General features: G+C 37.8%; 1 protein-coding gene across 2 annotated transcripts; it reads left to right on the top strand.

Annotated features, from left to right (window-relative positions):
• The first annotated feature begins 3963 nt into the window (after positions 1-3963).
• On the top strand, positions 3964-109590 carry LOC148835254 (semaphorin-3F-like). 2 transcript variants are annotated; one of them, XM_088916113.1, is made up of 19 exons: positions 3964-4323; positions 10199-10354; positions 67860-68020; positions 68375-68437; positions 71817-71936; positions 74310-74399; positions 78776-78869; positions 80967-81086; positions 82451-82590; positions 84721-84835; positions 94192-94261; positions 96655-96799; positions 97732-97954; positions 100342-100430; positions 101453-101494; positions 102056-102213; positions 102733-102800; positions 103590-103723; positions 106283-109590. In XM_088916113.1, the coding sequence occupies exons 2-19, from the start codon at positions 10240-10242 to the stop codon at positions 106715-106717; spliced, it is 2382 nt and encodes a 793-aa protein (XP_088772239.1). In that variant the 5' UTR covers positions 3964-4323; positions 10199-10239; the 3' UTR covers positions 106718-109590. The 2 variants fall into 2 exon arrangements, with proteins under 2 accessions (XP_088772239.1, XP_088772240.1); XM_088916114.1 differs by lacking the exon at positions 74310-74399 and having other exon boundaries at positions 3977-4323.
• The last annotated feature ends 4909 nt before the right edge of the window (positions 109591-114499 follow it).

The following is a 114499-nucleotide window of genomic DNA, read 5'->3' on the forward strand; positions in this document are numbered from 1 at the left end:
TAAGAAACATTGCTCTTTTATTTACCTGTACACTGGTGAAGAAAACTAGGGAAACATATTGCCTTTTCTTCATGTGCAGTTTACAAGACACAATATGTCTCTGTTTACAAGACACAATATGTGTCTGGCAAGACTTTGGAATCTCAAAGTTTGTGTTCTCTCAAAAGATAACAGAGCTGTCTACTGGATTGAGGGGCCTATTTGTATAAACAGCTCAGTGCTTAAATTGGGCTGCACATCCAAACATATCTTCTTCCCCTCTTGTTTTCTGGGATGGGAATATCCATTAAACTCATTGTGTTTCCTTGCAGCTTCTGCCTGACAGCAACACACGGTGCTGCATATCTGCTTAGCCCTAATAGCTAGAAAAATAAGGAAGAACATTCAGAAAGTGTGTGGTTGCTGTTACAGCTAAGAAATGAACTTGTTGAATTATGCACACAGCTATTCGTGCTTCACAAAATTTAAGGAAAGGATGCTTTCAAAACAGCAGTCTGTTGTTGCCTCCACTGAAATATTACCGTATATCATATTTACTTATTCTTATTTGTTTTCATTTTAAACCATTGCACTTGTATTATAGCTTCAAAAGGAAATGTTCAAAGGGAAATCTAACAATTGTCATAAAACAAATTATGTACCTGCAGAAGAACATTAAAGTCCCATTTAGTTTATTCCTTTGGACAACTGTTTCTGGTAAATGCAGTATAATTTGTTCTTCTATACAGATTTCATTATATAATTTACATATAATTACAGACTTCTGATAAATTTATAGAAGTGCACTAGTTTTCCTGCAAGGACTGGCATGCTTCAACACCTGTCCTATTTTTAAGCCTGCGCAAAATGAAGCTAATGGTTTGTCTTTACAATGTCAAAAAGTCACAGTAAAAAGTCACAGTAAAGTCTGTGCCAAGGTTGTACGTAGTACTTCTCCTCACTATCGAGCCGATTGTGGTTCCCTATGTGCTCCTTCTTTTTGTCTACATTCTATGGGTGACAAGGGCCTTGTATTGATATGCCCCAAATCTCTGAAACCATTTCACAAGAAATAAGGAACTCAGCCATATTGGGTCTTTTAAAAGCTAGTCTGAAAACTTTCCTTTTAAAAATCAATTTTTTCATTTGTTTCATTTGTATACAGTCTTTGTTTTGTGTATTATACATTGCTTTGAGATGATTTCTTATAAAGAAACACATATCTTCTGTATAAACAGGTGACAAAGGTGGCATGGTGAATCATTGCTGCCTCTTAGCACTGGGACCCTGGGTTCAATTCTGGACCTAAGTTGCTATCTGCATGGAATTTTTATGTTCTCCTTATTTTCATGAGGGTTTCCTCTGGGTGCACTGGTTTCATCCCACAGTCCAAAGACTGGTAAGTTAATTGGCTTCTGGGGAAATTGGCCCTAGTGTGAGTGCGTGTTTGTGTCCGTCTGCCCTGCGATGGACTGGCATCCTGCCCAGGATGTACCCTGCCTTGCTCCCATTGCTTGATGGGATAGACACCGGCTCCCCTGCAACCCTAACTTGGACGAAGGGGTTAGGAAATGGAGGAACGGATGGAAATGGAACACATGGTGGAACAGCGGTTAATATTGCTACCTCCCAATGCTGCGGCCCTGGGTTCAATTATGGGCATGGATGCAATCTGCATAGAGTTTGTATGTGCTCCTATGATTGCATGTGTTTCCTCCAGGTGCTCTTTTTTCCTCCCACAGTCCAATGACATCCTGGTAGGTTGATTGTCTGTTGTTTGTGTGTTCCCAGCAATGGCCTTGTGTCCTATTCAGGGTACACCCCCCCCCTTGTGCCTGTTGCTTGCCAAGATGGGCTCAGGCTCCCCTATGACCCTGAATCAGATGGCGTGGTTAGACAAAAGATGAATGTAAGAATAAAATAAATCAGGTTGACACCTGAAGAAGGCTCCACAGCTGAAACGTTGTGTTTCTTTTATTCTCTTTTCAGCATGAAATAAACCTTTATTTGCTCCTTTGCAGCCTACGCATGCTGACGTACAGTAGCTACCTACTTGAACTATATATTAATATTATTAGCTTAGCTTTTCCAATATAGAAAACATTGTGTTAATAGGTCATGCAATCATCCCTCTACAACACGTTAAATCAAATTAAATAAATAAAAAGACGATGGTTCTATTTACAGAAGCAATGGAAATACCTTGCAAACAACGTGAAACAACAGGAAATGAGACACTAAACACGTGGGGTCAATTGCAATGAACTGAAAGCATGATCCCAGGGTTAGAATGCAGCTTTGTTCTAAATCTGCAAGTTTGTTGCAACTGACCCATACTGTGAATACAATGTAGAGTATGGTATACATTGTTGGTGTAAATAAATGCAATTAGTGGGTAATACTAACTGTTTGAGAAGTAATAACATCAGTGCAATGCGGAGTAAGAGATACTGAATGGTGTCTTGGCAGCTGAAAGATGGCAGGTACTGTCTAAACAGATGAGTCTTGAGCAGGTGTTGATAGGTGGTCAGGGACTTCGCAGTTCTGGTTTCTGTGGGAAGTTCAACACCAAGGGCCGAGGGTGGAGAGTTAATGGATTCTGGCAGGTAGGAAGATCTCATTCATTCATGAAATTCACCCTATGTGGCTTTAAAAGGGTTGCATTGCACAAACACTGAATCAATGAAAATGAAAAACAGGCCCGAAATCATGTTTAATGGTGCACAGGAAATGAAAAAGCACTCAAATGGCAGATGTCATGCCAATCTATATGGCTTTGATTTCTTTCTCCCAAGCAGTCAACAAGGAAACCAGTGAAAGAGTTATGTTCCAAATGCTGTGAGACAGGTTATCCTCAGCCCCCTCCAAATTAAAAGCATGCAGGATACAACAGATTTTAATAGCATTCATTAGGAGTTTGGGTTTGCTGAAAGTTTTCCTTAATAACCTTATTTGGTTAATTTAACTATGGCAAAATGTTATTTTATGTGTATACACTAGATAAACAAGGATATACAGCATATAATCTTTGCTGAACATGTCATAGCATAATCAGAAATTGCCCATCTTAGGTTTCTTCTACAACTAGGGTTTGCCATTGCAAAGAGTTTATGCTTCGCTGATGTGTGTGGTAGGTTGTGAAACACACAAAGAAGTACAAACGAACTTCAGAAAAGTTCCAAGTTAGGATTGTTTGAAACATGTTACTAAGCCTTTACTAACCCAGGATGTCATGCATTGACTTCTGTTGGAAATGGTTTCCCATTTTCTCAAAATATAAGGATATTTAGGAATTAAATTAAAAGAAATTTAGCTTATGGTAGCAAACTACCAGTCTGTTGAAAATATTTGCTGTAAGTCTGGTTCCTGATCAGTTCCTCAGCTGTTCCAATAGATGAGCACATCCTTTGTGTTCTTCATACGGATTTGTTTTCATTTTAAAAAGAGTTCACAGAGAGGACTGTAAATGATATTTAACTGTCAGAATAGAGAATGCTTCGTTTTTTCCCTCTAAAATGCTGGAGTTGTCTTCAAAGAAATCACATCACTGAATCCCAAGAGAGGGGAGAGCCCGAGGCCACCAGCAGTAATAGTCCTTAATGAGATCTGAATACTGGTGCCATGATTAGAAAAATGGAACGTATTTTTAAAAAATAGAAAAGAACTACAAATGTTTAACTCACCATGCGGGAACTTTTTTGTATGAACAGCAATGTAGACAGCATGACTGAATATGTATTTTTTTTCTTTTATAATTGACACAAATCTGCATGAATTACGTCTGCTTCTGTAAATGTTCCGATATCTTTTGCGTTATGAATATTTCCGAGCGGAATATGTGTTCTTGCTCTGGTGGAACTTGGCCTTTTTTCCTTGCCCACATTGCACTTTGGGAGGCGGGGTCGGAGGCGGTGGCAGCAAAGGTAAATCTCCGCCTTAGAGGCGTGTTAAACGCAAATAAGTGCATTGCATCCACCTGCCAGCACAGTTTTCCTGCAGTCAGGAGCTCGTACAGCGACTCGAATGCGGCCGAAGTGTTCAGGGTACTTAAAAGAACGAGGGATAATACTTCAAGTCTTCTTTTCTACGGATTGCAGTCCTGGGAACACCTTCCAACCTGGACACTCAACAGCTTAGCATATGAACAAGTTGGATTTTATACGACAAACCACCGACAGAAACAAGAACAGGCACAGCAAAAAAAGGAGCTCAGGTGTTTCTTAAGGATTTACGCGTATTCTCAGTTCCTGGTTGGGAAAACACATTATTGTGGATGCTGCCGTTTGCTTTATAAATGACTTTAGATTGGAAATAAAGCACTTTGTGACTGGCAATAGGAATCAGGTAACATGATCATTTTGCACTTAAGTATGTAGTTTAACACAAGTTTTTGATCTATGGCTATTTTTTTTCGTTGCTTATTGCTTTGCAAAAGCTGTAATTGTACATTTAAGTATAAAAACACGGAATGTCATACCATGTGCTTTAGGTTGTGTCAGACTTTGGTAAATATTGTCAGATTTCGATAACTGTGAAATCTCCATATGTACTAGTTTCCTCGAAGAAAGCTGATATATGTTTGTATATGAAGGTTGATATGTGTTTAAAAACGCAGCGGAAGGTGACCATATTACAGAAATATGATTTACAAATAATAAAATTAATGCACATAAACGCTATGACGCAAAACATGTCAGTAAAAGTAATTCATGTTCAAGATTTGTAGCAGTTTAACTGTTGGTTATAGTCATTGCTTCTTAGAAGTGTACTTTGAAGCGGAGAGCAGTTCTGAGAATATTTGTGATTTGGAATTAATGGCAACAGTTAAAAGATAATACAGTGCGAAGCTATTTGCTGTTTAAACACAAGATAACTCAAAATAGATATTTTGTGTGTAGGCCTTTATCATACACATATGTCTACGTGGTTGAAATCGAGACCTTTTTTGTTTTAAGCTGTAACCCTTCGTATAGATAGTTTTATGTCTCTATGATCGAAAATTTAGAACACCAACTCTGGCTTTCACTGGGGAAGGTTAACATATTTAACACAAAGGCTCAACTGGGACTGTTAAAGCAGTTTTAGTTTTCACTGGCCAACATCTTAGTAGAATGATTACCCATAAATGTGGTTTCTCATACCTCTTTAAAAAAATCAGTGCGTGCCAGCTCATGATTCAGCCTGAAATAGGTGTGCGACAAGAAGGGTCGTCTGTTAATGACATTTAATTCTGATTCTTTACTTTTAAGCATTTTACATTTTGTTCATTTTTGTTGCGCAAAATAAGACATTTTATTTCTTGGTTGCCAGATAATTTGGTCCTGCTCTCTTTACTATGTTGGCGCTGCGATATTTCCGAACATTAGAATTAACCTTAGGTTTTCTGTGCTTTGGAATCGGATGCACACCCAAGCTGCTAACCCAGCGGAGACTAAGAGAAGATACTGTATGTGTTCATTTATATCGCCTTATTTAGATTTTAGCCTCAATGTGTAAAAGATTTCTTTAAATAAGTGGCATAATTCTGCCAGCTTTGTTTTATTTATTTTTATTTCGTCGTCAGTTCATTTACACAAAATGAAAATAATTTAAAACGTGCTTTTGTTCCTCATTCGGTGATGCGTCGAATCGGGGAAACCGCTATGATACAGTAGAGCTCTGAAGCTTGAATAGCTCCAGTAGGCTGCTGGTATAGAAATGTGCTAGTTTATTTTTTCTCCAAGTTATCTGTTAAGATAAAAGGAGGAGAATGTGGGCACAAGGTTTAGAGTTTTTAGTTTTAAAGGCGCAGATCCTTTACCATGTGAGGTGCAATACTAGTTCGGGAGTTCACGCTCCCTCCAAATGAGAGTTCACGCTCCCTTCGGCTTTACCTGGAGCTTTCTGCGAGGAACATGATCTTCTGCCTAATGTTCGTGCTTGACCCGATAGCCCGCTGACCCGCGTTTACAAGCGGAACAAGACCGTGCCAGGGAAGTTTTAATGGCTAAAAGCAGGTCTTAAAGTAGACTATATTTCCGTGAGTACCATAAATCATAGACGATACAATATAAAATGCCCGTGCCAAGCCCGAAACTCAACAGACAACCTTACTACCACAAGCGAAATTAGGCTTCAGGAGCTTTTTTGAAAGTCAAGTTTCTGTGCATGATTACTTTCAAGAATTCCAAATCACTCAGCACCGGGCATTCTCCTGCATGAGTTATGCAATGAACATCTTTTAATCAAGTTTGTTTGCAAAATAAAATCCATATTGGTTCCTGACAGTCTAGTTTTGCAGAACTATTGATTAATGGTTAAGACACAAAAATGTTGTCAGTAGAGCTCACGTTTTACGTCCGTAAAGCAAATCTTACTGTAAATGTTCGCAGTGTATGTGATTTTTAAAAGAATAATAATGGAATGTTATCGCAATCTGCCCAAAATTTGCTAAGCTGATTTTAATTAACTAGTTCCCGTCTGGAAGTGGTGGCTGACCTCAAATGAATGGTTGGTTAGCCTGTTACACTTCGATTACCTCAAAAAGATAATCTTTCTCCATATGTTTAAGAAACAAAATATATCTTATATTTGAGAACACACAGAACGCCAATTGAAAATGAATGATTTTAAGTTAAACACAAATACATTCGCCCGCAAAGAAATAACGGAGTGGTCAACTACATTTTTCCGTTTATTGTGCACAGCTGAATAAATGGAAATCTGTTTCGCTCTATCTCAAAAAGTTACCTTGTATATTCCTCAAAAAAATCTTCAAAGAATTAGGCATCGGAGCACACACAATAAAAAGATAAATTTAAACACGATGAAAATGGGTTTTATAATCAATTGCAAACAAATAAAATGCCATGTTTTCGGATTATTTTACATAAAATGCAGATGGTTATGGCTACAAAAAATGTATTTGGGAAAGGAAACTTTCAGTATGTATTCGGAATTAATCATAATAAGTTATGTTTATTTCGTTACCAGTGTCAAGTTCTTTCAATTGTAAATGTGAGTTATTATGTTTTTAAGGTTGTTTTTCAACAGCTGACTCCGTTTAATCCCCACTTGTGGCGGAAACCACAAAGACTTTACAGTGTGTAATTTGCATGTAAAACAAATAGCCGGCTAGTAGAATATTTGTTTATATTGTAGCATCATAGACATCACTTATTAATCAATTGGAGTTGATGTATCAACGCCTTTCCTAATTATGACAATTAAATAATTTACATGCTAAAATTAAAAAAAATATATAATGAAAAGGCAAAATAAAGGCTTACAGAAATACAGTATTATGTAGTTTTACTGTGTATGTCAGTGTTCCCGGGAGCGTGTATTTATCATTTGGCTTAGAGGACAATCGATTGTTTTAAAACTTTTCCTTTATGTTCGGTGTTTAATTAGGCGAACCTGTCGGTTTTCTTCCCTTGAACAGAGTGCTAGCCTACTGCCTAGTTTGTAGTAGCTGTATTAAGAATCTGAATTTCCAGACACAGAAAAATCTTGCTTTAGCATTCAGTTTACTGTAGGGAATGTTATTGTACTAGCTGAAGAAAATATCTTAAGAGATTTGGGAGCAAATTTAAGGAGGCGTGTGTGGGGTTTTTTTTTGCCTATAGTTTATTCTACAGAAGATATTGTCATCAAGTTGCTTGCTTGAAAGATCCCGGTGTCAAAACGTCTCCTCCCCTTTCCTACCGCAAATAAATTCTCTTTTTCTCTGCGTAATCCGATCCCAGTTACAACGTTGAGCCTTACTGTCACTGTTTAGATCAAATTAATCAGTTTCATATGACTAAGATAAGGATTGTGAATGCTTGAATCGTATTGACATAGAACATTGTTAAAAAAATGAACTTGGGTTATGACATACCTTCCACGATCTAGGAATTCTTGTACTTTTTCACTCCCTTTAAAATCCCTTTAATGCTCCATTATTACTTGTGGAGAAAAAATTACGAAGACTAAGCACTGTATTCTGAATCTAGTCATACCTGCCTTTTATGTACATGGGTTTTAACTATCTCGTTTGATTTTAATTCTTTTTGCACTGCATGCAAACATTTTTTCGGGAATCTTTGTTGCTTCCCAGGACCAGAAAAACAAAAATAGTGATGCGTCTACAAAAATACCCCAGGAAATTGTATTAGCTGCCTCTGTAGGTGCAATAACCATTTTATATTGGCCTAATAATTAGACCGACTTTACCAAAATCCTTTCTAAGAGAACATAGAGATGGAAGTACGGTAATGTTGTGTGCTTTTTAGGATTGTGTATAGTGTAAACAAGCATTTCAAAAGCTCTGCAGAGTCCTAGGATGAATGTTGTAGCATGTTCCTTACTAGGGATTAACAGAATGCAGGGCACGGTGCATGTTTTCCTGTGAGATCTTTGCAGGAGGTGACCACAACCAGTTGCCGAAACCCTGCTGAGGTTTAAATGTCAAGCAGTGAGGGGGCTGGCTGCCACTTGATTGAGTGAGCGGGGGGGTTGCCTGGCATCTCCAAGGATAAGCCCATGTGAGAAGGCTACACCCCCCCCCCCCTTCAAAAGCTGAATCAGGGTTTTTAGTGTTCACAAATCTTTCCAGAGCAGAGGCGTTGTGGTCTTTGTTAGAGGTATCCTTCTTGCAGTTATAAAGGTAGAGGCCACAAAAGCATGCATGAGCAGAGATCTTGAACAAATCCCCGTTGAAGAACTGGTGCTAGAAGAGGCGTAGGAAGAAAAGGGAGGCACAGAGAAGCAGAAAGAGAGTGAGGAGGCCAAGAAAAGCGTCCTGAGCAACTTCTGTTCTCTGCCACATTTCAGGAGCTCACCATCCATACAAACTTACTCTTCATTATGAATTTTACGACCAAGCACATACCTTCTTTGAACTCAGCCTTTACTTGAAAGGAAAATGGCATGACACTGTAATCATTGGAGGCAGTTGTTTGCTGTACATTTTCCTCTTTGAAGATCCTTTGTTGGTTCCTGCTGTTTTGTCGGTATGTGCCTGACCCAATAAAGAAGAATGTAGATTTTCCCTTTGTCCCAAAGAATGTGCTGTGTTATGGAATTCAGTTGATGAAATTCAAACAAAAGGAAATGGCAAAGTAGAGCTTGCCACGAATTGGGAATTGTTTACTAACGCAAACTGGTTGATGCTGATTTTTCTCTTCCATCAAAAGTCAGGATTTTCAATGGTTTATTTGTAAATCTCATCAACACTCAAAAGCTTGTGTGTGAAATGAGGAATGGCTATAATTTGTGGATTGTTGGTGATATAGAACATGGACCCACTCTTTCCAGAAGAGTGGAATGGATCAGAGCTGTAAGGTCATTCTAATGTTTCTGTACTCTCCATCCTTACATTGAACCATATGGCTTGCATCAGCATATAAACAGCATGGGATCAGACTTTACATTTGTAATATGTGTTTGTAATGTCCTATATGCAATTAACGTTATTGCAGAAAATTTCTACTGGCTGTGTGCAATCACTCAGCATACTTTAAAGTACTGTTCTTTAAACTTCAGTTCAAATCACAGCGCAGTGTTGTCAAATGGGCTCCATATGTGTTATTTTGCGGAACACGCAGCAGTTTTGACTACAGCACACAAAGATTCGTCTTGTGAGGATAGACACCAAATGTTGCTTTGTTTCTCTAGATCTTAAATGGTGATTTTATACACTGTTAATTAGACTTTAAGCAGCCTTTTGTGGATAATGCATACGCCATAGCTGAGCATAAAACAATTTGCAATTTGCAAGCATTCATGCCATTATGCCTGTTGCTATGGGGGCTCTTAAAACATTAAGGATCATCTGTAGGTATTGTTCTTAATATCTTCTAAAATATACATTTAAATCTCCATTTTAGACTATATATCACTGTTTTTAAAGAAATATAAACCAAGACAGATTTATTAGATAACTATTGTTGCAGTGGAAAACTACAGACCTTTAGCACGTAAACTAATTGTCTTCTCAAGGTCTGTCCTCAGGACAGATTTAACTGTCAATATGGCTTAGCTGAATGATAGAAAGAGAACACTTTTCCTAAGAATATGAATGTTTCTGCATAGGTAAATTATTGGTTAAGTTATTATTTTTTCTAATAGCTCTTAAACATTCATCTTCAAGATCTGGCACTGTCATTGGCCCAGAAGGTAATGCTGGCGGTATTGGAGAGAAATGCATTTATAATATGTGCTAGAGAATTAATGAAGGCCTGCTTTCCTTCCTCAGGGACCTGGGAGATTTTCACTGTGACTGGAAACAGACAGACCATGGTAGTGCACAGCCTCCTCTGGCTGGTGAAGAGCCTCCTGGTTCTCTCCGTCTGGGCACTGAGATCCAGCAGCCAGTCACTTTCAGCCCCGAGAGTGTACCTCTCCTTCAAAGGTAAGGGATATTCAGTGTCCCACATTCTGTTTTCTTCTCTTTCTGCTTGCCCTTAATCTAATGTGGCGTAATACAACACTAACTAATTGTTCATGCCAGTCCCCTGTAAACTTTGAGATCTATTTCAGGCTTTCTTGAAGTAGTTTTACCTTTTCTGTAATTCCGTTATTCTGTTCTATGTGTTCTACTTTGCATAATGTAGGAGCTCTTTGGAATTTTTTTCCCATTTTAGGTTTTTGGACACATGGGTCTGAAAATACTTCTCAAAGCTTAGTGAAAGTAGGGGAAGGACAGAGGGAAATACAATTACTGTACTTCTGTGCCAATGGTAAAAAGGAATGAGTGTGCCACTAGTTTGTTTCCCCCTGTTAACATCCTCCTGGCACTACATTTTAACAAATCATTTTCAAAGCAATTTTTGGCGGGGGAGTCTAATTCTCTAATTGTTTAGTAATCTAAAGAGAACTTATAGTAAACTGCATCATATTAAGTAAAAGTTAAGTAGTCAGGAATTAGTATATTAAATTGGGAAAAAAAACACCTCTGTTGGCAAATTGACAGTTTTTAAGTATTTTGTTAAGTATAATTTTATTATTTCTGAGGAGTAATGAAGGGAACTGCTCTTTGCTTAGCATTATCATGGGTTATAACTAAAACTAAAGATGTTTTGAAATTAATGTCAAAATTCATTTTATGGAAGTAAGTAGTATACAGTAAATCTTAAATGAACCGCATGAATTTAATGGTGTCAAGTTTTCACTCAAAGTTATTATCCATTATTATTATATTATGTATAGCAGCCTAGCACTTGTGCAGGATTACAAGGTTAGCTGGTAGAGAGAGTTGCACATTGCCTGAATCAGTAGAAAGTGTTACTTTTCACTAAGTCTGAAAGATCAAACTTTTGACGAGCAGTCTAAAATGAGCAAGTGTTAAATGACAAGTTTTTCTCATCAGAGCAAAATGTGACATAATAATGTGCTGTTACACTTCACAACTGACGGGGTTTCCCCTTCTTTCCTCCATAATCAAGTGTGATTTCACAGTTCACTGGACATGAAGGCAGAGTGCTTTGGTTTAATTTGCTCTTTCCTTGTGGCTTTAGACTATTTTATTTTTTTTTTTCAGCAAATCAAAAGATTCAGAATCATACTTTAGCAGCTCTTGAGATTCTCTGCCACTTTGCTGTTCACCTAATAATCCTGAACATGAATAGTCAATCATTGTTTCTTTGGAATGCTACAACCTACGCCCTTTAAAAAAAAAGAACATTCCTTTCTGGTCCTTTCACAAAGACAGGAGCCTTAATCTAAATGGTTTCACGTGAAATTATTCGAAAATAATAAGAGCCTGTTCTCATGAAACTGAGAAAACAGGTTAATTTTATGAACAGAGGCTTTAAAACAAGAAGAGAGCGACCAAATAAACATTTGGCAGTCAATACACATTATAGGTGAAAGGTCCAAACCCATTTCAATACAGGAAAAGGAAAGTGGGAATGGAAACTTCGTCAATGGGCAATGGTGGCAAGTGGTTATGATTAAAGAGTTTGTCTATGGTTTAAGAAGTTTTTATTAGATGTAATCACCCATGTCCACATCTATCCTTTGCTTCCTGTAATTTTAACTAAACCTCCTTGAGCAGCATGAATTAGTGTCACATTCTCAAGACCATAAATAGGAATTTCATAGTGCTGGCCATCACTGGGAGACAAACAAAAAAACCTCGCCTTTTGAATTGCAAGTGTGCAAACACATTTGGACATCATGGAGGAAAAAGGCAAAACAATGTCAAAGGGGGGAGTTCTGCAAAAAATCTTTTGTTCATCGATTTCATTGATTTCTGACTTAACTACATTGTTTTTTCTTACTACAGTTGGGTTCAACAGTCCTAGATTTGTTCTTTCAGTGCAGTTCTCTCTTTTAAATTCGTTTTTGAAAGTTCTGACATATGATGAGGGTCATTCATATAACCTATGAGCTTCTGATTCATAAGTATTATGTAGTCTAATTACTGTGACAGAAGGCAGTACTGTCAAAATACCCCTATTCTCTTTCATGCATACAGTAAAAGTGACTCTTAAACAATTTAATGATGGTAAAAGGCATTTACTTTCATGGAAAATGCCACATACTCAACAGCTGATGGCAGGTGTATAGGCTTGTCAATAAGAAAAAAATAATGTTGTTCTATGCTTGATTGATGTTGGCAACTGACTTGATCATTTTGATCATTTCTGTAGACACCAGCTAACTTGACTGGGATAGTTAAAGTTGCTGTCAGGAGAAAAATGGATTCATAAATTCTTTCAACCCAGTTTTATTAGTTATAAAAGTATTTTGTTTGTCAAGACAAAGTCTTCAGCTCAACAGGCATAATAGTTTTACATTTTTGCCAAACCCAGAACAGGGAAGCAGAGAGCAGAAGCTAGGAGTTTACATGCTTGCATAATTTCCCTGTATTTCTGTGCTAATTTCTGTTACAGAAATCTGGGAGATTATATTCTGGAATAGGCATATTGTCAATGTTTATATATGATTTAATTTTCGGTGTTTGCATTAGCCATCGCAGTATATACATCTATTATTGTTTTTGAGATGAGCTAGATTTCCCTCCTTTTATATATTTTTGATTAATCTGCCTGTAATTTTAAATTGAGAATACAAGCTTTGATATCTTTCAGAATTAAGCTTTGTTTCTCATAGTGAATTTCAAGTTTTTCTTCTTTTTATATAATCTATCATTGTATTAGTTAATACTGTTTCCATTTCAGTCACAGAGGTGGACCAGGTTAATGTCTAGATGTGGCTCTCTCATGGTGTTGAAAGACTTCTTGATATCCTGCTTCTCTATCATGAAACAATCATGATAAGAGTGGACCACTACTTTACTATAATGCACGGCTAAGTCCTTCATATTTTTGCTCACTTTTTTTACTTCTGTATTTCATGAACAAAATATAATATTGTTGTACCAACCTGTATATCCCTATGGTGAACAAGGATAAATAATGGAGTCTGCCTGTGTTTCACTCACATTTTTCAAATCATCTGTCAGTGGTCTCGGCATTGATCCCTTTTCAACATTGAGCCCTTCTCAGCATTGATCAAGTCAAATGGTTTTTCTCTTTTACCGACATGTCTGATAATTTACGTCTGTGTTTTCTTAAATGTTATTAAACAGAGAATTAGATCTTCCTCTGTCCCTGTCATATTAATTTGAATTCCACAAGCTTTTTCCACAGCACACTTTTCCATCAGCTTGGCAGGCAGAGTTACACACTTTCCTCTAAAGTAGTGCCTTCTATTGTTTGCTTGTAACTTTCCAAGATCTTCCTGTTCTCTTTAACTTGCCATGAGTGCTGTAACATTATTTATCCAAATGGCAACTACGTGAATGAGTTAAAAAAAGGTGTCACTGTTTTAACAGGGTGGCATGAATACAACAACCTATTTTTGTTAACCACTCCCACTGTGTTGGATTTATTGGTGCGTGTGCTGGGAAATATGTGTCTTTATCCCATGATGTTTTAATATTTTCTAAAGTTGAAAGGACAGAATTTTCCATTGTTGGCATGCTGCCCATAACGCTTCTGTATAGCCATGGTATCTGTTGTGGGCAATTAGTTTTAAGAGCTCTCTCCTGGGTGTGCACACTGCAGTAATGCTTGAGCTTTGGATGAACTGTTAGCAAATTGTACTTGACTTAGAACAGTATTTTCCAGTCGTGCTCTCACATGTAGAGTTTCTACTATATTCTGCTTTTCATTTAGGCATAAGCAACAAACTAAAAATTAAATGATATATACTTACAGTATGTACATTTACCATTTTTCCTGTTAGTGGTGTCTCGCTAGTATCTCTAAGTTGAAGTTCAACTCCAAACTTTTAACATAATGTGTAATAACTAGTAACATTCTGTAATAACAGGGCAAATGTCTGATTGAAAAGATGTCTTGTTTAAATCTGTTGCTGATCTGTTAGTCAACCCTGAGGTTATAACCTTGACCTCTAATACAAGAAGCACTTACTAACAGTAGGTACTATTAAATAGATCTGGCCATCCATTATAAGCTGCACTTCCTCATTTAAAATAAATATAAATTGTTTATTATTCAAACCCTATTATTTCCCTTTTGTTTTGATAAAAACATTCCCTGTCATTGTGTTTTCCCTGATGGAGACTTGCAACATACTTCAAACGTAGAAAAAACATTTAAATTTTATTTCCATTTTAGAGGAAGTGGTGATGTTGTACAGAGATACTTGGGGGAAAAAAGAATTGTGTAACTTTTGTTCCCTGAAGACGGCCAAGTATTAAACATAGCTGAAATACTTTTAATGAACTGTGTATAAGCAGCTCATAAGTTGGATGCTCAGAATGGTTTTGTTTTGGGAAATATCGCTACCTCTATTCTTAAGGTCATCATAAAACGTTAAGGTTGTAAGTTAAAGCGGATGTAGGAAACTAATTTTACACTTATATTTTGGGTTTTTTCTATGCGTTTCTGGAGTCTGGACTCTAGTCTCTGCAGATTTTACACTGGGATAAAAAGCACTTTGAAAGTTGTCCTGATAGTGTAGTAATGTTTAAGTTCCTAGAGTTATTTTATACATGTTTATACCAAGAAATTTCTAAAACACAAGGGCAAACCACAGCCACACCACATTTGACATATTACAGTATTCTTTGGGGCATAAAATAGATCCTCGGACTACATAATAGAAATAATTTTTTGTATGGTGTTTAGAATTGAAATGTATATTAAAATAAGTATGTTGCTAGAAACAGTAGTGGAAAGGGTTAGGTGCCCTTCACATTCCATCCAACACAAAACACGTTTACTGCTCAGTATTGACTGCAGTGCTTATTTAAGAAAGTTTCTGTTGCATAGCAGATTGAACTATGAGCTAATAGGCTTGAAGAAAGGACTTTGTCCTGGCTTATCTCTTCTCAGACTGTGGCAGTACACAGAAAAGAAAACTTCACGAAAGTCAGGAAGCATAAACTGAGCTCTGGACAAGCAGTCTAACTGGAATCCTTAGTAATCAATACCTCACTGCTTGGGGGGGTACTGGCGCTAACTAAGGTAACATGAGCTTCTGTGAATAATCAATTCACTTTTCTAGAGAGGGATGGGATAGTTGTTTTATAGTTAAAGATGTGTAACACTAAAGCCTGGTCAACAATGAAAGTCAAACAACATATCCTGGATTGATCAAGAACACTGACCAAGCTGAAATCCCTCTGAGGATTTTTACACAAGTCCAAAGACGCAAATATGTTTTGTCTTTGCTTTTAAATCCACATCCTGCCATAGTTCCCACATTTGCCTCAAATCACAACCCTACATGTACAGAAAGAAGCTGTTTACCTATTGAGCAATCAGCTAAAGAATTACTCCAACTTCACTGTTTCAAATTTTATGTAAGTGATTTTCGTCAGTTTAAGGATAGTGAAAGGAAATTGAACTCCCCAGTTTAATTAGATAAATAAATTAGATGTGTATAAATAAATATTCATACATAATTCTCTTTAGATCCACTTAGCAATGGGAAATGTTTATAGTACAGAATGGATTATGCTGGAATGGATTATGAATTTTGCCAGTATACTGTAGCTATTGAACCTGCAAACTCAGACAGTCCCCTCACATTTTTCTAAAGCATGCAGTCATTTCCTGAAAAGATTTTTATGTATATTTCATTTCAGTTCTCTGAATGCAGATATGTTCTGCACTGTATTTTACAGAATAGTAATTTATTTAAAAGAAGAATCTTAACCACAACCTTCCTTATCAGTTAAAGCATAGGCCTTCTGTTCCAATTAAGAAGTTTAAATAACATACAGGTGTGTTGTGAAAAGTATCCAGAGTGTTTTAAAATAGCCTTGAAGTTATGTTTGCCAAGAACATTATCTAGAGCAAGCAGTAAGGAATGTGTCTGGTGAAGAATTTTGATAGTAATTAGTGCACAGAGGCCCAGTTTATATAGGCTAAGTAAGCAAAATGTGAATATACTCCTAACTCCCTCCTTATCTCTAACTCATCTGGCATCCTGCTCCCTTCTTGCTCTTTACCATACCTGTTGTTTGCTGAAGTATAATATTCTGCTAAGCTGCCCTGTTACCTTCATATACAGTCAGCATATGACAACAAGTATTCTCTACATTAAGAAGGTGCTTTTATTAATGTGGTGGTTCTAATTTATACACATGATCAACTCACTATTGGACATTAGGGATGGCAATGACATCATGGATAACTCTACAATCAAATCCATTGTCTGTAAAACTCAAGACAGATGTCAGAGTCAGAGGAATGCCAATATCTTGTACAGTGACCTCTAGCATCAGTGATGTGCTGGTATCGTTGTCTTGTGCTGCTAATCAAATTTTGGAAGTAGTGGTGAGGAAGCCTTTGTCAGTTGTAGAGAAATCTGGAACTCATCTAGGTTCCTGGGTTGGAAAGTACAAACAATTCAGGATATTTGCATTTGCCAGACTTAAGATTTGTAAACCTCAGGCCAGTCCATACTTTAAATAGTTTGTTCATCCAGGATAACAGCTCCTTCACAATGTAGACTAGAATTTAAATTCATCATCCAACAAATTAAAGTTAGGGTCTTAATGGCATCTGACAATACAGTTATGAAGTTAAGCATCTCGCAGCTTTCAGTGCAGTAAAATACATATATATACAAGAGTTTTGTCTAAACCTGTTCCTTTTTTTCTAGGTAAATATAAGTACTATAATTGATCCCCATTCTATAGCTGTCAGGCTTTGCAAAATTATGGCCCAGAAATCTGACTCTTCAAGTCTTTGATATCCTGTCTAATTGGACCATATAGAAATAGGGCTCACCTTTGAAGAGAACTTTCCTCCAATAATCAATTTCCTTTAGTGTTTGATTACAAATGAGTTCTTTTCTGAATAACAGCACACAAAATAAACTGGACTTGCTGATACTGGCCATGCACACTACTGCCTGTGTCCATTATGATGTTAAGATGTTGAAGAAGTGATTGTTCTGACTAACACTTCCCTGGTCTGATTTACCATGGCTATATCAATCTTCATTATTGGTGATACACTTGAATTGTGATATGAACAGGTATGTTTAAAATTTTGCACCAAAGGTCTTTTACACATTGTCACCAGTGAATCATCCAGATGTGATATCGAACTTACCATTTCAATCAAATTGAACATTTGGTATTTTCATTTATGTCATCTTTGGATATCTCAGATCAGAAGTTAAGTAAGAAGCTGCAAAGTTCATCCTTGTAATGTCTGAGAAAAGCGAGCAATATAGGTTGAATACTCAGTTGTAAGTGGATGAGGCTCTTTAGGGGAAAAGGAGAGGTCTTAAACTTTTTAAAGAAGCCTTCCTTGGTTCCATTTTGAAGCAGATGGATTTCTTCAAGAATTTAAAGATTTATTGATTATTTTAGCTTATAAAGTAGACTTCCATGTCTGTATACTGTATGCAATTCTTCTCTTGGCAAGGTTATATTGGACACTGTGGGTTTTTTCAGTTGTAACAAAACACAAAATATCGATTTTTTTGCAAGCAGAAATAAGGTAGACTGAACCATGCCTTTTGACTTGAAGTACAGAAAAATAGAAGAGTGCTGCATATGAAACAATTTCATTTGCTTGAGATTTATTACCTGTGTTCTCTGTTGATTTCTTTTTAATGACTCAATAGTTTTCAATAGTGTACCCAAGAAGAATGCTTGAACAATTAGTAAGGTGTAAAAGCTGGAATAATACATGACAAATAGCATTTCCTGACATTCCAAACAGTAAGTGATTATTCAAATAAATGAAGTATGAAGACAATCCTGTTCTTTAACAATCAGATCACATTAATTCACATTCAGTGGACAATCTAGTGAATTAGTGGCCACATCATATGGGAAACCTGGACTTTGTGGTTATTAATGTTACCACAGAGCACGTGCTATAAAGCAGATTCTCCACCTTAACACGATGCCTTGCCATATCATTCTAAGCTCTCCCTTATGCTTCACATCTGCCTACTTGCAGCAATATGGAAGCATGCTACGAATTTTATCTGTGAGCCTAATTGCAACCTACTTTCACCCAAGGTGAAGGTCCGGATCCTGCACTGGAATCAGTCAAACAAGAGGTAACTGCACCCAGTCAAGGATGTGAGATGTATTCCAGTAATACTTTAACACAGCTGACCTGTACTTATAACTGTTTTTCCTGCTTTGGATTATTTATTTTGCTGGGGGGTCCAAATGGAGTGACAGAGATGGTTATATGGTTTTAGCTGAAAATGGTGGCAGTGCTAGCTAAGGGTGTTCCAGGTTTGCCTTTTTTAATTGTGTTTAGAATCAGTTAGATTAGATATCTAAAATTTAGATTATGAAAGTTATGTATTGATATGATTGATATGATTTTCAGGATAAATTAAAACTGTGTTCACTTCATGTATTTTTATAGCTATTTATTTTAAGTAATTGCTCCTGAAAACCTGCATCTATTTTAACAGTTGATCCTACTTATTCTAATTCACTTAATTCATTGTTCATTTCAAAGTTAATTTTCACAATTAATCTGAATGCAGTGGTTTGTGGTGCCTCTACGTTTGAAGGTTTTTTTTCTCTCAGTTTGAACTGTTTAGAAGAGTAGACTGATAGATAGCCTTGTCCTCACACAGTCATATTCTTGCTGCCAAGGGCCAAGGTGGTGATGAATTGTCAGTTACAGACAAGCTGCAAAGGAGGAGGAATAGTAGATGAACAGAGGCAGGATCTGATATCCTTGTAATAGAGACGGCAGCAGAACTGTTTGACGCAGTTGAAGTGATCTTTGTTTAGGAGCCGGTCAGTTCTGAGGAATGGATTTTAATCGATGAAGAGAGTAAAGTTTATCTCTTGCCAGTCTCCCAAAAGGGTTTTAATTGCATTTGTTTATCAGGATTGTTGACACTGGAGCCTGAACTAAGTGCCTTGGCAAGATTCAGCAAGAGCTCAGAGTTACAGGAGAGTCAATGGGGGGTTGAAATGTTATCCACGGGACCCTGGTGAGAGAACAGAGTAACACAGACTCACTGGTAACATTTCAATTACCATCTCATTTCTTCCCATGCTACTATAAACTATGAGCTTCCTTCAGCCCAGTTGAATAATATCATTATATCCAGGTTAAGTATTAACCGCCCTCATGCTCTCAAAAGGAAATCTGGTACCTAATATGTAGAAGCAACCCATCATAATTATGAATTTAAGTTTAAGTCTGTTGGCCCATTTTAATGCGTTTCTTTCTGCTATATAGCAGAAGTTACTTTAAGTTTAGATCAGGTACAAAAGTCCTATTGCTCCATTTTACCTATGAATTAAGCTAGGCTCGATTTGCATGTCTGAGATGCTGATACCGATCCATTATTGCTTCTTTTCTTTGTGAAGGATGCTAATCATTCAAATATGTTCTTGCTACTACCAAGTACAGTACTATTGTGAGCAATTTTATACATTGATTGCAGTGTGTAAAGATCAGAAACAGCTACTTTTTCCACCTTCCAGTTTTGTTTAGCTATCACATCTTATTGGAACACAGAGACCAATTTTACTTATCGCAATTTAGCAAGAAATAATAACTCAAAATTAGTCAAACGCTTGACAAACACTTTGGAGAAGCCCCAGACCGCAATCACTCCCAGCGGCAATTATGCAAAAAAAAAACTTTTCTTGACTAATAAGAAAAACTCTGAATCACCCTTTTTTTAATATGGTGGTTAACCAGGAAAGAAAACACAGAAGGGCTGTGGTGGTTTAGAAGGACCCAACATATTGGACTCAATACTTCGTTGGGAGTACAGGGAGGAAGAAGTGTCAAGCTCCCGAAAATAAGTGTCATTCGCATAAAGCTTACTTCAGGGTACAGAAGAAAGACTGTCTCTGTTTTGTCAGGAACCATGATAGAATGAAAGGAGAATAAGTGCTCTAACCATTTTATCGGAGAGATATAAAATCACCAATCCTTTTAGCTGCAGGGACCTGCTTTTCCAAAATGGTTAATCCTCCACTGAAGAGCTCATGGCCTAAAGATGGAACTAATTCTGTGTACAGGAGATTTGACTTACAGTAGTTCCTTTTGTAAATAATGAGCTTAATTTTGTTTCACAAATATAAACTTAATTGTGTTTTGTTTTTTTTTGCCTGGAGCATAACAACATAAGCTACTGATGAATAGAAGCCATTTGGCCCATCTAGCTTTCATTGTAAAAACTCAGAGCAGGTCACATTCATTTTGGCATAGTCCTTCTTGCAGAACTGTAGAAGTGTAGAAATCACATTTTAATGCTCACTTTGAGAACAAATAAGTAAAAAAAAATCTGTATTAATTATCACATGTCCCTGATCCATTTACAGTATGTCACCAGTCTGTTACTGATCAGTCCAGATTGGATTTCTGTGCATTAGCTGGTTTTAGGCATGCATGCTTGTACGCATGTCTAGATGTGTATATATGCCCCTCGAAGGCTGCTGTTAAGAGCTTTCATTTGACCTTTGAATTTCCCTACATTCCATCAGTGCTTTAACATGGACAACAGAGTCACATTACCATTGAAAGTGCGTGTGCGTCTAAAATCCTCTGAAAGAAATACAGTTCATTTCTCCAGTCGCTTGGGTGGTCTGTCACTTCATTAAGCCAGTGGTGGTTCGGTATTGGGATTCTCAAAGGAGCTGAAGAGAAGCATGGCCACGCTTGGTTTTCTCACAGTACTGGAGCCGGCACGGCACAGCTGGGAGAGAGGTGGCAGGGAAACACTTGGAAAAACTGAATCAAATCTGAAACAACGCAAAGAACCGATTATAGCTTCATGGCCTGTGTCCAGCTCATATAGAAACTGAGTAGTAACAACAGTGCTGGGTGGTTAGTAGGAGCCTCCTCTTTTTGTCATTCCCTCTCTTTCTGTTTCTTTTTCCTCCCAAGTCCTTTGGATCAGTGCAGCTGAAAGCTGCAGTATGCTAGCAGGAAATGTAAGGCTCACAGCTCTGCACCACCCGCAGCTCCACAGGGATCCTCATTGCTGAATTGGGAAACTTGGAGAAGAGAAACGAAAGGTGACAGCGCGCAGTCTAAATATAGTCTCTTGCTGTCTCTGACATGCCGTTTCCTTGTGCATCACTGTATGGAGCAGCTCTTACATGCTTGTTGACAAGAGTGAAGCAATGAAAGCACTAATGTCAGAAGTTTCAAATTCTTTGTCAAGCAAGGCAGCACTGTACCGTTTTAGAACTGGAAGCAGGATGTAAGGTTTCTAAAGTTAGCTACTGTCAGACTTTCACCTGTGGACATACCTATGGATTCAGTTAATAACCCTGCTGTTGTCGCACTTTTATTGACACTCGTATTGTTCCTCTACCATACCTGCAGCATGGACAGTTATTAATCTCTGCTGCTGCTTTTGTTGGTCTTTCTCTTTTTATGTACAAAGATCCAGTGGCAGTTATTCAAAATTGCAGAGTTTGAAGGGAGGATTCGCTCTGGATTGCTGTAAATGCCCCTTCGAAACCTTCAGTTTTTTTTATTTTAGGGTAATAACAAAGAAGAAAAAATTAAAAGCAGAGAAGTGGTTACTAACGGGCGTGCAGCAGCAACGTTTTAAAGTTGATAACAAGATGAACATCTAATGGAATACTTAATCATTCTGTGGTGTGTCTCAAAGGAGAAGAAACAACACACGTTCCAAATGAAATAGATTTTTTTTTCAATTTGTACTCATTGCCAAAACGCTCCTTTGGAACAGGCAAAGGGGTGGGTCTTAGGAGTTTAAGACAATTGAATCCGCCTGGCTATGTTTTAAGGCTTCTAATTAGAGGCAGATTATTTCTAACAAAGCAAAAGTTAAAATGCAGTATTCTCTCCTTGGCACAAAAACCTCCTCTTTTCTTAGTAACCAACCTACAGCACATCTCTACTAATAATCAATTACTAAAAGGCTGAAATCCATCTGGACCTTATTTCTTTGATAATATCTGGGGAGGTATAATTTAAGCCAGAGGGTTTTTTTAGAGGTCTAGAAGGAAAGTAGAGAAATAGTGTGCCTGTTATAGATGAACCTATGAATGGAATGGCTTGGCTCCAGTGAAGGTACAGTAGCTGCTGTAGATGTCTGAATAGTCCTAACCCTGGTCCTGGAAACAAAACAAACCTGGAGTTTAGTGCACAGAATAAATATATACATGGAACAAGGAATATGTTCGAATGATGCACAATATCTTCCATCCATCCATTGTCTAACCACTTAATCGTGGTGAGGGTCACTGTTGTAACAGGCTGTGAGCAGAGCAGACCACACTTCCCTTTCCCCACCAACTGTCTCCAGCAAATCCTGGGAGATTTCCAAGTGCTCCCAGGCCAGCTGAGAGATATGATCCCTCCAGCATGTCCTGAACTGTACAAGGGTCTCTTCCCAGTGGGGCGTGGCCAGTACACCTCAGGAGGAACCTGGGGGGCATCCACACCAGATACCCAAACCCCCTCAACTGGCTCCTCTCAACCCAGAGGAGAAGTGACTCTACTTCGAGCTGCTCCCAGACTGACGATCTCCTCGCTCTGTCACAGAAAGTACACCCAGCAGGCCTATGGAGAAACCTCATTTCCGCTGCTTGTGCCCAGGATCTTATTTTTTCAGTCATTACCAAAAGCTTGTGACCATTCTATAGGGGAGGATGGGGACAACACAATGACACATTTAAGATGTAATAGTTTGTAAAGCTATTGGTATTTAGTGTATTGACAACTAATGATTTGGATTTGAAGCGTTGGGTTGTAAGAATAGACATGTTATCGGACAATCGGACAGAAGAGGCATCCTGGCGTGAAAATGAATTTTGCAGACACCTGTGAGATTACGTGAAGTGCAGCCTGAAGAATCTCTTATGACAGGTTCATTTTAATTTGCTAACGATATTGCCAAGGATTTAGAACACCAAATAGTGTGTACAGGTCTGTCATTTTTACTTTAGAGAGCCAGTGAAGGATTACATCTTCTCTCTTGAGTGCACAATCGACTATTCCCACAGCATGATGCTGATCATTGCTGAATTAGGTTGCAATCTTTTGTATCTAGAGATCATCCTGTTGGTGTCTCCAGGCCTGTCAGTGCATTCAGGCCACACCTTTGAAATGAATCATAAGATAAAAATAAGATTTAAGATTGAAAAGCCTTTTTTAAAGCAGGCCAATCCAGAAAAACTGGAAGACTGACTTGGCAGTAAGGAACAGCAGAGGGTTTAATAGGAGAGTCATGTTCTTAAATAATAGAAACTACACCATGATACTGAAGGTCTTAAAAATCCAAAGCCACAGGGATATCCTGTTTGTATTAATAAATTAAACTTGATTATCTTTGAAATCTTAAAAAAGCAATTCCATAAAAGAGGGTTCATGACACTTGCATTCTGTGATCATATGAATTCATGTGACAATGAATAAGACTGCTGTGTTGCTACCTATAAGATCAATCAAACGTTATTTGACACATCTTGTGTAAGAATTTACTCTGTAGAATTTAAATAGTATGTATAGTACATTGTATTATTCTGCCTTCCTATGAACACTAATTTGAGTTTTTTTATACCCTTAGACTTAAACCAAACTTGTTCTCCTAAAGATAAGGAAAATCTACATTTTCTTTTAATGCTTGTCATCACATCATGGTATCTACTCACTGTTTTGTTTTTTTTTTACAATTTCCAAACTTTTAGAGTTTGATATTTTTTAGTTTTTCTTCTGAGCTAAATGTATCTTCTCTGGATGGATTTTGTCTCAGCGGCTGCCTTTAATGAGTCATTAGAACACAAGAGCAAATGTGAGAACAGTGTAGTGGTGATTTTAAGAGACTTTCTGTGGTTAGGCCTTGGCTTCCTGAGTATGAGTCTCTGCTAATGTGAAGAAATCACTATTTTACATTGCCCATCAATGGACCATTTTTATAGAATGGTCTGACTTCTAGTTGCACCAGAAATGCACAGAGAAACTTTTGCAGTGTCATTAGCCCATTTCTCAGTGCAGGAATTTAGTGCACATGAGATTTCAAGAGCAGCATTTTTAAAATGACACAAGATAATCATGGAATAGAAAGAGTAACGTGTTTTATAAGCACCGAGAGGTATAAATAGATGTTTTAAAGGATGTACTTGTTTTATCAGTTGTCAGTGATGGAGCATTTTAATGATAATTACTGAGATGTAAGAGTTTAAATGGTAGTGAAGGGTTTGTGGGGGTTTTTTGTACATAAAGCATGCAGCATAATGGAAGTAGAAATGAAAAAAGCTTATGTTAGCCATTTTAACATATTCAAATATGAATTGGGCCTTGTTTTGTAACATGTATTTCAGTCCCCCAGCTAATATGCTGATATTTTGTGTAAGCATCTCATAATACAAATTACATGCATTATTTAAGCATCCCTGTGTTAGTAATATCTTTAATTCAACAGTATTTCAGAGAATGTCATTAAATGCTTTTTTTCTCGGGAATAAATGTAAATAATCTGAGAAAAGAAGAGGGTTGTTTTCCTTCCAGCACTGATCCTTGAATAATTAATATACTATGCTGTTCAGTGGTCTTAGATATCTAGAACAGTTATGTCATGTTCATTATCAGCGTGAACAATTTCCACTAATGTTGTCTTGTATTCTAACAGGTTTGACTGTTATTAGTGCAATTTAGTTTGGGTGAGAAGAAATTGATCTTGTCACTTCGCACTTATTGATAAGTACTGTCAAGAATCCAAAACAGACTTCATCACAACTCAAAGGAACTCGAGGTAAACTACAGTATACACAAGCCATCATAATGAGGTATTGTAATAGTTAATCTATCACATTTATCAGTTGAATCTTATGGAGTCCTTGACAGATATTCCTTATTATTAATAGAATTTCTTCCTCTCTGCACAGCCAGGCTATTTCTAAAAGACTGCTTTTTGTACAGTAACATGATTAACAAAACATGATTAACTGTTACCGATTCTGATTCAGTAGAAGTTTGCTATGAATTTCTGTGTGAAGAAGGGCAAAAATTGAAGGCATGAATTGAATTGAGCAAAATAATGCAAAACGTCTTTTCCACTGTAGTGTACTTCCATATAAAATGCTGAAAATGGAAAATTGGTGCTGTAACATTAAAGATAAAAAAATGTAGATAAAAAACATATAATATGAAGATAAACTAATGACCAAAGGTTGTTTGAAAGACGCACGTTTCCCTTTTAGTCAATAGACCAACAGTCTTGTTAAAAACAGTTTCAGTGTTCCAAGTGATTTAATTCAGTTAATTCAGTCCTCTTTAATTGAGTGGCATGCTAAGAAATGTCTTAGCATCCACAGAATTGGAAACAACTGAGAAACGTCTTCAGTACTTTTATGTTAAATGAAGAAAGTGTTTCTTCTGCTTAATTCCAAAGTACATTTAAAAACTTTCCAGTGTTATTTTTTTTTTGCATTCATTTTCTAAGACAACCACAATCAGCAGTTTTTAGGTCAACTTTCTTATTTTGTCTTTATAATCACAAATAATTATCTGAATTCAGGAGAAAGAATACAAGAAATAAAGGTGGCTGCGAATGAGGAAAAGAATGCTACAGTATTTACCCTGGTCGTCATGGTATTAGTTTTTGTTGTAACAACCAATTAATTGTTAGCTTACACTAAACATCTCTTTTCTTACTATTTTCAGCCAGAATGTACTTGAATGTGATTCCCACCAGGGAGTAACTACTACAACCCCATTCTATTTTTCACCCAAGGTAGAAACTGTACAGGAACCAGACAGCTTTAATAGCTAACTTGTATTAAAAATGAACAGCCAGGATTTAGTGAGAACACCACAGTGACAAAGTGCCCAGTAGAAAATGGATCAGACACATACTTGGAAACTTGCCCTTCAGAGGACGGACGTTTATAGCACAAATAACAAAGTGCTGTGTGAAATAAAAAAAACTGACACCAGAATGGAAGGGGCTCTTTTAATTGAAGAACAGGGAGGCCCAATCCTTGTACAGATATGGAGTCTGGGAATGGTTAGGAGCTATGGAAAGCCCTAAGGAAGTGGAATGGTCTTGATATATGTCCTTGGCCACACCCCAATTGAAGCTAACTTTGCATTCCTATTTACTGTACGAAAGCATGATTTCTAATTGGTTGCAAAGTGAGAATAGAGATCAGCATTTGCCCCCACCCCCCCCCCCCCCCCCATGTTTCCAGATGCGCCAATGAGTGGGGAGCTCTCCAGAAAGGTCAGGCTTGCCACGTGACCCCAGGGTGAAATCTGTGCTAGCCTAGGTCAAGGGCACCTTTTCCCTGTTTATCCAGCCTGCCATCATTTATTATCATCTGTCCGTCATCTCTGTATTCTGTTACTCCGCTGCTGGGGAGCCGAGGGCCCGGAGTCGTGGTGAATGACCCGCGCTGGAAGACGGAAAACATTTGGATACGAAAGGCGTGTTGCACTGCAGCTCGCTCGCTGGCTGAACCGTGCGGGGCTGCTATACCAGCGACTAAATGAAAGGAAGTGGAGTGGCTGGAATTTGTGGGGGGGTGCCGGAGAATGCTGTCTTGGGGATTTCTTTTCATCAGGAGGGGTATTTCTGTTCATAAACCATGGTCAGGCAAACAATCAGTGGGTATCAGTGGTCATTGCTACAGTATACTATACCAGGAACACTACAGGGATTTTCTTTTATTAGAGCTTGATGTTTTCTTTGCTGTGTAAGGGAGGGGCTGTATGGTTGTTAGTGGCAAGTTACTATGGAAGGCTAAATCACTTCATTACCATGCCAGCTAGCTGTGACTGGAAAGAAAATGTTAACTGTATGACACAGCCACATTCAGGCACATCAACAATCTTAAGAGATTTATATTATAGAACTGCTGCACTCCTTCTCTTCTTTTCTTGGTATCTGTCCCACAAGCGAGCAACAATTTGAACTACTTAAATACTGGTTGGAAAAAAAGCTGTGGAAGTCATATCTCTGGTAACCTATTTTGTGTCAACCTTGTAATGTTCTGAAGAAATACTTTACTTCCAATTGTAACATATGTGTATGTTGCTTTACAAACTATGAATTAATTTTAGGTTTTTAAGGATCTCTTGAAGGAATCTAGTGCTTCCTCCAGTTAGATGATGGGCATTTTCTGAGAACTTAATTGTATGTGAATCCAAATACAATCATTCAAATATAGCTATTAAGAACAATGTAATAGGTGCTTGGTTTATTAAGTAAGCAACATTCTTGATACATTCTTTAATATAAAGTGTCTTTGCTCAAATGTGTCTGGAACTCATCTTACCTGGAAGCCTGCACAACCATCTGATAACCGAGGCAAAAATACTGACAACCCAAACAGTTTACATATACACAGTTTATGCTCAGTCCTGCAAGCGCAAAGCCAGCATTGACATGCTTTTGCAAGTAGGAAAAAAAGTATGTAAGAATAATAGGCCAATGAATAAAACCAAAGGATTCCTCTAGATGTGTTCGGGAAGTCAACCAAATAGCTGTCAGCTTCTAGCCAGGACCATCTCTCTGGAGTGTTTGTTTGGCTTTGTTTTATCTTTGGATCAAACTGGAACTCATTTCTTGTAGCCTTTCATTTATGTAGCCTTTTGTGTTCTGCTTATCATCATTTACAAGAATGACTTTTATTTTTTGAGCAATAATTTTTTTTTCCCGTTTTAAGAACAAATATACTGTACCTTTCCAGGTTGAACTTTCTTAAAAAGAATTTATATTTCATTTTGTGTAAGGAGTGGAGACCAGAGGTTTGGGATTTTCAGGCCTCGAAGTATGGTTATTTTATTAAAATAGTGCTGTTTGGAAACTGGGAGTTGGTGGAGTAGGTGTGAATACTGGTGGGAGGTAGCAGCTTCTTTTTGATGGTTGTTGTTGTTATTTGAGCTGTATTGATATGATATTAGGCTCTCTTGTCCCCCTGGTGTTGCTTTGTGAGCAGTCCCTCTTCACACTCTTTGAGGGCAAGAATGTTTTCAAAAGGAACTCTGGAGTGAGCCCTGCACTTTGTTCAAGCCTTCAGTGTGGGTTGAGGAGAGAGTGTGGGAGACCTTTTGATTAATTTAGCAAATGGTATTTTTGTGTGGGTTTGCCACCTCATTTGGAAAAACCTGTAGGTGTTCATTCATATTGAGAGACATCTTTAGAAACGATAATAAAACAATTTTATTTAGATGCTTTTTAACTGAAAAGGCAGTACAGTACAATTCACACATACAATACACAGCAGGGGCAGATAGCAAGTGAACGGAAAAGGTACAGCAGGATTCGCTAATGAAAGATGAAGACTAAAGTCTACAGTAAAAGCTTTAGTGAAAGGATTGGTCTTGAAGTGAAATTTAAAAATGTGAAAAACTGCAGTTTCTTAAATGGATTTGAGTGGAATTCCACAGGCGTGGTGCTACTCATGTGAAGGCTCTATCGCCCATTGTGTGCTGCCTGATCTTCAGCCAAAATCGGCAGATCCAAGATTAAGAGCTTGACTATATTCATGCAGCAAGTTTTTAAAATAATCTACAGCTGGACCATTTAGTATCTTATATGTGAACAGGCTTTGAAGAGATTTCTAGTATTTGAACAACTTTGACTGTTATTAATACAACTTACTGTGGGTGAGAGGAAACCAAGCTGATCATTCAACAATCTTGATTCCGCATTGATCAGAATCTTCAAAAATGTGACCACAACTCAAAGTAAACTATACATGAGTAGTCGGTATGATGTGTTGTAACTTCACAAGTTCACGTTATACAATTTAGCTAATCCATTCGTATTTATCAGTCAAATCTCTGTATTGTCAGTTGTTCCTTGTCATTAACATTTGTTCTTCTTTACACATTCACAAAGGTAAAAGGTTACTTTTTGTAGAACAAAATGCTGATGTCTTAAGGTTAATAGCTAGTTTATTGACTAAAATTTCAATCAAAGCTTCCCCGGGAACTGTTTCTGAAAAAAAAAGATAAACAGTAATTGAAAAGTTGTTAATCCATTTGTATATTTTTCACATTTGCAGGAGTGTATATGGGGAAATTAGAAGATAAAACTGAACACTACTCTTTCAGATTTGCATTTTTTCAGTTCTGTCCCTTCCAGCTTTCTAAGCAGGAATCTTGTCTGCGCTATTCTAAGGCTATTAGGTTACCTGGTTGTATTTTTAAACTCATCTCTTCCCCTGTGCCTAGAGACATGCGTCTCGCCGATGTTCTGGATTCTGCCATTCAGAAATCATTATTTATAACAAAGCCAGATCAGAGGTCATCAGTCCAGGGGTGTGAATGCCTCAGGATCAAATTTCCAAATGACAGAAGAAAATCCTCTTAGTTTGTGGGGACATTGCAAAGCTGTGCTTGAAGCCAATGATCCCAATGCATTTGTTAATGAAGATACTGAAGAACAGTCCTGGAGGAATTTCTCTGCAATGTGCATATTGGTAGCCAAAGAGGTGCAGTTCTTCACGCTGGGATCAAAGTAAGTATCTGTTTAAGGAAGAGGGCCTGCAGTTAAGTTTTACAACACAGATAATGCACTGAAAACATAGTGGAAATCAGACTCGGAATGAAAAGGTTCTGGTGTCATTAATCAAATGTTCGTTGTGATTTCCTTGTTTCAGTTAAGGTAGTATCAAAGCATTTTTTTGTAAAACTTCAAAATTATTGTTGAATGTTGAAGTTCTTTTAAGGTTATAATGTCTGGTTTTTCAGTCTTAGAATCATATTCAGTTTTTTTTTTACAATCACTGCTGAATTTAACGTGAAGTTTGTACTTAATTCCACCTCAGAGAGTTGTTTGTAGATGTAACAGTATGGTAGTCCATCCTTTCTGTGGTGATTTAAAAAAAACACTTAAGCCCCAGTAGGGCACAATTTCAGTGATACATTTCAAATGTACATGACTCCATGGGAGTGGAGACCCCCAATGGGGCAACAAGGGGTGTTGGATTTCAGTTTAGGGTCAGCTGAATCCATTGTTGTCATGTAAACTGGCCTTATTTTGACAAGTTTAGAGCTTATCGGGTTGAGAAAGATGAGGACCAAAAACGCTGAATGGAAGGGATCAAGGGGTGCACTGACATCTTGGAGTACACTATTGAGCTACTGCATTGCCCTAGTTCCTACGCTCTCTCCCTATTGCTGCATGTATACAATTCAAATCCCTAGTTCTCACCTAGTTTTGTCTCAGTCTTTCGTCTTCTCCTGCAGACTTTCTTTTCCCTTCTCTGTTCTCCCACTTCTAGAGCCTGTTTATTCTCTTTCCCAAGTAGTGGCGACGCCTCGGTCCCTGATCACATTATGGCCGCTGCTCAAGACAAGACTCATCTTCTTTGTATATAAAAAAATTGAAATTCCTCACATTATTTAGAGTGTATTCCACTAATGTTTTAAATTCTCAAATTAGTGATATCATTTGCACAATGCACTTACTGTAAGCATGGAATACAGACATGGTGTTACATTATTCCTGTGAATTTACACTATCTGTATACTGTTTTAACTCATATTGCTTTAGTTTTCTTGTCCGCTGCACTATTCTTCCAGCTTGTGCTAGCTTCATTGGCATTTTATAGATTTCTTTTCTTTTTACCTTTACCTTGCTTACTTCGTACTTGCACATAATGTCAATTTCGTATATAGCAAGCTGACATCTGCTAAGCAAATAAATAATAAAAATCATGTTGATTGTTGGGCTTTGGCATGTTAGACCCAAAGATGGCTTGCAGGACTGTGTAAGAAAGCCCTTAACATTGTTTACTTGGAATAGTGCCATTGTAATTCTTGATGTGTGATCCTGCATTGTCCTGCTGGAAAAACTACATGTTGGAATTGGCTTGCAGGAGAGGAAAAGCCTGTTGGCTTAAGGATTATTGCTCAGCAGTAGGGTTGCCCTCAATGTGCACTAAAGGCATTTTTGTGTTTGTGGAGGTTCCATCCTAGATCATACTTTCACCATGTTCCACGCCATTGGTTGGCTTGAACACAATAATCAGCTTAATGCTTACTCTGACGTCTCCACTCGTTGGCTTCTGTCAGGCCTGTCAAAAGCAAATCCTCTTTTGGCAATGGACAGAAAAACTACATCGTTCTCTCTGCTGCCATCTCAGATGCTTTTTAGCCCCCAGAAGCCTGCAATTTCATCTCTCAGCTGTCATCCTGTTACCCCTATATGGCCTCCTAGCATGCAGATGGCAAGCTTCAGTTTTTCTGCTGATGGGCAGGTTATTTATTCTTGGTATTTTTCATGCTGTATGCAACACAGCCTGAAAGCAATTGCACAGATAGATGTGATGATGCTAGGCCAATGTGGTAATTCAACATCCTCTAGGATATGGCCAGTCTGTCACAGATAAATCTGTTACTTGCTTTCTCTGGAGTTTTCTGGTTGTTGAAGCAGAAGATTTCGTTCTCTAGGCACATTCTCTTACAGAAGTGCAGCTGCCAGTCATGCCTGTGACAAACAAACAGTCTTCATTATTCCAACTGGGCATCTTTCATTGTTCTTGCATTAATTGAAAATAAGTATTTTTAAAAATACTGTTTATGACAGATTTTTAATCAGCTTGTTTGAAAAACACTGAGAAATTGTATTTTTATAAAATTATGTGACCAGGTACTTTATCTTGAGGAACAGAACACCTCAAGTAGTCAACAAACCTACATGCTTGCTGTTTAAAATTTGCACAACGCTGTGTCTGTGCCCAGTGAGCTCTCAATGTAAAGCGCAGACTTGGTAAGATCTGGTCAGTGAGGGAGATTCAACAAAGTTGATGTACTCAGGGTTCTACCACTTAAATAGCTCAGAATATTGCCTGCTTAAAATAACTTAAGTTAAATAAACAAGCCGGTGGGAATATTTAAAGGAAAAAAGACGTTGTTGAAAACAATCACGTCTTCCTGTTTTGAATTTTCAGCCAGCGTTGAATAAATTAACTGGGTTGGAACTAATTAGTGGTAGCAGTGTAATTGCTGGTGTGTGGCATTATTGCAGGTTAATGATACACCAGGGGAAGCTACCAGATATTTTAGAATTAACCCCATCATACTCATGACTATGCTTCTTTTTTTTGTTAGATGCTGTTAAAATGCTACTGAATTTTTAATGTTACATGACCTGTGTTTGAATGTGAATTGATAATATATACTGTACGTTTTCAATGGGTTGGACTTTTGATTTTAAAGCATGAAATTGCAAGTGTATAATGCCTTATTTTTTTATCTGTGGCAAAACCACTGTGCCGATTTAGCAATGTGAGGGCAGGCTATTCCTTGGTGGTAATATAGTGAGAAGAAACAGATTTAAAGGTTAGATTAAGTAGAATTGAGTTTCCAAGGATTTTTTTAAAGACCCCACAAATATGTATTCTGATTCTCAGTTCCCCTACTGCAATTTGTCATGCAGTCAAGATGTTTTGAGAGGTGAGTACTACGACAGTCAGTTTCTGAAAAGAATGCAATCATTTTATAATTGTCCTTTAGACCTTTTTTTTCTTTAAATGTGAATGAAAAGCTAATGTAAGCAGAAAAAGAAATACCTTGAGTATATCGTTCTTTTTGGAAATATTTTGGACACCTATCAAAACTTTAAAAATTCAAAAACATTTCATTGATACTCTCTTTGAAAGACTCAAAATAACAGCTCAGCTGCTGGCCTGCATTTCCTATCCCTGAATTGAGAAGAACCACTTAAACAGACCTCAGTAATAACAAAGCTTTTGCTCACTCGGAGTTAGCTATAGCCAGGGCAAACCTAGTTATTGGCTCCCATGATAGATTCAGGTTCACTTTAATCCCTTTTTTGATATGGTAGTCTGATATTTTGGTTCAGTAGTGGCACCCTTGGGGTGCTAGCATTACCTTTCCTTTTAATATCAAGGTTATTTCAGCTCTTGGCCCTGCCTATAAAAAAAGTTTGAAGTCTGGGGTGGCCTCCTGCAGTTTGTAGAAAACAACATACTGTGTTGTTGAGGTGAGGGATGTTGTAACCCATCTCTCTACAGGGTGTCAAAGCAGAGTTGTGTAGGTGCTGCCTGGTACCAGTATTTGCTAACCCTCAGTGAGCTGCATGCCAGCTGGCACACAACAAAAAGCCCATGTGGTGTTGTAACCATGTATAGGTCTGGTTTTGTTTAGCAGTTGGAAGAAAATAGTGAACTGTTACAAAATGCCAGACTTGGCAGGACCTACACTTGAAACAGTGTGAGAGTGACTTTAGTTTGATTCAGTTTTAAAGATTTTTATTTCTCAGATTTCAGTTGTTGTGTAAAAATGGAAAAGGTGATAGTAATAAAAAGGGCTAAGACTGCACGCTTTTTAACAGGCAGCTGTGGGGTTGGGATTTTACCACAGAGCACCTTCTGGGATGGATTGCTAATGAGAACCTGCTGCATGTTCAATATATTGCCTGTATACAGCAAAGCAACAGAACAAAATTACTCTTAACTCTGTGGGTGGGTCTATCAAACTTCTTTAAAGATGTTGACTGTTTTAGGACCATTTTTTTAATCCCCCAGAAATATAACAATTTACAGTATGTTTCAAGCACTCAACTTGTACCCCAGCTACATTTAATTTAAGAACTCTTTAATCATGTATTGTTTTTATCTCATCCTTCATACAGTATAATACACATTTTTCCAAACAATTGATATATAGGGTTTATACTTCAGTACGTCTTGCAGTTTTTGCTTGGCATGTTTTAATTTGGAAAAAAATGAAAGCTGTCCGTAAATTACTTGTCACATAGGAAATTTCAGGCTTGTGAAACAATATGTTAAACTCATAGCTCTGTTTGGTTTACCTGTGCTTTCAGAGCAATTTAGAATGGTATGTAAAACTTCACATGATTTTAACATTATCTATAGCTTCAGACCAGTAGGAGACACTTCTGTTTAGATTGGATTTATTTCAACTTCACAATTCATTATTCTCCACATATAGAAAGGAAACTGAAATGTGTCTACTATGCTGAGATGTACAATATATTCAGTAATTAATGGGCTTGTGGCAGACTTCAACATATTTAATGCACCACAGTAGTGATTTACAAAGAAAACTTTCTTGCTGTAACTAAAAAATGTAACCTGGTGAGCAAATTTCTGGTTGTTCGTTGTTCATTTCCAAAAAGAACAATATACTCTGTTCATTCTGAATTGCTTACCAGCCCTCAAAAATGCTTTCCCACCTGCGTAATAATGTACACTTGCATTTAAAATCACTCCTTAAGATTTAAGTGACTGATTTTAATCTCCTTTTCAACAATGTCCCCAGCAAATCTATCGATGCAAAATAGCTCAAACTCTGTCAAGTTCAGAAAAGAACGGGTGGAAATTGTACAATTCCGGTGTGTAAAGTTAGTAGAAAAGACTTATTCAAGAGTAATTGCTTAATTACTTTTTTCACTCATAAATGTCTAAAGTGACAAAATAAATACTTTTGCAAGAAAGCAGTGCATATTCAAGCATAACATTTGCTTTTCATTTTCTTTTACACTTCTTCTTTCTTCTGCTTTGACCTTGAGCTTTGCAATTCTCATGGCCATTGTTTTAAATCCTACAGTATACTTTGATTTTTTTTTATTTTTTCCATGTACCCTCTTTAAGTAAACAAGTAATCCAAAACAGCCTTTAAGTGTAATCTGGCAATTTGTAAACCTACAATTAGTTGGCTGCAAATATCCCCCACTTTTCATTCCATTTTGTATTGATTAAGTGTTCTTTCGCATTTGTAAGCACAACCAAAAGAACTGCATTTTCACAAAAAAAGCTTTATAGATTTTTCTTTTAAAATATTTCATTTTAACAGAGAAAAAATATTAAACCTTTGGTAAAATATTGAATAACAAAACAGAAAACGAGAGAAAGATTGAAAAGATAGAAAAAACGTATTTGCTAGAAAGAAACTTGCTTTTAATTGAAATAATCCTAGTGGCACTTTTCTTTTAGAATTGCATTTCTTTGGCAGTGGCGTTCCTTAGTTTTCTTATTAATTCAGAGCTAATAAAAGAAGAAATTGCCTGAGGATGGAAATTATTTCTAACAAAGAGGTTTTAAATTAACGCACTTATGGCTTGTCTCTTAAAATTATTATAACAATTAAGTACCATGCCAATTTTAATGATAAATAATGTTACTGAGGGCTAGTCAATTGCTTGAGTTTGTGCCGAAAGGTAAACAGAAGTAGCAGGTTTGTACTTACTAAAAGCTTTGTGTCATTGGAAAAGACACCAAGAGAGCAGTGTGAGTGCACATTTTAAAACAAAACAATCCATTTCCCAGACAAAAATCCGATTTTAAAGAAGTGAAAGAGGTTTATTTCACAGTAATTTCACGGTAGCTCCTGTAAAGATCGGTGGACGTTTTTTTTTTTGTTATCAAATCTAAAATATAATTCAAGTGGTGTGTTGTTTACTAAGTACACAGTGAGATAAGAGTTTTTTGGCATCTGTGTGTCTTGTGTTGTCGGGCTTGCTGCTTCCTTCACCGACAGTGATGTGGGTAGCCGCTGGTGACATCTTGTTTCTCACGCATAGCCAGATTGGCACTGGTAATGTTCACGCTGTCCTGAGTGTGGGGAAATGAGAATTAAAAGACGCTAATTAAACCGAATAGGAAAGGAAGGAAACCAATGACAGAGATATGGGTGTGTTATTTTTTCTTCTTTTCCGTCATCAGCATGCAAGTCATGGGGGTGTTTTCATTTCCAGCTGCTTACGCATGTTACTATAAAGAAGCCAACTTCCTATAAAAGCACCTATGGAGTCACATTGGGAAAATAAAGCAATTGTTTCACACAAACATTGATGCCACACCCCCTTTCTCTGGATACTGCCCAGGTTTTGTAAAAGTTGAAGCTTTGATTTGAGCAACTAAAGACTTTTTTCGTGCCCACTTCTAACACTGCATCTTTCATAGTTTGGGGATTTCATTTTTGACCAAGTTGAAATAGTTTCTCTTTAGGAAATAAATGAATAACTGAACACTGTGTGCCTGTGACATATTGAGGAAATGGCCATTCATTACTGTGCAATCTGCATTAAAGAAGCTTAAGTGATCAGACTTAGGTTTGCTTGAGCACGAATTGAAAATGGCACCCTGAAAATAGGCTAAACCAGTCTGTGATTCGGTGATTTATATCTGAGACACCTTTGTGGGTTAGGTTTACAAGTCCTGGCATAATTGCAGTTTCTTAATATTCTTGAAGTTTGCTTTAATTCATAGTGTGCTTGAAAGTTTGGTGTGATGATTAAAATGCTAGATATGTTCTCACTTTACAGCATTTGCAAAAGCTCAATCCTTATGATAGAAAATACAAATATTCATTGTAAGATTTCTAAGGCATGTCTAGATTCTCCTTGTAAGAAGAAAAGGACTCAACCATACCAGTGTGATCCAAGACTTTTATGCACAGTAAGGTATCAACGATGATGCCACTGGATGAGTTTCAACTGTTGTGAATTAGGCCCCTGGATGACTGTAAGCAAGCTTAGCACCAGATTTGTATTTGTAGGCAAACTTCCATCAGTGCCTACCATTGGGATCCTACTTTTCAACACATTTGACTCCCAGGATAGAGTTCCGTGAGTGAAAGTGTTGCGGAAAATGAGATTACCAAACACAGAATGCATTTGAGATCCAAGATGATGGCTTTTCCATGCTTCCCCTTCAGCAATTTTTATCCCAATTAATTGAACTGTTTAATTCCTCCATACACCTCTGTTCTCCCTTAGTACATGAGAGTGTGCCAAAAGCTTGATTGTTCTCATACAGGCTTTTCTAGGTCCTTTGCATCAGCTGGAACCCCAGCAGAAATTTTGAGAATCTTGTTATGGTCATGGCTTAACAGACACCAGCCTTTCAACTGAAACTCACCCCTACTGTTTCATTCTGCTTCAGTTTCTTGTCTTTGACTTTTGTCTGCAACACTGTGGTGCGGTTCAGCTAGCAGTGAAACATGTTCTGAAAGGTTTACAAGACAAGACAGTTGTTTTTCTTCTTTGTTTTATATTAAATGGCACAGCAGTACACATTCACTGACAAACACTAGCCAGTTATAAATGACCCACTCTTTTTTTTTTTACCATTTCCGTGAGAGAAAACCATGTGCTTTTTAAGTTGCACAGCATGCAATCTGTGACACCATGTACTGTGGCTATACACAAGGAATAATCACCTGGAAATATTTCATATGTGTCTGTGTCCAAACCTTTTTTTTTTTGGTATCTGGGATCAAATTGGGCGCATCTTGGACCTTTTTGAATTCCAGATGTGGTTTGTAGGGATATACCAAAGGAAGAGAAGAAAATTCTTTTCAAGTTCGCCTTTTTTTTTTCTTTCCGTTTTTGGGAGGGAAGAAATCACATGTTCAAGTTATACAGAATATATGTAGAATCCATCAACCTTAATCTGTGCAAAAAGGTGTAGGTAAAGAGAGACACCAGTGCTGTAGTGGTATACTGTATATTAAATTACCAGGTCAGTATGTCAGGGATGCACACATCATGCTTCACTGTCTTTACCTGTAAAGGAGGTGTGGCATGCACTGCCAGGATTCGATCATCATCTCTCAGGCATGTTCCCATCCCACAGTCTCCCAGCAACCTCCTCCAACAATGGCAAATTCATTCTCACCACAATGTGGACCCCATATCATGGGAGAATGATGGGATCTCCTAGGTGTCTACTTTACTGTAACATGTCACACCCTTAATGAGCCATCTTGCACTCATCTCCTCTAACTTATGCAACTCACGACCCACACTGTCATGTGCCAGCCAGGATTTCTTTGCGGTCTCTCAGGCATGCTTCCTGTCCTGAGCCACATAGCATCTCCCCAGAAACGTAGTAAAATGAACCACTAGGCCTAGAGGCCAGGAGGATAACTCATATTTGTTGGTTGCCTTTGGGGCTGACATCCCAGTAACAAATTCATGCACTGGATAAACCCTGTTGCATATGCTTGGCACTTTACTGTCCAATTTCGTTAAATTCATTATTAGGAAATTCAGTAATTTGTTTTACTGGACTTTTGCCATTTTGCCTTTTCTGTGCTAACACCCAAGTTGGAGACTTTAGTTTTACACTTTTAACTTTATTTTATCAAATATGATTTTCTAGTAAAAATATAAAATAAGTTCAAGTAATGTAATTTTGGCCTTTGTTCTGTTCAGGATTAATCTTTTGATCAGTATGAGAGAATCTCTGCATTAATGGTCTGGTGCTTAGTTAATGGTTAATTGCAACTTAACCGGTGAAGAATGTTGTAAACATGTTAGGATGTATTTTGCTATTTAAAGTCCACTGAACATAGGCATCTACAGGGTCCTATGAAGATACAATCTTCAGACTAGCAGCATGTTTGTGTGCGGTAAACCAGAACAAAACATGTGAGGGAGTTCACAAACCATTATCAAGAAATTAAAGTGAAAAGTGCTTTTGGCTTCTGGCTTTCTGCTCCTCTTTTTTTGGTTTGATTTCTGTCTGAGTCATTGGCCAGGTGCTCCCATTCAGCATTGCAGAATAACTGTTGAAGTCAACAAAGCCAGGGACTGTTTAGCAGAATGGTACAATTAAGTCTCTTTTTGTGAAGTTTCTATTTATAAAACTGAGTTAAACACCACTAAGTACGTCAGCTTGATTGCCCATACATTGGGGTGAGTGGATATATTGAACAAAGTAGGAGACAAGTAGTTGATTTCTAGTTATAGTCGGAATAGTAATAGTTGATCTATTGATGTCCAGCCACTTTCTAAACATTTTTACGATACACGTAGCTTTGAACTTTGAAATTAAAAGTCCAACCCAAATATCCTAAAATATTGTATAAAAATATGGATTTTCTAATGGCGAACAAGGTAAATTAACAAAATTCCTCTATAAATTTTGCTGTGTTCTTTAATGTTTACTTAATATGTGCATTAAATAAGTTGACTAATCAAACACACAGTCATCCCCTAGCAGCTGCAAGTGGGTTTTGTGTTTTTCTTTCGTTGATGATGCATTAATTCAGCTCTGCCTTACACACCCCTCCCACCCATGAGAAATGGAAGTAATTATGTTTTGTTTCTTATTTATAATCCTTTAGATTTGTTCATGCAGTGTGTTATAAACAAAGAATGTGTGGTTTGAATCCTTTGTTATGTAGGCTTGTTTTTTCTTCAAGATGTGCACACTTTTATCAGTTTGCATTAATTAATGTTGCAAACTGTCAGTTTCGGTCTTGTGTTGTTGTGTTTTGGGTTTTGTTGTACTGATGTTGAAACCATTGGTAACAATCTATTTTGCAAGACTGGGAAAGAAGCAACAACTAAGTTGGGAAAATCTAAGCAGTAGTGCAACAGCTTAATCTTTAATACATTAAAATCTCATTTGAAACATAAATAAGGTTTTGATACTGTATGTTAGAAGGATTACTAGATTTGTTTAACTCTTATTCTCCCCCACTTTAATTATTTTAAAATGGAATATTGTACTTGTGTGCAGTGAGCTAGCATCCTCAGGCAGAATCTAAATGCCTAATAAGTAAAACACTTTTTTTTTCTTAGTCAACCTGTTTAGCCTTCTTTCATATGAACCTGTCAATGAAGTTCTTGTGTGTTTGAATACAGGATTAGCCAGGTCTTTTTTAATTCTTCTCAGGCGAGCCTGCTCTTGGCTTTGCTTTTCCCAGTCCCTGCTGGTCTCCAGGATCTCGGGCAGAAAGAGGCCAGAGGGTCACAGAGTAGGATGTCCTGCCTGTCTGTCAACATGAAAGAGATCAGCTAAACGAATCTTAGCTGATCTGCAGATCATGTCCTCTGGAGATTGGGGAGCCTGTCAGTCAGCAAAAAGGGTGCTAGATTTCAGAAAAAGATGGTAATCCATGAAGACAGTCAGTCCTCTTGTGCAATTCATTCCTGATGCTGGCTGCTTAATCGGGGGGGGGGAGGAGGAGTGGCAGTCTTTAAATAGAGCTTGCCATAAGGCTTGTGAGATCACCAGCACAGATTTCATGCAGGTGATGGGCTCTGAGAATTCTGTATGCAGTAGGTTCTGTGTGCTGTTAGTCTGTTAGTTCTGTGTCCTGTGTCACAGTCCCTTGACCTATATCTGTAAGGTTCAAATCATGGTGTTTTCATTTCAGATATCATCTTCTCTCTCTACGCTGCACTCTGCAGAACCTTGAAAGGGTTTGCCATTAATGCTGGGTTATTCTTAAAGCTCCCCAGTGCTTCATATAATGAATTCTTCTTACAAAGCATGGGCAAAGCTTTGGGCACTGAAAAAAGTATCATCCCTTGATGATATTTGTTCCACATGGCAATTATGGATGTTCTCAGTGCACATAGTATTGCCACATTCGTTTTTATTATTTATTTGCTTAACCTTCTAATTTAGTCTTACCCTAAAGTATTTTTATTCATCCATCTCTCTTGTGTGTTTATTTTTCTTTTTTCAGTAAGTTTCAAATATAGAATCATGTGCTGTCATTCTTCTTTTAAACACTGATAATTTTTTTATTATTATTCACCAGCTAGCCAGTTCTGAGAAACAGTTCAACACCTTTTGAATTTCCTGAGGTTCCTGGTTGTGGTTTCCATCAGGATTGCTGTACTATTATAGCCTCATTGGGTTTTTTTGAGGGTTTTGCACATCAACAGCCCATTGCTCTTTATGATGCTTGGCTCACTACTCATGATTTCACTGACTTTTACTACGTTTTCAACTGCAACTGCAATTTTCAACTACGGTTTATAACTGCAACAGGCTATGCTGTGTACTTATTGGGATTTGTCCCGGATGTCTTGTGCTAAGGAGAGTTGAAGGTTGCTTAATGAATCTCGCCAGTTTGGACTGGGTATTAGTGAGGTATCACTATGAAGATAATGCTCTCTGTATGACCCTGTGGTCGCTGGGATTATATCAAGTCATAGGAGGGTTACTAGGGTAAGATCTTGTAATTTAATTTATTTCCCTCATACCAAGGGACAGAATCAGGAGATACATGACAAGTAAAACAAAACAAAATCCTAGCAAGTACAACTTGTACAACAGTCCTCAAATCCATGGTAGTCAAATGTGGTTTAAGTAAAGGAATCATTAGGTTTACTAGAGATAAATGAGGAAGGTTTTGTACATGTTTATATAAATATTCCTTTAGATATTTACAGAGATGGATTCTATAGGCCAGCACAGTGAACTTTAAGTGCACTTTGGGGTGATGAGGCTGTTGCTCAGTGAGATATTTCTAGGGACTCCCATTAGCTGAGATAAGTTGGGCAGGACAGAGGCTCTCAGATTAATGAAACATTAATGAGGGATTTTCGTTGATGTGCTAAAGCACTATTGAATTAGCTTAGCTGACATTGAGGTTCTGCAGTCTTGAAACTGTAGCCAAGAATTTGAAGTGCGAGTGTGTGATGATGAGGCTTACCACCTTACATTTGGTGACAACTAACAGTTCTGGAAATGCACTGCTTTCCAAAAAAAGTAAAGACGTGGAGCCCAGTTTGTATATTAACATATTCCAAGAAACTACACTGTGGATGAATTTAATAATTTGTTGGCCATTAAATTGTTTTTTTTTATTGTTATCCAGTTTTATCTTGGGGTGCTTTGAATGTGCTGGATACGTTTGCTTGCAATTTCACATGTTCAGCAAATTGCTGTTTTAGATTTAGTTTTAATGGTTTGGTTTCATTCTCTAATGTAAATGGAGGGGAAAAAAATTCAATGATCTCTTGCAGATTTTGTCAAGGTATTGTGTTTCAATGCAATGGAAATGCCTGAAAAATTTAAAAGTGAAGAATGTCACAATGACCAATAAAGAAATGTCCTCAAGATGAAAGTGATCTGTCCCTTTATACTGCATAGCAACTTTAATGAGTCTGTAATTTAATGTGATGGCTGTTGTTTTTTTAATTATTCCATTGATCCAAAGTTTTGTAGATTTTTTTTTTGTTTTGAAAACATTACACCTCGGCTATTTATTGTAAAAAGAATCTTGATATTAGGTAAGTAAGAAATGTAACATTTCCCCCATTTGAATTGCTATCATGGTGCAATGTCTGTAGACTTCTAACTGTAACTGAGTTATCTATTCATATACCTTTTAAAGAAGATTTGTTTTTTATTCAAATCAATGCTGCTTTCTTTTTCTCTTGTTGGTCTGAAGTAGGATAATGGAGGCTCCTGGTCCCACAGTGGAGGGAGTAGAATAAAGTTGCCTCTGTAGAGAGCGAAGACTGTACAGTATATGGCTTTTCCATAACACAGAAATGTAATACAGGGAAGAGCTTTCAGAGTGGATGTAATACCAGTTATAAAGGCAACATCTTAAAAGTATAATAACTTTTTTTTCCCTTTCAACAGCACAACAGAGTGTTTTTTGTGACACATGCCAGGCTTGAAGTGGCTACTCTTTTATCTCTTATTGCAAAGAGTCTAGTGGGTGTGGGCTGGCCAGTTTAGCCAGAGTTCCTGACCTGATTCAGCTACCCTGAGGCTGTTTGCCTTGCTTTGTCCCTAATGGCTTGTCAATATGATAACCCCTTGACCCCGTTGCTCCTAGTCTGGATCCTGAGTATTCAAATTAAGTGAACAATTGCTCCTCCAAATATCCAGTGGTAATGTGGACTGGCAGAGCGTGAAGATTTAGAAGTGCAAAACTCAAGTTTTCACAATTTTATTCAGACCACAAATGCATAAAATGATTCGATGAGTATTTCCTAATAGACTCAGACTTTTCATTTCAAATGCAATAAGCTTGGAAGAGGTTCAGTTTCCTAATTTTTGTTAAACTTTTCATGTAAGGCAGGCCTTTAAGTCTATTATTAATTTTCTGTTTCACATACATACAATGGAACGTTGTCAAAATAGTATTTGATTGGTCTAGACGTTTTTACTTTACACATTCATGAGTTAAATATAACTGTTTTATATATCAGTTATACATTCATCATGTATGTAACTTGAAATTAAAAATTCAAGAAAAAAAAAAATTCAAGATGTTCCTTGTGAACATCAATGGATCAGTACTAATGCCTGATACAGAAGATTGTTATACAAGTGAAAGATTTTAAGAATCGTGGAGTTAAATGATCAGTAGAAACAAGCAATGTGAAGCGTGAGGTGGCAGTCTTTATCAAGGACTCAACAGTCCAATTGTGATATTTTCCGTTAATCAAAAGATAAAGATAAATCTAAGTGAATGAGAATTTAGGGCTTTGGGTTCGATCAGAATTAAGTGCCAGAAAAAAAATGTTCGCTATCTCTCACCCATGTACATATTTGTAACATAGTCAAAGGGCATAGGGGCAGAGAATTACACCTTTAACATTTGAGAATGGAAATTTGTGCCTTAAGAGTATCATTCTGGCTGTTAGCACTCCCTAATCACGGACAGCTTCTGTCCACACAGTCTCCAAAGCAGGAGAGTGATTACTGCTGTTGCCAGTGCAAAATCTCGCTCAGAAGATCTCTGTGGTTTGTGAATGTGCAAACCACAGGAGATGACCTGTGTCTTTATTTCCTGTCCCTCCTTTTCAGTCATTCCATCCTGAGCTCCACCAGTGAGAAACTCTTATTTCCATAGGGGGGATGAAAACCCAGAGCTAAAGGACAAAGCAGATGATTTAATGCTTCATTCCGCTCCGATTAAAATCCCTACAGAGCTCCACACCCTGTCAAACACAATGTAGAATAACTAAGTTCTAAGGGAGAATAAAGAAGAGGGATGTGACCTTGTCCAGTTGATTGCATATTCCCTGACATGGTGGTTCCATCTAAACAGGTGGTTTGTCCAGATTTCTCTTTCAATGAAAGAATATATTTATTTTACTGACTCCTCAGACACTGCTTTTGGCTCATTTTGTCACGCAAGATACACTGGAAGCACAAACATACAGAAAGAAATTAAGTACTTTCATCCTGCCTGAAAATATCAAGACTGTTTAGCATTCCTTAAAATCACTATGAGTAAGTTCTAAGTGAAAGTCTGTGGTTTTGTTATCTTGATTTGATATTACAGTATATCTTTACTTTTTAATATCTTGATATACCCCTTAACCAAACTGGCATGCAAGTCCCCATAACTAAATTGGTAATCACCTGAAGGATAAAAGATAGTAGAGCTTCAAAACTCTACTATCGTTTTGTAGCTGGGAAGCTCTGGCACAAGACCTGGCTCTCCACTTGTCTGTATGTATGGGCAGCAGGGTTGGGATGGGGTTTTTCTTAAGCTAAGGAGCTTTTCTTAGTTCCTCAATGTCCCTGAGGTAGTCGCTGTTGTGACAAGGACTCCGTCACAATTCAGAGCCTGAGAGATGTGCACAATAGAAGGGAAGGGAAGAAGTCAGCTGGAAAATTAATATTTTGCTCCTGTGGTTTGTGTGCCCCTGTGGATTAAATTCAAAGCTGTGCTGTTTTTATTTTGGCCTGCTATATAGCCTAGTGACTGCCCCTGGCTGACTGCATCAACAGTTCATTCCATTCAGTCTTTGGTTGGACTAATGAGCAGCAGATATCACTAAAAAAGTTACGTTAAAAAAGAATGAAACCGATTATGGCTGCACCACCTTGTTGCGTATTAATTTCAGACTAAGGTATTTTTTTACTGACCACAAATTATGAAATTGGGGAAAAAAAACAAATTCAATAATACCTACTTTATACCAAACCATTGATTGATTGATCTGTCTGTCTGTTTATTGCTATACAGTAATTTTGTCTAACAAATGTAAAAGTTCAAATGAGCAATTCATAATCAAAGGTGACAAAGTGAAGGCGTCACAATTAAAATAGGATTCTGTCTGAGGTGCAGATTCATGATGTTTTTAAAAGCTAATAGATCAGGATTCTGTGAAGATATCACAAACAATTAGCATTCCAGTGCTGGGTCTACAAATTATATTAAAAGTTGCCAGATAAGCATGAAGATTGCAATCTCTCTTCCTTTACGTAAAGGAATGACTTTGGCAAATAGAAAAATGTATGATTGTGAAAGCACATTGTCAGGTTTGGGGGGATATTTCAAAGGCAGCCAGAGCAATGGGAAGCATTGCAGGGCCAGAGGGACCAGGAAGATCATCTGGGGAAGAGTTTAAATTGAAGGACGGCGTTCCTAGTTTCCTACTGGGATCTGTGGGCTCGACCCTTCCAGGACAAAACAAACAGCAACATTTATTCCACCACAGGGGAATGGGGTACACATGCTCTTTCACACACTTTCTTTGTACTTGCTTTGTAGTCCTGGAAAGTCAACTATCTCAGCCCTGTGGCAGAATGTTGCCTGAAGATATGTGAAATAGAAATAAAGAGCATAGCTGAAACCACGTAACATGACATGCTTTTCATCTCTTTGAGCGAATCCAGGAAAGCCAAGAAACAAGATCCTTCCTTTTGTTCTTTTAACATTTTGCATGTAAGAACAAACAGAAGTTAATTCTGTGCTGAAAATTACGTACGAGTAAAAGCAATGTTTTGGCACACACCTGAAGAAGGCTCCACTGCTGAAATGTTGCTTTTTCATGTCATGTCTCAGTAAGGAACCTTTAATTGAGAATATGAACAGTGTTGCTTGAAAGGATCATAAGGCTTAATGTAACCACAAAAGAACACCTGAACTATAATCAGTATCAGAATTTAATGTCATATGTGCTCATCTCTTTCTTCTGGTTTAGATTTCCAAGCTAGGCCCAATACGGATCTTTATTTCTAAGGATGGAAGTTTCTGGTTACATTTGTGATATGGCTGGTAATGATTATAGTAAAGGTATAGGTATGCCTATAGTATGGCCAAGGTATAGTCATGTAACAAGCTAAATGTGTGTTAGATTTGGACTTGTGTGTGGCCAGCATGAGGTAATAAAAATTATAGATCAAGAGATGCAAAAGACGGCTTGGAAGTAATGAGGAAACAAAAAAGATTTTTTTGCAAGAAAGTCCTGCATGTTTAAAAGGCAATTTGCCATTATTAGGGATTTATAAATGGTGAGTAAGCACAAAAAAAAAACATCTACTTTCCTGCATTATCAGCTTTAAAGTTTTATCTCACTCCTCTAGCTGAGTGACTGGGGAACCAGGGAAGGAAGTACAAAGGGGAAGTACAGCTGCCAGGCTGATGGGCCAGATGTGTCTTTCTGGATCAGACACTAATGTATTCAGGCCCAAATGGCAGATGAGAATTGGCAAATGCCCTCAGGGGTGTCTCACAGCAACCTTTGGAAATCAGCACAACTGTATACACCCAAAACATGGGAAGAGGTACCAAGTCTGGATAAGTACTACTGTATGTTATTTAATCAAGAGCTTTTAAAATGAAAAACAACACACGCTTTCATCTTCTTCCTGAGTCCCCAAGATGCTTTTATTGCATAATGAGATTAGCGAGAAGGGTTAGCCAACATCTGTAAAGGGGACATAATGAAGGGCTGTTTGTCCATTTTTTGGCAATTAAAAGAAACTGACACACAAAAGAGGAAACTAAAAAGATTGTGATCCCTGAGTATTGTTTCCTACTAACAGCGTTAGTAAGCGCCTTTGGTATAACGATCTCTGAAGTCTGATTTTAGACCTGTGGTTCTGAAACCGAAACCACCAGTGCTTGCATTAACAGTAATTTTCTCTAGAAAAAAAGCATTGAAAGTGAGCAAGACTTTTAGAGGAGGAGCTCCTGGGGTTTGCATTTGTTTTACAGATTGGGCCCAGCAAGGTTATGCTTAAATAGTAGGTGAAAGACCAGATTGTGCCATATTTCTAATACCAGCACTGATCTTTCTGGAGTTATTGCCATAGCGTTTTGCAACATTCTTAGCTGTTAAGGAGCAGTGTCATTGTGCAGTTCCAGGCTACACGTTAAGACGGTGCATGAAGGGTTAACACCCCTAGCTCTTTCCCATGGGAGCATGTGGAAGGGTTACGTAGGGTACTTTTCAGCACCGCTTGGTAAGGGGTCTGGAGTACTGTGAGCGGACAAAAACACCACACTGTTTGTTAACCACTAATCGCTTTTATTTCAGATGAGCGCATTCTCAAAAGAAAAGAAAATGATGAAGCAGAAATGTATGGTTCTGTTTGCATAACCGTGGGAAAATGAGATTTAACTCCTAATCCAGCTTCCTGGTCTGATGGCCTGGGAAATTGGGTACCTTGTAAATGAAACACACTGCAACGTGGTGCATTTCTTCAGAGTTCCTCCTTGATAGTTAAAATGTTAGTTCCTCTCACCCCTCTATGCCCTGTCATTTCTTGTCCCTTCTGTGGCGCCCACAGAAGGAAACACCCCTCTGTGTTCTTCTCATTCTGTGATAGTATAAAGGGTGGAATTACATTCTGTGCCCTCCTCTATATCCCCCTTCAAAAAAAAAAACTACTTTTCCTGTGTGCCAGGGCAAGGAATCACAGTAGGTCATGAGGAAATATGCTGAAATAACTATATAAAGAAGTTGGCCAAACATTAAGCAACAAGCAAACAAAAAGGAAGACCATATCCACAATAGCTGCAGTCACATTTGTTTCCTGTCATCGGTCAGGACGTGTGAAAAACTGTGCCCTTCCCACCACATTCCGCCCCCACTCCACATCTGTCCCCATAGCCCTTTGTGCTACTGTGCATGAATAGTAGAGAATACTCCTCGTCTTGGAGCAGACTTTTAACTGTTTCCTGTTAGTTGACCAGGGGTGGTAAATTATTGAGCAAGGTTCCTAAGTCAAAGGGTTAGCTCCATAGGTTGCAAATTAATCATCTACTGAAGTAGGATGCCTTCCTGCAGGCTGGTATTGTGAATTTAAGCCCCTAGACAATCTTGGGAATCAACTGGAGGAAATGGAGAATGGACGTCTTCCTGCTGTCTTTTGACAATAGTCCGAGTCCTCATATTTGCCTACCTATGCGTTTCACCTCAGCTGACCAGTTGCTCATCTAAATTCTGGAATTGTCAGAAATGGATTATTTTAGGGTTTACCCTCTTTTATATCCCCTGATATTGAACAGTGAACTGTTATTTTGTCTGAATTACCAGCGCAAGCCTATGCACTATGTGGGGAGAGTGGGGGGGAGCAAAAGTGTCCTCTGAGAACTGCACCTCATCAAGCCTGTCTTCTGTTTGCAGTACTGCAATGTGAATAACAATGCACATCACCTTCCTTTCAAGTATGATTGCTTTGTGGAGCTGTTGGTTATACAAAGATAAGCTTATAAGATTGCCTTTCTGTGCATTTCCATTACTAGGTTAAGCAAATATTCCATACCATTTTAAAAATAATAAACGACACTGAAGAAAAAGCCATTTGCTACTAACTTTCTTAAAAAAAGAAATATTGTAAATATTGTAATTTCCTCATGAGTTGGGGAATAATTGTGCTTCAGTTTGGATGTTCGCTAACTGTTGCAAAGGGGACTATAGCAGATTGATACTTTTAAATTCTGAAAATAAATCAAAGTGTCATTCTCCCAATAAGAATCAGAACCATTAATGCAACAAGCTTTGTTCTTCTTATTCTTTCTAATGCATCGTGCACCTAAATCAAAACACTATGGCAATAAATTTTAAAAGAGAAATACAGATTATTATTATTTCAAAATTGGTGATAATCTAGAATATCACTTTCTAAGAAAGTTTGTAATTGATGACTTCAAACCTTTTGGGCTTCCATTTAATATTTAGATTTTTAGAACAGATTTTCAGCAGTTCTGAGAAACATCTGCAAAGGCAGAAGGGTTAGAAAACGGCACAGAAAAAGAAATGTAAGTTCTGAATGACAACACACACTGCATTTATTGTGATGCACGTTACTAGGCATGGAAAGAACAGTGGAGCAAAACACTGTGCGTAAACACACAACATCCCACACAGACAAATTAGTCATTCCAAGCGTGCCTATTCCCAATTTGAAAATGACAGCAGTTGTGGCGCCAGTAAAAAAAACATCCAAATAAAATAGACAAACGGTGTGCTGTCTGCCACAATCCAGAAAAAAAGAAAGAAACATCACACCAATCCTGTGGTTCTTAAGGCTTTCTAAAAAAGTCCAAACTCCTGTTTTGAGCCTTTTGGCAGTCGATGCCATTAAAGCCCTCAGTGCTTTTCTTCAGATTTTCCCAGAGTAGTCCAACCAGCGAGAGCGACAGTGTACAGAAAACAGCAATTGTGGGTTTTTGGAATTTACTAGCCATCCATGTTGTTGAAGCCGATACCAGATCTGTCAGCTACTAAAAACCAAGCTGAGCTACATGGCTGAATGACCTTCTCGCATTTTTAAACATGTTTGTGTTCTTTACTACTGTGCGACGACTCTTGGTTAATGGAAAATAACCAATATTTTGCCCGTCACAGAATAAACTGTTTTTCTAACAGGTTCTGCTTCATCTTTTCTTTCCCCTTGATGGGCACTTAAAATGTCTCTTTTTGAGGACATGAGTTTTAGAGGGAAGTCTCCTTGGCTTTCTTAAAGACTGGAATATAAAATCCAAAAATGGGAATGTATTTTGCACATGAGCAGTTGAACCTGGCACAACACTAAGGCAGTACACATTTAGAGAATATATTCTGACAGTGTCATTTCATGGCACTGGGGTGATTGTTTGCACCCTTTTTAAATATACTATTCAAGAAATTTAGGCTTTTTTTATTGAGAGAACATGCATAACACTTTCTGAAGCAGTTATAGAGTATCCTGTAACTGTAGCCTCACCTTTCCTTTTATTCTTGCTTTATATCAATGCTTTGGCAGACAAACTGGTCCGTTTGATCATTCTTTTTTTCCCCCTGGCAGTAAACATAGGCTTAGTGAATGGACATTTCCTGCAGTATCACCTAAAGATTTGTCTGGCGAGGTTTTTCCTAGACCAGCATCTTTCTTTTGGTATCTTGCTTCTCTGTAAATGTTTATTGAAGGTGATCGGGATACATTCATCTAATTTGAAATGTTTAGCAAAGCTTTTGCAATTTAAGCATTGCCGTCTGTTTTTTTTGCCAGGTTCATCAGAATCCTTGCATTGTTGGGGTTTTCATCCTTTGCTCAAACAAAGGAACCTGTGCTTGGGGTGCAAAATGCACAGCCCCTTGAACAACCAGTACTGCTCAGCAGATTCCATTAACTTTGTGTTGCAGCAGAGGCAATTGCATGTTATTTCTCTCGCTATTGTCATGTGCTCCACAGGTATTGTCACTTTGCTGATTCAGATTACCTGGAATTTAGGTCTATTTTTATTTTGCTTAGAAAAGAACCTGTCTTTTTAAACCAACATTGTTCCTAAGTGGTTTCTGGTGCTGCCACATCAACTTCTCTGGGACTACATCGTCTGAAAGAGATCTGTGTCGAATAACTGAGAAAATTAACATGAACATGCTTGTTTCTTATTTTCTTAGTTTACTTTTTCGTATGGCCCATCTTTTGTATAGAAATAGTAAATAGAACAATAACATTTGTAAAATACAAGAGAGGAGTGAGGGATTTACGTTTTATCACAGTGCACACAAACCATAAAAGCACACTGATAACGTATAAACATAGCTATCTGTATCACAACATTTGCAAACTTAAAATAACATCAAAAGCTCTGGTCTTGAAGAAACACTGAGTGCTGATTTTCATTTCAACTCACCTCTAAATCTTCAGTGCTAATGTATGACTAATCCATTAGTCAATTAATTTGTTTGTGTGGCCAGTCCTGAGTGTGAAAAATCTTCTACCTCAAGGGTACTGTTAATACCACGTTAATACACTGAACTATACACTTGCTTTCCTCAACTTGCTCGTCAGGTGAGAATGACACTGTATTGGACACTCCCACAATGAGCATCTTTTCATTCTCTAGAGGTCCAATTGGTTATTTGAATGAAGGCAAGTTCTGAAACTTAGGGATCAGTACAAGGTTGATACCAGTTATAATTTCCATTTGGCCTTTTAAGAGCTGAAAACAAGGTTACAAATACATCCCCAAATAACAAACTGAGAGAATTTAGATTAAGACTTTGATCAGATCAACAACAAGAAGACAGTTTTCTTCCCGGACCAAGATTTGGAACCACTTATCTAATTCAGTGCATCACCAGGCGATGTACATTGGTGGAGTAGGCTCTAATAAGTTGTGTAAAAAGTGAGGTCAAGTGTTTGGTTTACATTGACATTCTATTATGAAGAATCTCAGCATTTTTAATAACCTTCAATTAGTCATGATCAATACAACTGAAGTCCAGGGTCACTGTTTTTCCAGAAGCTGCTCCTTTGCTCACATCCTCTGCTGTTCATTTTCCAGTGCTGTCAGATGAAAAATGACTATGAAAGGATATCCTTTGCTCTGAAAGCTCCCTCCAAGTGGAACACTCGATCCGTTGAAATGTGGTTGTCATCCTCTGTAGGACCCATGTAAACAGAAAACAATGGCTTCCTTAAATAAACCAGTTCTAATGTACAAGGTAATTTTATACTTGCCTACCTGAGTGCTCAAATGAGAGAAGGATGGGGTGGTATAATAGGTCACAGTGCCAAAATAATTCACATCAAGGGCCTATTGTGCAAATGAAAAGTTTGAATAAAACATTTCTATGGTGTGTGTTAGAAGAATTAGGCAATTAATATGCCCGGAGCCTTGGAGTGGAGTACACAGTTGTCACAATGGAAGATGGATAATAAGAAAGACAGAGACATTATTCATAAATCGCATGTAACAATATCTATCTTTAGTCTATCTGGAGGGCTGTGGCTGCTATTCAAATCTTGACATATTCTTGCTTATGTTGTAGACATATTAATACTGTATGTTCCATAAGTTTTATAATCTCATTTTTCCCTCTGTTTGCCATACTATGACTTTGACAAGTAAACCAACCATAAACACAACTATTATCATTAGAAAGTAATTTGGGGGGAGACAGTAGATTTGGTAAATACAACCCCAAACCTAACCTTCAATCAAATTATGGCCCTCTCTGTACAAATGACAGAAAGAAAGGAAATGGTTTCTTCAGTCCCAAGATGGTCTGAGGAACTGTCACTGTAAAACAAACCAAGAAAATGCAATGGAGTTATAAAGGGCAAGTATTTTTATTATTTACTTAAAAGTACCCCTCCCCTTAAAGATTCTCCGTTTGCATTGCTCTGTTACTGTATAAGTAACAGAGTATGAATAAGTACGAAATATTTTGTTTTTGTACTGACATTCCATTATGTCTTATTCTTAATCTATTATGTCATTGGAGTAACATGTTCTATTTATAAAAAAAAGTCAGCACTCAACAAAGAAAAACTTACTGTATTTCCTATATGGAAGTTAGCAAAGTAAGAAATGAAGCCTTCCTTTGGGGGTTATCTGGTGGACAGTTTGTATTGTTCCATAAACCAGTTCATGACTGTCTAGGAGTGCATTAAACATTGTCTTTTTCTTTATTGTTACAGATAAAGAGCTCATTGGGATTCTGTTCAGGACACTACTGTTGCCACTTATTTACCAATCCCTTCTCCCTGCTCCCACTAAAACTGATTGAGATAACCCTGACCTGACCACTAATCCCAGATTAAATCAGAAAGCATAAAGGCAGAAAACACTCTGATGCTGCAGCATGACCTTCGACCTTTGTGTAGTTACCTCTGAATCCTTGTCACCTCTGTAGCATCGTTCTGCAGATTCAGCCTATGCATCTCCATTTCTAGGATCCCTGGAATTCATTTAAGGCTAAACACTTACCACAGTAAGTGAAGTCACTAGTCTCCAAACAATGTCACAGGTCTTATCATTCAAAAATGTCCTTCCTTTGTATTTGAAGGGTCACTGGCATTTGTCCTTGTAACAAATATAGACCTTACCTTTCATTTCACTTCAGAGATTATTTACAGATTTTCTTACATTGCCAAACAACAACATAATCACTCATGCTCAATTATTTGCAGTTAAAAAAGGTTTTGTATGTAAACATTTTACTAATGGCATTTCTTATCAATAAGAGAAAATAAGTGTTATTCTTGGACGTAGACACATGTTGAAATTCCATAGGTACATGGTATTTAATTTGCCTCATCGCAGTAACCTTTTTAATATTTAAACTTTTCAAAATTAAAATGAATTATCAGAGTGGGGAAACAGACTACATAAAGTATATTCAAGAAGGAATTACCACACACTCTGGGGAGGGGAGGACAGGTGTAATAGCTAAATATAAGGTCAATCCCATTATTTTATGTTGTGTGGTAAAATGCAGTGCTTGCATAGATATTTGTATATAAGATGTACAATTTGGTATGGGTAGCAGTGAGGTCTAGTGCATATTGATTTGTACAAGAGGCAAAACCGGGATAATAAGGGTCATGGATAAGTACTGGTGTCATATGGTGAAAAGCAATGTTTTCTGATTTCCTTTCGAGTGTCATAAGCCTCTTGATCTCTTGCTTTGTATTTCTGTGCATGTGGGCTTAAAAACTCCAATGCAGTATCGCACTCCAGCAACAGTGAATAAAATTGGGTTTGTCAGAGCAGAAGATGATAGGCACGTGCTTTGCAGAAGTACTGGCACCGAGCTTATTGAAGAATTTAAAAATCATTTCATGAGACGGTATGTATATTCCTAGTTTTGGAACACAGATGCATGGTACAGCTGAGATATTTGGAGAGCTGGAGCCATTTTGAAGAACGTGTTCTGCTTAATAACCGTTTTAAAACCTGCATACATGCTTTAGCTTCTGGGTTTATAGTTGCTGTTAAAGGTCTAATAGCCAGGAAGTCCTGCAGTTGAATTCCTGACCATACTTCCCATGACTGAATCTGCACCGGATTCACACAGCTTAACCTAATTCACTGTGGCTTCACGCAAAGCCATGATGTGTTGGACAAGTGCAGATTGGAGATTTATACCTGCAAAGATAACCATCATAAAAAGCATTAGTTGTGTGGCAGGCTGAGAAATGCACAGTACATGACTAACCTCTTTTGCAGTAAAACGTCTCTTGTTACTGTTTAGCCAGCTATAGGCATGAGAAGATAGGAGTGTTTTTCTTCAAATATGAAAAAAATGCAGGTTTTAACAGAAACAAGAACTGTAGACTGGGAAAGTTATTTAAATACCTTGTGGTATTTTTCAATTGGAAGAAAAGCAAGGTACATGAAGTACATATTGGATTGATGATGAGTTAACCAGAAAAGTAGACATCTTCCTGTATATTGACAAAATGTCATTCTGTTCTGCCATCGAAAGGTTGCGTTTTCATTAAGCAGCCCTGTCATCCAAAAACTAATCAGCAGTAATTGGAAAATATTAGAAAATCTACCTGTCACTTATTGTAAGTGTGTGTGTCTGTGAAAATCAATGCTCTTTCCTTATGCCATTGAACATGCTGTGAAAGCCTGGTGTGAACTGTCCAAAAGCAAAGCTTTAGACAGCAGTCGTGGGGTCAAAAAACAAACTTATCTTCTACACTGTGTTCTCAGTAATGTAAAAGCTCCTCAGTCTGAGAGCTTTGGACCCTTTTGTACCTTGCAACCAGCCTGTCAGTGTTGTTAGAGTGACAGGAAATAAAACTCAACTCAAGTGACAATTGACTAAATGGATCTGATAAGGGCATTATTTTCTGCAGTTTGCCCATGAGAGCCCTTGAGAACAGACAATAAATACAAATTGGTGCCATTAGACTGGAAGAGAATTAGGAATCAATTTGTTTTAATTATAGAGCTTGTTTGCCAAGTCAATAGTCCATCCCTGAGGGGGAACTGTTGATAAGGGAAGTGCAAGGGGGTGCTGATTGGGATCAAATGGAAACCTTCATAGACTCTGGTGATAAGGCCTGTTTTCAGGCCTGACAGCTCTTTAGTGTCTCTTTGCCTTAGAAGGGCTCGGTCTTGGTTGTCTTGGAAGTCTCCTTTCAGTCTCTGCATTTCAAGGATGTCTTCTGTGACACTACACGAAGACTTCTGTAGCTGCAGTTTTCTATCACTTCTTGTGTCTTTTATCCACCTGTCAACAGCAGTCAATATAGCTGCTGTATACTCAGATGTTGTCACAGCAGGGCTGGACAGTCCTCTCTGTCAGCTGACTCAATTTCCTTCTCTTGCTCATTACACTTACCAATGGATGTTAGGCAGGGTTTGCACCTTTTGCACTCATCTGGCCTCTTTTAAGTTTCTTTAATCTTTAAAACTGGTCAAAGAGGTTTTAGCAAGTGTGTGCCCAGCTTTCCAGTGGCTCCCAATGCTTTGTATGTTGTTTTGGCTATGCTTAACTGGAGTAAACCTTTTTAAAGTGCCGCCAATATCAATGAGCTACTTATCCAAGAGAAGTCTGAGCCCATCCCTGGGTACAGTGTGGTGTGCTGAACAGCCAGTCTTTTTTTAGTATATTCATCAGAGCTTATGTAGTATACTTTTGAACTCCTGTTTCTCCTCTAATATATTTTTGCTTGTAGGTTCTTCTGATACCATGACAGCTCCTTTTGTTGTGATTAGTTTCCATGTCCACCAACTTAAAACATATGTAGCTGGGTAGGTTGGCTGTGAAAGTGTTGCACATTACAGTTTCAATGTAATGAACTGAGAATCCCTGCTGACATTTTACAATTTAGGTTTTTAATTCCATAACATGGTCCAGTGGTTTCGCAAATCTTAAGCCTGGTTTCCCAGTGTTAACCTAGATAAGCAAGTCTAGGACTGTGAACAATGTATGAAACTTGTAAGTTGGCTCATCCCTTTATTTTGTGAGTTTTTTTTCCCCATAAACAAAATAAAAGAAGAATATAATAACATCTAAAATACAGTCACACAGCTAGAAAGGAACCTTCCTGCTACAAGGCTTTAAATGCATCAGCAGACTTTTGAGTCTCTAAGGTGGACACCTTTTAAACAATATCAAGATGGGCCTTTTGTCCTCTGTCTAGTTGGGTAGAGCATATTCAATCCATAAAGGCTAACTGAGCTACAGCATATTCTAGTTTCTAGGGGTCAAAAGATCAGAAAACACATGATTTCCCCTTGAATGGGACACAAGTTCATCAAAGGGTCTACCTCTAGGATATGTGATGCTCATTTATACCAAAGACTGGACTGGAGCAATGGGAGTAAAAAAACCTTTTTACCTGTATAGCAGTGTGTGGACTCCCACAACCTGTCAATTGTGAATCCAGTGCCTTACCCGCTACGCTATACTACGCCTGCCTTTGGCAGTTGTAGTGAAAATATAGCAGAAGAAAATGCTATGTGATTGTGGGAATGTCTTTTGAAGTGATGAACCTTGTATTACCACTGTAATTTTCTTAATTTGTAGATGTAAAATTAAGGAGAGAATTTTAAATTAAATATGGATACATTGTTTCTGCAATATATCCCCTACTTTTTGATGTGGCAACTGCAATTCTAAACCAAACTAAACTGCTAAAGAGTCCAATATGTGATGTCTGAGAGTCTTCAGCTTGCCTTTAGAGGTCTGTACACAGTAAGTTTGACACCATTTTGAATTCACTAAATAGAGTTCAAAATCATCTGTGGATCAACTCCTTATATACTCAAGATCTGTAATAGTATAGTACGTTTTGTGACATGTAAAACAAAATTCCTGATCCCTGCATTTCAAGTTGTCAAGGAATGAAACAAAAAAGCCTATCTTCAAAATAAAAAAGTGTAGATTACTGGTTCAGGTTAGGTGCACCTAGCTTCTCCTGAAAGCAGGGAAACTAGGAATTAAGCAGACACTCTGGCACGGCATGCATTCTTAGAAGAGCACGTGCACGTGAGATGTTCACGATGACACTGTACAGATGGTGAACACATACTCCAGCTTCCACACATGGCTGGAATCAAGCTGCAGTTGTGCAAGGGCACATACCCTGTCATTTATAGGATTCTGAAGGTAAGTGCAGAGAGGGAATTCAAACAACGTACTCAAAATGCCTGGGCAGGTATGTGTTTTTGTCTGTGCTCTTCCTCTCAGCTTCATCCCCATTCAATACACTGGATGGTGGAAGATAACCTTGCAGATAGGAGATCCCTGTACTGATAGATGATGACAAGGTCCCAACAAATCTGCTCCAAACCAACAACATATTTCATTACCTCCCTTCTTCAAAAGGAAGGATTATTGGAATGCATAAAGAAGATTTTTATCTTTAATAAGTATACTGAGTTGCAGCACCATTTCTTGCAGGGACAGAGTGAGGAGAGAAGAGATTGATCTTTTAGTTTGTTACATAGTGGCAAAACACAGATAGTATTTTAAGTTATTTTTTAAATCATTTGCCATTTATGATGGGGATTTAGGTTGGGAAATATTTTTGGAGGGGGGTCAAGTAATGAGAACTTTTTTAAAACATTGAAGACATGGATGTATTTTTTTCTAGAGCTGCTAACTGCACATTTGCTTTGTAACAGTAACCCACCCCAAGTGGCTCTTGACTGAAGCATTCTGTCATTTTCTGTGAGCAAGCACAAACAAATACCTCTCTTTCGTTTTACTGAAGCATGAGAATAGATTTTGCAGGCAAGCATAGCACGTTTGTGCTTTTAAAATGACTTTCCTGTCAAACCTGTTTGATATTAACTTTTGAGGTGTCTTCTTAAACTTGGTAGCTCAATTAATATTTTCTGTTTCCAATTAAGAATGGGGTATTGTTATATAGGCATGTTTTAATGCATTGATATTCACAAAAAAGATGAGGTTCACTGTTTTGCTCTCTTTAATATAGACTCTTATTAATGGAGTTTTTTACAAGTGAAGTAAAATGTTGTTCATCTTGTCTACAATGAACAAAAATGTGATATTTTAAATTGGCGTTAGAAGTCTCAAATACCAAACAGATCTCAGTAAACAGTTTTTTACACTCCGTCATGTTTGGTCTTGATTCAGACACTTACGATTTTCTTGGTATCTAGTGTGATAAAATATAATGTGTAATGAAATTATTAGGATGCTAACATTCCATGCTGGATAACTGATGAGCTGATATTTGTCTATCAAGTGCAAACATTATCCTTATACATGTCAGCAACATTGTTGTAAGTGTTGTAAAATATACCCTTTTAAGAGCTGAATTTTCATCTCAGTTGACGGTTTGAGTTTTATTTTACAGCAAGGAGAACTTTATCCCATTTTTTAGTGCCTGATTGACATGTTTGTTGGGGGGAACTGGTGTGTCTTCTTAGGGTGATGTGCCTGGTTGTCACTCTTATCTCTGCTCGGAGTTGTTTGTCTTACAGAGGATCACCCTTATCACCAGACAACAGGAAATCAGCTTGATTAAGTTGTCTGAGATATTTACAGCACAAACAAGAATAACTCAAGTGTCTGATACCAAGCCTACTTTGTGTAGTGTAAGGTACTAATCTGAATGTCTCATAGCTGTGGAGCTTACCCCAGATGCAACATTCTCAGTGATCTGGGTTCCTCATAAAATATGAAAATTCACGTCCTTGTAAAGAGAGCTAAAGAGAAACTTGTCTTCAAGTAAAACTATTCAATAGATTGTATTGATGGTGGCAGTAGACTTGTTTGTCGTTCTTTAATATGTAAAAGTACTTGAGGTGGAGTGGAGTATAGCTTTATATTTAAAATGCCACAGACTTTTGCAGAACCACAAAAAAAAGATGTGTAACAGTATTGGAGACAATAAGTGAATAAGCTTCTCTTCTATAAGACCCTAGTGCACTTCAGCCCAGCACTGCAAGACAGTAAACAGATTATCCTTTTTAGGACAGACACAGCAAAGCTGATAGCTCTACAAGAGGGGAGAACACTGATACAGGGTAATGGGGTGTTATGTCATTCACACCTAATACAAAAATATCACATAGGATTTTTAGGGATTAATGTTACAGTGTTATCGTTCTGACTGGTAATGGCTGGTATGGTTGGAGCTGTGACCTTCGTAGAAAAAAGAAACAAGTAAAATTTGAACTGGAAAATTTTATTTGTGGTTATTTTTATGACAAAATGTAGTATTTTAATCTCTCCCAATCTTCCCCTCCCCACCATGCTCACACACAAAGCATAGCATAAAGGGTTTATGGTTTTAAGAAGGAAAGAAAAAAAAGTTCCATATGCCAAACATATAGTTTTTTTAGATGAAATTCAATACGGTGGTGAAGAACAGCAGGTTGTAGCATGTTGCGAAAAAAGCCTTTTTTATCAGCACAAAGTTGTCATGTCAGTTATCACCTCAAGTTATATGTGACTGGAAAAAATAATACACCTCCTGGTGTTCAGATTAATAGGTTGCAAACGTTGGCAAGAAAAGTCATTCTTTTGTCTCCCTTTGCTTTACAAACTCTATACCTCCAGACAGCCAGGGACATAGTATCCAATAGACAGAGCAGGCACTGTCTCTACAGCCTTTGAAAAACATTCGGAATAACATTCTCTTACCATGTTTCTTTTATTTGGAAAATAAAAACTAACAAAGATCTCTTCTTGAATAAATATATATAGCAAGGATCGGTTATCCCCCCAGTAATTCCAGATACTGTAAGTTTGATCACCCATCTACCTATATAAAGTGATAGGCACTTTGGTGGCATGTGAATTGTTATGGGTCAATGAAATAGAAGTGATTAAGGCCTCCAAGGAGTTTATCTGGCTCTGCAAACAGCAATAATTTATTTGTATATAAAAACTGGTCTTGCACTCTATATATAACTATATAACTATAGGTGCACAGAGCACAGAGATTGCTTTTTAATTTATTACAATTTAAAGTACAGTACAATTAGGAAACCTAAAACCTAGTATGCAGGATAACTTATTGGGGAATTATTTCTATTGAATAATGCTTAAACTGTTTTGCATCAGAGAGAATGGTTTGTATTCAAGTGCACCATGGTTGTTATATGCATTCTATAACACTCCATTAAAAGTCTAATAAGCATACCTTTTTTAGTATTCCCCAGAGCTGTATTTTGGACTATATGTATGTTTCTTAAGAACTGGAAGAATTCTCTGATTTACTTTGTTTTAAGGCTGTTATCAGTATTTAAAAATTCACTTACCTTAGTTTTTTTCAGGTCTGTAGGTGGTTAGCATTGCTGCCTTGCACCACCGGTGCTGGGCCCTGGGTGCTATCTGTGTGGAGTTTGCACGTTCTCCTTGAATTCATGTGGGTTTCCTCCGAGTGCTCCGGTTTCTTCCCGCAGTCCAAAGACAAACTGATAGGTTAATTGACTTCTGGGTCAAACCTGGCCCTGGTGTGATCGTGTGTGTTTGTCTGTGTGCCCTGTGATGGACTGGCGTCCCGTCCAAGGTGTATCCTGCCTTGCACCCGCTGCTTTACCAGTATAAACTCTGGCATGCCTGCAAACCTGTATTGGATAAAGCAGTTAGAAAATGGGTGGATAGATTTTCAGGTCTGAAGTGCTGTTCCCTTTGTATTGTTCCTAATTCAGTTAATTTCTCACATTCTATAACCACAAAGTTGTTCCAAAAGTAAAGGCCTAAAACATACCAACGTTAAAGTATATACTCTGTGGAGTTGTGCAGGGTAATAGTGCATAAGGCAAAAATGACACATTCTGCAATAGAATTATCTGTACACATGCTCAGAAGAACAAAGCAGTCTGAGATGGAAGGCAATCTATACCCAAATGAATAGCAGTCTGTATCACTTGCTGCTCAATAGGTCAGATACACTATAACTTTGCCCTCTGCCTGAGCCTGAAACTCCCCAGTTCAGGCCCAAGTTGAGAAGGACATCAAAGTCTGTCCTGTCTTACGCAAGCCATGGGCACCCGTTGATTTACAAAGTCCCCTTAGGAGAAAGAGAAAGGGTGAACCTGAAGCTGTGGAATTGGATATCCATCTATGTCCTCATGAATTCTCTCCCAGTCCTTTCTGAGCGGCCCTCTGCCTCTTGTCTCTGGATTATCTCCCTGCTGTTTGAACAATTGGTTTTTTTTCTGTCTGAATCTTGCTTGCTGTGGCTTAACCATCTCTCAAAAGCTCTATATCTGCAGAGGCAAGCAGATAGTAGTGTGTAGTGTGTTGCTTTGGTCTTTGGTCTGCTAAAACAAAGATGGTAAATATCTTGTCGGACATTGGTTTGAGGACATCTTTCAAGTGAAAAAAAGTTATGCGTGTTGTGACCCGTTTATCTCCTACTGACTGTGTACATTGACATCGTAATCTTAGCCTGCTGATTGAAATGTATTTACTAGCATTGATTCGATGTAGCTGACTTGTAAACCATGCTTGTTGTGCAAGTCTATAGGTATAAATCATAGAAAATATGAGACAAGAAAAACAGAAGTCTTTATCCCCTCTCTCCCCTGCTCCTTCCTCTAACTTTAGGTTAATGTAGTCTATCAATTGCTTACTTGCTTTTCTCTACTTGTGTCCCAAACACACTTCCAACTCGATGACATGCAAGAACATGCTCAACTGTGTGTTTGCCAGGAGCGATGCTTTTAATTCACCCCTTTGAAAACCAGATAAATATCCTTCATTGTATCACAAAAAGTGAAATCGGGAATAAAGTGCAAAATGAAGTTATCAGCCAATTTTGTTTTAGTTTGAAATTTAGCTGTAAAAGCTTTCTATGATCCCATAATGAGCTTCATTTACTATAAGGATTTGCCTGGAAATGTAAATGTGGGTAGGGCTATGTGTATTGAAAAATATTTCTTGTAAGAGAATCCTCATTTTTAACTCACTAATCTTTCCAGAGATCCAGTACTTAATGAGAAATTATAAAATGTTAATCTCTAGAATAATACACTGAGAACCACAAGGGTGGATTACGATCATTTCCACTTGTATACTTCTTATTGATCTAATTGGGATTTTTTTTAAGTTTTAGTTTAATATTACCTTAAAGTGTATTTAAAACACAAATTTCTTTAAATTGTTTCCCCTTTAACATTTACAATGTTTTTTATTTGACCTTCACATTTGTATAGGTGCTCAGCCGATCAGTCCTTGCTACAGTCTCAGCATGGGCAAAACACTTTGTCTGTGCATTAGTGAGACTGGATAAACAATGAAATCCATTCAGCTTATACATACCCAGCTCTGATTAGTTGTACACAATGGTGTGCAGCCCACAGTTGTTGATGCAAGGTGTAAATTACCTGGACTCCTCTGTGAAATGAATAGAACTGCAGGGAGCAGAGGGTGAGAACATACAGGTAATTTTACCCTTCTTGGTGGGAAGGAGAGTTACTTGGAGCTTCAAGGCAAATTGCTGCACAATTTGTCATTGCTGCATATCCTACATTCTAGGGATGGATGAAGCAGTAAGCCACCCTTTACATTTCACCAACATGGGGACTATTGCAAGGATAAGGGTTCAGCAGTGGCTGGCTCTTTGCTGTACAGTTCAGCATAGTGTACTTACAAAGGAACAGTTTGTTCTGGAGCAAGCAAGATACAAAAAACACAAATGTATAGCAACAAAGGAGAGGCAGAGCAAGACCAATACTGGATTACTTGAGTGATAGGCAGCGGTCATTTTAGAACAGAATTGGTTGTGTTTTTTTCTCAATTCTTTTTTTATAATTGATTGGAAGGCAGTTAATTTGGAAATCCACCTGTCAAAACCCCCGGCTTGGCCTTTTTTAGGAAATGTGAAAGCAATTACTCTGGATTCTGTTCATTCTAATATGCAGAAGGAACCATGTGCCGTGGAGAGTGGAATTATTAATGCTTAACGCACAGGGATGATGGCAGTATCTTGTTGCCGTGACCTTGAGTCTGCAACTGTGTACTACGATACTTATTGGTACAATGCAGAGCCTGTACAGTGGACAAATATGTAGTCATTACCTGTATGTAACACTTGAACAGGGGAGCAATACAAAACATCTTATACAGTACTTTATGAAGATACTGTTATTACTCAGAACCTTTGAGTTTGAGTATGGAAGGCCTATTTTTTTAAGAAAGTAGAACAGGGAAGTGGTGATTTTCAGACGTTTTCTACCTTATGTATTTAAATCCTTTTGTGAGCTGGAGAAGTTTAATAAGGGCAATGGGTGATCAGTCTAATGGAATGCTGATCGGTGGAGCCAGTGTCAGATGTTTTGTAAGAAATGCAGTTAGAAAGGGGACAGTGTGTTGGCTTTGGCACAGAATAAAGTATCCTGTAGATGGCTTCTTTTTCCAAGCCTGTCAGCGCCCGCACCTGTGCCCTTGCTCAGGTTACGAGGCAGCGGACAGTATGGCAGCCATCCTGGTGAGAGCAGGCTGAACGAGTGCCAGCCTGCGTTTGGGAAAGCTGGGTCATGAGCAGAACACGTCTCAGTGCTTCAGAGATACCCTGCTTGGGAGGATTAAGGTTTCCTCTTTCGTTTCTTGGAGAGTCTTTGGCTTACGGGGGATTTATTGTGCTGATTTGTTTGAAACTCCCCGAGCACTTGAACTCACAAACCTCCAAATCTTCAGCACTGCTGCCTGCAGGGTCTGGCAGCCAGTTCAAATGCTTATGTCAGTCAGTGCCTGCTCAGCAAATGACATTCATTGTTGTGCTTCAGCCCATATAATCTAAATTACTTCATACACTAACCATTTCTGATTGTTATATACAATTAGTGTTTTGAGCATCATTCAAATATTGCATTAAAGTTAACAAGTCTGCACAAAGGAGGTGATGTATCTATAAGTGGATTGTGCTCATATTCATGCTATTCAAAGCTAAAGAAAATATGGAAAGGCAAATTTAAATGAATTGTTTTATTTTTACTTAAGTAATTTTAGCTATCAGTGTTTTAGAACCCAATTGCTTTGGAAAACTGGCATTAAGCTCCAAAGGCATTTCTGTAAGGTAGAACATGATAGCCAAGATGAAATGTACGTCTAAATCAAAGCATAATGGATCATTGCAAGGAATCTATAATGTTTTTAAATGGATGAGATAAAAAATGTCATTATTGAACCTAATCTCAGTCCTTAAACAAGCATTCTTACTAAACCAATGTCAAGTCCTTAATCTGACTGGGTGAAAGATGGGAAGAAGCGACCTGTTGCAGTAACTTCTTTGCTACATCTTCTGCAGCGGCTGCTAAGGTTCTAGTGCTGCACTGAGGCTCAGGAGGGGTGAGCGCTGTGATCGAGACAGCAGGCTCGATTGTCTGAACTCATTAGACTGGAAAACAAACAGGACTGTGATTAGACTGCCTGTTGGGAATACAGACCTCCAGTAGGGATCACCTTACCATCCTCTGCCAGTGCCCACCTTGAGAGCCAGTGTGGATCGAGTTGCTCTTCATAAGCAACACTAAGTTTCACTTTTCCCTTTAATAGAGCTATTTCCATGCCACTGGGGCAAAGTCTTCAGAACAATGCCTGCTTTTAAAGAACTTTGGACCCCCCAACTTGAGACAGCAAAATTCCAATGGGAAATAATAATGGTCTTGAATGGATCTGTTGCCAGTTGATCCCGTAATGGGATTTGGATGTGGTGTTTTTCCTTTTCTTGGTTCCTAAATGTGTGGTACCTGGAGAGCAGCAGCAATATTAATAAGAGATAAGAGTCCAGGTGAAGGCAGCACAGTCTCAAAATAAAGCTGTACTCCTGGATTCTTTTTACAATTTCTGTTGTCAATGAGGTCATCCTAGTTTGGGCTTCCTCTTAAAAAGGTGAAAGTTTCAGTACTGTATCTTTGTATTGCACATGGCAGATTTAGTTGAATTGTTATTATAATATTGAAATGAAGCATAGAAGAACATACATCAGGCAGTCATTTGTGGAACAGTGCGTGTATCGTACCTAATTGCTGTAATAGCCCCAACCATTTTTTGTATTTATTTTTTCAATTAATTCATTTCAATATTAGTGGAGTCTCAATCCTTTTGAGACTTGCAGCTTGTTTCCACAGGTGGCTGGCCACAGAAACAGGCTATCACATTACACAGCTTCAGTTGTGTAATGTATCAACATTTAATATACACAGTGCAAATGTTTGAATCTTGTGAAAAGGGAAGATAATAGACGGTAGCTGACAGGCTTCGACCTTTTTTCAGGCCAGGCAGTAGGAAGTTCCTGTTCTTTTGTATAACAAGTCCTAATGAATTTTATTTGCAGTACTCTTTTTTTGAGGAGTTTGGGTATATTGTTGTAGTGGTTGCATGGATATAGTGTTAAACACGAGCAACATTAGTGCTGCTAGAACTAAGTTGTACGTGTGGATCAGTTGCATTTTGCAAAGTATACAAGCAGGGTTTTGCATAAGTAAGATGCTCTGTGTTGAGTCAATGGGTTGTTAATTGGAATAGTGCATCATGAAAATCGATGATGCATCATGAAAGAGGATTTGTCAGTGGTAAAGAGCGTGAATAGCACTGTCTTTCTGTAGAAGAAAAAGTAAAACAGTGCCATTTTCTAGCTTAGCCATGAGATTTGTATGCTTTTAAATGAGTCGTGAGTTTCTTTTCTCATAAATTTCTCAATCCCCTTTCCTTTTTCTCTGTAAGAAAAAATATGCTGATGTACGTATAACACGTGGTGTGAATTGAGTATCACCCACATGTTACTAACCTGAATAATTGTAGATTTCAAAGAGAAGTTTCACGTTTACCATTGTGTAAGTGCATTGTGCTAAGTTTTAAAAGTTACAATGTCCTCACACTTTTACCATGCATCAGCTATTTGATCCTGACCCTGATTTTCCAGTGTAAACACGATTCCTTTATGCTTCTCAATTCTTGTTTTTTTTGCTGAGCTATCTTGGCATTGCATAGAAAACACATCATAATGCTACAGTATCCAACATATGAATAATGTTTATCTTCAAATATTATATCCTGCCAAAAGTCTCTTTGTGAAAAAGGGTAAAGATTCTGTTACTATTTGGAAATGTGTATTCCTAAATTTTGAGAGTACTTTTACAGAAATACTTAAAACAGCCTGCAGTTCAACAAAGTTTTGTTATTCTTTATACAAATCTTCAGGGATAGACTCTTGTAATCAGAAATACTGTATGGTTGTATTATGAAAATAGAACACAGTAATTTAATTTGTGTTTAAAAAAGTAATTTAGCAAGAATAAAATTAAACTACTTTTCATTTGATTTTTTTTACTCTAAATATAGCTCACAAACCATCAAAGTGACTAATCAAAGAAAATGATATGCAATTACACTTAATTTGTACCCAATACTTATTAGTAATTATTGCCACAATGAAATGTATGATTGATTTGACAGAGGAAAAATAATATTTTTAAAATAAAAAATAATGCTGGCCTTCTTTGTCAATTAGCTTGTAGTTTTTGTCTGGTTAAGGGGAATTTTAGAAATTGAACAGGTCAAGTCAGTATTCTTTGTACAGGTTTTTCTTGCAGTATGTTTGCTTATCTGTATAGGCGCCCCATGAAGAAACGTTTAATAAGAGTTAAAAAAAGGTTTGTGAGGTACTGTACTTGCCTGGCAATAACACGAGACACTGGACTTTTGTGACGTGAAGTGGAAGAGTCTCAGACAGTCAAATTTGTTCTCCTCTCCAGATTGAAAGACAGTTGACTTTTAGCCCTTAAACTGTCAGTCTTTTCCATGACATAGGCTTCATCCAGTTGTGTTTTTCTTCAGAGGTAAGACTTAAAGCTGAGCTGGGCCCACCCAACAGATGGCCACAATGAGCTTTTATTTAAAGACAAACAGACACTGATAAGTTATTGACAGGCTGATGGAAGAGAAGCTCAGGTCCGGCAGCTTTCGCTCGCGTCTGGCCTCTGGAATTCAGCGTATGTCTGTAACCTTTTTAATGAAAGCCATTCCAACAGCGACCCATCACCAGCCATTTATACTCAAGGGCCTGTGATTGTAGTAGTGAGGAGGGGTTCACTTTTTCCAGCTTCATCTGTAAAGAAAACACACCCTGGGCAGGGACATATGTTTTATCTTTGAGACCACAATCACTAATAGGCCTCAGTCACAAATATTTGATCAAGAATTAAATAATATTCAGAATAAAACTGATCTCAGAATAAAGCTTTGAACAGTAAAGTAACCAAAGACTTGGAAATATCCCCTCTAGTTCACTTAAATGCTACAAAATACTTGACTTCAGGCTTTCAGTAGAAGGTTTTAAGGGTTCTCTTGGTCAAGAGTTTTTTTAAAAAAAAATTTTCTCTAACAAAATGTTGAATGGCTGAAGTTTTTTTTCAGAGCCAAAAAGTGCTTTGTTTCATTGTAGAGTCTTGACTGATTGTATGTGTATTTGAGTACCTTTGTGCTATCATTTATCAGCCTTATTATACGAGTGGTGTTTGCACATTGGGAGGTGATCTACTGAATGCCACTGAACTGACAATAAAATCTCAAGCTACCTGCAAAGCAGCATATGCAGTATATGGAGAAGTCCTCTGTCATTGGAGTTGACATTACCAATCATTCATGATAGTCTATTTAGTATAACCTAACCCTGCAATAATGGCATATGTTTAACATGTGGGGCTGCAAATAACATTTCAGAAGCAGAGATGCCACATATAGAGAATTATTTCTGAGATAAAGCACCTTAGCTTGAGGGAAACATGGCCAAAATCTCTCCTTTGACCCTTTTCTCCCCCATTTGCTTTTGACAGAGCTGAAATCCACTGGCACTGCTCATCATTTCTCCTTCTTGTTGAATACTACGGATTACCGGATCCTCCGAATGGATGAAGACCATGACCGGATGTATGTTGGGAGCAAGGATTACATCCTTTCACTGGACCTACATGACATCAACAAGGAGCCTTTAATAGTAAGAGGCTTTTGCTACAGATGTCATTCATTCGTGTCTATGCAAAATGATCCTATCCACAGGTTATTGACTGTTAAAGACTTTTTTTTTACCTGAACAATATTTAAAATTTTGAATAGTGTTATTAATATGGTCTGTTGTGAAAAATTATTTCCTTACATCTGACATCCCCCTAGACAATTTTGAGAATGCACTGCATGGCTGTTTCTTTCAAAACTGTCTTCAACAATTAGCCAAGAAGATGTGCAGGCAGATTAAAGTAGCATGTGGATACAGAATTAACTGCACTTTGTACTTCTGTGGAATAACTGTACTTGTGGTTGTTGGTGACTCAAAACTTGCTTTTTTTTACAGATCCACTGGCCAGTATCTCCACAGAGAAAGAATGAGTGTGTTCTATCTGGGAAAGACACAAATGTAGGTTTGACTTTTGGAAACATTTTTGATGAAGTGGTTTGTATTATGTAAGAGGAAGCTCACTGTGATTTAGCAACAGCCCTTAATATTACAGGTATCACACATGTTCAGACTTGATAGTAGAAAAAATAACTGAGATCTTAACTCATTCTAATCAGTATTAGTTTTGCTAATTTCAGTTAACTCTGAAAACCTACTGTACATGCTGGTAAGTCGTGGTACCAACATTACACTGGGTATTAACACATTTGTTTGGAAATTTATAAAATCATGGCAGTATATGTGTAAAGGTGTGCACACACATTCACTAAAATTTATCTTTGTATATTTGTGCCACAGGCAGGTCCTCTTAATATGATATGAAAAGCTAGCACTCTCCAAAAACCATCCCCTAGAAGAGCAAACTTCCTTTAAAATAAATAGAAAACCAAAGAAAATGAGAACAACACTGAAACAGATGATAGATGGAATTTGTGTGCTTCATACTGCTGTTGATCTCCTTATTGCAGTTCTCCATTAAAATAGTTTTAATAAATTGTGTGAACTACATTGATTACTAACCTAGCTAAGTACAAATCCTACAATGTCTGGGTGTAATGTTAGTATGTGCCTGTAGACATGTTCAATATTTATATTTGATAAATGGGAAAGCAAGGGGCTTTTTGATATGTACAGCCGCTGGGCAGTGTGTAATTGCTGGGTACTATGGAGGCCATGAAGCTCAATGTGAATGAAACCTGAAAATAAACAGCAGAAGAGATCTTGTAGACCAATTCCAATAACAACAGTTATGATGGAGAAGGGATTAAGAAAACAGCAGTTGTTGAAATGGCCTGTTCAGCTCCAGGGCAGAGAATGTGCTTTGTGTGTCACCACTGCCGTTGCTGACCATGTTTCCCTGCCTATCTCCACTTCCATCCAGCTTCTATTTATTTTCTGACTTGAACACAGATGAATTAAAAAAAAAAAAATTAAGATGTTATAAAAACACTGGCCTGTGCTCCTTTTGAGACTTTAGGGTTGTGCTAATTTATATACTCAGCTTGGTTTCTTCAGACTCCTTACCCTCTCAGTGGCTCAGACAGCATGTCCCTCTCTTTTTTATTTTTTGCTGTTTTTTGCTGTGGCTGGGCATAGCAGCACACGTTTATCTGCTGAGATTTTTCTCTTCCATTTGCTCATTGAAAAGGCTTTGGTTAATTTCAACTTCTTGCCCCTGCGATGGACTGGTGTCTTGTTCAGGGTATATCCTGCCTTGCGCTTGTTGGATGTTGGGAGATTGTTGGGGTTTCATCTCCCCAGAAACCCCATATTGGATACAATAAAAATGGATGGAAGAATCTTTCTGCACATTTTCACTTGTCTTTTTATTATTTAATGCATCACATATAGCTGCCCATTTGTTAGTGTGATCTTAAAGATCACATTGTTCACTACAGGCTTCCTTGAAAAGATGTCTTTTTGTCATTATCAATTTGCTACATCATTGTGACCACCCTATGACAATCGCATATTAAGAGAAGGATTAAACAGGTCTGCTTTAAGAATGTTTGCTTAAGGAGGAATTCCCATGTTCTCTAAGATTGCTGGGGTTCTGTAATGCCAGACTTGTTCCGGACAATCCCACACCACCTTTAAACACACACAAAAATAATAATCACTCTTCAGGGAACAAAAACATGACCCCTATGACCTGCAGAAAGAGAAGAAAAAGGAAAAAAAACATCCTTACGCAGATTACCTCTAGGTAAGACATGACAAAAAGGAATGTGATGCCATAATTTAGCAGAGCAATTGAGAGGCAGAATCATTTGTACGTTTTTCATAATGTAGCCGTAAGTTTAAAGCAAATACCTTTTTACAGAAATACCACCATTGAAAGCTTCCATCTGGCTCAAAGGTTTGTGTATTCAATTATAATCATGGGTAGAAACCAGAGCATATTTGAATTACTAAACATTTCATTTATCTCCCTGGGAGAGAGAGAATTTGTCGCTAATAACTGGTGTCTCCTGCTGACATGAGGATTGTTGGCCAGTATTGTATGGCAGGCATGTTCATTTGCATGTGCTTGGCTTTCTGGTACAGTTTTGCTTTAGTTTAGATTATAGTGCTCCTACAGATTGTTGTGTAAAAAGACAGGTCCTTTACTCATGCTGTTTTCAGATCATTAGCGTGACTTTCACCTTGAATTCACCAAACAACACTGTCTGCGCCACTTATCACTGCTGTAATTTTAGTATTACAGTTTTAACCTTCCATGAATTAAGACTATTTGGAACTATTAAGAATAATTCCAGTAATTAAGAATTAAGAGGTCATTGTACAAGGATTTAAATGAAAAAACTGCTTTTTTATTGTTGGTGTGTGAACACACACTATATCTATTTTAATTCTGAGATTGTGAGGTAAACCGAGAAAGCTCATCAATCAGGCCTGGAACAATGCAAAGGTTAAGCCAAAAGAGTTGTGGTAACCATGGCAATGTGTAAGCAGGCTCGCTTTGGGGAATTATGATGATTAAAAAAATTAGCAATTCATAAAGGACAGCTTCTTTCTAGAAGGTCCATAAATTAGTAAATGAGGTGATGGCAGTATCGCAAGGAATGGCTTGAGGACCTCTGTGATAATCTAATCTGTAAAGGACTTTCACTAAATAAAGAAATGGACCAGAATATTCCTGCTATCAACAAATTCTTTTTTACTAATTCACACACATTTCAAATACAAATTTCTCTGAGCTACTCAAAGAAAATATGCAAACACCTCTTGCATCAGTATGAAAAAAACACCAAATTCTGAATTAAATGTCAATCAACTATATGCATGCTGAGCAACAGAAGAGTCACTGTGAGGTTACTTGTTGATATAATTAGAGTGCAGGTTTTTATTACCACATAAAAGACAGCACATTCCCCAACAGAGAGCTGTATGTGGCTACCACAGGGAGCCAAATTATATTATTGTGGTATGCATAGCAATAAAGGTGTTTTGAATCTGAATTGTGGATCTTAGGGGGACTTGAAGAAGTCCAACAGCCTGAATTTGGTGCTTGGCCCCCCACCAATGTTTATAAAAATTCAGAAAATTTTAAACTGCTTCAAGATGTATTTTCTTCTTGGACTGAAAGCATACACCCAATGTGAAGTCTACTGAGATAGTCTGATGGTGTATTTCTGGCTCTCTATGTGTTTGGTGGGCCTTGCTCTGGAAGAAACTTGGTAATACGGCACTTTTTAGCTAAGAGTTTAATTTAATAACTGAAGAGAAACTATTTTTAGAGTTCGGTTATATTATTATATTTCCAGTCTTCATTGATTCAATTTTTCTATTTTATTTTTTTCTTTTTAACAACTATTATCCTCATTTCTATTTCTAGGGTGAATGTGGGAACTTTATCCGTCTACTTGAACCATGGAATCGTACCCACTTGTACGTCTGTGGGACTGGAGCCTACAATCCTGTCTGTACCTACGTTAACCGAGGACGCAAGCCACAGGTAACCAATTCCAGTCTGGACTGAAGCCAAGACGGGCTTGTTGCTCAAGGTTTCTTTCATACAATCTTCTCAGGGTTTTCATAGGTGAGGATATCGGGTCATTGGTCTAATTCATCAAGAAGAGGAATTCATCCCCTAATAATTCTTTTATCATCTTTTTTAAGATGAGAAAGAATCTTCCTTTTTTGTTGTTTTCATGTTCCTTGTCTCATGTATCGGCCATCACTCATCTCAGTGCTTTTGAAGTCAAAGTCTTTCATAAGGAGGGGGATCAACTTCATGTACCAGTGAAGTGCAGCAGTCATTCTGTGTGATTCAACAGACCAGATGGAGAAGTTAAACATTGTTTTACCATTTGAATCAAAAGGGAAATTTGCAGACTGAAGTGGGACTCAGTCAGGCTTGGATTAGAAATTCTGGAGCAGAGGGAAGAGCACCAACTACTGGTCTACCGACATCACTTTATTCTCCTGGTTTTCCTTAGAGGTCTCCCATCTCAGTACGGACCAGGTCCAGCCTTGCTTAGCATCTGAACCGATCAATCTAAAAGGTTTTAATAGTGCTGTTTTGATATTCATTTGTTATTTTTCTAATTTCTTTATTAATGATTTCCAAAACAGTGTATAGTTAATTCTTTCATACATGTATTCCTCATCCTTGCAGGTAGGTTCGAAAGCAAGCACATGCCAGTGGTGGCATTCAGTATTGCATTGATTCTTAATAAAGCCAAGAGACAGGACTAATAGCTTCACAGTGTCAGAGTGACCCCTACTGATGAGGTTTGCAAAAGCAAAGCGGAGTAGTCCTAAACTAGCTACTGACCAACACCTGAATTGGGCATGTATTAATCCTTAACTTCTCCTCGGAAACTAAACAAAGCGCTTCTGTTAGTGTGCACGCTGTGGAAATTGGATGATACTGAAATGCCTTCAACTGGAAAGCAGATGAACTGGGTCATTTGGAGAAGGAAACAAATCTTTTTCCCTTTTTTTTTTGCCCCGGCAGTACATGGTGAGAGGTTCATCAGAGAAGCCTCTGAAATATTCATCATTAACAAACTGGTCTCCCTTCCATCAACAACCTTGTTATTCCCCTACATAGCCCCCCCCCCGGCCTGTGAGCCAAGCCATGGCAGCTGCTGTCCCTAGCGGCCTGTTACTCCTCGGCCTGTTTAGTCTCATAGTTTAATTGTGGGGCTTGAATTTCCACATCCGAGCCAGCTAATCCACTTTGGGTGTATTCCCTTTTTTGCAGTCCCCCCCACACACACACTTCTTTTAATTTTTTAAATCCCTCACTTGATTTTTAATGATAGTTAAGGGGATTTTAAAAAAATAATTAGCTACAGGTCATTTGTTGAGAATTGCTCCCCTTGTCCTTGTTGAGAGGTTGACGTAAGGACTCAGATGCATTCTGCACTCCATTCTTATGTTTATGCTTCTACTGCTCCTCCTAGGTTTCCAACATATTCACATGAAAACCACACAGGGAACATGTGGCCCAAGCAGAGAAAGCATGTGCAGTCTACATTGACTCCAATTTTATTTCACTGGGAAACCGTTTCTTAAGGACTGTTTAGTGAAATGTAGTTCTCTCTTGATCTCAGAGCTTTGCTTACCAAGCAACCTGTACTGTATTCAAAATGCAGCTAAGAAACTCTCACAGCTTGTAATCATAAAAGTAGCTGTCCCAGTAGTAGAGGTAAGGAATTTAGTTTCATTGTCTCATTATTACAGTGCCCATCAATCTTCTATCTCATTTGAATTGTTTTTCTTCTACTGTGTACATTTAACTTTTAACACAGATATACATATTAGCCTTTCACTTCACTGATGCAGCTCTTGATAATCATTTATTATATAGATATAATTATATATAGGTATAAAGCCTACAAACTACTTTTTTTCATCATTTAACCACAGAATGAAATAACATTCCAGCTGTACCAGCTGCTATGTCTTCTGCTACAGACAGTGCGGGACAGATTGCAAGTATTTACAGTAGTTTCTTCTCGATATTTTAGGCCTTGAGATTTCTACTGGCACAACGTTCTTCTTTGTTCTCCCTTCCCATTGAGTTACACTATACAGTAGACAGAAAATGTCCATGTTCTGTCTTTCACTTTCCACAGTTTCAGAACTCCACTTGATGGGACACTTTACTGTATATTTCTTCCTCGTGTTTTCTGTGACAGAAAATGATGACTCCTCCTTCCCAGTCGCTTAGTCACTTGGACGTCGTGGTAAACTGTTGCTCACGTCTTCCTCCGGAGCAGTGGGGGGCCTCCACGGCCGATTGTTTTCCCAGAAGCGGCACCAAGACAATTAGCCGCTGGCGGTTAACCCCTCCCTGTGTCGTGTCTTCTGTTTTTAGGCCCCCTTAAACCTACAGATGCCTCAGCCAGGAGGGAGGGCCAGTCGAGCAGCAGACTTCACTACTACGGCAGAGCCAATGGAACATAAGGTGGGGCATGGGCTTGGGTCATGTGCCCATCCTGTGCATGGGCATCCTGCCTGCCCCCGAGCCCTACCCATCATGGGCTGGGAGTCGGGGTGCCATCCCACACTGGGTCAGATCCAGCACGCTCTCTGCGGGGGGGTGCATGTCTCTGCCACTTAACATTTACTTTATTTTTAGACCTTTTTATTTTTACAGCCTCCCTGAAGGCAATGAATGCCCTTGACCATATTTATGGTGAAATCACCACTTTTTTTTCCTTCAGCTAAGCATGCCTCTTCTCTCCCATTTTTTTTCTCTTTCAAATCCAAAGTTTAATTTTTTGGCCATTCTTTTGCTCAGTCTATCATATGCCCTCAGTACCTCTTTATCTCAAACCTTTCACAAGAAGTGGGCTTCAGAGCTGAAGACTGACTGCTGCTTGCCCAGATGGAGGAAACCCTGCATGCCTTAAGACCTTATTCTCTCCAGTGTGAATACTTGTGTGTATTCAGAACAGCGCAGTTTGGCTTTTCTTATTGGTTTCACATATTGTGAAAAAAAGCCACTTTACACTGGTTCACAATGGCTAGGTGTTGTATCTTATAAAGTGTTCACATGAATCAGTCTACCTACCCTGCCTGTTACTGTTCTAGTTCAAATTGTGTATGTCATTGTCAGATGTATCAAAATCAGCAAATGAAGTTTTTTACTGCAAACAATTTGCTTGCATAATTTTTTATGCATGTTCTGGCTTGAACAATCCCAGAAGATGCAGAATCTATTATTTAATAGTAGATGCAGGAATATAATAATAGTTACAAATAGTTACAAATCAGAGGAGGCCATTTAAATAAAGCAAATGTTCGTTGTTCATATATAATTTGGCCCATACAACTCATCAGTTACTCGTAACTGATCCAAAGATCTCATCTGTTTTTTGGCAATATGGCTGGGTAGCTTTGTTCCAGACACCCACAACCTTTTCCTCTCATTTTAAATGCACTTCCCTGTAGTTTCCATTTGTGTCATCAAGTTCGTATTTCACTGTGGATCCCACAAAAGTCCATTCGGCTGACTTTGTCACTACTCTTAAAAATGTATTCTGTCCTGACGGTTTTAAAAGATCTTCATCTCCACTAATGGGTACCTTTGCACACTTCGTTAAGAATTTTGAATATTTCATTTAGGTTTCCTTATAGGCTTATATGTTAAGTATAGGCATTGACACAGTCTGTCAGTGTACTGTACAGTAGGTTAAACATCTGAGGCCTGGAGTGTATCTGGTTGTTCTTCTCTGGACTGATTGCAGAGCAGCAGTATTTTATATGGCATCTGAATCAGCGTATAACATTGCAAATGAGTTCTTACTAGTATATTGCACAATTTTGACACAACATCCCTAGATTTCAATTCTTCACTTTTAGTCACATATCCTAATACCGTATGCTCTTTTTTGTGTCTCCACATCTGTGCAATGCTGCAGTAGCTTGGTAAACAATGTACCTTTTACACTCTACTTTGTGGACCTTTCTTGACTTGTGTTTCGAGGAATTTATCTTCAGAACACCAAACATATCTCCATAACAAATGTGGAGGTTAAAGAAACATGGTTTATGGTTTCATGTTACTGTCATCACTAACATCCTAAACATGATGGAAAAGCCAATTCCTCTGCTTTAGTTAAGCTGGTTGTCTGTCTCTACTGATAATCAATAACTATTTACGAATACTGGAGTCTGAATCTTCCATCTTATTGTTGTCTTTCAGTCATTCATGTCCACACCCTCAATAATGTTTGCTAATGCTTAGCTATGCATGGAGCTTCTGTTTGCACAGTTACTGTTTAACCTGCCTCTGCAGTCTTTTGTTAACCCTAAGTAAAGAGCAGGCTTCTATGGTCAGCAGCTAACTGACTGAAATACCAGAAATGCTGTTCTGACCATGACCATTATTTCAGCATTTAAGGGCTACAACTGTTCTTTGGTGCTAAACAATATTTATCCATTCACATCCCAAGTTGATTTTAGCTGCTTTTTTTCTGTTCTTCTTGGTGACCTCTAGACTACAATTGTAGGTTTCATTGGAAAAACATTTTTGTTTGCAGGGAAATTAGGCCCTCAAGGCATCACCTGCCATTTAATTACCATGAAGGACTATTGCTGGATCATCCTACAGAATCCTCACAGTCCTCTGAGTTAAATACAAAACAAGAAAACCTTTTTAACTGTTTACAGATCTACATCAGGCATTGTATTTCAGAGTTTTGGATTTATCTGGAAACTGTGTGGCACCCAGCCCTTGATACTAATGTAATGCGATGTACAACCGAATAAGTAAAGGTTCTGTAGCAGACATTTCACCACAGAACCACAGAAAAGTTCCAAAGTGATCTGCAAGCAGAATTAACCTGCAAGTTGTATTGTATTTTCTGCAAACCATCTCAAAGTCGAGAGCAATATGTCTGTTGGATTAAAAGAAATGTATTAACGAGCCTGCTTGTTTACAATGTAATAGGACCACTTCAAGTTACTGGAAGTTTGGTTGCCACAGGTATGGCAATGCGCATAACTGGAAATGTTGTGTATTTTGTAATGTAAGTTGGGAGATTTTACATGTTACGTGTACATTATACTTTCATTGTGGTTTGAAATGCACTCATCAATGCCGATTCTTTCTGATCCTGAAATATAAAAATAGTGTTAAAGTTCCCCCTTAAAAATACCGTGGTTCCAATTACAGATTTCATTCACAGCACTGAATAATCTTTGAATTTTAATGTAAATATGAAAAAAAGATTATATTTTTATCAAGAGATGATGTGATGGTAAAAGAACATTAGTGATGATCACATAATTTAATCATGTAAAGTTTGAGTACAGGGTAGAGTGCCCCCATAATTATGGGATTTACAATTTCTTGCCATGAAACCCTTGTTAAATTGTATTCAGTCTTTTCTTTAACAACTGAAAGGGTTTTATATTTGCCAACTCAGTGTTTATTGGGATACAATGGTAAAATACAAAAAAATAACTATTAAGAATCAGTGTATTTAAAAGTGAATCCTTCTTTACTTAGCATTGTTAAGAAGATATTTACAGTAAGCTATAAAATTGGGTAACCAAGAAACCAAGGACTGACTTTGGCCCAATCTGTCCTATAAAATGGTCAATACCTTTGAATTCGAATTCAAATGACCTCAGAAAAAGATTAGTTAATGCTTATCACTCTGGAGAGGGCTAAAAAAAACCATTTGTTACTTGTTACTTGTTAACGTTTTGGGGATCATCCGCTGCCAAACAGACGACGAATGGAAAATATTCAAGATCATAATGACTCTACACATTGCCCGTCATCCTGCAAAGAATTCCTCAAGTGTCACCTGGAAAATCATCCAGGACGTCCCTTAGAACCCCAGAGTGAAATCGAAGGATTCACATGCCTCTCTCGCTTCAGCTAATGTCAGTGTTCACGCCTCATCCATCAGGAAAAGACTGAATAGGAATGGTTTTCATGGGAGGATAGCGAGGAAGAAACCACTGCTCTCTAAAAAGGTTATTGTCTCCCATCACATAGTCACTAAAGAGCACCTGGACAATCCACAAGACTACTGGAAGAATGTTCTCTGGACAAGTTAAAAGTTGATCTTTTTGGTCACAATGAGAAATAGAATTCTTTGTATATAGAACCTTCTATATAAACAAGGTTTTATATGAAACACAAGTAGAAAATGTCACAGCAAAATGATTACAAGATAGAGTTTGTTTAGTTATGTGCAAAAGAGAAGTTTCTAAACAGCACAGAAAGTTCATTCAGTTTATTGTAAGCATATCTTTATTTGGATGTAAGCTTCAAAGGTCAATAGGCCCAGAATAGGCATTTAAATTGGTCCTATAGTTTTAAGTCAAAGCTTTAGGTATTTCCCCTATTTGATTAAGTGAAACGTATTGCTTTCCCCAAGTAAGCAGTTTTACAGAATACATGAAGCTTCAGCAAGACTTTGCTGTTGTTTATTATTGTGTCATTGCTTGACTTGATGTGGACCAGCAAATCAGCAATGAACTCACAAAACTTGTCTTTGGATGACTGTTTCTGCTGCTAGTCCTAATCTGTGTGTTAGTGATGCAACACCTAAACACTATCGGACAAAGGCAAAGAGCATGACGAACTGGCCACTTCAGACTTGATAAGCTCTGCTGTGTCCAGCTAAGTCCAGAAGTCCTGTGCATTTAATACACAGAAACTGGGGTTCTTACAAAATCTCCCAACAAGCAGCTCTCCATAAACAGTCTCTTTAAAAGCTTAAGGAGTTCCTAATATTGCCATAAAACCAAATCAATAATGTTTGCCTAATGTATACTGTTTAAGTATTTATAGATTGTAGTCTGTGTTCTTCTTTCCAGGAATACATCTTCCGCCTGGAGCCAGGCAAAGTGGATTCAGGGAAAGGGAAATGTTCATATGACCCTAAACTCAACAGTGTGTCTGCTTTGATCAGTGAGTATTCCCTGTCTGGGATGGTTCTTTCAAACAATTATAAAGAAATCACATTTTATGAAAAGAGAATTCTATTTCAGACATTAATTTTAGGTCCCTAAGGAGTGCTGTAATAGCTCCTTCCCAGTCTCCATCATGCCAGTTGTGTACTCTGAGTTCTTACTGAAACCTCCTAAACGGAGCACTGCTAAAACATTGTGGTAATGTTTTGGGCAAAACAGACAACTTGGAAAATTGATTTTACATTTTTTCCCACGGGATATATTAATACAGAATTTTTATCATACTTTTCTCATGAAGTTATGTCTTAATTTATCTATATTTGTCTAGAAAGAAATGAAAAGGGATAGAAATGGCCTTTAGAATGTGTCCTTTGAGAAAAAGACAGTTCAAATGTAGCCACTTCAGATCCTGGTATTTAAAATAGATGAGATGAAGGAATTTGCAGAAAAGCATGGTCTTACAGCATGACACAGGCATTTCAAAAATATTTTTTTAACTCTGCCCTGTTCTCTGCAAAATGGCCTTCGTGATCAATATTCTTTATTACTGCTTTCTTGTCTTCCTTGTTTATCTCCACACTACTTTAACACATAAGAAGGCAAAGCTTTTTAAAAAATATATTCAGTTTTCAACAAGCTGATGCATTTATCAGTCCATCTTACTTCTTGAATATGAAAAGGCTAGATTGTCAGATTTGTGCCCTTCTCCCTTCCCACATGAATGCTGTCCCAACTGAACAGACTGGAACAAATGACCGTGATTTAAACAAATTTGCTCTCCGTCTGTTTTAATCGGATTCAACGCTGGGATTAGGTACAGTTCTTGAGGGGCACAACATGGGCACGCATTGGAAACAAAGTTCTGTGAATGATTACACATGTTGCTCCCCAGCTTGCTGCCTTCCCCCTCCCCTTTTCATCATTGCACCTCAAATCACCATTTTCATGGCTAGCTGTCTGGCAAGAGGACAAGGATGGTCAAGTGTTTCAAAATGGCAAGAGTATGCAAAGAATTTGGTTTCATCTTTAAAGACTGCAGTTCTTATTCCTTACTGTTTCCTCACCACAAATGGCACCACTCCCTTCACTGCCATGCTGAGACACCTGCTCATAGATGCTGAGCTGAGGCAGCTGCTAGTTAACCTCCTCCAGGCAGCTCCTGCTGCTTAACAAGGCTGAGTCTTGGCCTCCCCTTGACCACTTAAGCCACCTTGCCCTGCACATTACAGAGTGCTGTTCCATCTGACTAAGCCAACTGTTCTATACATTCTCTGCATCTGCTTGGCTGAACCTCTGACAGTTTACAACTGTAGGTTATTTCTTAGAGACATGGAGCTACACAGCTCAGTATAGACATAACCAACACACATGCCTGCTTCTGCAGTTTAATGATCTCAGACCCCTAAAGGGCTCTGACATGGCATGGATACCTTACTATATTAGATCACTGAATGCTAATGTAGCAGTTACGTCAGTCCTATTCCCTGATCAGTATCATCCTTTGAAATTGCATTTATTTACTTCTGTGTAAATCTGTGCCATGAATACATGTTTACTTAAAATGCTTAGATTATTTAATTAAAAAAGCATTCTTCATTAAAGAATTAAATTAAATAAGTCAGGATATAACATAATTGGGAAAAAAACAACAACTGCAGTAATGTGAAGGAGACAAATGCAAGACCACATGTATCCAGACAGAGCCCATTTAGGTTCTCCTAACTGCTAACATTTCTCCTAAATGGAGATTCTCTGCATGAATGATGCACCACAGGGGTTTACCAGCATCTGAAACGCAGCCATTTAATTCAATCCTTCCCATGTGGGCCCAAGTGCTAAAGAAGTAACTGACACAGAAATCCCAGTGATGACACACTGAAACTATTCAGTTGAGTCTGGGGAGTGTGACACAGCGATGGACAGGGCACCTGTGTTTGGCGATGGCCTTCAATGTAAGAGGATCTTTCTTGCTTTGTGCCCAGGGTGCTAGCGCTTGAATATCAAAGAGCCGAAGAAGTTGGCTCCTCTCCTTGGATTCCATAGCTGAAGTGTGTTCTGAACTCTGATCTATGTCCTTCTCTGTCTCCTTGTATAGATGGTGAGCTCTACGCAGGAGTTTACATCGACTTCATGGGGACGGATTCTGCCATTTTCCGCACTCTGGGGAAACAGACAGCCATGCGCACAGACCAGTACAACTCCAGATGGTTAAATGGTACAAGTGCCCATTAACGTTGTGAGGTTTAAGAAGAATGGCCCCAGTTTTCCTTGCATTTTGTAACTTGTAACTGTGTTTTCAGTAATTGTCTAAATTTAGCAACTTGACTCATATACTACAAGCCTTTCAACACATTTGGGATTGCCACTTTTCATTTATTGACTATAGGTTTGTATAACTTCAATACAAAATGTGGACACTCAGGTTTCCATGTAGCTTGAGTATAGATGCGGCTCTTTCAGTAGAAGCGATTCCTATTTTATTTTGTCTGTAACTGTCTACAAAGTGTACACTAACACCTGTTGGTAATAATTCAGAAAAGTGGGATATCTATATATTTAGCTTTTTGTATACTGTTTAAATTTGTTCGATATGCAGTGGCAATTGAAAATCACATAAATTGTTGATGGACAGATGACAAGATAGTGTTTTCTTGCCAAGCAGCCAATTCCTCCTGCCCTTCTCAATAATCCTCTTATCTAATGAAGTATAATTTAGTCATCCTGCAGACAGGTGGTTGGTCATATTAAATTGTCACCTCGTCTGTGGGAGCCCTGATCAGTCCTTCAGCTCTCAACTCATGGGTTTGAAGCCAGCTACTAGAGCATTAATCAGCAAAGGCTTACAATCCAGCTCCATTCCAAAAGTCCTTCAAAATGATTTTGCCCTGTGTGTCTCATCTGGGGAAAACCTTTGCCTTCATTAATCGTTTAGCTCTACAACAGCTTGTTTTCCTTTAATATTGCATATAAAGAACCAAATCTGGTGTGACTATGTAGGCACATTCTAGACCACTGTGTCACCTGTTGTCACCTGCTGTACTGTCTATATATATTGAGTTTTCATGAGAGACATTTTGCATAACAGAGTGCACTATTTTTGTACCCAATTCCATGAAATAATTAACACACAGCAGGTTAAACTAAATGTAAATAATAAAAATTAAACCACACAATGTTTAGATTAATGACAGGAAAGGGTGGAACTTGCAGCTGTCTGGAAATCAACAGCTGCTTATGTCCTGCAGAAATTATAATTTTACTAATTTGTTTAGTCAGATTATTGTTTTCATTAATCTCATGTATGTAGAGGATACCAGGAGACCTTTTTTCCTTTGAGAACCACCGTTTCCCATCACAAAGTTAAAGTCCTTTGACTGTTAGGTTGAACAAATTCACTTTTCTTTTTGTTCTCTGGAAGATCTTCAGTATTAATCTTCCCTAAAGGTAGTTTCCAACATTTTAAATAAGAGGCTTTTTCTCCCAAAGAAATCATTCAGCTTCTGTAACACTTAAGACTGCTTTGTTCTTTTTCATCACCTGTATGCCCCCTTACACCTGCCTCTTTTGTGTCTTCCTCAGACCCTGCATTTGTTCATGCTCGCCTCATCCCTGACAGCGCTGAGAAAAATGACGATAAACTCTACTTTTTCTTCCGGGAGAAGTCTTCGGAGATGGGTCAGAGTCCTGTGGCCCAGTCACGCATTGGCAGAATTTGTCTGGTATGTTGAAGTCGGGCGTCTTAATTCTCCTACAACTGAATGTAGCAAAAACTGAAAAACAGCCTGAAACAACAAATCTTGCAAATGTAGAAGCTGCCTGAGGCAGTTCTAATTTTGACTTAAAAGAAAAAAAAAGTTCCTTAATTGAACACAAGAAAATAATTTCAGGTTGCCTTGCTTTTGTGCGTAAAATGAGGTAATTTGATCATGCCTTGCACCATAACATTAGAACATGTTAAATATGCACGAAACCCTCAGGGAAAATTTACAAATGGTAAAAGTGTTTTATAGTTTTTTTTCTTTTTCTTAATGTTCCATGTTATTTTAAACAGGAATTATAAAACAAACTGGAATAATTAGTTTAGCATTTTATTTTGCTATAATGTACATACAGTATATGTTCTTTTCAATTTCCTGATCTGCTGCACATTATTTCTAGAAATTATTTCCTGCTGTATGTATGCAGCATATCCAACGTTTTTTTCATGTCAATTACTGCTATAGTATAATAACACAAATTGGTGATGTATTTATTTCTAAACTGTAAATCAAAATTCCTGAAGAAACAGATACCAGTTTTGCTGTAGTTTACTGCTTCTTTAGTCTTAATGGTCTTAACTCCTAAAATGGTGTTGTATTAGGCTTTTTAGATCTCAAGTTATACGATATTATCAGGCAAACTAGTCAGCAGAATCAATAATGTGCAAAGAGAGTTTTCTGTATCATAAGACAAGACACTGACTTTGAATCACTGGTGACCAGTCGGTCCCAATCATGGAAACTTTAACTTTTGTAACCTACGCATATGGGGGTCCTGAGATGTTTAGCATGTCAGTAAACAATCCTTTTCCTCAGTGGAGAAAGGGGCAGCTGGACCACCCTTCATCACTGACAGTGCAGCAATCTTCCTGCAAACAGCAAGTCCTGATCTAAAAGGGTACTGAAAGTGAAAAGATTCTTTCTAAACATGGCTGCTGTCCAAAACCATCTCCCTTTGACCTGTCAATGAATCAAACGTTTCACAACAATCTCTTGATGCAAACATTTCCGGCTCCCCTCTATAAAGAGAGGAATGAAGAAAAAACAAACAAACCACAATGTCATCCCTTCCTATAAACCCGCAATGAGAGGTTCTTGCGCAGCTTGATGGTGTTAGTTTACACAGAGCGCTGTTTATCTGGCTGTGTTTGCATCACTCGTGCTCCAACCTCTGCAGATTCTCACTGGTTGTTTATAAAAGTAGGGCTGTTCGGGACCTTCGGTATAAACGTTTAATTTTCCCTGTTTTCTTTTGGACTGTTCTTGGGGGATATTGCTTCAGTGGTTTGAGTGCAGAGGTCTTGGTTTATATTGCTGTTCAATTCACTAGCTCTTTCCATTAAGCTTATACTTCAGATAGTGTTTTCTGACGCCTTCCTTATCAAGGCTAAGTAAGTTTCAGAGGGCAAGCATGTTATTGGCTGAAATGTGAAAGGACTGAAGTGATAAATCATATTTAGTGACTTTACTCATCCATATTCTGCAGGAATTTGGCTTGTGTCCACAGCAGATGGGGAAAAGCCTCATCTGGTTCTATCTTGGAATTAGAAAATGCATTGTAGCAGTGAAATGTCCTATAATGTGGGCTTGGAAACTGCAAGCCACCATGTTAATCTGTTTTAAAGATGCTCTAGTGTTCCTTTATATTTTTGCATTTTACAATGCATTTCTTACAATGTGATGCATCTTTCAAACACATTGAATGACTATAATCAGTCCAACTACAACAGATTAATTTGTTTTTATTGTTCTGATACAACAGAGGTGCAAAGAGAATTGGTTAAATTGAGGAAATAACTACGACTAAATCACAACTTACAGAAATTGACATTTTACAGTAACCTGAAATACTAAAAATAAATGGTCTAAAAATAAATAGAGGCTTTTGATGTACAGTGCATTTAAAACTTGTAATGACTACTAGAAAGGAGACATGTCCAGTTTAAATGACATTGAAGTATCCTCATTTCCACTTGTGTGTCTTTGTATTAGTTACTGAATGCATGTGTCTGTATATCTGGTCATGTATGAGTTTAGTGGCTGCTCTGTGATTATAAGGTGTAATGTGACAACATGGTTTCTGTCTCTCAGAATGACGATGGTGGGCACTGCTGTTTGGTGAACAAGTGGAGCACCTTCCTCAAGGCCAGACTCATCTGTTCTGTTCCAGGAGCAGATGGGATTGAAACGCACTTTGATGAGCTTCGTGAGTAGACCTCTCTTCCTCAACAGTCAACTACCCAACTTCCCCTTTTCCTTTTAACAGAGTATATTTTCAGTAATTATTTTAAAACAGTCTATGTAGTGTGATCTAAGCATTTCTGTTTCAGAAATTACAGCTAAGGCCTAAGGCATTTCTTAAAAATAAAATCCAATATAGCAAAATGAAAGATGTATCATTATTTTGATAACTTTTGAGCACATTTTTAAATACTTTGGATATTACCCAAACAGCACTGCTCCCAAACTGGCACACAGATCATGTGCTTCATGTGTCTAGTACTGGAAAAACAGGAGTGCTGCTAACAATTTGTTTCCAGCATCCAGCTCAGTCCTCTTTTACTGCTTTGGCTTAGCCACTCTAATCTGTCTGAATAACAACAAGCAGAAACAATGTGAAAGGCCTCACTAGAGCCAGTGTTGTGGTACATTGTGCTGGAAAAGAAGTATCCACTTTTTATCATTCAATATCATTTTCTTGATTTCTTTCTGTATGAATTGCTATGGCTATGTTCTGTCTCCTTTTTCTGATTGGAAGATCAATTATAATGACTGCTTCTTTACATGAAAGTCTGTTGATATGTCAGCCATGTTGTTGAAGCCAATACCCAGGTTTCTTTCAGCTACTAACTACAAAAAGGCTAGATGAGCCTGGTCTCATTTGTAACCTTTCTTATGTGCTTGTGTTCTTATAAAAAGAAAATCCCCACAACTATATTTTGATTCTGCAATATAGCTTTCACTGAGATCAAGCAGGGCATGACCAACGTTTGAACATAAAGTCAACAATGACCAACAGGAACTAAAGTTTTCCTTTAGTACTGTAGTACTTCCTACTTCCTTTAGTACTTAGTAAAGTTTTCCTTTAGTACAGCACTGTAACCCCAGATCTGTCATGCACTGGATTGTCTTTTAAATGGGCTTTTGAAGGTTAAAATTGTAGCCCTGAAGGAGAAACAGGAAATAAGGTTTTCAAGGGAAATAGAGTGAGGTTTTTTTTTTCTTTTTTGTATCACGTTACAAAGAACTGACACATCTACCAGATCACTTTTTGTTTTGTTATTGCACACATGGATCACGCAGAGGCCAAATCAATCCAACTGCACAAAATGTCTGTGATCGTGCCTTTCACAGCCCTCCCCACTCCCTTCTCCTGGTATTTTCTTGCTCCCTCTCTTCCATCCCCAGAGGAGAATTTGAATGAATGGATCCAAAAGGCTGAAATTCCACCAGCTGGTCTGAAACTTGTTCGTTTATCTGGGCCTGCTGCCAAATGGTGATCAGCTGAGGGATAAGTGGGGGGTACTAAATGCCGAACAGTGTTTGTTTTCAGGTTGTCCTCTATTTTGCCCCCAACTTCACCCTCCTCATAACTGTAACAAGTGTAGTGCCCCCTTTTTAGAACTTCACCATACTTACCTTCTGATGGCGAGAATGGTGTTTACCATTCTGAACATCTCCCCCAAGGTAACACCAAATAACACACTTCATTTCACAATGTCAACCTAGACCTTTGAGCATCTACTGACAAGCAGATAGTAATGAGAATCACATACACATATTTTAGAGATGTTGTCTCAAGCAGCTTGAAACGTATAGCTCCCCTTTTTTGTAGGAAAGCAGGGTGATTGGAAACACTTAAAAGACTGAAAGTTATATGTCTAGCTGTTACTGCCAGGCCTTACGTAGAATGTGTTCTGTTCCTAAAGAGGAATTTCTGATTCATTTGCATCTCTAGGGTAGTGCTTTGCTATCTTATTTCCATTCCTGCTTTAAATTAGAACTTGCAGAATGTGGTTCAGGAAGAGCTTAACTGACTCTCAGAGTTTAATATATGGCTAGTCATGCTCCAGAAAAATATGTTAGATTTGAAAGTATAGTCCTATGGGCACATCCATTCCTGACACTGGCTTCAAAAGTGCTTGTTTACACCTTCTGTTTACTTTTATTTTGTTATGATGATTTTCTATCCTAATATAATTAAACACTTTAGCTACATGGCTAAGTAAGTCTTATGCCAGTATATCAGTTTTTGGCTGCTGTATGCAACTTTCAGATTAATATTTTGTAAACAAATGAAGTGATTTCCAAAATGTGACAATTATGTGGCAGCTGGTGTTGAGACATAGTGATTGTAATTCACAAAGTGTTTTTTGTACTTGTGTAGGAATTCTGCCTTCCTCTTATTCATTTGAAATTGAGTTTATACTCCCTTAATATTGTATGATGGTGTAATTGTAATTTCAGTTTACTAAATGTAAAACTCAGACGTAGGTGCCAAAAGACATATTTGTCATGTCATGTTGGTTTAGAAAAATGTATAAAGTTTTAGTTGTAGATGCTGGTACTTTGGAATGTGCTTAGCACAAAAGGGCATATGTAAAACCACATGGAATGTTGCAAATTATTGTACTGAAATAATTTAAGTGCTGTATTAAGCATTCTTAGGTGAGGCTCACAAGTCTTTTGTTTATTCACTCTTTGGCCTATTCACAGCATGAAACTTTAAATCCCATTAGTGTGTTTGAGTCTGATGAACCATAATGAATTTGGTTTCTTATTAAAGCCCCAAATGTGCACTGTGTTTGCTGTGCCACAGACACCAAGCTTTGTTCTATCTGCTTGGTGTTTGTAAGCTTGCGTAACACAATATAGCAAAAGTGTGTGGGCCACCTAAATTGGAATGATCTGTGAAAACTTTTAATTCCAGAATCTGAGCAGGTGATTACAGCACACTGTAATAAATGTGCCTATTTTGATTTAATTGAGTCTTCATTTACAAAGGTCAGCTATAGGGACTACCTCTGATGGGTGGATTAAACCTGGCACAGGTACTGATTTGAAAATGCACTGATTCATTGAATCATGATGGAATAAATTGTATCTCTGCAGTTTAGTGTGATCCCTAGAAAGCTGTTAATGAACAGATGCAGCCCACCATTTCAAAGCAACATATCAGAAGTCCCAGCAGAGCACCGTGGTTAGCATGATAGTCCTGTGCTGCCAGTCAAAGCAACTTCACAGTTACATTTGTAGAAGGAGGTAGAAAAAGACTGATTTTCTCAAACATGCCTCAGCTTGACAATTTGACCTGCATGGTATTAATTGATTGTCTTATACAGCTCTCACTATTGTACAGTCATCTTCCATTTTGGCAAAGAACATATAGATAGATACTTTATTGATCCTGTGAGGGAAATTGCAGTGCAACAGCAGCTTAACACAGACAACACAGCCACAGTGTAACGAATGATACAATAATAATAATACAATACATACAATACAATCAGTAAATACATATGTCAGATACAATATATATGTCAGATACAGTATATCCTGTAATTTTCTATAAACCTACACATTTTGAGTTGTTCATTATCTGGCCCACAGAAGAGCAACAGGACTTGCAAGAATTTAAAGATTCTCCGTGTAAGTGTTCTTTGACATGAAGAAAGGAAAATTAATTACACACTGTAAAAGAGGTGAAGTCCATCACAGAGTCACAGTGACTCATTAGGCCAGAGCTCATGCTGGTTTCTGTAGTGTTAAGCAGAGTAGAGCGCACATGACTCACCCCTGGATAGGACATCCAGTCCAGAACAGGGCTTGGCCCCCAACAATGCTGGTCCCCAAATCCACAGCTGGGTGGTCTGTAGCTGCAAGGCTAAAGTACCTCTTTCAAGGTACGGCAGCAGTGTCTCCAGTGGGGATTTGAACCCACAACTTGTCAGTCAAGAGTCTAGATAATTACCCACTACACTAACCCACCACTGGTTGCCAATACTAACTTTTAGTTAAAAAGTTATTTTGTTGGCTGAGACTCCAAATGGGACGAGGGTTGTAGGCAAGAACCTAGAGTGTGCACATGGTGAAGCATTGCGTGTTTGGTGTACAGTTGCATATACTGTATTACTCTTTTGGAATATATACAAATATTAAGAACTACTCTGGCCCACTAATACTAATATTAAATCGTTGAAGGATTGTATATTTTTTTACCAATTTAGTTTAAACTTCAGAAGAATTGATTGAGCTGAAATTCATAGGGCTTATTTTATATTACTGGAAAGCAGCGTAAATAAACATTGTGTGAAAAATGTGTTGTTTTCTCCTTAACTCAACATTTTCACTTATGTTTAGCCTATGTCCTAAAAAAGCCAACATTGCTGTCTTTTGTAACGTGAAGTTAAAGTGCTACTGTGCTTTCCCACAGGAAATTGTCAGTTTGCACATGCATTTTGCATAAACTTCACGACCTTCGAGACAGGGGTAGCCAGGCAGGAGTTAATCCAGGCAAGTGGTAATAGCATGGTGTCAGAAAGGACCCCAGAGGGAAAAGAGAATAAGCCTGTCTGCAGGACGCCACTATTAGAGCTTAGTTGATTCAGGCAGTGCTGCCGAATGTGCCCGAACAGGCAGCGAGAGACGGCTAGAAAGTATCAACTTGATTCAGATTTTGCTGGGGAAAGGCTGTGATTGAGAATGGGCAGCATTCCAGAAGAAATAAATTCTTTCTTTTTAAGGAAACAAAAAATGTGTATAGTTAGTTTTTATTGCTTACAAAAGCAGGAGGGGAAAGCAATTTTGAGCTTGGATCATTTTGGACTTGCATGTATAAGCTGCGTTTTAATCTCAGTCCTTAAGATACAAAGATATTTGTATAGAATTCTATCATGCTGGAGTTAGATTTGGAGGTTTGTCTAATGTTGTCCTTTTTTTTCCCATATCACCATTGCAGATGTTTTCATTTTTGTTTGTTTTTACAGCAGTGATGCAGTAATAATTATTTTAAATGTAAGATCTGATCTCATCTGACAGATCAAGCTAGCCATGACGGATTCAATTTTATCATCTTTAACGGCGTTCCTCCACTGTCTCTCTCTGTGCATTTCAGTATTTTGATTTTATTATTATGGGTATTTGTGAAGGTTGATGACTGAGGTTTTGTAAAGAACCGAAAACATGGACATTGTGCTTCTCCCGATTTGGATTAGATACTGTACACTCAAAATGAAATTATGACAAAGGCTGCAAAATTAAATAAAGACTTGGCACGCAGTTTGTATAGATGTGGTTCCAGAAACACAAATCACCACTATGACACAAGCTATCAAAGACTTTCACTTAATTTAAAGTAGCTGTCTTTTCTATCACCGCAACAATAAAATGAAAAAGTTGATTTTCAAAGCTGGCTCTGATGGAAAGAGTCCAGTTAATGTAAAATATAAATGATAATTTAGATGCATATTCATGTGATTCTGTAGGAATAGATTTCAAAGACCTACCCGCCAGTTGTCCACAGGTTTAATCCTCTGTTTTTTAAAGCTGTTTAGGGTGAAAGGAAACAAGTACTAGCAAAGCTAGAATTTATCATTGTTTGGACACACCAAAAGAAATCCTAAGATAACTAAATAATGTAGCACATTCCAAGTTTCCTTTTTATTCTTTTTTCTTTCCGTCTATAGCCCAGAGGTCTGTCAAGCTGGCGTCAGATATATTATGAATTTCTCTGTTTTGTTTGCCAAATGTTAATTCCTTTTCTTGTTCTTGCCCCTCCCCACTCGCTTTACCTGTCTCTCTTCTCAGAAATTAATGCAACAATACTTTATGCAACAATAACAAATTCACTAATGGCAAAACCTATCTGGAAGTATTTATTATATCATACTTCGACATTCTTTTTTTTTACTTCAGTCGGTTTCTCTTTGCTTGCACTTGGGACAATGAGTAAACCAATACCAAAATCTTTTTTTAAAAAAAAGAATTTTGGAAACAACTTTCTTCAGCTTAATTAACAGAGGCGTCTATCTTTGTGGTGGGGAAAAAATGTATTTATTTTTGTTAGTTTTCAAGCATACCAAAGGACAAGACAAAGCATAACAATTCCCCACTGCGCCAAAATCCCTTTACTTGTCCCCCTTTCCACATTTCTACTTAAGGACCCTAAAATGTGGACAAGAAGCTAGAAAGTTACACTGCAATGAGGCTTTGACTGTCGGCAGTAGTCCACAACCTTAACACCCCCAGCCCCCCCCCCCCGGCACCATGGATCCTAGCACTTGAGAGATTCTTATAAATTCTTATAAATAACATCAAGATAGCCAGAATCCCATGATACCCGTAGAGAGAATGGAGAGGCTTCTAACACAGTGCCAGCAACTTTTCAGCTGCAGTCAGTGCAGCCAAGCAGATACTTTTCTGCCCAGATTAGTGTCATCATCTAACAAGAGTAAGGGACAAACACAAAGACAAACGCCTGTCTAAAAGCTAAAAGCTACAGTATATACTTTCTTCTCACTGACCTGTCGTTAAGGGAATTGAATTAAGCATTGCTTTGTACAATATGTTTTGGTCAAATATGTTAGGTTTTACTTCTATTCATGTGGCAAGTTAGATATTTTCACAATGTATTGAGTTTCACGGCTGCATGAGAACATTTTGAGCTCATGCAGTAAAACAAATCCAACCTAGCAATGATGGAATTTAACAATATCTAAAATTAAATTTATCAAGTAAAAGCTGCAGTGGATTTTTATATAGTGGATAGTTTCAAACTATAATGCAGTTGTTTAGTAAAGAGCAAATAAAAAAAGCTGTTTTATTATAGTATATAAGTACGTGCTTGTTCAAAGTTTCAGATTTTTTGGGATTGTACCCCACAAAATCTGCAGTTAGAGCTCATGATTTTCTCAGTTGAACTAAGGTGTTTTAAGACAAATATTACATTAAATTAGGGGCAGACTGACCTGGTGTATCACCCTACATATGTATGTGTGTATGTAGGCTAGAGTGAGGAGCAGCTTAAGTAGGAGAGCTGCAAGGAAACAGGTAAAGTTTAAGACAAAGTATATTCACTTTTCAGCTGTGGAGCAGCCTTACGGTATGTGCAGGAATGAGGTAGAGACCAGTAATATGAGAATCCGCAGAACAAGAAAAAGGGGTTGTGTGGGTCCTTATGGATAAATGGAGGTGAAAATCGGGCTAAAGAGATATAAACCTGTAGTGTGGAATGTGGAAATCTGTAAACAAATAGTGCAATTTAGAAACAACTTAGTTGGTTATTGAGTGTTGGGAGAAGGCGTAAACCTATTTCAAGGACAATTTGGCTTTCTGGTATCTATCTAATATAGGAGTCTTTGAATCCCCTTGAAAGGACACGGTCAGAAAGTATGATTGTGTACTGGGAGAAGTAAATTGGGAACTATCAGCTAGGAGAGATCTCTGATGCTCACTTCCCTGACAAGTTGCCTGAAACGGTCAATCTTCTTCCTGTTACACCAATGTAATTGAGATTGCCGGACAGACCTGATGCTCTCACTCAACACCCACGAATTTTCACTCTGGATGATATGTTCTATTAATAATGATGGTTATCTGAAAACTCATTTCAAGGCTTCTTTTTTACAACATCCTAAATATAATTCAGCTTGTACATGAGCCTGAAACCTTCGCTATGAACCATATTTCATTTTTCTGCTTTCTTGTTTCCTCTACTGCAGACAATCCAGGAAATAGAAAGTGAGTCTTTTCAGTGGTTTAAAGCTGAGGCTTCTCATGGAGGAGCCCATGGTGGCCTGGAATTAGTTAATATAGACTTAGGATTGATCTTAAAAGTGCATCTGTACAAAGTTAGCATTTTTTTTGTATAAAAGGATCATTTTAACAGAACAATACAGTAATGTGGAAGAAATATTAATATCAGTTTCACGCTCTTTTTAACATTTTTTATTTAATGTGCATAAATACACACAATTATTTGTATTGTATTGTGCTGTTATTGCTGGTTCTGCTGTAATTTTGCTGTTGTTATTTAATATCAGTCAGTAAAAAAAAAACTTTGAATTGTAAACTATGAACCCTGAAGTTGGAAGTTTCGAAACTTGATATAAGGGTACAGGGTAAAGATATGTCTTCATTTTTATCCCTGGATTACCTTTTTTCATATTACTGAAGTTACAAGCATGTCTTCTTTACATTACATGAATTGATGGGAATTTGTCTTGTGAGTCTGACTACAGTCGATTGTCTTAACCTTTTAACTAGGAAAGTTTGTGGAGGATGTTTGTTCCCTGTATAATCAAATTTGGCTTACTATTGTCACAACCAAAATATTTTCAAAACAGATTAGACTTTACTATTTCATATTCATTGATGATTTTTTAATGCGATGGACCATCTATTTCCCAAATGTAAAAACCAATGCTACAGTGGAGATAAACTGAAACAATTACACTATAACTGTATTTTAAATTTATTTCACCGTCAAACATAATTACCTTGCAAACACTACCATGGTAAAAAAAAAAGAATGCCATCAGTATTTGTGTGCTTATGGCAACACATTTTTGGCAGAACACATGATTTTCAGGTTAAAGGACCACCGATCATATGTTCAATGTTTACCAGTCATACTACAATGGCAGTATGTCCTACCTGAGAGAGCTAGTTTAATTTTCAGGGAAAAGTCTCAATAAACTGACAGTCTGTTGTTTTTTTTAGTTTACAATTTTAAACTAGCAGACAAAATACTGTAATGTATGTCTGATTTATTACTGTTGGTCCCAAAATGCCTTTGTTTACATATATAATTACAATAATAACCTAATTACTGTACATATAGAGATACCACATTTTTAGGGGATGAGAATATGGGCATAGACAAGAAAAACCTCTTTTCTGCATAATTTTTACAAGGCATTTTTCAAAATGCTTATAATCCTGTATCTATTCTGTTCAGAAAATTGCATGTAATAAGCCTGTTAGTTGTGTGTTACTTTAAGAATGTCTGCATATATAAATGATTGCTGTATGCAAAATAGGATTGTTCCCATTTCCCTGGACTCACAACTGGAGAGGATGACTATGTGCTGAAATCAGGGTTTACAGCTATGCTTTGCTGTTTTTCCATTTTTTTTATGATGACATTGTGCTCCCTTTTCACTCTGTTTTTGCTTTTCTGCCTGAGCGGTTAACACATTTCTTTGGAAATTATTCTCTAGTACTTTCTTCTGGGGCCTAGTGCCAGGCTTCACTTGGGAGTGCGATGCTGGGCTGTAACTGGTACTCCCTGGAAGAAAGACATGGTCTCACTGGTTCATTTATCTTCAAGCGCTGACTGCATGCTGATGGAGTATCTCTTCCAGTAATCCTTACAGTCCTACTAGGCTGACAATCTCAGTTCTCTAGATTTTAAAATCCCTAACTCTCTACCCAATCTTGTGTTACCCAAGGCCAGAAATAATGCAGTATCTGTGTAGTCTGGATTAAAATGAGCTCAGTGATACATCAGTATTGTCACCTAATAACATAGATCACCTTATGTGGTTCTTTTTTGTGTGTCAGGAGACGTCTACATACAACAGACCCAGGACACCAAAAATCCAGTCATCTACGGCGTCTTCTCTGTATCAGGGTGAGTTGCCATTGTGCTTTCTTCTAAATTATCAATGGAAATTTTCTCCCAGCTCTGGGTTACACAGGAATCTGTGTGCATGATATCACCCGTGAACACTGAAAATGGACTGAACATTCCAAGCTTTAAAACGCCCACTGGTATGGTAACAAATGCCTTTTCAATGGTTGTCATACCGCCTTGTTTCTCTGATGAATTTACAGAGTGTTTACACAGTGTGCAGGAATCAACTTTTTCCAGAGTGCCTCAGGATAATGATTAAAGTAGTTTACGTTTCTAAGCATTAGCCTTAAACATAGTCTCTGAAGGACCTAGGACTAGTGGCGTTCAGCCACATGAGATGGAGCAATAACAGGTCTGTGATGCCCCTTCGATGTCCGGGGCTGCACACGCGCCACACTGAATGGATCAGCGTGTGTCTACCCTTTGTCGACAGGCGCGGGTAACCCTCTGAACCCCATGCGTGATGGGGATCAGGGATTGCATTAAAATATGTATATTGTGGATGAAATCAGAGTTTGTTTATTTGTGTAGGCTACTAAATTTCTGTGACTCTTACAAATCTACTATTTTCACATTGTAGAATCAATTTGGTTACCATCGGTGCACTAATTATTTAAATTCTAATTATCAGGATCAATGTATAATATAAAGTGCTGCCTGTATTAAAGACCGGCAGTGAAATTGTTTGGAAAGACCAAATGACAAGTATCCCTCTATGTTGTCTTAAGTTGCAGAAGTAGATGGTTGCAGTTTTTTGACTGTACCCTCAGTGTTTTTGGTTTCAACCCCATTTTAACCCTAGTTTGATCACTCTGAGGCTGCAGTGGGCAGGCAAGTGCCACCTAGTGGGACTGACTTCTCTGGGTTTTTTAGGTTGATTAAGTGCTGTAAGTAGGTCTTCAAATCAATCAACAAAGAACAAGTACTTCTGGATTTTAAGTTGCTAACCCTGACATCAATGTCAAGGGTTTCATGTATTTCAATAAATTAAGCTTAATTTCTTAAAATAAAATATAAAAAATTAAAACAAGTATCCTTTCTACGCATCCTTATTTGGTCAATTTCAGGTATTCCAGGCAGACTAGTCTACTAGACCTGAATACCTGTATTGATTAGTTATTGAGTCTGTAGTTGATGGATATTTAGTGCCTTTAGATTGAACACTCAATTAGATTCATGGTTTCCTAGCTAAACTGAGTGCACTTCTACGACAGCCTTTTTGCTTTTTTTACCTGAGGACTTCTGGTTTATGTTTAGGCAGTAGACATCTGTATCAGGATGTGAGCCTTACTTATTATCCCAGAGCTGATATGGGATTTCCGTGTAAGATCTTTATAGGTGCTTCTTCCATATCAGACTTTAAATGATATATGGGAAGATATCATTCACCAGACATTCCAAAACACAGGATTATAGGCAACAAGTCTACAGTAGCCTTATGCCCGAAATCAGAATGTAAGGTAACAGAAATAAACACATTTATCGGTACTGTTTAACTACAAACTTCAGTTATACAACAGACCGCAGGTTTCATCAAAACCTAAGTAATCTAACTATCATGTGAAGACATGTGGGCCAGTTTGAAAACTGCAAAGGTAACAGAAGACAGATGAAAAAATACATGGTACACTGCTGAAAATGGAGAAAATAGAAGGATCAAAGAAGGCAGACAAGAAATTTCCAGAACTGTCTTAAATATCTGGGCATCTGATATGAATTGAGGGTTTACAAACTCATCATGCAAGAGATCTTGTTTCCCAGAAGTTGACACTGAATTGACTATTGTTCTCTGCTTTGGCTGAAAATGAATTCAAGAGTGTATAAATAAATGGATCGCTAAATATGCAGTGGTATGTGTACTTTTAAAAGTAATATTTTACATTATAAACTCATTACATTTGCAGTTCATGAATAAAACACTGTTAAGTTAAGCTATGCAGTTAGAAATTAAAGCAAAACCTATTTTATAAAAGACTACAGTACATAGAACAAAAAGAAATCTCTAACAAACCACAGGTGAGCTTCCTGTGAATAAGCTATTCACCTTAGGATATCTTTAACAGCAAGCCATCAGGTGTCGTGTATAATAAGCCTGGGTATCAAAAAAAAAGTAAACCAGCAGTGATTATTGACACGGTAATTGATTTTGAGAAAGTATGAAAAAAGGTTTCTCATAGAGATGTTTTGTGAAATCATTATACATATTTATGCTCTGTTCTGAATGGACTGCTCAGCTTGTATTTATCTCTTTCTGTGAGAGATGAGCACTGACCTATTTTCCTGTCGTCAGTGAATGGCGTGTGGAAAGACACAGAAAACAATGGTTGTGCTTTTTATAACAGATCAGTTACCCCAGCACACACTGAAAGCATTGTGGTTTCACCTTCCAGGTCAGTGTTCAAAGGTTCAGCAGTATGCGTCTACTCGATGGCAGATATCCGAATGGTGTTCAATGGACCATTTGCTCACAAAGAGGGACCCAACTACCAATGGGTAGCCTACACTGGGAAGATCCCTTATCCTCGACCTGGGACAGTGAGTTCACTATTTCCTGCCATCTTGACCTCGTTGTCATCAACTCATTGATTGTTAAATTTGTAAAATTGTCCAGGTTTTCTATCATCTCTTCCACACCTGTGGAAAATGTCCGTCATCTCCATAGAGACATTTGTAACACCCCCCACCTGTTACACAGGGCCAACCTACTGTATATACACTCCTCCTTTTTGTGCTTTGTTGCAGTTATCTCACAGTTGCTCAACATGTTTGAAAAAGTATTTAACACTAACCAAACTTAAATCATTCTTTCCTTTTCAGCCCCGTAATAGGAAGGTATAAATCTCACTAGGATTTATTTTTAACATAATGAGGTGCTATACATGAAAATGAAATAGCTGTGAATTTTAAATGATATGAGACCTCCAATGATCTCACTAGTGCACAGTCAATGCCAGACAGGTTTTGGAACTTTAAAGCTTTGCTTTTTTGAAACAGAAGCCCTTTGTCTATCCAAGGATACAGCACTGGCAACCCATGACTCGGTTTTAGGGTTTCATTTGTTACACTCATCCAACTTTTAGCTTGTTTCCTCCAGGTTGGCTGCAAAAGGGTCCATTTGTGCCAAAGATTCAAATGAAAACTTGTTTTCTTTAAGTACCATCAGCTTCTTTATTTGTGCTATGTGGAGTAGCATGTGGAGAAGTTTTATAGCTCATTAAATACAGTGGATAGACAACACTGGAAAATTGTTGTTAAAAATGTCATTTGAATCATTGTCTACTTTGTGGGTTCCAAATCAGTAGTGGAGTTGGGGAGTGGGAATGTCAAGAGTTCTCCTAAGGGTGAAACCAATTAAATTGCAGCCCTTGTTAGCTTGGAGCTCTGTCTTGTGTTTGAAAAAGGAATGTTAAATTGAATCCTTAAGAGATCTGGTGTTCTAAGTTCAGTCTACATGGTCTGATCTGCAGTGCCCAGGAGGAACCTTCACTCCTAACATGAAATCCACCAAGGATTATCCTGACGAGGTGATTAACTTCATGCGGAACCATCCCACCATGTACAATGCCGTGTACCCAGTGCACAAGCGCCCCCTAGTGGTGAGAACCAACGTGGATTATGAGTTCACCACAATCACTGTGGACCAAGTCACTGCAGCAGATGGGAGCTATGAAGTGCTCTTCCTGGGAACTGGTAAGTTTTTTACCTCCATATCAATTTAAAATTATTAAAAGTTTTCATTACTTTTATTCCCAAAATGGGCTTAAGTAAAATATATGTATATATGAGAACACACAATCCAAAAGTGACCAAACCAGAATTGGAAAGCCACAATGATTTATGATTTATTTATAAAGGTTACCATTAAATCATAAGCATTTAATGAGTTGGAACACATGAATGAACATCAAGTTATTGAATTAATTGATTCAGTTTAGTCCGGAATGGCCAGCCGTTGTCCTTTAGACCTACAGGGTGATGGCGTTTTCATTCTGATTATCTCTTAACGTGACTGCACAAATCTAGCGCAATCCAATGAAGGTGATCAGAAATTGAATTTAATAGTAAAAAAAAAAACTTGCACCATTGTGGCTCTCCAGTACAGGGACTGGTCACCTAGAAATCACGAAATGATGACATAATCCATTTAAAATGCCTGACCCTCAGTGATCCAAAACGAATGCCATCCTGCGGCTGCAGGTAAACTCCTTGTTCACTTGTATTGGCCTGAAAGTAGGGTGTGTTTGAAGACAAATTAAACAAGGCGAACAACTGTCAAAATGAAGGGCATCGCAATTCAATTCGTTCCTGACACGAGGTCTTTAATTCACCCAGCTGGTGCTAGTCTCCATGCCAGGAGCCACAGCTGGGGAAAACAGCCTCCATCTCAAATGTCTAATTTCAGAGAGTTCACAGATACAGCTTGTAAAAGATGTCACTCTGGTCTTCACTGCCATTTAGATACTGATTTAAAACACTTGATTCTTTGTTAAGTTATTAAGTTTTTTTTTGCTGTCAGGGACTAGAACGCTATGCCATGGAACCAAAAGGCTCGGACCAGTTAGGAGTAGTCACTGTTGACTGCATCTGCCAGATTTCTACCTCACTTAACATACTGTAGTATTGGTAAACCCTGAAAAAGCCAAAGAAGTCGATAGCACCAAAAGCATATGTGTTTCAGTCAACTTATTCAAGTGTATTCAACAATAATATGCATGTTACATCAATTCTAGGTCTGCACATTGGACTACTAAAATAAGCCATCAGTATCTGATGATTAAAAGAAAACATCCTGTTAATGAAAACTGGATAGAGATTGTTGACCTTTTAACTTATGACAGATAAGGTGGTCCTTTTAAATATCAGTTTATTAAGCAACATTGTACTCACCTTTTAAAAACAGAACCAATATCTCTAATTTAGAATATCTCTGAACTGTGCATATCTTGGTGCACAACACTTGTGCCCCGTAGCAACAAGAGCTGGAGTCATTGTATCTCAAACTCAAGCCATTAAGCAACCGAAGCCCTTGTGAAATTATAATATAATCTACCTTAAAACAAGAACTGACAGTCCAACTCTGCACCCAGGCTCTGATGTGACAGAGCAGTTGAGATCCTGGGGATTAACTTGACTTTTACAGACTGACTGAGAGGTTGAATGCTCCTTGCCCAGGGCAGCCTAGGGGAGATTGATACTGCAAACCATAATAGGAGTTTTATTTTTTACTCATAATTAACATTTTTGAAGAGTATGAATGGATTTCACTTTTTTAAATTCAATGTGGACAATTAGCAATAAGCATTTTTAGCATATGTGAGTCTTTGCAAATGCCTTTAGGGAACAAGAGGCTACAATATATCCATTATTCTAGTGTTTGCAGTTTTCATGCCCACCATGTCTTTTGTTACATTGCATTGAGCCTTTAAAGAGAAATTACATCACTCTCCCTAAACATGGTTTAGTTTAAACAAAAGTGTTAATTTACATTTGTACAGTGTGGGCCTTTGTGTCAGATCTTGCATGTTGAATCTAGAAGTTAAAAGACTAATGTATTTTATCTGACAAGAAAGTCAAGCTGTCTGCACTCTTTAAAACTGAACTGACTGTTCAACCAATGTTTCTTATGAAAGGCTGTCAATGTTCTTTTTTGAAAAGCCTGGCAATATTGAATTTGTGCAGCTTTTATTCAAGGTAATGTATTCTACAAAGCAAGTGCTTCTGTTCTAATTGTAGTCAAATGAAATGTTTTCTTGGAAGTTATGATTAAAAATCAGAAAATGCAACAGATTGTGGTTTAAATTAAGGCATTAATGTGTTGAGAATATTTGTATAATATGAATATAATACTGCTTTCTAAAGTTGTAGTGTTTTTGATTAGGGATTTGCAGAAGCTAATTTTGCTGGTATGGTTTGCTGGCAAGACAATACAAGAAGACGCTACACGTGAGAGCTAAAAAGAAACATTCAGGATGAGAGATAGGATAGAGAAATACTGTACAGTAACAGGAATCATCTGTTTAAGAGAAAGGTGCATCTACTCCAGTGTAGCTCTTACAACATTTTCCATTCTTCTGCAGATCGAGGCACTGTTCAGAAAGTAATTGTGCTCCCAAAAGATGATCTGCAGACTGAGGAACTCATACTGGAGGAGGTGGAGGTTTTCAAGGTAAGGCTGCGGTTTTTTAATTCCTAAAAGGTTTAGGCTGAATTTCATATTTACAGTAACACTCTGAAGTTTGACTTTTGATGACCAAGGCATAGAAGACAAAACCCTTTACTGTGAAAATGATTTTTAAGTGATATCTGCAAGGAGACAATCTGCATTGTTTTGCAAAACCCCAAAATACTGTCTGGCATTAAACAGTTTTCTTAATGCAAAGCTCAGATGAGAAAATAAGCATTTAACCACAATCTTTCATTGCAGATATATTTTAATAAATGATGATATTTTGTTCATGCTTAACCAATGTTTGAGTTTTATAAATAACAGGTTTGAAACCAAATGTAAAACAGATGTATCCTAGGGGCTATGAGGCATATCATTTTTGCGTTACTTTTTGCATGAAAAGAGAGGGCTATTTGTTTTACAAATTCTACAGTGAATTTACACAAAAGAAACAAACCAGTCAGGTGTTTAAAACTAATTATAACTAGACTGATACTTAGAAACAGTCAAAGTGAAAGGGAACAAATCTTATCTGGATTCTAATCTAATCTGGGTATTAATGACAGACAATATGCCAAATAATATAAAAGTTTTCATAACTGTGATTCACTTTAAGGAACAATTGATTCTCTTTATCCAGGACAACTGATTCACTGAGCTGTATTTTTAGAACTAAACCCTATTAACTATTACTGCCTTGTATTCTGCCAACCTCAAGGATATATTCTTGGCTAAATAAAATAAAAGGAAGAATTATGCTCTTCTGAAGTTTGTCAAGGTCACCAATATAACTGAAACACCATATATTCCTACAATCACATTTTTCTCCTTGACAACAAATTTTGTTCACAAATCAGCATTTCTCACACAAAAAAATTAAATTTAAGTTAAAATGAGTATGTTAATAAGCATATTTCTACTAATGCTTTATACTGTATTATCATGAGATAACAAAAAACCTATGAATGTGCAGAGCTTTTAACCTATTTTGTATACAAACAGAATTGTCTTGTATATTCCAGGTACCCACCCCAATTACAACCATGAAAATTTCATCAAAAAGGGTAAATGTGTTTATATGCTTCAAAATCCATCATTTTTTTTACATCCTACACACTTTGAAATAGTAAATGCTGCCTCCGTCATTTACACAACTTTCTGAATGGTTCTCTCCAAAAGAAAATTCATTGTAAAACCATAATATCTATGATCTTGCACAACACCAGCTAATTATTGTTACTGCTGTGAAATCCATTAAACCTTGTACATGGCTTTCTGAAAACTACTGTAAGAAAATGTAGAGGGGAAAATAAGGTTTCCCTTTTTACTGTAAAACTAAATTTCATATTTAAGGTCAAAGAATGGAACATAGAGTGTATAAACTTCAGCTGTGACACAATGCAAGTACTGTACAAAAGGGAAAGAACAAACTACTGTACATATAGAGTGGCTGCACAAACACTCAAACGTATTATAATAATGCTTCCAAATATGAGTTGATAATGAACACAAGGGCAGTTACACAACAGCAGTCATTAAACTGAAATTTGGAGCTTGCCAAAATAAAGCACAAGATATAGGGGTTCTTTTGCCTTTACTAATGCATCTGTGTTCTTTTATTACAGCAACAGCTGTACGTTTCTTCTACAGCGGGGGTAACTCACCTGGCCCTTCATCGCTGTGATGTCTATGGGGAAGCCTGTGCCGACTGCTGCCTGGCCCGGGATCCCTACTGCGCCTGGGATGGGAAATCCTGCTCACGGTATTCAGCATCACTCAAAAGGTAAACAAGAAAGAATAAAGCCCGAGTTCTGCCTTTCTGGATGCCTGTCTTACAGTATGTTCTTGGTTTTCTCTGGAGAGGTTGGGTTGAGGCCTAAGCTGTCTAGTAAAATTAAGTTGTATGCCTGTGCCAAACCATTGTCATACTCGCATAGTCAGTGTTGGAGTTTTTATGTTTAGAAGAAAAAACATGTGCTGTGATTCTCAATTGCAACATGTGCAAGACATTATAGCACTTGACATTTTGGCTGTATATGTTACACTCTTGCTGGGGCAGTACAGCCACCTCCAGAGGATTTTTTACTTCTCTGAGAGGAACTGAGAGCACAAGTGGTGAGAGAAGGTGTCCTGAAATTTCAGCTACACAGATACAAGATAGTATTAGTCAAAGTAAACAGAACTAGACACATTGTCATTATATTATGTAACCCCAGCATTACCTCTTATGGGACCCCCTTCCAAATGATTTTTTTACCATTACTTTATTTCTCAGAAATATTTACTGCTTTAACCCCTCCAGGCGCAGCAGAAGGCAAGATGTGAAATACGGAAACCCCATCCGGCAGTGCAGGGGTTATAACTCCAATGGTATGTAGCAGATTTCTCTATAGTCTTCTTAAACCAAGTCTATAGGTTAGTCTTCTCTACCGTCTCTATACGATCAGTTCTAAACTACATTTGCAACAGTCCATGTGTTAAGAATCGACTGTAACACACTTTGTCTTTTGTGCTTTTTACTGAAATTTTTGCCAATGAGAACTGGAATACAAAATCACACAAATTTGTGTGGTTAAATAATTGTAAAGGTTCATCTTCAGAAATGCTCAGCCTGGGTTTTCATTTGCATTTATATTTATCATTGTTTTGTGATTGCAAAATCAAGTAGCTATTAAACTTTTTCCTGAAGAAACTCTTCAATGAACTTTGTTTTCCACACACTGTGTTTAATTGAGCCCCATTATACATTACACCAATCAGAAAGCAATTATAATAAAATATAAAAAATATGGATAGTCTTAGTCATATCATTTGCCGAACCGCTTTATACCATACGGTGTAATGGGAAGCCGGAGCCTACCTGGCAAGCTAAGAGCGCAAAGCAGGGTACACCCTGGACGGGGCGCCAGTCCATCACAGGCCAAGTGCAAGCCAATCATATTGGGACAATTTGAAAGTCACGGTAAAGGCTGAGGGGGGAAATTTGGCCTGGACATAACTCCCTACTCTTATCGAGAAATGCCCAGGGATCTTTAATGACCACTGAGAGTCTGGACCTCAGTTGAACGTCTGATCTGAAAGATGCACATAGTCTTAGTATCTGGACTAAATTTATCTTGAGGCTGAATGTGTCTGACATCTTTGTTGTGGGTGTTTCAGCCAATAAGAGCACACTGGAGATGGTGCAATATGGAGTGGAGGGCAGTAGCACTTTTCTGGAGTGCCAGGCCAGGTCTCCTCATGCTTCTGTCAAATGGCATCTGCAGAAGGAGAACAGTGAGAGAAAGAAAGAGGTAAGCATACTGTATCTCTATATGACTGGATTCTGGTATGATGAGAGAGAGCACCTCTCTTGCAAGGATACTTCTTGACATTAAAAAAGGTGTCATTTCATTTTTTGTTGGTATCAATATCTGCATGAACTTTGTGAACTGTATGCTGAAGGTTATTATTAATCAAAGAAATAAAGACATGGTAACATCACTCAGCACTTAACAGTCTTAACACAGCAGACAATAGATAACTTGCACTGAGGTCCACAGAATGATGTAAGCACATGTTAAGGAACTCTCCCACTCACTAAAGAAAATGGAATGAAAGAAGGAAAATTCTAGACTTAAGGATTGATAGATTCGTCTACAGTGTTTTTGTCTAGACTTTACGCATTGTAAATTTTTTAAAAAGGTTAGCAATGTATCCCTTGCCTTGCACATTTCTCCTGACTGTTCCCTTCAACTATAAATGCTACCACTCTTATTGGCCTACATTTTCAAAGCAGCACATCTCGGAATGTACCTCATGTACTTCAGTACCTCGTTGTACTATAGTGTGTATTCTTCATCAGGTAGAGGATACAAAGGATTTCAACAAGTCATTGAGTTGTATGTAATGTATAATATCAACACCGTTGATTAAAAAAAAAGATTAAGAAATATTATTAGTCATATTAACATGGAACACTTGAGTTGGTTCACTAGGATATTATACTTTGGGTGGGGACCAGGGAGGGAAGCAGTACTGTTCCCAGCTGAATGAGGAAGCTGGGCTTTGAACTGACTGGCACAGTTAACTGCCAGGAGGAGACCTTGGCGTGAGCTACACAGTGGCTTAGTCATTGCCCAAAGGAGGTAAAGAAAATATCCTTTTTCTCAAAAAGAACAAAGGACCCGTGCCTGTACCATCTTTGGTGGTCAAGAAAACAAGGGAGTGCTGTGCCTTATGGGAGGACCGTTCCGCTCCAATAACCGTCTGATGTCATTTATGAAAGCCGCTCATTTCCAGGCACATTTCCTGAGAACAAACCTGATGGCCATCCCTGATTGCTGAACCTTGGGCTGCCATGACCAAGCACTTGCTTTCCGCTCGTGTCCAAAAATAACAACGCACGCACTGGGAGCAAGGCCTCTAATGTGGAGAGCTTTGGTCAGAACAATGAGGCAATCCATGGACAAAAAACGTGCCTGTAACACAGTTCTGCTGTGGGCTGTGAAGACTTAAACAGGTGGTCATTGCTCCAGCACAAAAAAGGAAGTTTGCTCACATTTACGTTTTGGATTGCTTGAAGATGAATGTACATATGCTCCGTCATTTCCTTAATATTTCCTCTGTTCTGCTTTCATCCCCGACTTGAAACATCCATTCACAAAATATGTCCCACGACACAGGACAAGAAGGGCTCATATTTTTAGGGATAAAAAGAAGATGAAAATAGAACTATTGTTACAAATGAGAGGAGGACATTGGCCCCCATCTAGCTTGGTTGACTGCAATAAGCTAATTGATTCAAGCATCTCATTCAGCCATTTATTAAAAGAAGCCAGGATTTTCCACAACCTTTTGGGTAAAAGGTTTCTCTTTTTCGGTTTTGAAAGAACTTCTCAAGTTTTCATTTGTGTCCTCTGGTTCATGTTTCACTCTTGAACAAAATCCAATGGATTGACTTTGGCAAGGCTTTTGAGAATTTTGAATATTTAATCTTTTGTGACATGGGAGCTGTACTGATACACAGTAGTCTTAATGAGGTGCTCATAGTTAATTGTGTCATTTTAAAATAATAGCATGTTCACTTTATGTAGGGTATGTATATTCTAAATGAGGAAAATGTACCTTAATCTTTTTCACAATGAGCTACTACAGTCTCAGTGTTTCATTTTTGAACTAGCATGTAACATCCCACAATTCTCCAAGTTGAAGTCATCAGTAAAGCATTTATCAAATCTTATCTACAATTTTGTCGTTTACTAGCCTTCCCATTTTGGTAGTACTTGTACACTTTACTGGTTTACTAACTATTCCAAAATGTGTCATCTTTAAAATACGAAAAAGGGGCTCTACATCAGCCCAGATTAAGCATTCACCCCTTATTTGTTCTATACAGTTTGTTTTACTGCAATACATGTATCAGACTTTTACTAGTTTTGGAAATAACCATGACGATTTTGCAATTTATACTAGTTAAACTAACCAAATTTTAAAAATGATATTAAACCTAATCAGACAGAAATGCAATGAAAATGTATTTTTGTGAGTACATGTAAGAAAATGTACACTCAATCTAATTTCAATTCATTAGCTATTTCCCTTTCATTTCCTAAAAGTTTTCCCATTATTTCTGATAAACGTACTGTCCTTTTGTTTCTAGAAGTGGACTGAGTAATGGTACCACTTCAAATTTCATTTCTTAACCCATGAGGACTTTTCTAAATCCATCCGAAGAAAAGCAAAGCCTCCTGTGACATTTCTTAACCAGTCCAACTTGGTGACTACAAAGTGACATTAAAGAAATTACCTCTCGCGTTCTGCTTCTGAGGTCTGGGTTGTTGCTGCTTCTCACGTTCTTCCCCTCCTTCCAGATGCGCTCCGATGGACGTATCCTCAAGACGGAACAGGGCCTCCTCCTGCGCTCCCTGCAGCCTTCAGACGCAGGCGTGTACCAGTGCACGGCCACCGAAAAGAACTTCAAACACATGCTGGTGCGCCTGCAGCTCATCGTGCTTTCCAGCAGGGCGGTCAACAGCGTGCTGGCCGAATCTGGAGCCCCCGTGGCTGCCCCATTACAGTCCAGTCCCTGGACCCCCAGTGCAGGGCAGTACAAAGACCTCCTCCAGATCCTGAGCCAACCTGAGATGGGGCTCATCAACCAGTACTGTGAGGACTACTGGCAGCTGGGCAGCTCCAGTCCCAAAGACCCTCTGTTGGGAGCTATGAGAGGGAAAGAACTCAAGGAGCAGAAGAAACCCCGCAATCGCCGGAATCACGATGATCAGATTCCAGCGCAGCAAACATGAGGAGGCCAAGCCCCCAAAAGTCAAAGACTCAGACGTGAGAGCTAAATCTTAAAAGAATTGTTCCTTTTAACAATTTAAAAATTATGAAACAGTATTTATTGTAGGTTGTACATAGTATGATTCTGTGGATTTCTTTGTACTTAAATATAGGAGAGGCTCTTTGTGTATAGGTACCTTCTGGGCAAATATTATTGTTATTATTGATGTTATTATTAATTTTATTATAAAAACTTGCGTTTTACCCTCTTTAAAAGAACAAGAAAGAATTCTATGTCAAGTTGAAAGTGTAAAATGAATAGTAAGCCTGTCTCAAATGGATCGATAAAAGGGTTTTGTAAATTGAGATGCAATGCATTTGTTCATAAGGAGAATAGGAGTGGGACAGAGTTGGAAGGGTTTATCCAGATGACATGGAACCAGGAACTCCCTGAAAGCTGTGATGGACACATCGCTCCAGAAATCCAAAGGGTCATGAGTAATTGGGAGAACATCTTATAATGCCTGGGTGAGCAATTTTTGGGAAGAGAAGAAGCTTTAATAGGCAGAGCTGTGTCCTGATGCTGTGCCTTGGGATTCAGTGGTGCAAGTGTGGAAATATCCAGTATTTCACAGCTTAAGAGTCAGATATTCATACACTGGTTAAGTAAGTCCATCAAAGCTGTACTATAACCAGCATCAATGCCACAGCTGGTTATTTATTTAGTGCTACTGTAGAGGCCAGCACCAGTATGTTAGTTTAAATAGATTTTAACCATTTTAATTGAACCAAAGTACATTTTGTGACAAATGGATGTTACACTATGTTGTACTTTTTCACTCAACCCCCCCCCCCCCTTATTAATATCTGGTACTTGGGTACATTCACAAAAATATTATAATAACATTGTGTTGCTATGCGTTTCAAAATATATAATTTTGTTGCATCCAAATACATGGACGGAGCTTTCTGTCAAAACCTTGAGTGAGGTTTTGAAACACTGTGGATGGGATTTTTGCTTGGTAATAAAAGGGAAGGGGAATGACTGGGGGGGGAGGGGAGAGCTTGGTCTTTTCTAAGCTTTATTCACATATGTTATTCAGTTGACTCAAGAAACATTTAAAGAAAAATGGAATGCAAAGTTGGAATTTTCACTAATGTTGTGCAGTGTCTGTTGTATCAAAAACCAGAACTAATTAAAGTAGAGCTGGTTTTGGTAGAAGCAGAAGGCAGATCTGTGCCTCTCAGAGAAAGATGGAACGTCTCCTAACAAACTATTTCATTGACTATTAATTATAAGCTCAAGTACATTATTACCAAGAACAAAATTAGCTAGGGCTGCTTTTTCATAAAAAATAGCATTCTGAATTTTGAGAGCTCCCACTTTATTCCTCTCACCCTTCATGGTTTTTGTTAAGGCAAAACCCTTTAATCAAATTTGGTCTTCAATATATTTGTAGAAAATTGAAAGAAAAAAGAAACGTATCTGATGTATGTGAATGACTGTTTGTCTTTGAGGTGTTAGTATTTTCTTTTGGAATAATTCCAAACATGGGAACACTGTGAGAACTTAAGGCTTGATAAAAAAAAAATCACTATCATGGTTTTATGCAATTTCTAAGCTCTAAATCTTTAGTTGCGTCTTCATCTGTTGTTATTTAGGCTGTTTTCTTTTTATAAGAAAGAAGCTTAGAGGACCGTTTAGAGTGGACTCAATTCTGGGTTTAATCCTTCTGATTCTTTTATTTTTGTTTCACTTTGACCTGTTTAAGTGTACAAATTAGAATTAAAATATTATTTTTATACCTCCAGCTCTTCAGATTTGGTTTTGCCTGTTGTTACTTAACCTCTTTCCTGATCTCACGATTTTTATAAATTCCTGAATTGTGCATATTGCCCTTAAAGACCATCGATATTTCTCAATGATATTGATATTTCCACCAGATCTAGGAGAAACTCAGTGGACTAGACTTGATTTGGGCCATTTTATGTATGAGGGAGTAGCACCAATTGAACAGAGGACAGCGTTCAAACCCTCAGAAAACTATTTCAAGACCGGAGGGGGATAAATGATGGAAAAAGTAAATCTCTGACAATATAGGAAAGGTGGAGTGAGTTATAAAATGTTCTTTATTGATCAGGAACATGCAAAAATACAAGAACAGCTGAGCTGGGAATAGAGCTGGGGAAGCCTTGAACCCTTCAAATCAGCAATATTGATTATTTTTATTGATGAAAAGACCTGTTTTCCCATCAACAGATGACCAACATATTGGCTTTACATATGTATATATGTGTGTGTGTATATATATATACTTTATGCATACCAGGACTTTTTCAAAAAAGTGTTCACATACCAAAATGTTGGGAAGCTGGCTTTTCATTGTGTGCATGAAATTTATATGTACTGTATATACTGTAGATGTAAGAAAAAAATCTGTACTCTGTTAATGAAATAACAGGACACATAGAACTTCAGCTTTCATTGTGAATAATGAAATGTGACATGCCAACATCAATCCTGACCTAGAGTAGAGATCCTAAGAAACTACACTAGGTAAAGCACATTGCAACTGGGCCATGTTTTTTTTTGCTTTTTCAGTTCTACAGTGAGTTAGCAGTAGAAACTATTGCACCTGACTGCTCTCACTTTTACTACTTAAGTAAAATACGGAGCTACAACACAAAGTTGTACATTTTTTTTTGGTATTTTAAAAATAGCGTTTTATCTGTTTTACCTTTTTTGCAGTTAGTTTATTAAGAAAGACTATGTTACAGAATAAGACAAAATGCACAGGTGATGTTACTGTAATGGCTCTGTGTGAATGATTCCCCCCTCCCTCATTGTTAATGTTGCTCACTAATAAATTAAAGCTCTATATTTTATAAAAAAAAACATATGTAAACTACTTTTACATTTTATTTGATTTGTGCATTAAAATTTGTGCCTTTCATTTGCAACACTGGAGTTGTAAACACGACACTCTCTATAGACCCTGATTTACAGAAGCCTACTTTGGGTTGGGGTGAGGGAATATCGCATACTACCAGGCAAGCAGTCTTGTCAAACAGAATTTTTTTTCCAGCTATACAACTGCAAGCCAGTACCAGTGCAGTCTTGCTGTTATCCATCCACAACAGGGGCAGGACAGTTCTTAGTATAGTATAGTATTGTATAGTATTGGCACCTAAAGGAAAGTGATAGGTTGGGCTGGAAGAACTGAAATGCAGCTATTATCATGTTTGCTACATGTATCTTTCTATGATATTGCGACTGAACTCACAGAGATAAACCATTCTAGTGGTACAAGAAAGTGAGTGGCACTCAACATCACTAAAATACAGATGGACAGAATATGCTCACATAACTGAATACCTGTCAAAAGTAACATCTGTTTAGTTTTTTTTATCTGAGATCCTCATTTGTCACCCTCGTGATCAACACAATAGCAACATCTAGGCCAGATGTCCTTATCCTGTTTCAGTGCAAACTCTACCAACACTGTTGTACCTTAACTGTCCATGACTACAAATGAGACAACTGCAGCAAGAAACTTTGAACATGATCTGATCAAAATGACGATCTTTGTCACCCATATAACCGGATTCCAACTGATAGAGAACACTGTCCACTAGACAACACTCACGATACAGTGTAAGAGAAAAATGTTCCCTTTAACACAAGCCTAAGAGACTGTCTTTACAAGGTATTACAAAAAGAAACTTTTTAAAATGCTATTGTAAAATGCATAAGAATACAGAAACTGCTTCCAGTAAAATAATTCCTGAATACTATATTATTCAAAACTGGATACTACATACCTTGGTCAATTGGAGATCAAAATACTTCTCACAATGATCACGGGTAGGGTAAACTGAGTTTACTAGGATTTTTCATTAAATTTAAACAAGATATGACATGTTAATAGCCTGTGTTATTTAAAATAAAAAAAAACTGAATACAAAGAACAGATGAGCAGTTGGATACAAATGTTAATGAAATTCACTTTAGTTACTTTTACATTTGCTGCAAGTACTCTTAATTTAGGTTTCCAAGGACAGATAAGTAGAGAACTGTTTGTCAGCCATTGAACTAGGGTACACGTGGCATAGTTAGTTCTAAAGCAGCTAGTTGAAAAGTAAATTTAAAAATAAGCCAATGATTTGCTATCAAAAAGCACAAAATTAAATGATTACTGAAAAGGTGGTCTCAGTTTTTGCTTGCTTCATCGTGTTCTTGGGCTCTTCAAAATAATTCAAATCAAATAAGCTTCAGCCTCAGAATTCAAATGTTTTGCGAACTCTTTAGCGAGACATGAATGCTTAGTGGGGACATACAAAACATTAGACAATAATTATAATTAATAAGTTGTGCTGATTAGAATGAAATGCATTTCAGTACTTCATACTGACGGAGATTCTGTTTCACTAGACATTGCGACCCCATAAATAACTAAAGAGGAGCATATAACACAAAGGATAGTGTTCTTACTATTAATTAAGTTTTCATTAGTAGTAAAAAAAAATGCTTTATTGTTATTTTAAGGTGCAAGAAGAAATGATTGTTTAGATCGTAATACATTTTAAGACGAACCCCCCATCCCCATAAGCCAGAAAAGTTGCCTCCTATTTTCCTAATGCTTTTCAAAATTAAACTGCAGCATTGTACAAGTGTATAACTATTGGTAATATTTACCTACACTGATTTTAGTTAGAATAAAAAGAAAATTCAAATACTGTTGCCACTGAAAGTAGTATTTCCACTGTAAGTCTGTAAAGAGTTACAGTATCCTTTTCAAAGATGACCAATTTAGAAATGTAGTTGTCTAAAAAAAAGACTGCTATGTTCAGTTTAATAATCACAAGATGGCAGCAAAGACTCACAGTATTTATTACAATATAATTACAGTATTCATTATCATACTTATCAGCATTACTAGTTTAATCAGGGAAGATAAAAAAATATAGAAAAGCAATATGAATCACATTTTACCAAGGATAAACCAGCAGTTAAGGAAAAATGTTGATTAATTTGTGGATTCATTTCATTGCAGACATGAGAACACAAGCTCTAAGAATTTGAATACTATTGCGCATGGATGATACCTGATACATCTTTTATTTCAACAGTTACTTTACACAGCAGTATGATTTTTAAGCATTATAATTTTATTTGCCCCAAGATAATCAATACAAAGTTTGGGCTTAACAGGTTTAATTTGTAACCAAACCAGTAGAACTTTGTGGCTGCATTTTGATATTTCAGTGCAGCCATTTTCATATCTAAATTCATTAGTGCAACATCACCCAAGTTACATTTAAATATTGAGCGCATGCTGAAGGAGATGTGAGACGTTGCTGATACCTGTCAATCTTGAAATGTCTGATTCTGAAAAGGAGTCTGAAGGATTTTTTTGAAGAGTGTCGACAGCTGCAATCTGAAATTGTCACGAGCCACTTAGCCACTAACCATCTGCCCTGGATGATGAAGAGGTTCAACTGAACAGTATACAACTGAAGGAACAGAACACAACACATTCTGTATTGTATCTTTCTCAGGATGATACATAACGGATTTGGACTGGACTGGTTAAAGCAGCATGAAGGTTGCACTGTGATTTTATTCAATGGTACCATGGTTTACCGAGGAACACAGCTGTTGAAAAATTCCTAAGTCTTAATGTGTCAACTACAGTGAATGCCAACTACATTTTGAGCATGTGACGTATCCATCCATTTGTAACCACTTCGTCCAATATAAGGTCACAGGGGAGCTGAGGCCTATCTCAGCAAGCCACGGCCGCAAAGCAGGATAGACACATGAAACACTGGAAACATTATAAATGTAAATTTGGTGAATAACGTCATAGTTAACTGATTTAAGAATTCAGTTTCAGATTAAGAATGGAATGTCACGTTTTTATGCGCACGGGTAAATGAAAAACTGTGGAAATGACGGAAGAATTGCCTCGCTGTCTGTCACAAGTATAATAATCACAAGAAGCCTCCTTAACCACTTCACTAACACAACCTTTACTGCATAGAAAAACTTCCAGAACAATGTAAACCTTTCAATATGTCCTTCTTTTACCTCATAAAAGCACTGGACTAGCTTCTGTTCTAGCAAGCAGCTAGAACTAATGACAACAAATCAATGATAAAAGACAGAGGCACTATTGGTATTAAAGTTATTCCACTACGAGGGTTAATCATTAAGGGAGTTTATGAAATTTCTACCAAATATGCTTCACAGGTGGGGACGTCTTTTTTGAATGAAAATGCTGAAAAAAGAAAGAAGTATGTTTGTAGCAAAATAACGTTGGTTGGTTCTTAAACCATTCCTGCACCACGACCAAAGGTTCAACTTTGGTGAACTTACTAGATGAAGACCTCCCCCCCACCACAACAGCTCATACATTAGGTTGACTGGTCCAGTTACCTTTCAAAAGCAAGCTCCTCCATGCACTGCTCCCTGTGAGGGTGTGTGTTGTCATGGTGCTGAATGACACCAGTGCTGGGAGCCATAAAGGAACCAAAAGAGAAGCCTGGCATATTTGCAAGAGTCTGTGTTAATTACTGAACATCTGCCCCAGCGCACTTTGCAAACCTTTGTGGATAATGGATAATAGGAAGAGCAACCTTTGTCGACTGTCCTTGCATATCAATTCTGGTCACATGGTTCTCTCAGACAGCAGACAGTGGCATCATAGGCTTTAGTTCACAGCACACTCACATTTGTTCATCCTTTCCAAAATGTTTCACACTAATTCTATCCCAATTCTCCTGTGACAGATAGTTCGCACCATATTCTGCAGTCATTTTCTCATATTAATATGAAATGTCTGACAAAAGGTGATGCCACTAGGTAAAAACCTGAGAGCTGACAGCACTTTTTACTGCAAGACTGCTAGAACTACATGCAGGGAAATCAATCACTAAATGGTCAACAAGGTGTTCACATTTCTGCCTCAATATTGCACATAATAAAACTGTAGTATGCACAAGAACTATTAAGGATAGCAAAAGTCACTATGGACTTCTCTTATTCTTATAGATATACTATACTGTATATAAATATCCTGCTATAGTCAGTTCAGCTGGAGGATGAAGGTCTCTTCAATGAGACCCTCTAGGACAGGCTATGGATAAAGCTCTTTTTGCATCCACAGATTGAGGTCAATAAGAGCTGGCAGGTGAGACATTAAAGCTCCCCTTTAAGCACCTCAAGAGATTTGGGAGTAAGCCTTGAAAAACTCCTTCAATCTGCAGTGATAACACAAGGAGGGAAAGGGGGATTCTCAATTCATTGCCATTTCAATACAATGACACGAAAAACACTATGCTCTTAAAATGGAGACCTTTTTAATATTTGTGAAGAATGGCACAGCTGTCACCACAGGTTTGTGTGTCCTGAAAACTGTTCATACGGCCACTGTTTAAATCTTAAGACACTTCACACAGATTTAGCAAGATTATTTTTGACTAATCACATACTAGTATTGAATGAAAACACGTAAAGAGACAGTGGAAACAAGTGGATATCCCTTTTCTCCACCTTGGGCTGCTGTCAGGAGGACTGGCCTGCCTGCAGTTCTGACAGAGTGTATCGTCAGTGACCTTAGCATTGCGGCCTGTTTCTGAGGACCATAGGTATCAAGTGTGAGGTCGAGATGACACCAAAGATGGCTGAGATGGAGACCTGTATAAAAGAGTCAAGCCCATTCTCTCTCACACACATCTAGTGCTTTTGTATGTTGAATCTATCACATTATTACCCCAGTACTCAAGGGCTGTGTGTCCCTTCC

The sequence above is a fragment of the Atractosteus spatula genome, chromosome 5, assembly GCF_055471065.1.
Source record: "Atractosteus spatula isolate fAtrSpa1 chromosome 5, fAtrSpa1.hap1, whole genome shotgun sequence".
Taxonomy (NCBI): Eukaryota; Metazoa; Chordata; class Actinopteri; order Semionotiformes; family Lepisosteidae; genus Atractosteus; species Atractosteus spatula.

Bases quoted from the DNA above. Each gene is read 5' to 3' on its own strand.
- LOC148835254 (XM_088916113.1), top strand. From the start codon at position 10,240: ATGGTAGTGCACAGCCTCCTCTGGCTGGTGAAGAGCCTCCTGGTTCTC. The intron at 71,937-74,309 runs GTAACCAATTCC...TTCTGTTTTTAG, and splicing joins ACCGAGGACGCAAGCCACAG to GCCCCCTTAAACCTACAGAT. The intron at 81,087-82,450 runs GTACAAGTGCCC...TGTCTTCCTCAG, and splicing joins CAACTCCAGATGGTTAAATG to ACCCTGCATTTGTTCATGCT.